This window comes from Cetorhinus maximus, unplaced genomic scaffold (assembly GCF_964194155.1).
Source record: "Cetorhinus maximus unplaced genomic scaffold, sCetMax3.hap1.1 HAP1_SCAFFOLD_429, whole genome shotgun sequence".
Taxonomy (NCBI): domain Eukaryota; kingdom Metazoa; phylum Chordata; class Chondrichthyes; order Lamniformes; family Cetorhinidae; genus Cetorhinus; species Cetorhinus maximus.
The window spans coordinates 76,325-219,697 of record NW_027596373.1 but is presented as its reverse complement, the minus strand read 5'-3'; the positions used below and the strand labels follow the sequence as shown (position 1 = coordinate 219,697).

Sequence of the window (143,373 nt, the reverse complement as noted above, 5' to 3'; positions counted from 1 at the left end):
CTAACCCCGTGCTGTACCTGTCCTGGGAATGTTTGATGGGAACAGTGTAGGGGGAGCTTTACTCTGTATCTAACCCCGTGCTGCACCTGTCTTGGGAGTGATTAATGGGGACAGTGTAGAAGGAGCTTTACTCTGTATCTAACTCCGTGCTGTACATGTCCAGGGAGTGTTTGATAGAGACAGTATAGAGGGAGCTTTACTCTGTATCTAACCCCGTGCTGCACCTGTCTTGGGAGTGTTTGATGGGGAAAGTGTAGAAGGAGCTTTACTCTGTATCTAACCCTGTGCTGTACCTGTCCTGGGAATGTTTGATGGAGACAGTGTAGAGAGAGCTTTACTCTGTATCTAACCCCGTGCTGTACCTGTCCTGGGAGTGTTTGATGGGGACAGTGTAGAGGGAGCTTTACTCTGTATCTAACCCCGTGCTGTTCCGGTCCGGGGAGTGTTTGATGGGGACAGTGTAGTGGCTGCCTTATTCTGTATCTCACCCCGTGCTGTACCTGTCCTGGGTGTGTTTGATGGAGACAGTGTAGAGGGAGCTTTACTCTGTATCTCACCCCGTGCTGTACCTGTCCATGGAGTGTTTGTTGGGGACAGTGTAGAGGAAGCTTTACTCTGTATCTAACCCCGTGCTGCTCCTGACCTGGGAGTGTTTGATGGGGAAAGTGTGGAAGGAGCTTTACTCTGTATCTCACTCCGTGCTGTACATTTCCAGGGAGTGTTTGATAGAGACAGTATAGAGGGAGCTTTACTCTGCATCTAATCCTGCGTTGTACCTGTCATGGAAGTGTGTGATGGGGAGAGTGTCGCGGGAGCTTTACTCTAATCTAACCCGGTGCTGTACCTGTCCTGGGAGTGTTTGATGGGTACGGTGTAGAGGGAGCTTTACTCGGTATCTAACCCCGTGCTGTACCTCTCCTGGGAGTGTTTGATGGGAACAGTGTAGAGGGAGCTTTACTCTGTATCTAACCCCGTGCTGTACCTGTCCTGGGAGTGTTTGATGGGGACAGTGTAGAGGGAGCTTTACTCTGTATCTAACCCCGTGCTGTATTTGTCCTGGGAGTGTTTGATGGAGTCAGTGTCTGTTTTCCGCTCCTGTTTTTCTTTGACGCAGAATTAATTTCAGTTTTCCCGGCGAAACTGTTCTCCTCTCACTGACGATGCGCATCCCACAAATTAATCCACTTTGTTATGCAGTCTTGCTGCTCCTTGCCCATAGCTAATCTGCAGGCCATGATATCATGATCACTGTTCCCTAAATGTTTCCCTCCTGACATTTCACCCGCCTCTTTTCCCTGAACCCGCTCCCGCAATGTCTCCGCCCGCTTATAGCATCACCAAGCCGCGGTGGATCCTTTTGGAATCAACTTCAGAGTCTCTGTCCCGCCCCCGCCCCCTCCCTCCTCTGTACTCCCTTCACCCTCTTAGTATCTACCCCACTCTGGTTTCCAATTCTTTACCGAATCAGCTTCCACCGTTGGTTCACGCCCAGCTCCACATGCTGACCCCTCTCTGGATGAAGCCCTTTCTCTCCACCCTCCGCCCCCCCACCCTCTCCCCTCGCCAGTCTTTACCAATGATTCGCATTCTCTGCCCATTGGTCATTTACCCACCCGCTGGAGGGAATCAGTCCCCTCCCTCTCTGCCCTGCTCATCATCCTGAGTGTGATCCCAGATTCCTCATCCCTCCCACCAGCCAGCGCGACATCAGCATCACAGCCTCTGCACGCCGGGGACCAGAGATTCCACTTCGGCTCTGCTCCGGCTGCTGACGTGTTGAGAGTCACATTGATTGCATCAAACTGTTCAGAGAGATTTAGTCTCATCTCCAGGTCAAAAGTTCTGGAAGTGAGCTTTAGTCACATCCTGCACGCAGCTGAATAATGTTTACAAAGCTGCCGATCATCGCCACAGCCTTTAGGTGATATTGAAACATTGAGACTGGCTGCTCGCGACCAGATCTGGGTGCTCAGTATTTCCCTCTGTCCCCCCTGTTACCTCTTTACCTCTGGTTCTACCTTTATCTCTGTGCATCTCGCCGTATTTGTCTTCAGTTTTCTCTCCCTCTGCCTCACTCCCCACCTCATTATCTTTTCCCTCCTTCCACTTGCCCATCTCCACTTCTGTCTCTATCTTTCTCTATGTCCCTCTCTGCCTTTCTCCACCTCAATATCCCCCGCTGTTTTCCATCACTGGTTTCAAGTCTTTACCACTTTCTTTCTGTATCACTGCCATTCGTTCTGTCTGCGTTTGACTGTTTCTATTTGTCACTACCTCCGCCTCCTTCACTTAGTCCGTTTCTGGTTGTCCCTGACGTCTCTGTCTCACTGTCTCTCTTTCTCTCTCTGTCTGTCTCTCTCTGCCTCCCTGTCTCTCTATCCCTCTCTCTCTGTCTCTCTTTCTGCCTCTCTGTCGCTCTCTCTTTGTTTCACTGCCTCTCTCTGTCTTTCTGTCCCTCTCTCTCTCTCTGTCTGTTTCTCTACGTCTATCTCTCTCTCCCTACCTCTCTCTGTCTTTCAGTCTCTCTCTCTATCTGTTTCTCTATGATTCTCCCTGTCCCACTCTCTCTCTCTCTGTCTCTCTCAGCCTCTCTGTCTCTCTTTCTCCCTCTCAGTTTGTCTGTTTCTCTCTCTCTCTCTCTCTGCCTCTCTTTGTTTCTCTGTCCCTCTCTATCTTTGTCTATCTGTTTCTTTCAGTCTCTCTATCTACATCACTCTTTCTCTATCGGTTACTCCCCTCTTCACTGCGTGTTGACATGTGTCTTTGACTCATTCTCTCTCTATCACTCCATGGCTGTGTCTCTCTATACCCTTTTTCTCATTAGAACGAAAGAAATAGGAAGAGGAGAAGACCATTCGACTCCTCATTCCTGCTCTTCCATCTATTATGAATGATTATGAATGATCTACCTCAACTCCACTTTTGTCCATCCTCCCTCTGTCTCCCTCACCCTCTCTCCATCCTCTCTCAGTCTACCTCCCTCTCTCTCCATCCTCTCTCAGTCTCGGTCCCTCTCTCTCCATCCTCCCTCAGTCTCTCTCCCTCTATCTCCATGCTCCCTCAGTCTCTCACCCTCTCTCCATCCTCTCTCAGTCTCGGTCCCTCTCTCTCCATCCTCCCTTCAGTCTCTCTCCCTCTATCTCCATCCTCCCTCAGTCTCTCTCCCTCTCTTTCCATCCTCCCTCAGTCTCTCTCCCCCTCTCTCCATTCTCCCTCAGTCTTTCTCCCTCTCTCTCCATCCTCCCTCAGACTCTCTCCCTCTCTTTCCATCCTCCCTCAGTCTCTCACCCTCTCTCCATCCTCCCTCAGCCTCCGTCCTTCTCTCTCCATCCTCCCTCAGTCTCTGTCCCTTTCTCTCCATCCTCCCTCAGTCTCCGTCCCTCTCTCTCCATCTTCCCTCAGTCTCGGTCCCTCTCTATCCATCCTCCCTCAGTGTCTCTCCCTCTCGCTCCATCCTCCCTCAGTCTCTCTCCCTCTCTCTCCATGCTCCCTCAGTCTCTCTGCCTCTCTCTTCATCCTCCCTCAGTCTCCCGCCCCCTCTCTCCATCCTCCCTCAGTGTCTCTCCCTCTCGCTCCATCCTCCCTCAGTGTCTCTGCCTCTCTCTCCATCCTCCCTCAGTCTCTCTCCCTCTCGCTCCATCCTCCCTCAGTTTCTCTCCCTCTCTCTCCATCCTATCGCAGTCTCTCTCCCTCTCTCTCCATCCTCCCTCAGTCTCTCTCCCTCTCTCTCCATCCTCCCTCAGTTCCTATCTCGCTCTATGCCAGCCTCTGATTATTTGTCCTCTTCTGCCTCTCTCTCTCTTTCTCTCTCTCTCTCTCTAACAATGTCCCTATGTACCTGCCTCCCTGTCTCTCCCTGCCCCCACTCTCCCTCTCTCTAGGTAGATTTGCTGAATCAATGGAGGATTTAAGAATTGCAGGTTCTGGCCTCCAGCTGCGCTGATGAAAATAACACTGCCTGTTGATGATCGGGAAATGAGGAAGGCGAGTTTGACCGGAGCTGATGTGGACCCTATTTACCAACTATTGTATCTGGAGTCCACAGCCTTCCTGTCAGAGTTACAGCCGCTTCCACCGCCTCGATTTATTTTCTGCACGTCCTCTGACCCCCCTCCCCCCCTCCGCATTGGAATTTCCTGCTGTTCAGTGCAGATAAAGTCAGCTCTTTGCATTCTCCGCCCTCTGCTCCCTCAGCCAGTGACTGGTCTGGGACAGGGAGGCAGAAGCCAGTCAATTGTTTGAATGAAGATTCAGCGACACACCATGTTCTGACAGTGGGCAACCCCGAGGAGGCAGTTAGCGGGGGACATGGACGGCTGGCCCCTGGGAAGACACTCGGACCGCAGGGGCTCAGCAGAGAAAGCGAGACCGCGACAGGGCGGGTCCCTGAGCTCCATCCATGGCGGAGCCGGTAGGGAAAAAAAAATGTGGAGGAAGTCACGAGAAACAGCGTAAAAAACCTGGGAAAAAAAAAGACAAGGGCTTTGCAATTGAGGATTTGACCAGGCATCAAAGAGCCAAAAGGGGATATTCGTAGCACTGAGGGTTTGACTCTCAACCCCCTTTCCATGTTTCTGTAAACTGACCTGGCGGCTGAGATGTGGGACGGTAACGATTTGATGGAGTTTCGGGGGTTTTATTTTGTAACCAATGGCAATGAATGGCAGACTCCATTCTCCTTCACTGGGAGCTAATTCCAGCTGTTAAAATATCGACTTCCTGCCTCTGATTACCTTGTGTTTTTTTTGTATTATTGTTAAGAGAGGGAGCAGCCGTAGTAAAGGACCGACCTCCCCGCACACAGGGCAACACGGGCACTGTGGAGCGGGGGAGGGCTGCGATTCAGTCACGGGGCGGTGTTGGGAGCGCCCCCGGCCGCCTTACTAACTGTGCCCATTGATTGTCCTTTTCAGAGTTTGAGAGAGAGTTCCCTCTCCTGACTCCCAGTTGCACACAGCTGATGTACCAGACGCTTGGATCTTCCTTCAACAGACTGAGCAGCGAAGAACAGCATTCCCAAATTCCCAAAGGTATGGAAGGGGCCGCTTCACAGGAACACGGGGAGTAGGAGCGGGAGGAGGCCACTCGGCCCCTCGAGCCTGCTCCGCCATTCATTGCGATCATGGCTGACCTGATTGTCGCCTCAACCCCACTTTCCCGCCTGTTTCCCCCCCCACCCCCTTGTCTGCCTAACTCAGCCTCGGACATGTTCAGTGTGGGCCCCCCACCACTGCTCTCGGGGGGATTAAAAATTCACCATCATCACTAACTAGCCAAAAACAGCAAAGGGGCCTTTGGAGTCTATCCTGAGCGAAGATGGGTCGAATGGACTTCCTCATCTCATAACATTACGCCTTTCGGCCCATCGACCCTGTACCTGATCTTTGGTAGAGCTGTACTATTGGTCTCACTCTCCCGCCCCCTCCAGCCCCACTTGAATCGTGCGCTCTTTTCCCCTTCGAGTATTTCTCCAATTCCCCCCTTTGTGAAAGTTCCTATTGAATCTGCTTCCACCGCCCTTTCAGGCAGAACCTTCCAGATCACAACAACTCGCTGTGTGTGTAAAACAAAATCCTCCTCATCTCCCCCCTCTGGTTCTTTTCCCCGATTCTCTTCAATCTGTGTCCCTCTGGTTACCGACCCTCCTACCCACTGGAAACACTACCTCCTTATTGACCCGAGCGAGATCCCAGTGTAAAACCCAATAGGATGTGGGATGGGTTCCCTCTGAGCAATTTGACATTGGACATTCTCTATCCGGCACATGTCAGGGGCTGACTCCACCCTGTGTTGGGATCTCTCGGTAAGTGCTCTCCCCGCCCGCCGCCGTCCGGTCACATGGGCCGATGACCTTACCACAGTTCAATGGGGGGGAGGGAGGAGTTGAACTTGAATCGAAGCTGAATCTTAAATCTGAAGATCACTGAATCGCCGAATATTTGCACGAACAAACAGCCCATTCGGCCCTTTCACTCATGCCTTTGTGCTTTCCCCATGGACCACAATGCCTTGCTCTTCACGCTGTCAACTCTCTTCCCCTTTTCCAAACACTCAGTGGGAGCTGCACAAAAAATGACACATTCCACCCTCCCTCCCTAATATTCTTTCCAGCCTCACTATTAATCGATTGGTTGTAATGAATTTCAGTTGAAAGCGGCTGAATGATAAGCCTCTCGCCTCTAACCAGCCCTAAATGTGGAGTTAGTTATCACTTTAATCAAACCATCAAGACCCCCCCATTATGTATCTCAAGCAGAGCCGGCCAATGTCTTGTCGAAATATGTTGGAAGGAACCGTTCACAACTGGGTATAAATAGGGTGTAGAAGTAAAGCAGCGTCGTTTTCGTAAAACTACGACTCCTCACAGAAATGATTTATGCTTGACATTCAAACTCCACTTTGGGACACACAAAGAATGAATGTGCCATTAATCCTCAGCTCTCTGACACTCTCCTTCCAGATTACCAGGAAGCCGTGGGCCTGTTTACTGGAGCTGCAACACACCACCCTTACTCAAGGACACCATGTTGGACGGATTATGCACTGAGTGAGTCTCCGACAGGATTTCCAAGGCACATTGTATTTTCCACACAGGCCAGTTTAATTCCCTGATATTAATATAGACAGAAATAGCAGGAATTGCGAACTCTGCACAGGAAGATTTACATAATTCACAGGGGTGCACATATGGATGCGGACACCCGAGTGAGTCTCCCTCTACACTGTCCCCATCAAACACTCCCAGGACAGGTACAGCACGGGGTTAGATACAGAGTAAATCTTCCTCTACACTGTCCCCATCAAACACTCCCATGACAGGTACAGCACAGGGTTAGATACAGAGTAAAACTCCCTCTACACCGTCCCCATCAAACACTCCCAGGGCACGAACAGCACGGGGTTAGGTACAGAATAAAGTTGCCTTCAATACTTTGCCCTTGCTAAAATTCCAATCATAAATAGCCGCACACTCTCCAGGCTCCTTGCTGTAATATGTGCAGCCGGATGGTGACTACCTGCTTGCTGGACCCGTGCTGTCTGTCGCCATTCAGTCCACTTGCCAGAATGTATTTCGCTCCGGAGCTTTGTTGCCTTGTTCAGCCGCCTGTCTCCCCAGGCGCTCTCACACGCGACAGGAGACCTGTCTTTGGGAAGTTTGGCTGTTTTGGGATTGTTCAGTGCGTCAGAGTGTTTGAAATGGAAGAGAAAAAGCCGGATGCTGGAAATGTGCAAAAAAATAAAACCCAGAAAGCGTTGGAAGTTCTGTCAGGTCAAACAGCACATGTACCGAGACCATCCCGAGTGAGTCCTTCAGGAGGTGGCTGATCCTCACTACTGGGAAGATGACAGATATTTAGCAGGGGTTTTAATCTAATCCAGAGGTTGGGAAGCAGGCGGGGTTGGGGCGTGCGGTCTGCTCTGGAAGAACAATGGGAAAGACTGGGGAAAGGGTGGGTCACAAAAGTGATCCGTTGGCCAAAAGATGACGGTGGAGGAAATGGGTCTCCAGTAAAGAATGTAGTGATTGCCACCTTGTGTGTGGTTGCTCTGGGTTTGCGCTGCTCCCATCCTCCAGACGGGGGCGCTCCGCCCGCTAGGCCCCAGCGCCCCGACCACAGCGCCCAGCCCGTGGGGACCTGGGGGCGGGTTGTGTGGAATGGGATGGGCCATCATTCCCCTGAGCGCTCCAGGCCACTCTGCCCTCCCAACAGATTCTGTTTTTTTTAAATGAGCCTCTTTGTTGTTTATTACAAACGCACATCCCTCACTGGGATCAATAAATAGAGGAATAAGTCATAACGTACGAACACATGAATTAGGAGCAGGAGTAGGCCACTCGGCCCCTCCAGCCTGCTCCGCCATCCAATTAAATCACGGCTGATGTGAATGTAACCTCAACCCCACATTGCTGCCTACCCCACCCCCATCAATAACCTTTCACCCCATAACTTATCAAGAGTCTATCTACCTCGGCCTTAAAAATATTCATAGACTCTGCTTCCACCGCCTATTCAGGAAGAGAGTTCCAAAGACTCACGACCCTCTGAGAGAAACAAAATTCTCCTCATCTCAGTCTTCAACGAGCGACCCCTTATTTTTAAACAGTGACCCCCTGGTTCCAGATTCTCCCACAAGAGGAAACATCCTCTCCACATCCACCCGGTCAAGACCCGTCAGGGTCTTAAAGGTTTTGACCAAGTCGCCTCTTACTCATCTAAACTCCATTGGATACAAGCCTAACCTGTCCAGCCTTCCCTCATAAGATAACCCGCCCATCCCAGGTAAAACCACAGCTCATTCTCGAACTTTATAAATCACTGGTCAGGCCTGAGCTGCAGGATTGTGGCCAATCCTGGACCTCACGCTTTGGGGAAGACCTCAAAGCCTTAGAACGGGAACGGAGGAGCTTTCCCCAGGGCGTGACCAGGGATCAGGGGGGTGCGAGGAGAGATGGGAAAAGTTCTGCTTGGAGTTAGGAGGTGATCCCATGGAGGTTTTCAAGATGAGGAATGATTTTAGTGGAGCAGGTGGAAGGAAACTGCTCCCCCTGGCGAGTGGGTCAATAACCGCAGATTGAAACTCTCCCGGGGAGGTGAGGAGAACTGTTTTAACTCAAAGGGCTGTCCTGATAAGGTGGTGGAAGCTGATTCGTTAACTAATTTAACTAAGTTAGGCAGGTATTCAGGGGTGAGGGGCTAACAGGAATGTGGGGGACAAAAGCCGGGATCTGGAACTCAGCAGGCCTGCCCTGTAAATGAGACAGCACAGGTCCGACAGGCCGAATGGTCGCCTTCTATGCAGCAGGTTTCTATGTCTCCGGGAATGGCGACCTCTGGTGGTGATGAAAGTGTGATGTTCAATTTGAGCTCCGTCCCCTTCTGCCCTTCGTCCGCAGCCCAACAGTCTCACCCCTCCCAGGCCGCCCTCTCCCGCAGCTTTACTCTCCTTTCTGTTCAGTTATATTGGGGATGGGTCTCCTGATGAGCTGCCTTCTTGATCAAAAAAAACACTTGCTTTTTTTTTTCCCCAGGAGAGACTGCCGAGTCCTCCCAGTGTGTCCCGCCTTCAGGTTACGACGAATCCGGCTTCACCTCGGAGTCTTTTCAAACTCTGCTGCCCGTCAGCTCGGAGGAGCTGTACGCCCTGAAATCCCAATGTCACTATAACACACTGGGACAGGTGGATCCCGGAGTGGAACTGCTGCACGCCGACTACCTCCAGGTGAAGCAGGAGGCGGCGGACACATTTACAGGAATCACGTATCCAGGTAGAGATTTGGAAACGGCTGAGAGGAAATTAGCTTCAGCGCAGATATGAGCGCCCAGCAGACGGGGTGGTGGCGCGTTTGGTAATGTCAGCTCGCTTAGCGAGCCACAAACCCAGGTTAATGGGGTCCAGTCGCCCCAGGGCAGTGGGTGATATTTAAACTCAGTTAATAAATGTAGTCTCAGGAATGATGACCATGATTGTCGTAAAAAAACACTCCAACTGGTTCACTGGTGCCTCCTACAGAGGGGAACCTGCTCTCCTTACCCGCCCTGGCCTACATGTATCTGCTCTCCTTACCCGCCCTGGCCTACATGTATCTGCTCTCCTTACCCGCTCTGGCCTACACGTGACTCCAAACCCAGAGCAGTGTGGTTGACTTTTACCTGCCCCCTGAAGTGGCCTAGCAAGCCATTCAATTCGCGGGCACCACCCACGAAAATTAAATTAAATTAACTGCTCTGAAACGGGTCGATTTTCAGAAACAGCTACATTAAAAATAACATCTCCGTTCATTCCTCTTCATTCCCTCATATCAGAATGCACCAGCCTGGACCAGCCTTTCTGTTTATAACAGGATAAATACAGAAGAAAGGGCAGACACATGATCCATAGTCAGACCCAGGGGGTGTTAGAGCCTTTGCGTTTCACAGAGAGACGGGAGATTCAACACTTTGCAACTGGTCAATGCTCCATCTTACAGATGAAGAACCCGAATGGGGGATTTCATAGGAAGACAATCTCCTCGAATGGCTTCTCTTCCCACTCCCAAGCTGTTAACTCTGGGCTCCTCCAAGAATATATTCTTGCCACCCCACCGCCCCCCACCCCCACCCCCTATTTCTGATCCACGTAGTGTCTCTAGGTGACAACATTCAAAAACAGACAGTCCCACCTTCTCGACACCTCTGGCCAGCATCGACTTCTCTCGCTGCCTGGTCAGTCTGACATCTAACCCTGGAGGAACTAAGCTTTCCTCCGCTTAAACATTGTAGAAACAGAGGCCACTCACCAGTGTTTCACGCCATCTCCAACCCCGCCTCCTCTCACCTGGGCCCCATCTCAGCTGCTCCGTTACCTAAATCCTTCAAGCATATTTTTTGCACTATTTGGGACTTGACTATTCCAATGGCCTCTCGGCCGGCGTCTCACAGTCTAAGCTCCTTGAACATCAGCTCCCGCAAAGCCCCGCTGCTCCCCTCTCACTCGCACCAAGCCCCGTTCACCCATCACCCCCACTCCCTGTTGCTCTCTGACCTACACGGGTTCGGGTCTGATATTGTCCCAATCTTAAAATTGGCCCTCTTGTTTTTAAATGCCTCCAAATTACCCGGCCCTCCCCATCTCTGTAACCTGCTCCATCCTCTGACCATTATCCTAAGCTATCCGCTCTTTGAAATCGGGCCTGAAACCCAACTTACCTCGCCCCATCATGGGCGGGTGTTCCTTCACCTGCCCAGGTGTCTGATCTTGCGGATTCCTTTGCTAAGCTTCTCTCCTTTCAACCCTTCCTTAAAATAAAACGCGTTGTTAGCTATCCCACTGATCGCAGATGCCTCCTTTTTAGCACTCCCTATTCATTTCTGACGAGGTTTCTGTGAATCTCCTGGGGACCTGCCTCCAGCTTAAAGATGTTTCAAAATCCCCCCATATTTATCCTCCTTTATTCCTTGATCGTTATGACTGTATTTCCGACATCAACACCGAGAATCAGAGACAGAGAGAGAGAGAGGGAGAGAGGGAGGGAGAGAAAGTTATAGGTAAAATGAACGGACAGACTAATGCATCCTTTAATATGGAAGCAGAGGGATACATTAAGAGACAGGTCGGTTTATTTGTCTTTCCTGGGTTTAAGTCCGGCAGTGTAGCCTAACTACCTGTGTTAAAGTGTCAGTTACATGCACACTGTCTTTGGAAGGTACCATCTGTGATCATGGGTGTTGATGTTAATTAAGCTGCAGGAAAACTATCGAACGGGTACCAGGCGAATGTCTCCCGCCTCCACTCTACTGCGGAAGTGAAGGTAAAGACGGAAGATTCCTTTGGCCTTTCGGACTGCTCTGAGAGTGCCATTGACATCGGCTTGTACTGGGACAGATATTTATCCATCGACACCCTGACGGGGCTGCCTTCTTACCAAGACGCCACCTCTGAGCAGACAGCTCATCAGCCACAGCACAAAGACAGCCACTGCCGGAAGGGTTCCGGGGTCGCCAGGGAAGTCACGAGCTCCAGGCCGGTGCTCACTGAGTACACAGGTAAGGCCCACCAGATTCCGGCTGATCCTAGAGCCGCCCCTCGCTGCCCAGAAAGAGACCATTCGGCCCAAAGTGCCACCTTCATCGCGACGCCCCTGCTCATACCCCCCCCACCCCCACCCCCAGAGTCCTGTGGTTAGGATGCAAAAGCTTCACAATTTGGGGAAGTCTTGTTACTTTCTGATCATCTGTTCGAGGACAAATTATAGAACCGAAGTTTCAGCCTAATGTTACCTTGGCCACGTTATTAGTAAAGGCAACATTTCTGAAGTATTCGAGGAAGTCAGTTTAATGGTTTTGTAAAGTATTTAAATATTATATGTCAGGAGATCACAAAGAATTTGGAGCAGGAGGAGGCCATTCAGCCCCTCGAGTCTGCTCTATCGCTCAATAAGATCATGGCTGATCTGACTGTAGCCTCCACTCCACCTTCCTGTCTTTCCCCATGACCCTTGACCCCCACCCCCCCCCTGTCGATCAAACACCTTTCTAACTCAGCCTTGAATATATTCAGTGACCCGGCCTCCGCTGCTCTCTGAGGGAGAGAATTCCACAGACTAACGACCCTCTGAGAGAAGAAATTTTTCCTCATCTCCGTCTTGAATGGGGGACTCCTTATTCTGAAACTGTGCCCCCTTGGTGCTGGATTCCCCCGTGAGGGGGTACATCCTCTCCGCACCCACCCTGTCCAGCCCCCTCAGAATCTGATATGTTTCAATAAGATCGCCTCTCATTCTTCTAAACTCCAATGGACACAGGCCCAACCTGCTCAACCTTACCTCATAAGGCAAACCCCCTTCATCCCAGGAACCAGCCGAGTGAACCTTCTCTGAACTGTCTCCAATGCAAGTCTATCCCTCCTTAAGTAAGGAGACGAGAACTGTCTACAGTGCTCCAGGTGTGGTCTTTAATTAATCATAGACACACGCACTCACACACAAACACTCACACAAACTCACACACACACACACACACACACACAAACTCACACACACACACACACACACACACACACGCAAACGCTCATTCACTCACACACACACGCAGTTGTAGCAAGACATTTACATCCCATCCCCCTCGCAATAAACAGCAACAGTCTACTTGCCTTCTCTATCATTTGCTGCACCTACATACTCATTTTCTGTGACTCATGTACCAGGACACCCAGATCCCTCTCCACCTCAGAGTTCTGCAGCCTCTCTCCATTTAAATAACTTGCTGCTTTTATATTCTACCTGCCAAAGTGGAAAACCTCAGATTTTCCCACATTATACTCCATCTGCCAATTCTTTTGCCCACTCACTGAACATATCTATGTCCTTTGCAGACTCTTTGTTCCTCCTCACAACTTGCTTTTCTGCCAATCTCTGTGTCAGAAATAAGTTTGGCTGAAATATTTTCGGCCCCTTCATCCAAGTCATCGATATAGATCTTAAATTAGATGAACCCCAGTACTGATCCTTCTGGCACGCAGTTTGTCGGCTTGAAAATGGCCCATTTACCCGGGCTCTCTGTTTCTGGTTAGTTAACTAATCTCCTATCTGTGCTAATATATCACCCCCAACATAATGAGCTCTTAGCTTGTCCAGTAAACTTTTATGTGGCACCTTATCAAATGCATTTTGGAAATCCAAATATATTACATCTACTGGTTCCCATCTATCCACCCTCCTTATTACAACTTCAAAGATCTCTAATAACTTTTAAAGACACAAATTTCCCTTTCACAAAACCATGTTGACTCTGCCTGATTGTATTAGGATTTTCTAAGTATCCTGTGACCACCTCCTTAGTAACGGATTGTACCAGTTTTGCAGTTAGACGAACTGGCCTATAGCTACCTGCTTTCTATCCCCCTCCTTTCTTGACCAGTGGAGTTTGTTATGACCAGTGATGTTATTCACTGAGGCGGCCAAATCCCAGAGGGAAACTTGTCTTACTGATCATCACCTTTCTTTTGTATTTTGAAAATGAGGGGAAAACTACCGATCCCAGAAGCAGAGAATCCCAGTAACACTTTTAGGATTTGAAAATTAAAATATTTGTTAACAAAAAGAAGAAAAAAAGCTTAAGGACACAAAAGTAAAATTATAAAATCTTAGAGAATATTCCCCAAAAAAACCTACTTGGTCAGAACACAAAAGTCACTCCTTGGCAACAGCTCCCTTAGAAATTTTTGAACATAAAAATCCAGTAATATTACCCAAGGCAAAAGCTGCAGCTACTTTAATAAAGCATACCAGATGACTTCTGCCACTCTGCTGTGGAAATCCGAAGGAAGTTCAGTAACAGACTTCTTTCTGAAAACAAAGGCTTCTCTGGCTTGGACCTGGGTGGCTGCTTCAAAATCACAACTTCTCTCAGCACAGAGATGGTCTCAGGACATCTCCTACACACATCTTCCTAAACTGAAACATCTCCCTTAGATATCTCCCACACCCCCTCCCCCCGTCATCCTAGGCTCCATTGACTTAATCAGCTCTTTGAACTAAACATTTCCAAAATATTAAAATCTTTATGTTTTCCTCTTTCCTCCGCTTTCAGGTCAAATACAATTCAACAACCTTCCCTTGTTTACTAATGAAACCTTTGCAAGCTGTAAAACTCCCTTAAACTCCCTTGGAATATTGGCAGCTGAAAAGTCAAGTCCAAACCTATCACCAAATGCAAATCTTAAAACCAACTTATTTACTTGTAACTTCAACTTCACCGTAGCCTCTCATCACAAATGCATGCATCAAGCACTTTTACCTTTCATCCCTCAGTTCCCACAGACAAGCTGCCTTCTTAATCTTCCTCCAGTTTAATTAATCATAGACACGCGCACATACACACACAGACACATACAAACACTCTCACACATGTGCACATATACAAACACACACACATGCTCACTCTCACATACACACACATACATACACACTCACACTCACATACATACACACAAACACACACACAAAGTCACTCTCTCACACACGCAAATGCACACACAGTCACAAACACACACACACTCACACACTCACTCTCACATATACACACACTCATCCACACGCACGTACACACACACCCACATACACTCACACACAAACACACGCACAAAGTCACTCTCTCACACACAGAAATGCAAACACAGTCACAAACACACTCACTCACACACTCACTCTCACATATACACTCACATTCGTCCACACGCACCTACACACACACACATACAATCACACACACACGCTCAGCCTTCTTTATAGAATACCACCATATTCCCAAAAATATTTTTAAAAATAACATCCATCTTCACATGTTACATTTGCTGTTTTCCAATCCTCTGAGAGTTTTCCAGAATCTAGGCAACCCTGGAAGATTCTAATCAATATCATTATCTCTGCAACCACTTCCTAGGATGCAAACCATCGGCCCAGGGCACTTGTCAACCTTTTGTCCCGTTAGATTTCCCAGTTCTCTTTTTTCTAGTCTTCATAACTGTTTTAAGTCCTTCACCCCCAAGCTCCCGCCTTTTGCCCCTGCTTTCCCACAATGCTGGGGGTGTGTCTTCCAATGTGAGGACAGGTAGGAATTATTCATTCAAAGTCTCTGCCGTTTCCTTGTTTCCAATTATTAATCCCCCAGTCTCGCCCTTAAGGGACCAAGGCTCACTTCCGCTACCCTTTTCCTTTTCGTATATTCGTAGAAACTTTTACGGTCTACTTTTATGTTTCTTTCTCATTTTTTCCCATACCCCAATTTCTCCTTTACTTTTCTTTCAGTCGTCCTTTTCCGCTTTCTAAAAGTTTCCCAGCCCTCTCAGCTCCCAGTATGCTTTGCAACATCTTTTCTTTCAATTCGATACCATCTGTAATTCCTCTAGTTAACCACAGGTGGCGCATTCTGCTCATAGATTCTTTCTTTCTCAATGGAATACATCTTCATTCAAATTGATCTCCTTAAATCACTGCTACTGCTTCTCCGCTGTCTTATCCTTTAACCTATTTTCTCAGCCCACTTTAGCCAATTCTGTCCTCACACCCTTGTAATTACCTTTATTGCAATTTAAGACACTAATTTCAAACCCAAATCTCAATCTGAAAGTGAAATTCTCCCGTGTTGCGATCACTCTTCCCTAGAGGATCCTTTCCAGTGATGTCATTAATTAATCCTGTCTCATTACACATTACCAGGACTAAAACAGTTTGTTCCCTGGTTAGTTTCAGACGGTATGGCTCTAAGAAACTGTCCTGAACACACTCTATGAACACACCCTCCAGGCGACCTTTGCAAATTTGATTCGTCCAATTTATATGTGGATTACAATTCCCATAATTGTTTACCTTTCTCACCAGCCCCCACTATTTCTTGATTTATAATCTGTTCTACAATGTAGCGACTGTGAGCGGGTCTATAAATCGCTCACCCCAGTAACAGCTGTCCTTTCTCCATCCTATCTCCACCCAGACTGATTCTACGTTTTGATCCACTCGCTCCTGTACTGATCTCATATTGTATTAGCAGAGCTACCCCACCTACTTTTCCTTTCTTCAGGCCATTCCAAGGTGCCAAATGCCCTTGAAATGTTCAGGTCTCTGCCCGTGGTCAGGTTGTAACCATGTTTCTGTGATGTCTGTCATATCGCACATTTTTAATTGTGGGATCAATTCATCCATCCTGTTAGAAACGCTGCGTGCGTTCAGATAAAAAAAAAACATGTAACTCTGACCTTTTTTGTTACCATTTTAAATATGGGAAAACATTAGGAAATGATGTAAAAACATTTGTGATAATTTAGAGAAACAGTAAGCTGCTAAAGGAGAGACGGTTTTCCTGGGAAAGAGGTTGTTCTGTAACACAGGCGTGTGAATGTTCGCTAGTGACATTCTGGGTAAAATGGCGAGTGTTCCAACCTCACAGTGTTTGTGAAGCTTTAGTCTAATCGGGGGGGGGCGGGGGTTAAGATGATTAAAGGAATCGATAGGACCGATAAGAGAGAAACTATTTCCTCTGGTGGGGCGGGTGGGAGGACCGGGGGTTGTGGGGGTGGGGGTGGGGTGTGGGTGGGGTGAGAGGGGCAAGAGTCTAGAATAAGAGGGCAGAGCCTTAAAATCCGAGCCAGGCCGTTCAGGGGGTGATGTCAGAAAGCCCTTCCTCACACAAAGGGGAGTGGACACCTGGAACTCTCCCCCACCCCAGAAAAAGCTGTCGAGGTTGGGAGGGGTGAATGGAAACATTCAAGACCGAGATTGAGAGATTTTTGTTAGGTATTTTTTTTATGGCTTCTGGAGCGAGGGGGTAGAAACAGGGTCTCGCTGAATGGACGGGCGAAGAGGCAGAATTCCCTCCTCCCGATCCTCTGCTTAGAATAATTCTCCTTCATGCTTTTCACTGATGTTTGAACTATCATCCCTCCAGGGAATGGACCCATTCAACTCTGGCAATTTCTCCTGGAGCTCCTGCTAGATAAATCCTGCCAATCGTTCATCAGCTGGACTGGAGACGGCTGGGAATTTAAACTCTCGGATCCCAACGAGGTGACATGATTCTCTCAGTCTACTGCCGACCTTGCATTTCCGTAGCGCCTTTCCCGCCCTTAGGGCCGCCCAATGCGCTTCGCAGCCAAGGGGAGCAGGTTTTCCAATGCGCGCCCTGTCCTAATTGCAGGAGAGGCAACTTGCGCACAGCAGGATCCCACAAAAAACAATTGGTTATCTGGCTAGGTTCCCTGCTTTGGTGAGGCCGGTTGAGGGGGCAAACCTTGGCTCAAGGATTGCAGAGACCGGAAATTAGATTCAGGTGAGAATTGGGGCCCTCGTGACTGGGATAAACAGCCCTTTTTCAATCCAGACATTTACATGCAGAGAACGCAGGTCCCTTCAACCTACCTGTTCCCTGTTGGATTAACCCGAAGGTGCTTGAGTGTAAGGGAGGGGTGGGGAGAACGAAATTCGACATGGGACGGGGACACAGCACAATTCGAGGGAGTGGCCGTCTTACATCCCTCCCGCTTTAGGCCCAAGCGCCCAGTCAGAATTCGCCTGAACGAGTTTTCCCCAGCCCGGGGTCTGCCCTGGGACAGGTTTCTCCCAGGGATAACTGACGTCTCGTTTCTCCTCTCCCCAAGGTCGCCAAGCGCTGGGGGAACCGGAAGAACAAGCCCAAGATGAACTATGAGAAGCTGAGCCGAGGCTTGCGCTACTATTACCACCGAGACATCATCCACAAGACGACGGGCAAGCGCTACGTCTACCGCTTCGCCCCTGACGTGCAGGGTCTCCTGGGGGAAACTGCTCAGGAACTACACGCTCGGCTGGACGTGAAACCTCGGCAAGATCAGTGAGGATTGGGGGCTGGGTGGGGTGGGCGTTGGGGTTGGGTGGGGGGAGGTAATGAGCAAACGGAGCCGAGTCTAAATTCCGGCAAAAAACCACCAAGTTGCAGTGATGATATATCAAACAATCTTTTCATTGGTCCCTCGTTACAGACTTGGGGAAAAGGCGGAGAGAAGCCGGGATTGATGAATCACCGGAAAGTGAATCAATATTCAGGACGACTGAAAAATACTCACTTCTTCTCATTGAGACCAACGCTGAGCAGCAGCCTCGGCTCTGTCAGTAACTGGATAGCAAAGTTCAGTCAGTCACCATGTGTCTGGAGCTCAGTGTGCGGGACAGGGTGCAGGGCAGTGTGTGTGGGGTGGGAGTGTGGGGGAAGGGTAGATAGCGAGGGAGTGGCAGGTGGAGGAAAAATGGGAGGGGGAGGGGGAATGGGAAATGGGAGGGTAGTGGGAATGGGAGGGGGAGGGGTAATGGGAGAGGGAGGGGAATGGGAGGGGGAGGGGGAATGCGAAATTGGAGGTAGTGGGAATGGGAGGGGGAGGGGGGATTGTCAGGGGGAGGGAATGGGAGGGGAGAATGAAGGATTGGAAATTAGAGGGGAGGGGGAATGGGAGGGAAAGAAGTTGAGAAATTGAAGAGGAGGGGGAATGGTGGGAGGGGTTGGGAAATTGGAGGGGAGGGGAGAATGGGAGGGGGAGGGGGGCGTGGAGGGGGAATGGGAAGGAAGGGAGAATGAGAGGGGATATGGAGGGGGACTGGGAGGGGAAGATGGATGGATGGGAGGGGGAGGGAACTGGGAAGGGGAGGGAAGGGGAATGGCAGATGGAGGGGGAGGGGGGAGGGGAATCGAGGGCTGTGGGAATGATGGAGGGGGCGGGGGTTTGGAGGAGGAAGAGGAAGTGAGGGGCCAACGAGAAGGTGGAGCAAGAAGGGGGTGGAAATGCAGAGGCAGGGACAAGGTGGAGGGAGAAGGGTGGTGAAGGGGCAGGGGTGGGGGAGGGGGCAAGGGAGGGGAGGTGAATGGGCCGGGATAAGTTGGAGGGGGAAACAGGAGGTAGTCAGGGGAAAGAGGTCAGAAGAGATGTGGAGGGTCAGGGGGAAGGGGAGTGGGCAGTGGAAGTGAAGGGGTTAAGTGGAGTGGCCAGGGGAAGCGAAGGGGTAGGAGAAGGGGACAGGGCAATGTAGAGGCAGGGAGAGGGTGAGGGCGATGGGAAAGGGCGGGGGGAAGGGGAGTGGGAAGCGGAAGGGCAGGGGAAGTGAAGGGGCAGGGGAACGGGGGAAGGGCATGGGCAGGAGGAAAGTCAGGGGGAAGGGGAAGAGGAAGGGGCTGGGAAAGGGAAGGGCAGGTGAAGCCAAGGGGGAAGGGGAGGGGCACGGGGAAGGGTAATACTTGTCCTGCTGCATCGAGTTTCCGTGCAACCAAGGAATAGAATGTGGAGCGCAGCGCCACACCGTGGCAGGATTGAAATCTCAGCACCGTCCCCGGGGCCGCGACCAATCAGCAGAGAGAGACTCGGGTGTGCTTTGAGACAAAGAAATCCAGTTTTAACGGAAGCTAATTTAATGGAAATTGCCCAGTGATGGCAAACGAAAGAATTCCTGTAGCTGGAGATTGTAAAACCCGGACATTCTTCCGCCGGACCCATGAATTATTCCTCATGAGACGGAAACTTTCTAGATGCTTTTCCCAAACAGTATTTGTGATCCGCAGAGCTCGCCATACCTCCTCTAATTCTCCTGAAATATCCCCTTCTACACACTCCTATCCAAGACGAGGACTCCAATCCACAAGAGGGCGGTCGTGCCCATTGCCAATATCCCATCCCAGCCGTGTCAGTCCCCTCTCCACCGGGGCCATTAGGTTCCAGTCTCCGCTGACGAGGAGCGGGGTTGATACCGCCCTTAGCTTACTTCACCCAGGCTCTTACAATAACTGAAAAAAGAGCTGATCTCAGCAGTCCAGACTGCATTCTAACCCAGGAAACGTCAAGGGCCGTGGCTAACCTACTGTGGGCCCGATTTTAACTCTGCGGGAGTGAATGGGTCTCCAGGAAACTCTTTCGAGTTATCAACAGTCACAGATTGCAACTCTTTCGAGTACAATCACAGTTCTTGGTTTCCGGGAGTGGGACACGAACCCACAACCCTCTGATTCAAAGGCGAGGGTTCTATGAACTGAACCACAGCTCCAGGAAGCTGAACTCTCTCCCGGTGCTGCTTCACCCAAATTCCCTCCGCTCCAGTTGTGGTACAGGACTGCCGTGTTAAAATTACCCTGTAAACGATTAAAATGAGCCAATGTCCTGGCCACCAAAGGATTTCATAAACTGACATTAATTAAATGAAAAAATAAAAGCAAAAAAAAACTGCGGATGCTGGAAATCCAAAATAAAAACAAAAATACCTGGAAAAACTCAGCCGGTCTGGCAGCATCTGCGGACAGGAACACAGTTAACGTTTCGAGTCCGAATGACCCTTCTACAGAACTAAGTAAATATAGAAGAGAGGTGAAATATAAGTTGGTTTAAGGCGGGGTGGGACAAGTAGAGCTGGATAGAGGGCCAGTGATAGGTGGAGATAACCAAAAGATGTCACAGACAAAAGGCCAAAGAGGTGTTGAAGGTGGTGATATTATCTAAGGAATGTGCTAATTAAGGGTAGATAGCAGGACGAGCAAGGTACAGATAGCCCTAGTGGGGATGGGGTGGGGTGAAGGGATCGAAATAGGCTAAAAGGTAGAGATAAAACAATGGATGGAAATACATTTAAAAATAATGGAAATAGGTGGGAAAAGAAAAATCTATATAAATTATTGGAAAAAAACAAAAAGGAGGGGGAAGATTGGAAAGGGGGTGGGGATGGAGGAGAGAGTTCATGATCTAAAATTGTTGAACTCAATATTCAGTCCGGAAGGCTGTAAAGTGCCTAGTTGGAAGATGAGGTGCTGTTCCTCCAGTTTGCGTTGAGCTTCACTGGAACATTGCAGCAGGCCAAGGACGGACATGTGGGCATGAGAGCAGGGTGGACTGTTGAAATGGCAAGCGACAGGGAGGTCTGGGTAATGTTTGCGGACAGACTGAAGGTGTTCTGCAAAGCGGTCACCCAGTCTGCGTTTGGTCTCTCCAATGTAGAGGAAACTGCATTGGGAGCAATGAATGCAGTAACTAAATTGAGGGAAGTGCAAGTGAAATGCTGCTTCACTTGAAAGGAGTGTTTGGGCCCTTGGACGGTGAGGAGAGGGGAAGTAAAGGGGCAGGTGTTGCACCTTCTGCGGTTGCATGGAAAGGTGCTATGGGAGGGGGTTGAGGTGTAGGGGGTGATGGAGGAGTGGACCAGGGTGTCCCGGAGGGAACGATCCCTGCGGAATACCGCCGGTGGGGTGGGAGGTGAAGGGAAGATGTGTTTGGTGGTGGCATCATGCTGGAGTTGGCGGAATTAATTGAATGAAGTTTTGCAATAACATTGAGACATACACTAAAAGTCTATTTCACAGAAAATGACAAGAATCAGATATCTTGCGACTGCGTCATTGTAATATTGTAGAATAAGTTTAATCTCAAAGCAGAGAAATGCAGCCATTTATATTTTTATACATTACATCGAGCGGATACTTCTCGCTATATAAGTACATTATAGTATTAGTGAGTTTGAAATTGTTCAGAAAGTGTGGATTAAATGTACCGTCACACTTATGTAAATAAAAGTGTCATTTTGATTCAAATTCTGTCACTAAAAATAACTGTTCATTTGGTCGATGTTTGATCGCAGCGCCTCCAACAGTTTTAGAGCAGTTCCTGCAGTCACATTGCAAAACATGTGCAGTGAATTACCCTGAAAGGCTTCCGTATCTCTTTGAAGACATTTGCTTTCACATGCTTGTGATCCCGCTGAAATTTCCTTACCAAGTCGCAATTTGAGTTGATCCACCTGATCATCACCAACGTAACTGCAACACTCTTTCCATGATCATTTTTCGAATAGATCCCGCTTCCGCGCACATTCTACGGTGAAATGTGTGCAAGGCCCCTCCCCGAGCCCCACCTCCAGGAATACACGGATTTCAGCATTTCTCCCATTCCAGAGTCGCATTTCGTATCAGAGCAATTGGAATTTCTCGAACTCAGTGTGTTCGCAGCTTACAGACTATATTCACCTGGTACAGAGGTTGGTATACAGGTGTGCATTCGCCTTGTACAGAGGTTGGTATACAGGTCTGCGTTCACCTTGTATAAAAGGTGGTATACAGGTCTGCGTTCACCTTGTATAAAAGGTGGTATACAGGTCTGTATTGACCTTGTATAAAAGGTGGTATACAGGTCTGTATTGACCTTGTATAAAAGGTGGTATACAGGTCTGCGTTCACCTTGTATAAAAGGTGGTATACAGGTCTGCGTTCACCTTGTATAAAAGGTGGTATACAGGTCTGTATTGACCTTGTATAAAAGGTGGTATACAGGTCTGCGTTCACCTTGTATAAAAGGTGGTATACAGGTCTGCGTTCACCTTGTATAAAAGGTGGTATACAGGTCTGTATTGACCTTGTACAGAAGGTGGTATACAGGTCTGCGTTCACCTTGTATAAAAGGTGGTATACAGGTCTGCGTTCACCTTGTATAAAAGGTGGTATACAGGTCTGTATTGACCTTGTACAGAAGGTGGTGTAAAGGTCTGCATTCAGCTTTTACAGAAGTAAATGGTAGGACATTGAGGAGTGCGGAGGAACAAAGGGATCTGGGAGTTCAGATACATAATTCCCTGAAAGTGGCGTCACAAGTAGACAAGGTTGTAAAAAAGGCTTTTGGCATACTGGCCTTCATAAATCAAAGTATTGAGTATAGGCGTTGGGATGTTATGGTGAGGTTGTATAAGACATTGGTGAGGCCAACTTTGGAGTATTGTGTGCAGTTCTGGTCGCCTAACTACAGGAAGGATATCAGTAAGATTGAGAGTGTGCAGAGAAGATTTACTAGGATGTTGCCGGGTCTTAAGGAGTTGAGTTACAGGGAAAGATTAAACAGGTAAGGACTTTATTCCTTGGAGCGTAGAAGAATGAGGGGAGATTTGTTAGAAGTTTACAAAATTGTGAGGGGTATAGACAGAGTAAATGCGAGTAGGCTCTTTCCACTTAGATTAGGAGAAATAAACACGAGAGAACATGGCTTTAGGGTGAAAGGGGAAAGGTTTAGGGGGAACATTAGGGGGAACTTTTTCACTCAGAGAATGGTGAGAGTGTGGAACGAACTACCATCTGACGTGGTAAATGCGGGCTCACTCTTAAGTTTTAAGAATAAGTTAGTTAGATACATGGATGGGAGAGGTCTGGAGGGTTATGGACTAGGTGCAGGTCAATGGGACTAGCGGAATAATATTTCGGCACAGACTAGAAGGGCCGAATGGCCTGTTTTCTGTGCTGTAGTGTTCTATGGTTCTATGGTTCTAAGGCGGAATAAAGGTCTGCATTCACCTTGTATAGAAGGTGGTACACAGGTCTGCGTTCACCTTGTACAGAAGGTGGTGTACAAGTTTGCATTCACCTTGTATAGAAGTTAGGGGGCGGGGCTGGACTGTCTTCACGTCACTGTGAGTTAGGGGGCGGGGCTGGACTGTCCCACCGTCACAGTGAGTTAGGGGGCGTGTTCCGGACTGTCCCACCGCCACAGTGAGTTAGTGTTTTTTTATTAGTTCTGACGAAGTGGGAATCGCTGGCTGGACCAGCATTTATTGCCCATCCCTAATTGTCCTTGAGAAGGTGGTGGGTGAGCTGCCTTCTTGACCCACCGCAGTCCATGTTGTGTAGGTACACCCACAGTGCTGTTAGGAAGGGAGTTCCAGGATTTTGACCCAGCAAGAGTGAAGGAATGGTTATATGTTTCCAAGTCAGGATGCTGAGTGATTTGGAGGGGAACTTCTATCTGCTGCCCTTGTCCTTCTAGGTGGTAGCGGTTGTGGGTTTGGAAGGTGCTGTCTAAGGATCCTTGGTGAATTCCTGCAGTGCATCTTGTAGATGGTACACGCACTGCTGCTACTGTGCATCGGTGGTGGAGGGAGTGAATGATTGTGGATGTGGTGCCAATCAAGAGGACTGTTTTGTCCTGGATGGAATCAAGCTTCTTGAGTGTTGTTGGAGCTGCACTCATCCAGGCAAGCGGGGAGTATTCCATCACACTCCTGACTTGTGTAATGGAGATGGTGGACAGACTTTGGGGAGTCAGGAGGTGAGTTACTTGCCACCGGATTTCTAGCCTCTGACCTACTCTTGTAGCCACATTATTTATATGACTAGTCCAGTTCAGTTTCTAGTCAATAGTAAACCCCAGGATCTTGATAGTGGGGGATTCAGTGATGGTAATGCCATTGAATGTCAAGGGCCGATGGTTAGATTCTCTCTTGTTGGAGATGGTCATTGCCTGACACTTGTGTGGCATGAATGTTACTTGTCACTTGTCAGCCCAAGCCTGGATATTGTCCAGGTCTTGCTGCATTTGGGCTGCTTCAGTGTCTGAGGAGTCGTGAATGGTGCTAAACATTGTGCAATCATCAGCGAACATCCCCACTTCTGACCTTATGATGGAGGGAAGGTCATTGAAGAAGCAGCCGAAGATGGTTGGGCAGAGGACACTACCCTGAGGAACTCCAGCAGTGATGTCCTGGGACTGAGATGACTGACCTCCAACAACCACAACCATCTTCCTTTGTGCTAGGTATGACTCCAACCAAGCACAGAATTTTCCCCCTGATTCCCATTGACTCCAGTTTTGTTAGGCCTCCTTGATGCCACACTCGATCAAATGCTGCCTTGATGTCAAGGGCAGTCACTTTCACCTCACCTCGGGAGTTCAGCTCTTTTGTCCATGTTTGGACGAGGGCTGGGATTTGCCGTATTGGTGGCTCCCAAACCCGCCCACTCTTTTTCAGCAGGGAAACTGCTTCCACTCAGATTATAATCACTCCAGGTTTTTCTTTAACCACCAAATGGTAACCATGCCACTGATGTTACTGACATTGATTTCTATTTGTTACTTTTTGATCAGCTTCCCATCCTATCCAGATCACTTTTTATCCCTTTGCTCCTGAGAAGGATTGATTATCTTTCCGCGTTTGATGTCGAATTTTAGGTGTGAAAATCTGTCATTTGCAGATAAGAATGTTGAAAATAAGTTGAAATATCTTTAAAGTGTTTCATAAAACGGAGACACCAACAATTTTCTCGGTTAATGTTATTTATTGAGAAAAATAATTGCTTGAGAGGAGATCCCAATAACATTTACACCATGTTGGAAAACACAACCATGTTTTAACGATCACATCAATATTAAAAGGCAAACTTATCAAAAATGGCCGTTACATAAATGATTGTTGTAATAGTTGATTCTCACGACTCGTGCAGTATTGGTTTAATCACGAAACAGCGAATGACATTTAAGCCAATAGGGGCCATTTAAGGAGAAACGAGATATTTACATGAGGGAGAAAGGAGTCGAATGGTCTGTTGATAGGGTGAGATGAAGGGTGTTAGGGAGAGCATAACTGGTGGCAGAGACCTGTTGGGCCGAAAGGCCTGTTTCTGTGTTCTAACTGCAACACATCATTGGATAAATAGAGCAACCAGTAAAAAGCAGACGACTGTAACTGCAGAGATGGGAAGCCTTTGGCTCACACTGGAAACTTCCGCTGTAGAGGGGAGAGAAGTGAAATGTTAAGAAGTGCCCAGAAGCAAAAGCACCATCATAATGATACATTATTAACGAAGGGGAGAACGAAAGAAATAGAAGCCAGGTTGGTTATTCGGCCTCTCGAGCGTGCTCCGCCATTGGATGAGATGACGGCTGATCTGATTGTGGTCTCAACTCCACTTTCCCCTCTGCGCCCCACCCCCAGCCCCCACAACCCTTGACTGGCTTGTCCATCAAAAATCTGTCTAACTCAGCCGTGAATATGTTCAGTGACCCAGCCTCCACTGCTCTCTGAGGGAGCCAATTCCATAGACTAACGGCCCTCTGAGAGAAAAACAATCTCCTCATCTCAGTATTAAATGGGGGGGACCTTAAACTTATGCCATGTTCCCTAGTTCCAGACTCCCCCACAAGAGAAAACATCCTCTCAGTATTCACCCTGCCAAGCCCCCCTTCAGAATCTTGTATCTTACAGTAAGATCACCACTCATTCTTCTGAACTCCATTGGATAAAGGCACAGCCTGTCCAACTTTTCCACTTAAGATAATCCCCTCATACGAACAAACGAACATACAAATGAGGAGCAGGAGGAGGCCACTCGGCCCCTCAAGCATGCTCCGCCATTCAATAAGATCATGGCTGACCTGATTGTGACCTCCTGCCTACTCCCGATAACCTTTCACCCCCTTGCTTAGCAATAATGTATCTACCTCTGCCTTAAAAATATTCAAAGACTCTGCTTCCACCGCCATTTCAGGAACAGAGTTCCAAAGACTCATGACCCTCTGAGAGAAAAAAATTCGCTTCATCTCTGTCTTAAATGGGCGGCCCCTTATTTTTAAACAGTGACTCCTAGATCTTGATTCCCCCACAAGAGGAAACATCCTCTCCACATCCACCCTGTCAAAACCCCTCAGGATCTTAAATGCTTCGATCAAATCACATCTTATTCTTGTAAACTCCAGTGGATACAAGCCTCGCCTGTCCAGCCTTTCCTCATAAGACAACCCGCCCATTCCTGGTATTGGTCTAGTAAACCTTCTCTTAACTGCTTCTAATGCATTTACATCTTTAATTAAATAAGGAAACCCGTATTGTACACAATACTCCAGATGTGGTCTCACCAGTGCCCTGTGCAACTGAAGCATAACCTCCCTACTTGTGTAATCAATTCCCCTCACAATAAATGATAACATTCTATTATCTTTCTTAATTACCTGCTGTACCTGCATAATAGCCTTAGGTGTTTCATGCCCTAGGACACCCAGATCCCCCTAAATCTCAGAGCTCTGCAATCTCTCATCATTTAGATCATAAGCTTTTTTTATTATTCTTCCCACCAAAATGGACAATTTCACATTTTCCCACATTATACTCAATTTGCCAGAACTTTGCCCATTCACTTAACCCATCTATGTCCTTTGTAGCCTCCTTTTCAAATTTCATTCATGGGATGCGGGCATCACTGGCTAGGCCAGCATTTATTGCCCATCTTCAGAGGACATTTTAGAGCCAATCACAGCGCTGTGGGTCTGGAGTCACGTGTAGGCCAGACCAGGTAAGGACGGCAGATTTCCTTCCCTAAAGGACATGAGTGAACCAGATGGGCTCTTACATAAATAGAAAATGGTTATCATCAGACTTTTAATTCCAAGTTTTTATTGAATTCAAATTCTAACAGCTGCCGTGGTGGGATCCGAACCCAGGTGCCAAAGCATGACCCTGGGTCTCTGGATTACTGGCTCAGGAGCAATACCACTAGGCCATCACCTTCACCATGCACTGTCGTTTTCCACAAGAACCTTTGATGTGGGCACTTTATCGAATCCCTTCTGGAAATCTAAGTACAGCACATCCACCGGTTCCCCTTTATCCACAGCACATGTGACTCCTTCAAAGAACTCCAATAAATTGGTTAAACACGATTTCCCTTTCACAAAACCATGTTGACTCTGCCTGATTGTCTTGGATTTTTCTAAGTGCCCTGTTATAACATCTTTAATAATAGCTTCGAATATTTTCCCTATGACAGATTTGATGCGAACTGGCCTGTTGTATCCTGTTCTCTGTCTCCCTCCCTTTTTGAATAAACAAGTTATATTTGCTATTTTCAAATCTAGTGGAACTTTCCCCGAATTCGGGGAGTTTTGGAAAATTAAAACCAGTGCATCCACTGTCTCACCAGCCACTTCTTTCAAGGCCTTAGGGTGAAGTCCATTTGGACCTGGGGATTTCTCAGCCCGCAGCCCCAACAATTTGCTCAATACCACTGCCCCTCTACTGATGCAAAATACCTGTTTAATTCATCCACCACCCCCCTACTTCCCATAATCAATCCCCCAGGCACACTCTCTACAGCACAAACGCTCACTCTGTTAATTTTTGAAATTTAAATACCGATAGAAACTCCTCCTATAGATATTCATAATACCAGCTAGCTTTCTCTCGTATTCTAATTTCCTCTCCTTTTTAATCATTTTTGTCATTCTTTGCCGTTCTTTATATTCTGTCAAATCTTTTGACCTGCTACCCGTCTTTGTGCAGAAGTCAGTCGAGTGAACATTCTCTTAAGTGCTTCTAATGCTTTCATAAGTAACGAGACCAAAACTGCACACAGTACTCTGGATGCGCTCGAACTAAGGACCTGTTAGTGATATTAAATTCAATTTGTGAAGAGCTTTGTTACTAATGTGAGATTGGTCAAGGGAATCATTGCTCAGGTGAACGAGCACATCCAGATTTCAGGTTCTGGACATTGGGGAGAAATTGTATTTTTTTAGTAGTTCAGATGATGTGGGCTTCGCTGGCTAGGCCAGCATTTATTGCCGATCACTAACTGCCTTGAGAAGGTGGTGATGAGCTGCCTTCTTGACCCGCTGCAGTGCCTGTGGTGTAGGTACACCCACTGTGCTGTCAGGGAGGGAGTTCCAGGCTTTTGACCCAGCGACAGTGAAGGAACGGGGATATATTTCCAAGTCCGGGTGGTGAGTGACTTGGAAGGGGACTTCCAGGTGGTGGTGTTCCCATGTGTCTGCTGCCCTTGTCCTTCTAGAAGGTAGTGGTTGTGGGTTTGGAAGGTGCTTTCTAGCAATCCTTGGTGAGCTGCAGCAGTGCATCTTGCACATGGTACACACACTGCTGCTACTGTGCGTCGGTGGTGGAGGGAGTCAATGTTTGTGGATGTGGTGCCAATCAACTGGGCTGCTTTGTCCTGGACAGTGTCAAGCTTTTTGAGTGTTGTGGGAGCTGCACTCATCCAGGTAAGTGGGGAGTATTCCATCACACTCCTGACTTGTGCAATGGAGATGGTGGACAGGCTTTGGGGAGTCAGGAGGCGAGCTACTCGCCGCAGGGTTCCCGACTTGAGACCTGGTCTTGAAGCGACAATATTTATCCAGCTATTCCAGTTCAGTTCCTGGTCAAGGTTTGATCAGGGATAGTCAGCATGGCTTTGTCAGAGGGAGGTCATGCCTAACAAATTTGATTGAATTTTTTGAGGAGGTGATCAAGTGTTAGATGAGGGTAGTGCAGTTGATCCAGTTTATGTGGATTTCAGCAAAGCCTTTGACAAGGTCAGACATGGGAGACTTATAAAGAAGGCAAATGCGCAGGGTAATTTGATAAGGTGGATTCAAAATTGGCTTCGTTGTAGGAGACAGAGGGCGTTGACAGAAGGATGCTTTAGTGACTGGAAGCCAGTGTCCAGTGGCATACCACAGGGATCAGTACTGGGTCCCCTATTATTCGTCATTTATATAAATGACATAGATGACTATGTGGGGGGTAGGATTAGTAAATTTGTGGATTACACAAAGATTTGCTGGGTGGTTAAAAGTGAGGTTGAGTGTCTTGGGCTACAGGAAGGTATAGACGGGATGGTCAAATGGACAGATAAGTGGAAGATGGAATTTAACCTTGAAAAATGTGAGGTGATACACTTTGGAAGGAGTATTTTGACAAGGAAGTATTCAATGAACGGCATGACACTAGGAAGTTCTGAGAAACAAAGGGAACATGGCGTATGTGTCCATAGATCTCTGAAGGCAGAGGGGCATGTTGGTGGGGCATTGAAAAATACATATGGGACACTTGCCTTTATCAATCGAGGCAAACGTTACAAAAGTAGGAAAGTCATGTTGGAGTTGTATAGAGCCTTGGTGAGGCCACAGCTGGAGAACTGTATGCAGTTCTGGTCGCCACAATGTAGGAAGGATGTGATTGCACTGGAGGGGGTGCAGAGGAGATTCACCAGGATGTTGCCTGGGAAGAAGCATTTAAGTTATGAAAAGAGGTTGGATAGACTTGGGTTGTTTTCACTGGAGCAGAGAAGACTGAGGTGCGATCTGATCGAGGTGTACAAGATTATGAGGGGCATGGACAGGGTGCATAGGGAGCAGCTGTTCCCCTTAGTTGAAGGGTCAGTCACGAGGGGACACAAGTTCAAGGTGAGGGGCAGGAGGCTTAGGGGGGATGTGAGGAAAAACTCTTTTACCCAAAGGGTGGTGACGGTCTGGAATTCACTGCCTGGGAGGGTGGTGGAGGTGGGTTGCCTCACATCCTTTAAAAAGTACCTGGATGAACACTTGGCACGTCATAACATTCAAGGCTATGGGCCAAGTGCTGGTAAATGGGATTAGGTAGGTAGATCAGGAGTTTCTCACGTGTCGGTGCAGACTTGAAGAGCCGAAGGGCCTCTTCTGCACTGCGTGATTCTGTGGTTCTGTGAACGGTAACCTTCAGGTTGTTGATAGCGTGGGATTCAGCCATGGTAATTCAGCTATTGAATGACTAGGGGAGATGGTTGGCTTCCTTCTTGTTGGAAATGGTCATTGCCTGGCACTTGTGTGGCACGAATGTTACTTGCCAGTTAACAGTCCAGGCCTGGATATTGTCCGCATCTTGCTATTTATCTGACTGAGGTGACTGAACTGACTTATTTGAGAGCTAGATCACGAGCTCAGAGCAAATCTTCCAGGGCACATAGACTATTGTTCACTGTCGGGTAAATCTTTTCAATCCACAGGTTGCAGTCTGATGCAGCATCATGTTTAACCTGGTCACTCACCTGCTGTACCTGTATATGTGTTTGATTCAACAGTGGTAAGTGGGCCAGCGGTGAGGACTTCTGAGTGGCTGCTCCTCCGAAGAGCCCTTCGTGCAGAGCAACTCTAAATTCAAGACAAAGTCTTCATTATAACGGGGAGTCGAGCGGAACTGGCGCAATATCACAGCAATTCCACGTGAACTGGCGCAATATCACAGCAATTCCACCTGAACTGGGGCAATATCACCGCAATTCCACCTGAACTGGCGCAATATCACAGCAATTCCACCTGAACTGGGGCAATATCACCGCAATTCCACCTGAACTGGGACAATATCACAGCAATTCCACCTGAACTGGGGCAATATCACAGCAATTCCACCTGAACTGGGGCAATATCATTGCAATTCCACCTGAACTGGCGCAATATCACCGCAATTCCACCTGAACTGGGGCAATATCACTGCAATTCCACCTGAACTGGGGCAATATCACTGCAATTCCACCTGAACTGGCGCAATATCACCGCAATTCCACCTGAACTGGGGCAATATCACTGCAATTCCACCTTAACTGGGACAATATCACTGCAATTCCACCTGAACTAGCGCAATATCTCTGCAATTCCACCTGAACTGGGGCAATATCTCTGCAATTCCACCTGAACTGGGGCAATATCACTGCAATTCCACCTGAACTGGCGCAATATCACCGCAATTCCACCTGAACTGGGGCAATATCACTGCAATTCCACCTGAACTGGGGCAATATCACTGCAATTCCACCTGAACTGGAGCAATATCACTGCAATTCCATCTGAACTGGGGCAATATCACCGGAATTTCACCTGAACTAGAGCAATATCACCGCAATTCCACCTGAACTGGGGCAATATCACCGCAATTCCACCTGAACTGGGGCAATATCACCGCAATTCCACCTGAACTGGGACAATATCACAGCAATTCCACCTGAACTGGGGCAATATCACTGCAATTCCACCTGAACTGGGGCAATATCACCGCAATTCCACCTGAACTGGGGCAATATCACTGCAATTCCACCTGAACTGGGACAATATCACTGCAATTCCACCTGAACTAGCGCAATATCTATGCAATTCCACCTGAACTGGGGCAATATCACTGCAATTTCACCTGAACTGGAGCAATATCACCGCAATTCCACCTGAACTGGGGCAATATCACTGCAATTCCACCTGAACTGGGGCAATATCACTGCAATTCCACCTGAACTGGGGCAATATCACCGCAATTCCACCTGAACTGGGGCAATATCACTGCAATTCCACCTGAACTGGGGCAATATCACAGCAATTCCACCTGAACTGGGACAATATCACTGCAATTCCACCTGAACTAGTGCAATATCTCTGCAATTCCACCTGAACTGGGGCAATATCTCTGCAATTCCACCTGAACTGGGGCAATATCACTGCAATTCCACCTGAACTGGCGCAATATCACCGCAATTCCACCTGAACTGGGGCAATATCACTGCAATTCCACCTGAACTGGGGCAATATCACTGCAATTCCACCTGAACTGGAGCAATATCACTGCAATTCCACCTGAACTGGGACAATATCACCGCAATTCCAACCTAAACTGGGGCAATATCACCGGAATTTCACCTGAACTGGAGCAATATCACCGCAATTCCACCTGAACTGGAGCAATATCACCGCAATTCCACCTGAACTGGAGCAATATCACCGCAATTCCACCTGAACTGGGGCAATATCACCGCAATTCCACCTGAACTGGGGCAATATCACCGCAATTCCACCTGGACTGGGACAATATCACCGCAATTCCACCTGAACTGGGACAATATCACCGCAATTCCACCTGAACTGGGACAATATCACCGCAATTCCACCTGGACTGGCGCAATATCACAGCAATTCCACCTGAACTGGGACAATATCACAGCAATTCCCCCTGAACTGGGACAATATCACAGCAATTCCACCTGAACTGGGACAATATCACAGCAATTCCCCCTGAACTGGGGCAATATCACTGCAATTCCAGCTGAACTGGTGCAATATCACCGCAATTCCACCTGAACTGGGACAATATCACCGCAATACCACCAAAACTGACACAATATTACTGCAATTCCACATCAACTGGAGCAATATCACCGCAATTCCACCTGAACTGGGACAATATCACTGCAATTCCACCTGAACTGGGACAATATCACCGCAATTCCACCTGAACTGGGACAATATCACCGCAATTCCACCTGAACTTGGACAATATCACCGCAATTCCACCTGAACTGGTGCAATATCACTGCAATTCCACCTGAACTGGGACAATATCACCGCAATTCCACCTGAACTGGGACAATATCACTGCAATTCCACCTGAACTTGGACAATATCACCGCAATTCCACCTGAACTGGTGCAATATCACTGCAATTCCACCTGAACTGGGACAATATCACTGCAATTCCACCTGAACTTGGACAATATCACCGCAATTCCACCTGAACTGGTGCAATATCACTGCAATTCCACCTGAACTGGGACAATATCACCGCAATTCCACCTGAACTGGGACAATATCACCGCAATTCCACCTGAACTGGGACAATATCACAGCAATTCCACCTGAACTGGGGCAATATCACCGCAATTCCACCTGAACTGGTGCAATATCACTGCAATTCCACCTGAACTGGCGCAATATCACAGCAATGCCACATTTCAAGCCACAGTTCTGTGAAATAGAATGATTATATTTTCTTTAATTCATGAAAATCTTGGCCCTGAAATGAAGAAACGAATTCCTGCGTCCCGAGTTCCAACCACTTTCTAAAATGCTCTGAAGGAACGGTTTTATTTTTTCCCCGGGAGGTACCAGCAGGAGAGAGAAAACAATCCCCCGTCACTCACAATGCCCGAGTGCGCAGTGTCAACGCGAACACCTTAAAGGGGTTGAACCGGGAATTGGGCCGCAGAGAGATGCAGCTTGGCTCTTCCAATTCCAACACCGCCAATTTCCCCAGGTGGCAGGAGGTGGTCCAATGAGGGAGTGCATCACTCTTCGCACTCAACATCTGCTCAATTCCTGAATTCTGCAACTTGGCATTGGATCTTTGTGGAGGTCCGTATGCGCAGAATCCGAGTTATTGTTTACGGGAAGTTGTCTCAGCTGAAAACTGAACTCTGGGAAATGCATTACCGTTTGTCTTTACTCTCCTCTGTTAACAGGTTTAGTGCTCACTGGACCTTCCCTCCTCAGACACTATTCTTCTACTGTCGTCTAGTTTTTATTTGCAGGTGCTAACTCTCCAAACCACCCACGATCTCAGTATACCGCCGACAGGCTGCGACAGACTAATCCGTGCTGGTTTGGTGAAGGAGTTCGGCCCTGTCTGACTGACAGATTAGCATCGGTGCACTGGGATGGACTAGCGACGCCTAGTGGGAGACAAATTGTAAAACAACATTTGGCACCTTTTTAAACTGAAGAGAGCGTCCGGAAATATTTAACTTTAAAGAGGATCAGAGAGTGACTTGTTATTCTGAGTATGAACAGAACAAGTAATAAATTAACACCACGAGGAAAGAGGAGATTGATTTACCGTTGCACATTGGGTGGTTTTGAAGTTACAGAGCCTTATTTGACAATGCAGATAGACCTGATTCACATCGCCAACAAATTTAAACGCCATGAATGAGAAGCGGCAAACAGGGGAGACCCCATCTTCGTCTACTTCCACCTCGCTTAAAGTATTTGGGCACCTGTGGTGAATAACGTGTTAAATATCATTAATGCAAAACATCAGAACATGTTACATACTGAAAATCAGGTGATTCAGAGTAAGGAATCTTAGACGATCGATCAATCGGAAAGTATTAACATTGACTTCTGGTTATTTTTCCACAGTTGCCTCATGGAATCTTCCACAGATTCATGGAACACCATTCGGCCCATCGAGTCTGTGCCGGATCTTTCAAAGCGCAATCCAAATAGCGTCAACTCCGTGACATCTTGCCAATAGTCTTCTCCAACCGATTAATCCCTGGCACATAGCATCTTAATACATTTTCCATCTTTTGATCCATTTTCCTTTCCTTCATTGGCCCCATTCCCCCACCCCTCCCCCCGGCGTGTCCCTTGTCTTTTCTTCTCTCCTGTCTCTAATCTATCAAAAACAATTCTTCATTATTGTGCACCTCCCCCCCTCCCACTCCCCCACACTCCCTCACACTCCCTCGCTCCTTTCTGTGCCTGATTCAAACCCGTTACCTCTCCAACCTTTCCCCAGTTCTGATGAAGGGCCATTAACTCGAAACATTAACTCCGTTTGTCTGCACAGAATATACCCAGTCACCCAGACAAGGCAACAGTCGGCTAGTAGCCTATCTCATGACAGTATTCTGTCCATAGTGAAGGGAATAAAGGAACGTCTCCTATTCTTGAGTGACACAGAAGGATGTCCCATCCTTCACTTCGAAAACTCTGGCAGCAATGTGCACTTTTGCTACGATTTTAACGCAATCCTGGTCAGAGCAGGGTGGAGTGGAAAGGAAACAGGGAGGCTAGAGAGGCAAGTGAGGGATTTGAAAAGACCGGGGTACAGGCATTGAGTGAGAGAGTTCCAGTACATAGAGTATTAATAAGCTCGGAGCATACTCACTGGCTGCTGATCAGACTCCATCTTGTTTGAGAGGAAGGGTTCCTCACCGGAGTTGTCCAACAGTTATCCACTGTTAGCACAAATTGACTGGGGTCTATTCCGGAGGCCCGGATCCTAATATAAACCCTGTCGTCTACAATAAGTCTCACTGGGGTCCCAGTGAAGGGCTGTTGATACTGCCGGTCGCGGTACATAATCATCATCACTTCATAGGACCCTTCACCTTCTGGCAATGCAGCGTTTACGACACTATTCAATGAAAGAAAGAAAAAACTTGATTGAAATATAATAAATCAATAGGCATCAGCTTTCATAAGACCACCATAACCTCAAAATGATTCCAGGGTCAATTTTGAGCAAGGTGCAAGATTGGAAGTAGCATAAATAATGTACATTCCGTAGTTCAAGTTTCATTTTCGAGCAGAGGAATTGGAGTTTTGTTTTGTTTTTTTACCCCAGACATTCGTAATTTGCAATAATCATCTTCTACCTGATCACTGAAAATCACAATCAAGGCGAGTTGTGTTCATGTTTCTAACCGCTTTGCACAAAATCCCGGATCCAGGCTAGGGGAAGAGCAGCAATTTGGAAATGGCAGTGGAGAGAGGGCTGGAGGTCATTGAGTGAGAGGTGGAAGCAACATCCAAGTGCGCGCGTAACTTCGGGCAGCTAGTGCAGCTGGGGAAAGGGCGCAAAAGGGTCGCAGTGACCAGCGAGTGCTGGTCGCAAGTGCGTGACTTTCTTACCAACGGAGGTAGAGAGGCCGCCCACACGCTTCATTGGCAGAGAAAACTGCTTTTTAATTTTCAATCACCATGTTGGAAAATATGTAAAGAGGAAAACTTTCATTTGATTTGATATATTCTATTTTAAGCAGAAAAGCGCCCAGCAGTCAGTAACTTTTTACAGCGGGGTCTGGCGGGCTAGCACAGGACCGGCCGCTCTGACCACGCCTGCAGAAACTTGACCTGATCTGGCTTCAGTCCGAATTAACGCTCCCAGCAGAGGGAATTCCCCGCTCGTTTCATGTTTTCTCCAGTGGCGCCTATCAATCTGTAGGCGATTAGTTGGTGCAGTTGGAATTCAGGAAGTCCTTACCTATGCACCACTTCATCCGACACAAAGAGGGAAATGTTCGCAGTCAGAGGGTAGGCACACGAGAATCCCAAATTCATTGTCCGGTTCCGTGAGACAACTCCGTAATTTTCAACAACCGATGCTCGGATAGTGTTTGAATGAATAACGTGCGTTCTGTTTATCTAAACATTTAAATAATGTTTAATTAACATCATATAATCAAAGCGACGCTAAAATGTCAACACAGGTTACTGCCCTCAGATGGTTTCAGCAGCTCGGGGGGTGAGGGCGTGGTGGGGGTGTAGGGGGTGTGGGGGGTGTTGGGGGGTTGGGGGTGGGGTGGGTGTGGGGGTGGGGGGGCGGGTGGTGTGGGGTCGGGGTGGGTGTGGGGGTGGGGGGGTAGTGTGGGGGCGTGGTGGGGGTGTTGGGGGGGTAGGGGCGCGGGGTGAGTGTGGGGATGTTGGCGGGTGGGGTTGGGGGGTGGGGGGGCGGGTAGTGTGGGGGCGGGGTGGGTGTGGGGGTGGGGGGGCGGGTAGTGTGGGGGCATGGAGGGGGTGGGGGCGCGGGTCGTGGGGTGGGGAGCAGAGGACGGTGAGCGCAGCTTCTACCCCCTGACCCAGTCTGGATGCAGCGGGAATTTGACCTGGGGGTTTAGCACAATTCGGGCGCTATGGCACTGACCATCTCCCCGCCCCCCCTACCCCCTCCCCCGCCAGCCGTCCCTCCATCTGTCTGTAATGCCAGCTTTGCGCCCCCGTCCAACATCAGTTTCTACCTCCTTTCCAGCCGAGCTCCCTGAGGGTTGAGGGGAAAGCTGCCGGGACCTTCCAGGGATCAGAAACGATTGTGAGGGTCAGGCCCTCTGACCGAACCGCTTTCAACATGAATGTTCTCCGCAAAACGACCCCAAAAACATTCCCCTGAGCCTTCACCACCTGCTCAGATCGATTCATTGATGGGGGAAGGATTCGGTGTGAGAGTCGGGCGCGCCTTGACCCTAAAATGGCGGGAGTCGGATTTCACCCCCTCGCCTTTGGATGAACGATACGAGAAAGGTTTGTACAAAGCCTCCACTTTTTATGTTTTCACTTTGACCTGCTCTGCGCGTAGATACCTTGACATCGGAGCCGCAAAATCGTCTGCTGCTGTCAAACTGAAACTCCAGCCTTCCGCCGGTGACCTGCCCGATACAACGGGGGTCATTCAGATGGAAGGAGCTGGCGAGCCAACCATCATTGAACAGTAGGCAGCGGGAGAGCGAGACCTCACTGGCATTCCCTTTACAGGTCAGTCTGTAATCTGCAACCAAACACAATGGCCGTCAACAAGTTAGAAAAACAGGTCCTGGGTCTGTAATAATTCAGTGTGGGGGTGACACGCGGGTTCATTGGGCTGAGGAAGTTTAGCTTTTCCCTATATTCCCTGCCCCCTTTCCACAAAACCCGTTTCCGCCGATTGGGATTGGCCCCCGAGCCCTTTGCTGAACTGACACTAAGAAGTATCAGCCCGGCGGCCTCAGAATGGAATACGTTAAAGGACCGACAGGGGGAGCTGGTCATTCCAGAGTGAATGATGGGAAAGGAGCCGGAGTTCATGACGTAACTCGATCGGAGGATCATCTGGAACCGGACGGCATCATGTGACCGAAGCCGCTGTTGTCTGAGGGGGAGACTGGATAGAGCGGCCTGAGGTTTAAGGACATAAACGCGCAGATATGGGGAATGATTAAAAATGACTAAAGATGCGTTAATTTTTCAGTTGCCTTAGAATTTGCAAACAACATGTAAAATTGGTGAGGTGAAGTGTATCCATGCCGACAGATTATAACTAAGGTTTACCGCTTTACATCACAAGCCACGTCTCTTGTCGAATTGTTCTCATTTAAAGAAAAACATTAAAATAATCAGTAAAAGACGTGAAAATATTGAATTTAAACATATTAGGGTTTTAGGTTGTCAAGGTTTCCCTCCAAGTAACTCACCATCCTGACTTGGAAATATATCGGCAGTTCCTTCACTGTGGCTGGGTCAAAATTCTGGAACTGCCTCCCTAACAGCGCTGTGGGTGTACCTACACCACACGGAACTGCAGCGGTTCAAGAAGGCAGCTCACCCCCACCTTCTCAAGGGGCAATTAGGGATGGGCAATAAATGCTGGGCCCAGCCAACGACACCCACGTCCCGTGAATGAATAAAACAACATTTACCAGAAGGGAATACCATCGAGACCCTCCAACACAATCAAAATGGTCAGTGTTTAACAGGAAGGTCATCATTTCCAAAACGTGTGCGAAACTCCGCAAAAATTAGACTGGCAATTTAGAGGGAGCTTTACTCTGTATCTAACCATGTGCTGTACCTGTCCTGGGAGTGTTTGATGGGGACAGTGTAGAGGGAGCTTTATTCTGCATCTAACCCCGTGCTGTACCTGTCCTGGGAGTGTTTGATGGGGACAGTGTAGAGGGAGCTTTACTCTGTATCTAACCCCGTGCTGCACCTGTCCTGGGAGTGTTTGATGGGGACAGTGTAGAGGGAGCTTTACTCTGTATCTAACCCCGTACTGTATCTGCCCTAGGAGTGTTTGATGGGGACGGTGTAGAGGGAGCTTTACTCTGTATCTAACCCCGTGCTGTAGCTGCCCTGGGACTGTTTCATGGGGACAGTGTAGAGGGAGCTTTACTCTGTATCTAACCCTGTGCTGTACTTGTCCTGGGAGTGTTTCATGTGGACAGTGTTAAGGTTTAATGCAGAGTGGGATATATTATTGAAATTGTCTGTGGCAGAGTTTTTGTCTGCTCTTTTATCCCAGGGATATCAGAGGGTTTAATCACCAAGTCTCTGAACCTTCCTGTAGGGAGGTAACTGACAGCTCTCCACACGCCCTGCACGATAACTTTCTTACCATATCTCTTGTCTTGCGCGCTGCCTCTTACATCATCACAAAAACATCCGAAAACTCCTCTTCGCTCTCCGCACCATTCATTCCCCCGACACTGCTGCTCTTCACACGGGTGCTGTTGGGCTGAAATAAAGGACAGACTGAATCGTTACACATTTCAGAAACTCGCCAGTGTGCACGTTGGAACAGAACTACCAGGCGGGATCCTCTCCGCCACTGGCCGAGCACATTGGAGCGGAGCGATCATTACCCAAACCGGGCAGTGCGCCCCCTCCTGCATATTTACAGCTACAATTGCCGACAAGTATGAAGAAGCAAAAAGGGTTCTTACGACAGTTTCGGCTGGCCCGCCATGGAGGGATCGATACCCCTTTTAAACTACAAGCCGTTTCATAGGCTTCAATAGCCCCACATAGCATCAGCTCTCCCGTCCCGTGCACACACAGGTCATACACACAAGATATGTAATAATTCCTGGGCTCCAGGTGCCAGTGACATTCAGCAAAGGGACCGGTTTCATTGAGGATGATCGAACAGAGGGATGCAAACTGCGCAGCTCGGGGACAATCAGATTCCACATTTCCACTTCCGTCTTCACAACTATACAAGAGAAACCAAATGAACAAAGTGACAATTAACAAAAAGTGTCACGGAGCTTAACACACTCTCATTCGCCCAGAAACCGCAACATCAGCTTTCTCTGAAATTCTGCTCTTCCCAAGAGTGAATATTCCTGAGTCCCTCCAACACAATCCACAGGGACACTGGTTAACAGGATTGCCATCATTTCCTTAACATGTGCCAATCCCCTCAAAGATTAGACTGGCAATTTAGAGGCAGCTTTCCTCTGTATCTAACCCCGTGCTGTTCCTGTCCTGGGAGTGTTTGATGGGGACAGTGTAGAGGGAGCTTTACTCTGTATCTAACCCCGTGCTGTGCCTGTCCTGGGAGTGTTTGATGGGGACAGTGTAGAGGGAGCTTTACTCTGCATCTAACCCCGTGCTGTACCTGTCCTGGGAGTGTTTGATGGGGACAGTGTAGAGGGAGCTTTACTCTGCTTCTTACCCCGTGCTGTACCTGTCCTGGGAGTGTTTGATGGGGACAGTGTAGAGGGAGCTTTACTCTGTATCTAACCCCGTGCTGTACCTGTCCTGGGAGTGTTTGATGGGGACAGTGTAGAGGGAGCTTTACTCTGTATCTAACCCCGTGCTGTACCTGTCCTGTGAGAGTTTGATGGGGACAGTGTAGAGGGAGCTTTACTCTGTGTCTAACCCCGTGCTGTACCTGTCCTGGGAGCGTTTGATGGGGACAGTGTAGAGGGAGCTTTACTCTGTGTCTAACCCCGTGCTGTACCTGTCCTGGGAGTGTTTGATGGGGACAGTGTAGAGGGAGCTTTACTCTGCATCTAACCCCGTGCTGTACCTGTCCTGGGAGTGTTTGATGGGGACAGTGTAGAGGGAGCTTCACTCTGTATCTGACCCCGTGCTGTACCTGTCCTGGGTGTGTTTGGTGGCGATGGTGTAGAGGGAGTTTTACTCTGTATCTAACCCCGTGCTGTCCCTGTCCTGGGAGTGTCTGATGGGGACAGTGTAGAGGGAGATTTACTCTGTATCTAACCCCGTGCTGTACCTGTCCTGGGAGTGTATTATGGGGACGGTGTAGAGGGAGCTTTACTCTGTATCTCACCCCGTGCTGTCCCTGTCCTGGGAGTATTTGATGGGGACAGTGTAGAGGGAACTTTACTCTGTATCTAACCCCATGCTGTACCTGTCCTGGGAGTGTATGATGGGGACAGTGTGGAGGGAGATTTACGCGGGAAACCCTTACTTCAATCCACTATTTCCCGTTTTCCATGAATTTCCAAATTCGTTGTCGCTCCGCGCTCTTTGCCCCGTGGGTAGAACCTTGTCGTCAGTCGGGTCGCCATTGAAGTTCCCGCACATCCCACACAATCTGTCCGCGTACTCTGGCCCGACCAATACCAGCAGAGTGCTCCGCCCGTCATAATGCACCTGAACGTTGTTCACCGCGTCAACCACTATAAATCCATTCACCCGGGAGATATTGGCCACCGCAAGAATATTGTAGGGGGGCAAAACAGCTGTCCCATTCACCTGAGAATACAAAAACATGGTGACCCATTGGTTGACTGTCGCCAGACGCAACTGAAATAAACCACCCACCTTCTGTCGTAAAACTATTGACAGTAGCCTCCCACTAAAGGCGCGAATACTTTCTCAGCCTAATGCGCTCAATGAAGGGTAGTTACGAATACATAATACAGCTGAACAAATCTTGGCCCCACATCTTACGGCGGATGTATTGACCTCGGCGAGAGAGACAGAGAGAGAGGAAGAGAGCGCAGTGTCGATTTACCAGAATGAGACCGAGACTCTAAGGGTTAAATTACCAGGAGAGATTAAACACAAACTCGGCGGGTATTCCCTGGAATTTGGAAGGCTGGGGGCGGGCGGAGCCGGGAGGGAGTGGGATTTGATCGAAGCTTTCAAAATGGTGAGGGTTAGACAGGAAGAAATTATTTTCCGCTGGTTAGAGCGGGGGCAGGGGTTGGGGTGGGGGATGGGGTATGGGGTGGGGTGGGGGGTGGGGGCGGTGGGGGGTGGGGGAGAATCTGGGACGAGGGGGAAGAGCCTAAAAATGAGAGGCCAACTTTTCGCGAGTGAAAGGTTTGTACACACGGACGGGGAGAAGTTTGCAATTCTCTTCCCCAAATGGAAATTGATCCATCTTTCATTTTAAATCAGAGATTGGGAGATTTTTGTTATCCAAAGTTATTAAGGGATATCAGTCAGTCATGATGTAATTGAATGGCAGGTTGGGTCCAAAGGGCTGAATGGCCTCTCCTGCCCCTGTGGCAATGACACTGAAGACCTGAGCTCCAGAACTTGCCGCGCCCCTAGCCAAGCTGTTCCAGTACAGCTACAACACTGGTATCTACCCAGCTATGTGGAAAATTGCCAAGGTTTGTCCTGTACACAAAAAGCAGGACAAATCCAACCCGGCCAATTACTGCCCCATCAGTCTACTCTCCATCATCAGTAAAGTAATGGAAGGGGTCATCAACAGTGCTATCAAGCAGCACTTGCTTAGCAATAACCTGCTCACTGACGCCCAGTTTGGGTTCTGCCAGGGTCACCCAACTGCTGACCTCATTACAGCCTCGGTTTAAACATGGTCAAGAGGTGAGAGTGACTGCCCTTGACATCAAGGTAGCATTTGACCGAGTGTGTCTTCAAGGAGCCCCAGCAAAACTGGAGTCAATGGGAATCAGGGGGAAAACTCTCCACTGTTTGGAGTCATACCCAGCGCAAAGGAAGATGCTTGTGGTTGTTGGAGGTCAATCATCTCAGCTCCAGGACATCACTGTGTCCTAGGACCAACCATCTTCAGCTGCTTCATCAATGACCTTCCTTCCATCATAAGGTCAGAAGTGGGGATGTTTGCTGATGATTGCACAATGTTCAGCACCATTCGCGACTCCTCAGGTACTGAAGCAGTCCATGTCCAAATGCAGCAAGACCTGGACAATATCCAGGCTTGGGCTGACAAGTGGCAAGTAACATTCGCACCACACAGGTGTCAGGCAATGACCATCTCCAACAAGGGAGAATCTAACCATCGCACCTTGACGTTAACTTTTCACGAATTCTTGGGGAAGAGATCTCTCTCGACAGCATTGTGTCCTCATCCTAAACAAAGCAGCATTTTCCCTGCTCTGCATTTTAAGACACCTAGCTCTTTCTCAAGGTTTTAATGTTTCGATAAAAATAGCAAATTTAAGGAAATCCCGTTGCTTTTATTTTCAGGCGCTAACGCATAGTGACGTGATGAAAACAATCTCATTCTGGAGAAGCGAAATAATGAAGTGTCTGTCATTACCCGGAATGAACATGAAGAAACTCTTTATTGGTCGGTCAATGTAAACACTAAACTTTCAAACTAGCGCTGAACATTCCTCCTCTACACCTAACCATCCAAGTCCCTTTTCAAATCCTCGATTGAATCTACCTCCCCCACACTCTCCGGCAGAACATTCCGGATCCTAACCACTCGCTGTGTGAAAAAGTTTCTCCTCATGTCCCCTTTGCTCCTTTTACCAATCGCCTTAAATCTGGGTCCCGCTGGTTCTCGATCCTTCCAACAACGGGAACAGTTTCTCCCGATCGACTCTGTCCCGGACCCCTCATGATTTTGAACACCTCGATCAAATCTCCCCTCACCCTTCTCTTTTCTAAAACGAACGGGCCCAGAATCACAGAAACGCAGCGCGGAAGAGGCCCTTCGGCCCATCGAGTCTGCACCGACAGGTGAGAAACACCTGACCTACCTACCTAATCCCATTTACTAGCACTTGGGGCCCATAGCCTTGAATGTTATGATGTGCCAAGTGCTCATCCAGGTGCTTTTTAAAGTATGTGAGGCTAACCTGCCTCCACCACCCTCCCAGACAGCGCATCCCAGACCCTCACCACCCTCTGGGTAAAAAAGCTTTTCCTCACCCCGCCACCGCCCCCCACCCCCCCCACCCCGCCCCCCCCGCCAAAACCTCCTGCCCCTCACTTGTATCTAGACCCACAGTCCAAGAATGAATCTAAAAAGCCACATCCACAAGCAAGTCACTGAAAAATAAACTCACCAGGACATCTTTCCCGCTCTCTATGACGATGTGAACCCCTGGGAGGTAGACTTGCACACGCGACACGAACGATACCAGGTTGCTGCGCCGGTGCCGGTTCTCTGCGGTCACTCGGAACGGCGAAGCCGGGGAACGGCCGCAGACTTTGGTGATGTCATAGTCACAGGTCCCCTGGAAATGAGCTAGAGCGCCATCAAAGGTCAGGTAGTGCGGGTCACCAGTCACGGTGCAAGTTGAGAAGGAACTGAAGCAGCCTCTCCGGCCATTCCTCGTCCTGCATTCCTCGGTCCGGCCGCAGGCTGCAGGAACACATCTGAGCTCGCCTCCCGCATAACACTGGCAGCGCGACCCGCAGTCGGCGGTCAACGTTGCCTCCGCTACCTGCAAAGAAAATCTCGTGAAATCTCAGCTGGTGTCAGTTGTGCTTCCCCAAACTGTAAATATTCGCCGGTTTTGCACCAATTACCGCTCCCTTTACCTACCTCGGTGGCGACAGCTAGTGGTCAACTGCGAACCTACCTTCAGATACACGCCATTGTAGAAACACCCGCACTCTCCGGAGGGGACACAACTGTCCCCGCTCCTCAGATAGCCAGGGTTACAGAAGCAGCCTTCAGAACATCCCAAATCATAGGGCGATGTGGCGGAAACATTGGCACAATTCTCAGGAGAGGGATCCCCACAAACCTCGTAATGACTGTTTTCCGGGCACCGGACACCTGGAGGCAAATAAAGACGAACAGGTAAATATGGGCACGAGATAGTCGACTGTAGCCGGACAACAGGCAAATTCACCTCAAAGGGAGCGGTCAGGGGGATTCGGTCTCCCACAAACCCGGAGTCCAAACAACCACTCGCTCCGAATCAGATCTACAAATTAGCCTTTTTTTCAAAAACTTCGTTCATGGGATGTGCGCGTCACTGGCTGGGCAAACATTTAATGCCCATCACTACTTGGCCTTGTTGGGAGGGCACTTAAGAGTCAACCAGGCCCGGTAAGGGCGGCAGATTTCCTTCCTTAGAGGGCATTGGTGAACACAGTCGGCAATGGTGTTCATGGTCACCGTCATCCGTTATCTTTTTATTTTAAATTCCAGATTTTTAATGAATTTAAAGTCTAGGGCTGGGATTCGAACCTGGACCCCCGCGGCATTACTCGGGGTCCCTGGCATAATAGCGGCAAAAACCACTTCGCCATCACACCCTCTAGCTTCTCAGGGCCGTATTTCCTGAGCTGTAAACGGTTTCAAGTAAACACCAATCTCTCCACTCCGACCCACACCATCACCATTCAATACAAACCTGGGAGATAAAACATAGCCACAAACCGGGCACCGAAAGGACGAGGCTCCGAGGATTCACAAAGGATACGGAAGGCAGACCAGAAGTCGATTAAGCTCAGTGGACAAGGAGCTGGCTCTGAATACCGCCCAAGCTTCAGTCCCGTGCAAACGGCGAGCTGGGTTTGATGGCGGAGCCATTCTCCTGCCCCCATTGGGATAGCCCGGGAGGGGTTTGGGGGGGTGGGGAGAGAGATGTTTCACATCTCCCAAACATACCGGAAACTGCCCGGAAAGCGAGCGCCAATATGAGCCCCCCGCCCCCCACCCCAGAATCCTCTTACCCAGGGCGATAGATTTAAAGAAAAGCTGAAAGCGGCGGCAAAGGAACTGAGAGGTCATTGACTTGGAGACCTCCAGCGAGACAGCCTGCTCCTCACCGCACAGAGGCTGCTCCTCTCCGCACAGAGGCTCCTCCTCTCCGCACAGAGGCTCCTCCTCACCACACAGAGGCTCCTCCTCTCCGCACAGAGGCTGCCAGGACTGCGCAGCATCTCCAGCTCCTCTTGGAGCAACATCCATTCGCTTTAATCACCTGATTCATAAATGACAGAGATTTGGGAGGTGGGTGGTTGGCTGGGTGGGGGAGGGAGGTAGGCTGCGTTGGGGGAGGGGGATAGGCTGGGTGGGGGAGGGGTTTAGGCTGGGTGGGGGAGTGGGGGGGGTTAGGCTGGGTGGGGGAGTGGGGGGGTAGGATTGGTGGGGGAGGGGGATAGGCTGGGTGGGGGAGGGGGATAGGCTGGGTGGGGGAGGGGGATAGGCTGGGTGGGGGAGGGGGATAGGATGGGTGGGGGAGGGGGATAGGCTGGGTTGGGGACGGGGATAGGCTGGGTGGGGGAGGGGGGTAGGCTGCGTGGGGGACGGGTATAGGCTGGGTGGGGGAGGGGGATAGGCCGGGCGGGGAAGGGCGATAGACCGGGCGGGGAAGGGGGCTAGTCCTTGTGGGGAAGGGGGATAGGCTGGGGGGGGAGGGGAAGGCTTAGGTTGCGTATGGCTGGCAAGGGGGTGGATCTGGGAGAGGAAGGCGATGGGCTGTTTGGGTGTGGGGAAGGGGTTTGCTATGGGTGTGGGGATGGGATTTGGGCTGTTTAGGGGAGGAGAAGGGAGTTGGGCTGCGTGGATGTTGAGAAGGGTGTTCGGCTAGGCAGGGATGTGGGTGGGGGCAGGGGTGGGAATGGGGGTGGAGTTGGGTGGGGGGGAAGGAGTTCGGTCTGCGTGGCAGTGGGGTTGCGGGTAGGAATTGGGCTGGATGTGGGTTGGGTTTGAGGGTGGGAATGGGGCTGGATGGGGTGAGGGGTACAGGAAATCCTCAGCCTGTCCACAGGGACCGGACACGGAGACTCATGGAGAATTTCTCCTAACCCACATCGCCAATCAGACAGCAATGGGCCGGATACAGTCAGCAGGACATTGACCTGAGACTTGCTACAATCATTCGGTTGAGGTTTGCAAATTCCATTACCACAGCCGGTTCCATTTCTCCAATCTCCGATTGCGACGCCTCTTCTCTGACAATCCCAGGCATAAGATTCAATCGCCTGACAGAGGGTCCCGGCCTCTCCCGCTAATGCACAAAGATCAAAAACACAGTTTTCAAAGGCGGTTGTTGGGCTCAGCACCGAATGGCATTGGCGGAAAGGCCCGCTGGCCTCGCTCAACACGCCGCATTGACGGTCCGAGGCGTACACACGGCGATCTGCTTCGTTGCACAGGGGGCCCTGTGGTTCGGGCGCGTCCGCCCTCCCGGCGCCCGAACCTGCGGTATTCCAACTGTTCCCAAAAGCCGAGGCTGCAGCCAACGCGGTGCCGTTGGGAGACACGAAATCGTCAGCCCCGTCCCCGTTGAAATTTCCGCATAATCCGCACAAAGAGCCGGAATAGACCCTCGGAACTGTCAGCACCGCGAAATGGTTCCAGTCATAGGAGAGCCGGAGACCAAATCCCGTCTGCAGCACGGCCGCCGATCCGCTTTGGAAAAGGTGGATATTCCCAGATTCTAATCTTACTGGTAAATTAAAGGCCTCGCCATTCACCTGGTAACAGGGAGACAGGAATAGAAACTGAGTCAGAGAGGGAAATATCAGATCAAATCATTCATCTCCAAACAGACCTTGTGAGATCCCTTTCTCTCTCTATCATCCTCAACTCTACCATCGACTGGTAAGACTTTCAGGACGAGAAATGCATCCAAACCTATCGAGTCTCATTAATGACGCACAGAGATATTCTCCGTTTATTAAAACCTCTGATTGCGCCTGTCAGAAATGTGCCCCAGCGCTTTCCATACGAACAGCATTGACCAAAGGAACATAGGGACGCGGAGGAGTTGAAGCAGGTAGAGGCCATTCAGCCCCTCGAGGTTGCTCTCCCATCTAGTTAAGTCATGGCTGATTCTCGAGTGGAGCCGCACTATCTCCATATCGCTTGATATACTTAATAGATACAAATCTAACGATTACTCTCTTGAACAGACTCAATGGTTGAGCCGCCATAGCTCTCTGGGGTAAAGAGTTCCAATGATTGACCAGCCTTTCTCATTGCACAATACCCAGTCTTGGAGAATTACCTGGAAAAACTCAGCAGGTCTGGCAGCATCGGTGGAGAAGAAAACAGTTGACGTTTCGAGTCCTCATGACCCTTCGGCAGAACTGAAGTATAGTTAGGAGAGAGGTGAAATATAAGCTGGTCTAAGGTCGGGGGCGGGGGGAGAGAGAAGTTGAGGGGGGTGGGGGCGGTGGTTGTAGGGATAAGCAAGAAGTGATAGGAGCAGATAATCAAAAGATGTCACAGACAAAAGGATCAAAGAGGTGTTGAAGGTGGTGATATTATCTAAGAAAAGTGCTAATTAAGAATGGAAGACAGGATACTCAAGGTACAGGTCTAGTGGGGGTGGGGTGGAAAGACTAACAAAGTATTAGTTGTAGATTTAAAAATAATGGAAATAGGTGGGAAAAGATTAATCTATATAAATTATTGAAAAAAAGGGGAGGGGGAAGAAACGGGGTGTGGAAGGGGGGAGGGGGAGTTTAAGATCTAAAGTTGTTGAATTCAATATTCAGCCCGGAATGCTGTAAAGTGCCTAGTCGGAAGATAAGGTGCTGTTCCTCCAGTTTGCGTTGGGCTTCACTGGAACAATGCAGCAAGCCAAGGACAGACATGTGGACAAGAGAACAGGGTGGTGTGTTAAAATGGCAAGCGACAGGGAGGTTTGGGTCTTTTTTGTGGACAGACCGCAGGTGTTCTGCAAAGCGGTCGCCCAGTCTGCGTTTGGTCTCTCCAATGTAGAGGAAACCGCATTGGGAGCAACGAATGCAGTAGACTAAGTTAGGGGAAATGCAAGTGAAATGCTGCTTCACTTGAAAGGAGTGTTTGGGCCCTTGGACGGTGTGGAGAGAGGAAGTGAAGGGGCAGGTGTTGCATATTCTGCGTGGGCATGGGGAGGTGCCATAAGTGGGGGTTGAGGAGTAGGGGGTGATGGAGGAGTGGACCAGGGTGTCCTGGAGGGAACGATCCCTACGGAATGCCGTCAGGGGGGGTGAAGGGAAGATGTGTTTGGTGGTGGCATCATGCTGGAGTTGGCGGAAATGGCGGACGATGATCCTTTGAATGCGGAGGCTGGTGGGGTGATAAGTGAGGACAAGGGGGACCCTATCATGTTTCTGGGAGGGAGGGGAAGGCGTGAGGGCGGATGCGTGGGATATGGGCCTACACGGTTGAGGGCCCTGTCAACGACCGTGGGTGGAAAACCTCGGTTAAGGAAGAAGGAGGACATGTCAGAGGAGCTGTTTTTGAAGGTAGCGTCATCAGAACAGATGCGACGGAGGCGAAGGAACTGAGAGAATGGGATGGAGTCCTTACAGGAAGCGGGGTGTGAGGAGCTGTAGTCGAGGTAGCTGTGGGAGTCGGTAGGCTTGTAATGGATATTGGTGGACAGTCTATCATCAGAAATTGAGACAGAGAGGTCAAGGAAGGGAAGGGAAGTGTCAGAGATGGACCATGTGAAAATGATGGAGGGGTGGAGATTGGAAGCAAAATTAATAAATATTTCCAGGTCCCGACGAGAGCATGAAGCAGCACCGAAGTAATCATCGATGTACCGGAGAAAGAGTTGTGGGAGGGGGCCGGAGTAGGACTGGAAGAAGGAATGTTCCACATACCCAATAAAGAGACAGGCATAGCTGGGGCCCATGCGGGTACCCATAGCCACACCTTTTATGTGGAGGAAGTGAGAGGAGTTAAAGGAGAAATTGTTCAGTGTGAGAACAAGTTCAGCCAGACGGAGAGTAGTGGAGGATGGGGATTGTTCAGGCCTCTGTTCAAGGAAGAAGCTAAGGGCCCTCAGACCATCCCAGTGGGGGATGGAGGAGTAGAGGGATTGGACATCCATGGTGAAGAGGAAGCGGTTGGGGCCAGGGAACTGGAAATTGTTGATGTGACGTAAGGTGTCAGAGGAATCACGGATGTAGGTGGGAAGGGACTGGACAAGGGGAGAGAGAAGGGAGTCAAGATAACGAGAAATGAGTTCCGTGGGGCAGGAACAGGCTGACATGCTCGGTCTGCCGGGACAGTCCTGTTTGTGGATTTTGGGTAGGAGGTAGAAGGGGGCCGTCCGAGGTTGGGCGACTATCAGGTTGGAAGCTGTGGGAGGAAGATCTCCAGAGGAGATGAGGTCAGTGACAGTCCTGGAAACAATGGCTTGATGATCTGTGGTTGGGTCATGGTCCAGGGAGAGGTAGGAGGAAGTGTCTGCGAGTTGACGCTCAGCCTCCGCGAGGTAGAGGTCAGTGCGCCAAACAACAACAGCACCACCCTTGTCAGCGGGTTTGATGACAATGTTGGGGTTGAACATGAGAGAACAGAGTGCAGTAAGTTCAGAGAGAGACAGATTAGAGTGGGTGAGAGGAGCAGAGAAATTGAGACGGCTAATGTCACACCGACAGTTCTTTACAGCCTTCCGGGCTGAATATTGAATTCAACAACTTTAGATCTTAAACTCCCCCTCCCCCCTTCCCCACCCCGTTTCTTCCCCCTCCCCTTTTTTTTCAATAATTTATCTAGATTCTTCTTTTCCCACCTATTTCCACTATTTTTAAATCTACAACTAATACTTTGTTAGTCTTTCCACCCCACCCCCACTAGAGCTGTACCTTGAGTGTCCTGTCTTCCATTCTTAATTAGCACTTTTCTTAGACAAATATATCCACCTTCAACACCTCTTTGATCATTTTGTCTGTGACATCTTTTGATTATCTGCTCCGATCACTGCTTGCTTATCTCCACAATCACCACACCCTCAACTTCTCTCTCCCCCCGCCCCGGACCTTAGACCAGCTTATATTTCACGTCTCTCCTAACTATACTTCAGTTCTGCCGAAGGGTCATGAGGACTCGAAACGTCAACTGTTTTCTTCTCCGCCGATGCTGTCAGACCTGCTGAGTTTTTCCAGGTAATTCTGTTTTTGTTTTGGATTTCCAGCATCCGCAGTAGCTTTTAGCTTCCAGTCTTGGAAAGCCTGCTCTCTAGTTGGTTCCCCAAAATATTGGTCTAAAAAGCCATCACGTACGCGCTCCAGGAAATCCTGCTACACGGTATTGTTAACAGTTTGGTTTGTATTTACCTGAACTTTGCCGGTTTGACCCCTCAACATCTGGATCTGATATCCGTACACCTGCACCTCAACTAGCCGTGTCCAGGACACCGCACGGGAGCCGCGGTTATCGTTCTCCACCTCAACGTTGAACACCGTGAGGTTTCCTGCCGCTCCGCAATATTTACTGAAGGTGTATTTAGAAGATCCTTGGAAATCGAAAGTTCTCCCGTCGAAAGTGGAATAATGCGGGTCACCTGCGGCCCAGCAGGTGGCGTCAGCTTTGGGATAGCAGCCACGCACTCCGTCCACAAGGCGGCAGTCTTCATGTACACCGCACCTGAAATCTTCACAGCTCAGGCCAGTGGTGGTGTTCCAGCAGGTACATTTTCTGCTGCAGCTCTCTGTGAGGATGACCGTCTCACCTTTGCTGTAATAACGACCCTGGAAAGAGCAGCCACACTGACTGGGTTCCACGCACCTTGCCCCGCTCAGGATGTAGCCATCATCGCATTTACAGCTTGGCACACAAATCAATGTGCAATAAGGAGGTGGGATTGGATCGGCGCAGGTGGCAGGACAGGCGGTGTTACACGGGTCAAAGTGACTGTGCGGCGGGCACGACTTTTCTGAAACACACAAGTATCGGCGTTTAAGTTCCAGCCGTTTGACCAACAGACCGAGACACATTGAGGAGAAGCAAAACGAGAATTGAGCGCCACATTCAATCGCTGTGCGACCCGCTACCGCCGCTGCGTGTTCCGCTGTTCCATTTGTACTTCGCCCTTAACCTATCCGTATTTGAACCCAGACTATTCGTTTCCATTAGAAAATAGGCGCGCATTTTACCTAAACATCGGTGTATGTGGAGCGATTCGAATCGGGCATTGTGAACAGGTCAGAAACTGGCCATTCGGTCCATCTTCTCCGTGCCGGTGTTTCTGCTGCACACAAAACTTCTCCCACCCCCTCTCCATCTCATCCCATCACCAAATCCTTCTATCCCTTTCTCCCTCATGCGTTTATCCAGCTAACCCCTTATCTACATGGCTACAAATCACCTCGACCACCCCCTGTGGGAGCGAGTCCCACATTCTCCCCATTCTTCAGTAATGAAGATTTATTTTCATTTATTGATCCCAACTCGCTACTCCTTGTTCCTATTTTGAGATGATCTGCAAGTGAAACCCTCTCAGAGCCTCCCATTGTACTAACTATCTCCAACTCAGCCTCCTCTTTCCTAGAGAAATTACCCCCCGTCCATTCACTCATTTCCGGTAGACAGAACCTCTCAGGGCTGAAAGCATTCTAGTCAATCGGCGCTGCACCTTCACTGCTGCCACCACGCTGTATTCATCATATGGAGATCAGGAGACTTCACAATGCTCCAAGTTGATTAGTGCCGAGGTTTTACATTAGTCGAACATATACTTTACTGTTTTGCAATAGTTCCCTCTGGAAATAAGCCCCAGTATTTCCTGACCGTCACAGGAGTCAAGGGTGGAAAGTGGAATTGAGATCAGAATCAGATCAGCCACTATCTAATCAAATGGCGGAGTTTGCTCGAGGGGCCAAAAGGCATGTTCCTGTTTTTAATGCGCCTGCTTGATAGCCCCTCGTGAGGCGGCTCCATTATTTCCGTTATAGATATTTCTGCGCCCCTTCATTCCCTCTGTCTCTCTCATCCATTTAGCGTTTGATCTGCCAAGGAAAATGGCGCCTCTTTCTTCCCCCGTCCACTTTGTCCTGCCTCACAGCGATCAATACTGAGCTCCATTGCCAAAGAAGCGCCCATTCTGCCCGATCTTTGTGAGGTACATTCCGAGACCCCACCATCCAGCCCCTCCCGGCCCCCACACACCGCACGGACCCCCAGTCCCCACACACCGCACTCACTTCCAGCCCCCATCCAGCGGGTGGGGGTGGGGAGGGGGTTGGCCTGAGACGGTACGTGTTTGCGCTGTTTGGGGGTGGGGTAGCAGGTTGGGCTGGGTAGAGTTGGGGTTTGGGCTGTTTGGGGGTCGGAAAGGGGGTTGTGCAAGGTAGGGATGGGGGTGGGGAAGTGTGGTGGGCTGGGTTGGGCTGGCAGTGGGTGAGGCTTGGGCTCGGTGGGGTCAGGCGTGTGTATGGGTGATGAGTTGGGTGGGGGTGGGAGAAGTAGGTTGGGCTGTTTGTGGGTGGGGAAGGGGGTGGGGTTGGGTGGGGATGGTGATTGCGCTGTATGGGTTTGGGGACGGGAGTTGTGCAAGCTAGGGATGGGAGTGGGGAAGCGCTTGGGCAGGGTAGGACTGAGAGTATGGTGGGGTATGGAGTCGGAGTGGACTGGGATGGGGGTGGTGGTCTAGCCGGGTGGGGGAAGGAGGTTTGGCAGTTTGGGAGTGAGGAAGGGGGATGTGCTGGGTGGGGGCGGGGAGGGGGGGTTCGTCTAGGCAGGGATGGGGTTGGGGAAGGGGTTTGAGCTGGGTGGGGGTTGGATGGGGGTTGGGGTCAGTGTGGGCAGGACTGGGGAAGAAGGTTGGTCTGGGTGAGGGTGGGGAAGGGCGTTGTGCTAGGTGGGGATTAGGGTGGGGAATGGGCTAGAGCTGGGCGGGGGTGAAGGTGAGGTTGAGATTGGGTTTGGGTTGGATGTGGGTTGGGTTTGCGGGTGGGAATGGGGCTGGATGGGGTGAGGGGTACAGGAAATCCTCAGCCTGTCCACTGGCAGGGGACACGGAGACTCATGGGGAATTTCTCATAACCCACATCGCCAATCAGGAAGCAATGGACCGGATACAGTCAGCAGGACATTGACCTGAGACTTGCTACAATCATTCGGTTGAGGTTTGCAAATTCCATTACCACAGCCGGTTCCATTTCTCCAATCTCCGATTGCGACGCCTCTTCTCTGACAATCCCAGGCATAAGTTTCAATCGCCTGACAGAGGGTCCCGACCTCTCCCGCTAATGCACAAAGATCAAAAACACAGTTTTCAAAGGCGGTTGTTGGGCTCAGCACCGAATGACATTGGCGGAAAGGCCCGCTGGCCTCGCTCAACACGCCGCATTGACGGTCCGAGGCGTACACACGGCGATCTGCTTCGGTGCACAGGGGGACCTGTGGTTCGGACGCGTCCGCCCTCCCGGCGCCCGATGCTGCGGTATTCCAACTGTTCCCAAAAGCCGAGGCTGCAGCCAACGCGGTGCCGTTGGGAGACACGAAATCGTCAGCCCCGTCCCCGTTGAAATTTCCGCATAATCCGCACAAAGAGCCGGAATAGACCCTCGGAACTGTCAGCACCGCGAAATGGTTCCAGTCATAGGAGAGCAGGAGACCAAATCCCGTCTGCAGCACGGCCGCCGATCCGCTTTGGAAAAGGTGGATATTCCCAGATTCTAATCTTACTGGTAAATTAAAGGCCTCGCCATTCACCTGGTAACAGGGAGACAGGAATAGAAACTGAGTCAGAGAGGGAAATATCAGATCAAATCATTCATCTCCAAACAGACCTTGTGAGGTCCTTTTCTCTCTCTATCATCCTCAACTCTACCATCGAATGGTAAGACTTTCAGGACGAACAATCCATCCAAACCTCTCCAGTCTCATTAATGACGCATAGAGATATTCTCCGTTTATTAAAACCTCTGATTGCGCCTGTCAGAAATGTGCCCCAGCGCATTCCATACAAACAGCATTGACCAAAGGAACATAGGGACGGGGAGGAGTAGGAGCAGGTAGAGGCCATTCAGCCCCTCGAGGCTGCTCTCCTATCTAGTTAAGTCATGGCTGATTCTCCAGCTGAGCGCCATTTTCCCGCACTATTTCCATATCGCTTGATATATTTAATAGATACAAATCTATCAATTACTTTCTTGATCATATTCAATGATAGAGCCGCCACAGCCCTCTGGGGTAAAGAGTTCCAGTGATTGACCAGCCTTTCTCATTGCACAATACCCAATCTTGGATAACCTGCTATCTAGTTGGTTCCCCAAAATATTGGTCTAAGAAACCATCACGTACGCGGTCCAGGAAATCCTGCTACACGGTATTGTTAACAGTTTGGTTTGTATTTACCTGAACTTTGCCGGTTTGACCCCTCAACATCTGGATCTGATATCCGTACACCTGCACCTCAACTAGCCGTGTCCAGGACACCGCACGGGAGCCGCGGTGATCGTTTTCCACCTCAACGTTGAACACCGTGAGGTTTCCTGCCGCTCCGCAATATTTACTGAAGGTGTATTTAGATGATCCTTGGAAATCGAAAGTTGTCCCGTCGAAAGTGGAATAATGCGGGTCACCTGCGGCCCAGCAGGTGGCGTCAGCTTTGGGATAGCAGCCACGCACTCCGTCCACAAGGCGGCAGTCTTCAAGTACACCGCACCTGAAATCTTCACAGCTCAGGCCAGTGGTGGTGTTCCAGCAGGTACATTTTCTGCTGCAGCTCTCTGTGAGGATGACCGTCTCACCTTTGCTGTAATAACGACCCTGGAAAGAGCAGCCACACTGACTGGGTTCCACGCACCTTCCCCCGCTCAGGATGTAGCCATCATCGCATTTACAGCTTTCCACACAGGGCCGGGTGCAATAAAATGGTGCGTTTGGATCGGCGCAGGTGGCAGGACAGGCGGTGTTACACGGGTCAAAGTGACTGTGCGGCGGGCACGACTTTTCTGAAACACACAAGTATCGGCCTTTAAGTTCCAGCCGTTTGACCAACAGACCGAGACACATTGAAGAGAAGCAAAACGAGAATTGAGCGCCACATTCAATCGCTGTGCGACCCGCTACCGCCGCTGCGTGTTCCGCTGTTCCATTTGTACTTCGCCCTTAACCTATCCGTATTTGAACCCAGACTATTCGTTTCCATTAGGAAATAGGCGCGCATTTTACCTAAACATCGGTGTATGCGGAGCGATTCGAATCGGGCATTGTGAACAGGTCAGAAACTGGCCATTCGGCCCATCTGCTCCGTGCCGGTGTTTCTGCTGCACGCGAGCCTCCTCCCACCCCCTCTCCATCTCATCCCATCCCCATATCCTTCTATCACTTTCTCCCTCATGCGATTATCCAGCTACCCCCTTAAACACATCGATACTATTCACCTCGACCACTCCCTGTGGGAGCGAGTCCCACATTCTCCCCACTCTCTGGGTAAAGAAGATTTATTCTCATTTATTGATCCCAACTCTCTAGGTCTTCCTTCCCATTTTGAGATGATCTGCAAGTGAAACCCTCTCAGAACCTTCCATTGTACTAACTATCTCCAACTCAGCCTCCTCTTTCCCAGGGAAATTACCTCCCGTCCATTCACTCATTTCCGGTAGACAGAACCTCTCAGGGCTGAAAGCATTCTAGTCAATCGGCGCTGCACCTTCACTGCTGCCGCCAGGCTGTATTCATCATATGGAGACCAGGAGACTTCCCAATGCTCCAAGTTGGCTAGTGCCGAGGGTTTACATTAGTCGAACATATACTTTATTGTTTTGCAATAGTTCTCTCTGGAAATAAGCCCCAGTATTTCCTGACCGTCAGAGGAGCCAAGGGTGGAAAGTGGAATTGAGATCAGAATCAGATCAGCCACTATCTAATCAAATGGCGGAGTTTGCTCGAGGGGCCAAAAGGCATTTTCCTTTTTCTAATCCGCCAGCTTTTTATCCCCTCGTGAGGCTACGCCATTATTTCCGTTGTAGATATATCTGCGCCCCTTCGTTCCCTCTGTCTCTCTCATCCATTTAGAGTTTGATTTGCCAAGGAAAATAGCGCCTCTTTCTTCCCTCGTCCACTTTGTCCTGCCTCACAGCGATCAATACTGAGCTCCATTGACAAAGGAGCGCCCATTCTGCCTAATCTGTGTGAGGTACCTTCCGAACCCCCACCTACCGCACCCACTCCCCGCCCCCACACACCGAACCCACTCCCCGCCCCCACTCAACTCATGCACTCCCGGCCCCCATCCAGCGGGCGGGGTCGGGGAGGCGGTTGGTCTGGGACGGAACGTGTTTGCGCTGTTTGGGGGTGGGGAAGCTGGTTGGGCTGGGAGGAGTTGGGGTTTGGGCTGTTTGGAGGTGGGGAAGGGGGTTGTGCAAGGTAGGGATGGGGGTGGGGAAGTGGGGTGGGCTGGGTAGGGCTGGCAGTGAGTGGGGTTTGGGCTCGGTGGGGGCAGGGGTGTGTATTGCTGTTGAGTTGGGTGGGGGTGGGTGAAGATGGTTGGGCTGTTTTGGGGTGGGTGTTGGCAATGGGGTGGGGCTGGGTGGGGAATGAGTTTGCGCAGTATGGGTTTGGGGAAGGGGTATGTGCAAGCTAGGGTTTGGGGGTGGGGTAGGCGCTTGGGCTGCGTAGGGCTAAGAGTAAAGTGGGGATTGGGTTCTGAGTCGGCTGGGGTGGGGATGGGTGTCGAGCCGGGTGTGGGAAGTAGGTTTGGCAGTTTGGGGTTGGGGAAGGGGTTTGAGATGGGTGGGGGTTGGGTGGGGTTTGGGCTCGGTGGGGGCAGGACTGGGGATGGAGGTTGAGCTGGGTGGGGGTGGGGAGGAATTCGTTCTGCGAGGGAGAGTGTTGCGGTTGGATGTGTGTTGGGTTTGCGGGTGGGAATGGGGCTGGATGGGGTGAGGGGTACAGGAAATCCTCAGCCTGTCCACAGGGAGCGGACACGGAGACTCATAGTGAATTTCTCATAACCCACATCGCCAATCAGACAGCAATGGGCCGGATACAGTCAGCAGGACATTGACCTGAGACTTGCTACAATCATTCGGTTGAGGTTTGCAAATTCCATTACCACAGACGGTTCCATTTCTCCAATCTCCGATTGCGGCGCCTCTTCTCTGACAGTCCCAGGCATAAGATTCAATCGCCTGACAGAGGGTCCCGGCCTCTCCCGCTAATGCACAAAGATCAAAAACACAGTTTTCTAAGGCGGTTGCTGGGCTCAGCACCGAATGACATTGGCGGAAAGGCCCGCTGGCCTCGCTCAACACGCCGCATTGACGGTCCGAGGCGTACACACAGCGATCTGCTTCGGTGCACAGGGGACCCTGTGGTTCGGGTGCGTCCGCCCTCCCGGCGCCCGATGCTGCGGTATTCCAACTGTTCCCAAAAGCCGAGGCTGCAGCCAACGCGGTGCCGTTGGGAGACACGAAATCGTCAGCCCCGTCCCCGTTGAAATTTCCGCATAATCCGCACAAAGAGCCGGAATAGACCCTCGGAACTGTCAGCACCGCGAAATGGTTCCAGTCATAGGAAAGCCGGAGACCAAATCCCGTCTGCAGCACGGCCGCCGATCCGCTTTGGAAAAGGTGGATATTCCCAGATTCTAATCTTACTGGTAAATTAAAGGCCTCGCCATTCACCTGGTAACAGGGAGACAGGAATAGAAACTGAGTCAGAGAGGGAAATATCAGATCAAATAATTCATCTCCAAACAGACCTTGTGAGATCCCTTTCTCTCTCTATCATCCTCAACTCTACCATCGACTGGTAAGACTTTCAGGGCGAGCAATCCATCCAAACCTCTCCAGTCTCATTAATGACGCACAGAGATATTCTCCGTTTATTAAAACCTCTGATTGCGCCTGTCAGAAATGTGCCCCAGCGCTTTCCATACAAACAGCATTGACCAAAGGAACATAGGGACGGGGAGGAGTAGGAGCAGGTAGAGGCCATTCAGCCCCACGAGGCTGCTCTCCCATCTAGTTAAGTCATGGCTGATTCTCCAGCTGAGCGCCATTTTCCCGCACTATCTCCATATCGCTTGATATATTTAATAGATACAAATCTATCAATTACTTTCTTGATCATATTCAATGATAGAGCCGCCACAGTCCTCTGGGGTAAAGAGTTCCAGTGATTGACCAGCCTTTCTCATTGCACAATACCCAATCTTGGATAACCTGCTATCTAGTTGGTTCCCCAAAATATTGGTCTAAGAAACCATCACGTACGCGGTCCAGGAAATCCTGCTACACGGTATTGTTGCCAGTTTGGTTTGTATTTACCTGAACTTTGCCGGTTTGACCCCTCAACATCTGGATCTGATATCCGTACACCTGCACCTCAACTAGCCGTGTCCAGGACACCGCACGGGAGCCGCGGTGATCGTTCTCCACCTCAACGTTGAACACTGTGAGGTTTCCTGCCGCTCCGCAATATTTACTGAAGGTGTATTTAGAAGATCCTTGGAAATCGAAAGTTGTCCCGTCGAAAGTGGAATAATGCGGGTCACCTGCGGCCCAGCAGGTGGCGTCAGCTTTGGGATAGCAGCCACGCACTCCGTCCACAAGGCGGCAGTCTTCAAGTACACCGCACCTGAAATCTTCACAGCTCAGGCCAGTGGTGGTGTTCCAGCAGGTACATTTTCTGCTGCAGCTCTCTGTGAGGATGACCGTCTCACCTTTGCTGTAATAACGACCCTGGAAAGAGCAGCCACACTGACTGGGTTCCACGCACCTTCCCCCGCTCAGGATGTAGCCATCATCGCATTTACAGCTTTCCACACAAATCAATGTGCAATAAGGAGGTGGGATTGGATCGGCGCAGGTGGCAGGACAGGCGGTGTTACACGGGTCAAAGTGACTGTGCGGCGGGCACGACTTTTCTGAAACACACAAGTATCGGCGTTTAAGTTCCAGCCGTTTGAGCAACAGACCGAGACACATTGAAGAGAAGCAAAACGAGAATTGAGCGCCACATTCAATCGCTGTGCGACCCGCTACCGCCGCTGCGTGTTCCGCTGTTCGATTCGTATTTCGCTCTTACCCTATCCCTGTTTGAACCCAGACTATTCGTTTCCATTAGGAAATAGGCGCGCATTTTACCTAAACATCGGTGTATGCGGAGCGATTCGAATCGGGCATTGTGAACAGGTCAGAAACTGGCCATTCGGCCCATCTGCTCCGTGCCGGTGTTTCTGCTGCACACGAGCCTCCTCCCACCCCCTCTCCATCTCAACCCATAACCAAATCCTTCTATTCCTTTCTCTCCCTGATGTGTTTATCCAGCTTCCCCCTTAAACACATCGACACTATTCACCTCGACCACTCCCTGTGGGAGCGAGTCCCACATTCTCCCCACTCTCTGGGTAAAGAAGATTTATTCTCATTTATTGATCCCAACTCTCTCGGTCTTCCTTCCCATTTTGAGATGATCTGCAAGTGAAACCCTCTCAGAGCCTCCCATTGTACTAACTATCTCCAACTCAGCCTCCTCTTTCCCAGGGAAATTACCTCCCGTCCATTCACTCATTTCCGGTAGACAGAACCTCTCAGGGCTGAAAGCATTCTAGTCAATCGGCGCTGCACCTTCACTGCTGCCGCCAGGCTGTATTCATCATATGGAGACCAGGAGACTTCCCAATGCTCCAAGTTGGCTAGTGCCGAGGGTTTACATTAGTCGAACATATGCTTTATTGTTTTGCAATAGTTCTCTCTGGAAATAAGCCCCAGTATTTCCTGACCGTCAGAGGAGCCAAGGGTGGAAAGTGGAATTGAGATCAGAATCAGATCAGCCACTATCTAATCAAATGGCGGAGTTTGTTCGAGGGGCCAAAAGGCATTTTCCTGTTCCTAATCCGCCATCTTTTTATCCCCTTATGAGGCTGCGCCATTTTTTCCGTTGTAGATATTTCTGCGCCCCTTCATTCCCTCTGTCTCTCTCATCCATTTAGAGTTTGATCTGCCAAGGAAAATGGCGCCTCTTTCTTCCCTCGTCCACTTTGTCCTGCCTCACAGCGATCAGTGCTGAGCTCCATTGACAAAGGAGAGGCCATTCTGCCTAATCTGTGTGAGGTACATTCCGAGCCCCCACCTACTACCAACTCCCCGCCCCCACACACCGAACCCACTCCCCGCCCCCAACCCAGCTCACGCTCTCCCGGCCCCCATCCAGCGGGTAGGGGTGGGGAGTGTGTTGGTCTGGGACGGAAAGTTTTTGCGCTGTTTGGGGATGGGGAAGCTGGTTGGGCTGGGAGGAGTTGGGGTTTGGGCTGTTTGGGGGTGGGGAAGGGGGTTGTGCAAGGTAGGGATGGGGGTGGGGAAGTGGGGTGGGCTGTGTAGGGCTGGCAGTGGGTGGGGTTTGGGCTTGGTGAGAGGCAGGGGTGTGTATGGCTGTTGAGTTGGGTGAGGGTGGGTGAAGATGGTTGGGCTGTTTGGGGGTGGGGAAGGGTGTTGGGCTGGGCGGGTGTGAGGAAAGAGCTTCTGCTGGGTGGGGATTGACATTGCGCTGTATGGGGTTGGGGAAGGGGTTTGTGCAAGCTAGGGATGAGGGTGGGGTTGGCGCGTGGGCTGCGTAGGGCTGAGAGTACGGTGGGGGTTGGGTTCCGAGTCGGCTGGGGTGGGAATGGGGGTCGAGCTGGGTGGGGGAAGGGGTTTTGGCAGTTTGGGGTTGGGAAGGGGGATGTGCTGGTTGGGGGCGGGGAGTGGGGGTTCGTCTAGGCAGGGATGGGGTTGGGGAAGGGGTTTGAGTTGGGTGGGGGTTGAATGGGGGTTGGGGTCGGTGTGGGCAGGACTGGGGAAGAAGGTTGGTCTGGGTGAGGGTCGGGAATGGCGTTGTGCTAGGTATGGATGGGGGTGGGGAATGGGCTAGGGCTGGGCGGGGGTGAAGGTGTGGTTGAGGTTGGGTTTGGGCTGGATGTGGGTTGGGTTTGCGGGTGGGAATGGGCTGGATGTGGTGAGGGGTACAGGAAATCCTCAGCCTGTCCACAGGGACCGGACACGGAGACTCATGGGGAATTTCTCATAACCCACATCGCCAATCAGACAGCAATGGACCGGATACAGTCAGCAGGACATTGACCTGAGACTTGCTACAATCATTCGGTTGAGGTTTGCAAATTTCATTACCACAGACGGTTCCATTTCTCCAATCTCCGATTGCGACGCCTCTTCTCTGACAGTCCCAGGCATAAGATTCAATCGCCTGACAGAGGGTCCCGGCCTCTCCCGCTAATGCACAAAGATCAAAAACACAGTTTTCTAAGGCAGTTGTTGGGCTCAGCACCGAATGGCATTGGCGGAAAGGCCCGCTGGCCTCGCTCAACACGCCGCAGTGACGGTCCGAGGCGTACACACGGCGATCTGCTTCGGTGCACAGGGGACCCTGTGGTTCGGGTGCGTCCGCCCTCCCGGCGCCCGATGCTGCGGTATTCCAACTGTTCCCAAAAGCCGAGGCTGCAGCCAACGCGGTGCCGTTGGGAGACACGAAATCGTCAGCCCCGTCCCCGTTGAAATTTCCGCATAATCCGCACAAAGAGCCGGAATAGACCCTCGGAACTGTCAGCACCGCGAAATGGTTCCAGTCATAGGAGAGCCGGAGACCAAATTCCGTCTGCAGCACGGCCGCCGATCCGCTTTGGAAAAGGTGAATATTCCCAGATTCTAATCTTACTGGTAAATTAAAGGCCTCGCCATTCACCTGGTAACAGGGAGACAGGAATAGAAACTGAGTCAGAGAGGGAAATATCAGATCAAATAATTCATCTCCAAACAGACCTTGTGAGATCCCTTTCTCTCTCTATCATCCTCAACTCTACCATCGACTGGTAAGACTTTCAGGGCGAGCAATCCATCCAAACCTCTCCAGTCTCATTAATGACGCACAGAGAAATTCTCCGTTTATTAAAACCTCTGATTGCGCCTGTCAGAAATGTGCCCCAGCGCTTTCCATACAAACAGCATTGATCAAAGGAACATAGGGACGGGGAGGAGTAGGAGCAGGTAGAGGCCATTCAGCCCCTCGAGGCTAGTTACGTCATGGCTGATTCTCCAGCTGAGCGCCATTTTCCCGCACTATCTCCATATCGCTTGATATATTTAATAGATACAAATCTATCAATTACTTTCTTGAACAGACTCAATGATAGAGCCGCCACAGCCGTCTGGGGTAAAGAGTTCCAGTGATTGACCAGCCTTTCTCATTGCACAATACCCAGTCTTGGATAACCTGCTATCTAGTTGGTTCCCCAAAATATTGGTCTAAGAAACCATCACGTTCGCGCTCCAGGAAATCCTTCTACACTTTATTTTTGCCAGTTTGGTTTGTATTTACCTGAACTTTGCCGGTTTGACCCCTCAACATCTGGATCTGATATCCGTACACCTGCACCTCAACTAGCCGTGTCCAGGACACCGCACGGGAGCCGCGGTGATCGTTCTCCACCTCAACGTTGAACACCGTGAGGTTTCCTGCCGCTCCGCAATATTTACTGAAGGTGTATTTAGAAGATCCTTGGAAATCGAAAGTTGTCCCGTCGAAAGTGGAATAATGCGGGTCACCTGCGGCCCAGCAGGTGGCGTCAGCTTTGGGATAGCAGCCACGCACTCCGTCCACAAGGCGGCAGTCTTCATGTACACCGCACCTGAAATCTTCACAGCTCAGGCCAGTGGTGGTGTTCCAGCAGGTACATTTTCTGCTGCAGCTCTCTGTGAGGATGACCGTCTCACCTTTGCTGTAATAACGACCCTGGAAAGAGCAGCCACACTGACTGGGTTCCACGCACCTTCCCCCGCTCAGGATGTAGCCATCATCGCATTTACAGCTTTCCACACAGGGCCGGGTGCAATAAAATGGTGCGTTTGGATCGGCGCAGGTGGCAGGACAGGCGGTGTTACACGGGTCAAAGTGACTGTGCGGCGGGCACGACTTTTCTGAAACACACAAGTATCGGCGTTTAAGTTCCAGCCGTTTGACCAACAGACCGAGACACATTGAAGAGAAGCAAAACGAGAATTGAGCGCCACATTCAATCGCTGTGCGACCCGCTACCGCCGCTGCGTGTTCCGCTGTTCGATTCCTACTTCGCCCTTAACCTATCCGTATTTGAACCCAGACTATTCGTTTCCATTAGGAAATAGGCGCGCATTTTAGCTTAACATCGGTGTATGCGGAGCGATTCGAATCGGGCATTGTGAACAGGTCAGAAACTGGCCATTCGGCCCATCTGCTCCGTGCCGGTGTTTCTGCTGCACACGAGCCTCCTCCCACCCCCTCTCCATCTCAACCCATCACCAAATCCTTCTATCCCTTTCCCCCTCATGCGTTTATCCAGCTACCCCCTTAAACACATCGATACTATTCACCACGTCCACTCCCTGTTAGAGCGAGTTCCACATTCTCCCCATTCTTCTGTAATGAAGTTTTATTCTCATTTATTGATCCCAACTCTCTAGGTCTTCCTTCCCATTTTGAGATGATCTGCAAGTGAAACCCTCTCAGAACCTCCCATTGTACTAACTATCTCCAACTCAGCCTCCTCTTTCCAGGGAAATTACCCCCCGTCCATTCACTCATTTCCGGTAGACAGAATCTCTCAGGGCTGAAAGCATTCTAGTCAATCGGCGCTGCACCTTCACTGCTGCCGCCAGGCTGTATTCATCATATGCAGACCAGGAGAGTTGACAATTCTCCAAGTTGGCTAGTGCCAAGGTTTTACATTAGTCGAACATATACTTTACTGTTTTGCAAAGCTCCCTCTGGAAATAAGCCCCAGTATTTCCTGACCGTCAAGGGAGTCAAGGGTGGAAAGTGGAATTGAGATCAGAATCAGATCAGCCACTATCTAATCAAATGGCGGAGTTTGCTCGAGGGGCCAAAAGGCATTTTCCTGTTTCTAATCCGCCTGCTTTTTATCCCCTTATGAGGCTGCGCCCTTACTTCCGTTGTAGATATTTCTGCGCCCCTTCACTCTCTCTGTCTCTCTCATCCATTTAGAGTTTGATCTGCCAAGGAAAATGGCGCTTCTTTCTTCCCTCGTCCACTTAGTCCTGCCTCACAGCGATCAATACTGAGCTCCATTGCCAAAGAAGCGCCCATTCTGCCTCGTTTGTGTGACGTATATTCCGAGCGCCCCCAAAATCCACCAGCTCCCCGCCCCTACCCACCGCCCGGACCCTCAGCCCCCCTCTACCGCACCCACTCTCCGCCCCCACACACCGCACCCACTCCCAGCCCACACCCACCTCACCGACCTCCGGCCTCCAAGAAGAGGGTGGGGATGGGGATGGGGAGGGGGTTGGTCTGGACCGGAAAGTGTTTGCGCTGTTTGGGGATGGGGAAGCAGTTTCGGCTGGGTGGAGTTGGGGTTGGGGAAGGGGGTTGTGCAAGGTAGGGATGGGGGTGGGAAAGTGGGGTGGGCTGGGTAGGGCGGGCAGTGGGTGGTGTTTGGGCTCGGTGGGGGCAGGGGTGTGTATGGCTGTTGAGTTGGGTGAGGGTTGGGGAAGTAGGTTGGGCTGTTTTGGGGTGGGGGTTGGGAAGGGGGTGGGGCTGGGTGGGGATTGAGTTTGCGCAGTATGGGTTTGGGGAAGGGGTATGTGCAAGCTAGGGATGGGGGTGGGGTAGGCGCTTGGGCTGCGTAGGGCTAAGATTACGGTGGGGGTTGGGTTCCGAGTCGGCTGGGGTGGCGATAGGGGTCGAGCCGGGTGGGGAAGGAGGTTTGGCAGTTTGGGGTTGGGGAAGGGGTTTGATATGGGTGGGGGTTGGGTGGGGTTTGGGCTCGGTGGGGGCAGGACTGGGGATGGAGGTTGAGCTGGGTGGGTGTGGGGAGGAATTCGTTCTGCGAGGGGGAGTGTTGCGGTTGGATGTGGGTTGGGTTTGCGGGTGGGAATGGGGCTGGATGGGGTGAGGGGTACAGGAAATCCTCAGCCTGTCCACAGGGAGCGGACACGGAGACTCATGGGGAATTTCTCATAACCCACATCGCCAATCAGACAGCAATGGGCCGGGTACAGTCAGCAGGACATTGACCTGAGACTTGCTACAATCATTCGGTTGAGGTTTGCAAATTCCATTACCACAGACGGTTCCATTTCTCCAATCTCCGATTGCGGCGCCTCTTCTCTGACAATCCCCGGCATAAATTTCAATCGCCTGACAGAGGGTCCCGGCCTCTCCCGCTAATGCACAAAGATCAAAAACACAGTTTTCTACGGCGGTTGTTGGGCTCAGCACCGAATGGCATTGGCGGAAAGGCCCGCTGGCCTCGCTCAACACGCCGCATTGACGGTCCGAGGCGTACACACGGCGATCTGCTTCGGTGCACAGGGGGCCCTGTGGTTCGGGCGCGTCCGCCCTCCCGGCGCCCGATGCTGCGGTATTCCAACTGTTCCCAAAAGCCGAGGCTGCAGCCAACGCGGTGCCGTTGGGAGACACGAAATCGTCAGCCCCGTCCCCGTTGAAATTTCCGCATAATCCGCACAAAGAGCCGGAATAGACCCTCGGAACTGTCAGCACCGCGAAATGGTTCCAGTCATAGGAAAGCCGGAGGCCAAATCCCGTCTGCAGCACGGCCGCCGATCCGCTTTGGAAAAGGTGAATATTCCCAGATTCTAATCTTACTGGTAAATTAAAGGCCTCGCCATTCACCTGGTAACAGGGAGACAGGAATAGAAACTGAGTCAGAGAGGGAAATATCAGATCAAATAATTCATCTCCAAACAGACCTTGTGAGATCCCTTTCTCTCTCTATCATCCTCAACTCTACCATCGAATGGTAAGACTTTCAGGACGAGCAATCCATCCAAATCTCTCCAGTCTCATTAATGACGCACAGAGAAATTCTCCGTTTCTTAAAACCTCTGATTGCGCCTGTCAGAAATGTGCCCCAGCGCTTTCCATACGAACAGCATTGACCAAAGGATCATAGGGACGGGGAGGAGTAGGAGCAGGTAGAGGCCATTCAGCCCCTCGAGGCTGCTCTCCCATCTAGTTAAGTCATGGCTGATTCTCCAGCTGAGCGCCATTTTCCCGCACTATCTCCATATCGCTTGATATATTTAATAGATACAAATCTATCAATTACTTTCTTGATCATACTCAATGATAGAGCCGCCACAGCCGTCTGGGGTAAAGAGTTCCAGTGATTGACCAGCCTTTCTCATTGCACAATACCCAATCTTGGATAACCTGCTATCTAGTTGGTTCCCCAAAATATTGGTCTAAGAAACCATCATGTACGCGCTCCAGGAAATCCTGCTACACGGTATTGTTGCCAGTTTGGTTTGTATTTACCTGAACTTTGCCGGTTTGACCCCTCAACATCTGGATCTGATATCCGTACACCTGCACCTCAACTAGCCGTGTCCAGGACACCGCACGGGAGCCGCGGTGATCGTTCTCCACCTCAACGTTGAACACTGTGAGGTTTCCTGCCGCTCCGCAATATTTACTGAAGGTGTATTTAGAAGATCCTTGGAAATCGAAAGTTCTCCCGTCGAAAGTGGAATAATGCGGGTCACCTGCGGCCCAGCAGGTGGCGTCAGCTTTGGGATAGCAGCCACGCACTCCGTCCACAAGGCGGCAGTCTTCAAGTACACCGCACCTGAAATCTTCACAGCTCAGGCCAGTGGTGGTGTTCCAGCAGGTACATTTTCTGCTGCAGCTCTCTGTGAGGATGACCGTCTCACCTTTGCTGTAATAACGACCCTGGAAAGAGCAGCCACACTGACTGGGTTCCACGCACCTTCCCCCGCTCAGGATGTAGCCATCATCGCATTTACAGCTTTCCACACAGGGCCGGGTGCAATAAAATGGTGCGTTTGGATCGGCGCAGGTGGCAGGACAGGCGGTGTTACACGGGTCAAAGTGACTGTGCGGCGGGCACGACTTTTCTGAAACACACAAGTATCGGCCTTTAAGTTCCAGCCGTTTGAGCAACAGACCGAGACACATTGAAGAGAAGCAAAACGAGAATTGAGCGCCACATTCATTCGCTGTGCGACCCGCTACCGCCGCTGCGTGTTCCGCTGTTCCATTTGTACTTCGCCCTTAACCTATCCGTATTTCAACCCAGACTATTCGTTTCCATTAGGAAATAGGCGCGCATTTTACCTAAACATCGGTGTATGCGGAGCGATTCGAATCGGGCATTGTGAACAGGTCAGAAACTGGCCGTTCGGCCCATCTTCTCCGTGCCTGTGTTTCTGTTGCACACGAGCCTCCACTAACCCCCTCTCCATCTCAACCCATCACCAAATCCTTCTATCTTTTTCCCCCTCATGCGTTTATCCCGCTACCCCCTTAAACACATCGACACTATTCACCTCGTCCACTCCCTGTGGGAGCGAGTCCCACATTCTCCCCACTCTCTGGGTAAAGAAGATTTATTCTCATTTATTGATCCCAACTCTCTAGGTCTTCCTTCCCATTTTGAGATGATCTGCAAGTGAAACCCTCTCAGAGCCTCCCATTGTACTAACTATCTCCAACTCAACCTCCTCTTTTCCATGGAAATTACCTCCCGTCCACACACTCATTTCCGGTAGACAGAATCTCTCAGGGCTGAAAGCATTCTAGTCAATCGGCGCTGCACCTTCACTGCTGCCACCAGGCTGTATTCATCATATGGAGACCAGGAGACTTCACAATGCTCCAATTTGATTAGTTCCAAGTTTTGACGTTAGTCAAACATATACTTTATTGTTTTGCAATAGTTCTCTCTGGAAGTAAGCCGTCAAAGGAGTCAAGGGTGGAAAGTGGAATTGAGATCAGAATCAGATCAGCCACTATCTAATCAAATGATGGAGTTTGCTCGAGGGGCCAAAAGGCATTTTCCTGTTTCTAATCCGCCTGCTTTTTCTTCCCTTGTGAGGCTGCGCCATTATTTCTGTTGTAGATATTTCTGCGCCCCTTCATTCCCTCTGTCTCTCTCATCCATTTAGAGTTTGATCTGCCAAGGAAAATGGCGCCTCTTTCTTCCCTCGTCCACTTTGTCCTGCCTCACAGCGATCAATACCGAGGTCCATTTGCCAAAGAACCGCCCATTCTGCCTGGTCTTTGTGAGGTACATTCCGAGACCCCTCCATCCAGCCCCTCCCAGACTCCACTCACCACCCCCCTCCCGCCCCCACCAACCACACCCCCTCCCTCTATTCCACAACATTTGTAATTGATTTGAAATCCAGTGAGTGAGATCGAGAATAAGAGAAAGTGAACGGCGCTGATGGACAGATAGTGAAATGTTGCTGTTCTGTTCACTCCAAACACTATTAAAACCCGCCAGAGAGAGACATTCTAGCGGCAGTTTAGCAGATATCAGACATATCATGGCCTACCGCACAGTCCCGGTCTTCTCCATACTATGGTTGGCACGCCTTGTATCCTGCACCTGTCTGAATAGGTGCTCAGCGCCTGGCACAGGCTGGTCACGGACCCCCTATCGGCGCAGAGGTCATAGGCGCAGCTCTGAATGAAGTCCTGAGGCGGGACGACGCTGCGGCAAATGCTGAAGGGGCCGCTCTCGTTGCCCATGATGCCGCAGTGACCGGGGCCGCTGTAGAAAGCCGCCTCTTCTCTTGTGCACACGCGGCAGTCACTCCCGCACTCGTCCTCACACAGCGGCTCGTCCTCGACAGCTTTCCAACTCTTTCCGAACTCAACTTCAGACGCGGCGACCGTTCCATCGGGCAGCCGAAACTCATCCGAGAGGTCCCCGTTCATATTGGCGCAGAGTCCGCAGGTGGCATTCCGGTACCTGGCGGGGAGGGAGATGCTCACTTGATGGGACCCATCAAAGCTCACTCTCAATCCGAAGTCTGTACTGGCCACGATTGCGAAGCCGCTGGGAGAGATCCGGATTAGGCCGCTCCCGATAACGATCGGGATAGAGGTACGAGTCCCATTCAGCTACAAGCGAAAATAGGAGGCAAAAAACAAAGGCTCCATCAATTACAAAAAAGCAAAACACAGCACCAAGATCATGCACAGGGCCATGTGATTGCTACACAGACCCGAAAGGCCGGTGCAAGCAGATTTAACCAGAACTTGCAAAAGAGCGGAGATGGGCGGTGCGCGGGGTTTAGTACATGGATCTTTCAAAGAGCCGACACTAGGCAGGATGGGCCGAATGGCCTCCTCCTGTGTTGTATCCATCTGTGATTCTGAAAACTCAATGCCCGTGGTCCTGATCCCCAGTCCAGATTCATGTGTCCGAACCCAATTCCATAAATCACATCGGCTCACGGCATCTACGGACCCTGCGCCTCACATTTCAGCACCGAATCAACCCAAGAATTTCAGAAAGAGGTTCGTCCAACCCGTGTGGCTGTCCCCTGGCTGCAGCAGTCCAAAATAATTCACACTGCCCCGTCTTCTCTCCATAGCCCAGCACCAATCCCCACACAGAGCCCACTGCCCCGCCTTCTCTCCATAGCCCAGAGCCAATCCCCACACTGAACCCACTACCCCACCTTCTCCCCATAGTCCAGCACCAATCCCCACACAGAGCTCACTGCCCCGCCTTCTCTCCATAGCCCAGAGCCAATCCCCACATAGAGCCCACTGCCCCGCCTTCTCCCCATAGCCCAGCACTAAACCCCACACAGAGCCCACTGCCCCGCCTTCTCCCCATAGCCCAGCACCAACCCCCACACAGAACTCACTGCCTCGCCTTCTCACCATAGCCCAGCACCAATCTCCACACAGAGCTCACTGCCCCGCCTTCTCACCATAGCCCAGCACCAATCCCCACACAGAGCCCACTGCCCCGCCTTCTCTCCATAGCCCAGCACCAATCCCCACACAGAGCCCACTGCCCCGCCTTCTCCCCATAGCCCAGCATCAATCCCCACACTGAACCCACTGCCCCGCCTTCTCTCCATTGCCCAGCACCAATCCCTACACAGAGCCCACTGCCCCGCCTTCTCTCCATTGCCCAGCACCAATCCCCACACATAGCTCACTGCCCTGCCTTCTGTCCATAGCCCAGAGCCAATCCCCTCACTGAACCCACTGCCCCGCCTTCTCTCCATTGCCCAGCACCAATCCCCTCACTGAACCAACTGCCCCGCCTTCTCTCCATAGCCCAGCACCAATTCCCATACAGGACCCACTGCCCCGCCTTCTCTCCATAGCCCAGCACCAATCCCCACATAGAGCTCACTGCCCCGCCTTCTCCCCATAGCCCAGCACCAATCCCCACACAGAGCCCACTGCCCCGCCTTCTCTCCTTAGCCCAGCACTAAACCCTACACAGGACCCACTGCCCCGCCTTCTCTCCATAGCCAAACGCCAATCCCCACACAGAGCTCACTGCCCGGCCTTCTCTCCTTGGCCCAGCACCAATCCCTACACAGAACTCACTGTCCCACCTTCTCCCCATAGCCCAGCACCAATCCCCACACAGAACGCACGGCCCCGCCTTCTCCCCATAGCCCAGCACCAGTCCCCACACTGAACCCACTGTCCCGCCTTCTCTCCATAGCCCAGCACCAATCCCCACACAGAGCTCACTGCCCCGCCTTCTCTCGATAGCCCAGAGCCAATCCCCACACTGAACCCACTGCCCTGCCTTCTCTCCATAGCCCAGAGCCAATCCCCACACTGAACCCACTGCCCCACCTTCTCTCCATAGCCCAGAGCCAATCCCCACACTGAACCCACTGCCCCGCCTTCTCTCCATAGCCCAGAGCCAATCCCCACACAGAACTCACTGCCCCGTCTTCTCCCCATAGCCCAGCACCAATCCCCACACTGAACCCACTGCCCCGCCTTCTCTCCATAGCCCAGCGCCAATCCCCACAGTGAACCCACTGTCCCGCCTTCTCCCTATAGCCCAGCGCTAATCTCCACACAGAACCCACTGTCCTGGCTTCTCCCCATAGCCCAGCACCAATACCCACACAGAACTCACTGCGCCGCCTTTTCTCCATAGCCCAGCACCAATCCCCACACTGAACCAACTGCCCCGCCTTCTCCCCATAGCCCAGCACCAATCCCCACACTGAACCCACTGCCCCGCCTTCTCTCCATAGCCCAGAGCCAATCCCCACACAGAGCTCACTGCCCCGCCTTCTCTCCATAGCCCAGAGCCAATCCCCACACAGAGCTCATTGCCCCGCCTTCTCTCCATAGCCCAGAGCCAATCCCCACACAGAGCCCACTGCCCCGCCTTCTCTCCATAGCCCAGCACCAATCCCCACACTGAACCAACTGCCCCGCCTTCTCCCCATAGCCCAGCACCAATTCCCATACAGGACCCACTGCCCCGCCTTCTCTCCATAGCCCAGAGCCAATCCCCACACAGAGCCCACTGCCCCGCCTTCTCTCTATAGCCCAGCACCAATCCCCACACTGAACCCACTGCCCCGCCTTCTCCCCATAGCCCAGCAACAATCCCCACACAGAACTCACTGCCCCGCCTTCTCCCCATAGCCCAGCACCAATCCCCACACAGAACCCACTGTCCCGCCTTCTCCCCATAGCCCAGCACCAATCCCCACACAGAACCCACTGCCCCGCCTTCTCCCCATAGCCCGGCGCCAATCCCCACACATAGCTCACTGTCCTGCCTTCTCCCCATAGCCCAGCACCAATCCCCACACTGAACCCACTGCCCCACCTTCTCCCCATAGCCCAGCACCAGTCTCCACACAGAACCCACTGTCCCGCCTTCTCCCCATTGACTAGCGCCTATCCCCACACAGATCCCACTGCCCCACCTTCTCCCCATAGCACAGCACCAATCGCCACACAGAACCCACTGCCCCGTCTTTTCTCCATAGCGCAACACTAATCCCCTGACTGATCCCACTACCTCACTTTCTCGCCTTGGCCTTGTATCAATTCCCCAGCTAATCCCACTGCCCCACTCTTTCTCCATAGCCCTGTATCTATCGGAAACTAATCCAAATGCCCCGCTCTATCCCCCTAGCCATGTATCTGTCCCCAAACTAATCCCATTGTCCCGCTCTCTCCCCATAGCCCTTTATCTATACCAAACTAATCCCACTGCTCCGCTCTCTCCCCATAGCCCAGTATCAATCCCAAACTAACCCCACTGCCCCAGTCTCTCCCCATAGCCCTGTATCAATCCCAAACTAATCCAACTGCCCTGCTCTCTCCCCATAGCCCTGTATCAATCCCAAACTAATCCCACTGCCCCGCTCTCTCCCCATCGCCCTGTATCAATTCGAGCCCAATGCCACTGGCCCACTCTTTCCCCATGAGCGATTACCTCGATACAATTCTTACAACTGCTGAAGAAAAGGGACATGTGATCAAATCTCTTCGTCTGGCATTTACCCGGACAACTGGCAAGAGGTTTCCAACCGCCACGGTGAAACAACAATTCCTACTGCATGAAAAGAGAGTGCTCATTGGTTGGCAAGTGTGATTGGTGGAGGCGTTACCATGGGGAATGGCAGCATGGGACAGTTCCCTGCCGGGATTTGTTGAAATCTCAAGGGGGCAGGTAGCCTCTGACTGTTACCGTCCGCGCACTGTGCTCCTCTCAGTATCGGAAAGCAGCAGGGAGCCACCAGGGGGCGCACAATCAGAGAGCTGGCGAATTGGACTTGGCCCACATGTCCCATTCCCATTCACTTACCAGGATATGGTCAGTGGCTCCTTTGATCATCGTGATTTCAGACCCATAGACTACGAGACGAACCCATCTAACCCAGGAGACTGCCCGGTTTCCCCGGTTTTCATTCTTCGCCTCCACCCTGTAATAATGCAGCGGGCCGTCGGCACGGCACAGCTGAGACAGGATGTAGGTGCATGTGCCTTGGAAGTGGAAGAGTTTTCCGTCAAAGGTGCGGTAGTGGGGGTCGCCGAATACGGTGCAGGTCTGAACGCCCACCGGTTGGCAGGAATAAAAGGAGGCGGAGGAGAGGCAGATTTCATCGCGAGCGCACGGAGCAGGTTGACATTCCAGAGAGTTGTTCAAGACGCATTTGCATTTGGTTTCACAGATGGAGTTTGTCCAAAAGGTGTCATCTTGCCGAATAAATGCCCCTGTAAAAGTAACGTTTAGGCATTAGGGTTCCAATTGGCATTGGTATTTAATTACTTCATTACAATCACTGTTTCCTTTGTGTTTATTCCCGGGGTGCGGGTGTTTCTGGCCCATTCTGAGCGGTTTGCTTGGGCCATTTCAGAGCACCTAGAACCACATGTGGGCCAGGCCGGGTAAGGACGGCAGATTCCCCTCCCTGAGGAACCTTATCCTGACCGCTCTGAGATGAGCTGAACTCAAAGGTCCTTGTTTGCCAAATCGCTGAATGAACCGCCCAATGTCCTAGTTTAATTAGCGCCTTACAACAATTACCTCTGTAGATGCAGCCTCCTACCACACGGAATGTGTCTGTTCTAAAGACCCAGCGGCCTGGTTCTTGCACGTTGCTTGTGGTCTCGATGTTGATCATTCCTGGTGTTTGCGATCCCGGGATGCTGAAATAATGCGCGGAGCCTCCGCTGTTAAAACCAGCCTAACCGGGAACAAAATAACAGCATTTCATTAAATTGCTAGTTACTGATATAGTTATAGGTGCTTAGGTCCAACTCCAGTTACTGAAATTGTTAGTGAATTTTATCATGTTAGAGTAATTAATCCTTCCTCGGTTATGTGGACTGTTTTGATGTGTAATTGTTGCTGTAATGTCAGTGCTTAGGGTGCATTTTTTAACTATCGGGCTAAAATCCAAGAACCCATGATGTAATACTCAATTAAAACAAACGAATTCTTAAAAAAAACAGCCTTATTGAAAAGAGCCACTTGACGATAAGAATCTCATCAGTTCATTTCAGGCAGTTGCTGAATGTTTGGGTCAGTGAGAATTGTGTTGTTGGAACTGTGGTGCCAAATCATAAACATCTGCTCGAACGAAAAGGCTTTGCCCACATACTGGTGAACATACATGTATTATAATAATTGGGATAGATAAGTAGGCACAGGCAGACAAACGACAGACAGACAACAGACGAACTACAGACAGACAGGCAAACAAAGTACAGGCCGATAGGTAAACGCCAGACCAACGACAGGCTGGCACACAGACAAATAAGGACACACATCCAACCAAACTACAGGCAGACAGACAAACAATCTACAGACAGACAGTAGACAAATGACAGACAGATAAACGACTGAGAGACAGGCAACTGCCATACGACAGACAGACGAAGACAAACTACAGACAGACGGACAACGGATAAACCAAAGCCAGACACACAACAGACAGCACAAGCTACAGGCAGACAGCGGACAAACGGCAGAGAGGCAACAGGCAAATTACCAACAAACAAACTACAAACACAGACAGAGAAAATACAGGCAGAAAGACAAATATACAAACTACAGGCACACAGGCAGATAAACTGCAGGCAGACAGATAGACAACAGTCAACGACAGACAGATAGGTGACAGACAGAGAGGCAACATGCAAATGACAGACAAACAAAAGGAGAAAATCATCAGACGGGCAGACAACTGACAACAAACAAACGACAGGCCGACAGATGAAAGACAAATGACAGACAGTCATATGACAGACAAACGGCAGACAGATAGGCAACAGACAAACGACAGGCACACAGACAACAGTCAATCTGCTGACGGACATACAACAGACAAACAATAGACAACAGGCAAAAGACAGACAGACGGCAGACAAGCTACAAACACACAGAAGACAGGCAAACGACAAGCAGAGAATAGACGAAAGACAGGAAGGCGACAGGCAAATGATGGGCAGACAAACGACAGGCAGGCAGACGACAGACAAATGACAGGCAGACAAACAAATGACAAACAACAGACAGATGGGCAACGACAGGCAGACAAAAACGGGCAGACGACAAACAGACAGATGGCAGGCAAACGATAGACGACTGAGACATATGTACGAAAGGAACATGGATGGAAAACAGACGACACGGCAACAGTTGATGAACAGAAGGACAGAGACAAATCACACACGGGCAATCGATAGAAAAAAAAAACAGAAAATGCTGGAGAAACTCAGCAGGCCTGACAGCATCTGTGGAGGGAGAAGCAGAGTTAACATTTCGAGTCCCTATGACCGCTCTTCAATGGACAGATGGACCTGTTACCATACGAAAATCACAACTCAGTTAAGATTCAGCCGGATAAAGTTTGCTAACCAGTCAGGGCAGGAAGAAACTTAGAATAACCTGGGAATGATAGAGTCTCCGATGGCAACAGTGTGGGTGAGGCTTTGAGCACTGATGAATTGAGGCAGGGGATTGTTCGGGAGATTATGGGTCAGAATCAGCTGAGAAGCGGCGGCTGCCCGCAGCCTGGTACCAGCCAGGGGTGTGGGGTGGAATCGGTTCCCAATGACATGGTGGTTTGTGGTGGAGACCAAAGACAATAGCTTCAATCTTCCCAATGTTTAACTGGGGGTATAGTTGCTCACCCAGAACTGGATTTCGGAGACGCATCCTGACAGGCCAGAGGGGGTGGAGAGGTAGAGATGGATGCTCTCGGTGTATATAGGGAAGCAGACAATGTCATAGGGCAGAATGTGAATGGAGAAGGGGGGGTTGCCAAGGATGAAAGTTCAGGGGACCTGAAACGTAGGGCGCGGAGAGGACGAGAAGCCCTGTTTGTGCTGCTTATTGCTCTGACAGGTCTTCCCGAATCCCTACTCACTGACTTTAACTGAAGGCAACATTGGTAGAATGGTGGATGCTCCAGTTCCGTCAGCTTCCGGTCCACCTGGTTTTCATTCGCCTGAAGCAACAGGGCGAAGAGTTCAAACATACAAACATCTGTTCACCTGTGCCGCTGTTCCACCTACTCCGGTGAGCGCGTTGCCGCCACTCGCTAACCCGGTTGTCCATTGGATATCTCCATAGTTCAGTATAATGAACGACTGTAACCCATCCGTGATCAACACCGCCTGAAAGCTGTTAACCTTGAACATAAAATGGTTGTGACATTGAATAAACGGAGTTATACTGACTAATTCATAAAAACTAAATACGCTCCCTTTACACACCCTGGTGTTAACTGTGACTAAACCTTAAAAAAGTTTGAAGTTGTACCGGAAGCGAAATCCAGCGGACGGTATAGTCATAAATGTTGAACTATGGCAGCCCCACAAGTTAGATATGTAGAGCGATCGAACTGGAAAATGAACAGGGTGTTAGGCAGGTATCTGCACCGGTTGGTTGGGCTAAACTCTGACCGTGTGCCAGTGGACAGCAGTGATTAACCTTTGGCCCCGCTCCCTTCTCTCTTATTTCTCTGAGCTTATCTCAGTGGGATGTGCACCTATGGATGGATCCGGCTCCAACATCTCCTGCCGTGGGCAGCACTCGGGCGCCCTCGAGTCGGAAAGTCGTGGATTCAGGTCCCAGCCCCGCGACTTGAACATAATCACCTCGGCTGACGCGCCAGTGCAATCCTGAGCTCCACTGTTGCCAAGTGCTGTCTTTTGGGTGAGACACTCAACTGAGGTGCTCGGTTTCCCTGTAAGGTCGGTGCCAAGATCCCTTGGCATCTTTTCGAAGAGAGAGAGGGGCGGAAGGGCGAGTGGGGAGGAGTTTTGGGGAGGGGGGTGGGGTGGGTTGTTGCAGTTCTCCCCCAATGTCCGGAGGTCAATACTAATCTTCCAATAAACAAATCACACAACCAAATGATGTCATCGCCACATTCTGCTTGTGGGATCTTGCTGTACGCAAATTTGGCTGCCGCATTTACTACATTGCATCAGTGACCAATGACCACCCTTCAAAGTGACTTCATTGGCTGTAAAGCTCTTTGAGGCGCCCGGAGGCCTTGGAAGGCGCTATATAAATGCAAGCATTTCTTTTTCCTTGCTGCAGTGCAAGGCCGTCCACTCAATATATTTTTTCATTAATATCTCTCTGTCTTTTCCATCACTCAGATCGGCTGTTTACCACTAGCGAGCTGACATTTATGTTTGTAGGGTGGGTTATCAATGTTTTGCTACAGTGATTATGTTGTTTGGCATCTCATTTCTACCCTTGAACGTAATCTAATAATAGCAGTCAGTCTCTATCCAATCAGATATACAAGGTGTTGAACAAATACCAACAACGTACATTCAGGTTAACTTCACCTAGCCCAAGATTAAAACATTCTCAATTTCCAGTCCAACCATTTTCATTGGCTCTTGTGTGAAATTTAAATTAGGGGGCGTGTCTATTTTTTTGTTGCGGACCGGGGGTGGGGGGTGGTTGGGGGGTGGGGGGGTGTGAATTGAGGATATTCGGGGGCCCGAATAGACAATGTTTCAGTCCTTGGCGCAATGAGTGGATTCGCAACCCGAGTCTCGTAAACGAAAGGAAAATGTTTGCTTGAGATCTCCAGCCGGTTTGGGTGCCAGACTGGACTGAACTTCAGCTGCCTGGGGGCTAGTGACAGTAGAATCCTCACCTTTGATGTTTGAGATCCGTAGAAAGCAACTCGATCCCAAGTGGCGACAAATACCCACTGGGCCTCGAACCTGAGTCCGGGCGCATATTTATTGACGTCGGCGGTGGCTCTCTGCAATAGGCTCGCATCCCTGGTTCCTCGGTAATGGACGTTTCCCGAAATCCGATTGTCCACATCGCCCCAGAACGGAGCGATGAACGCGCGGCCGTCCGAGAGAGGGAAGGTGTTGGGGGTGTACTGGGACACGCGTGTTCCGAACGACAACACCCCGTTGTTGTTCACCTGAGGATGGACAATTGGAATGAACAGCTCAACAATATATGGCAGCGCCTCTCACGCCAGAGCCTGGCAGTAAAAATAAAAACAATCTACCTCAACCGGATAGAATCCTCATCGTCAGTCAGTCTGTGCAAAGCTGTCGCTTCCTCCGACAGGCACCGGCCCGAGAGCGATTTTAATGGGATGCCCCTACCATGGGCGCCCCAACCCCGCTAGGCCGGATTTTATAACGGGCGACGAGGGAGAGGGCGGGAGGAGGAAAATGGTGCTAAAGCAAGGCAGGAGGTAGGGGAGAAGTCGGGAGGTGGGGGACTGTGGGGGAACCACTGATTTCCAAATGGCGCGAAGCCGGGCATCTCAGCTGTGGCTCAGTTCATAGCACCCTCGCCTTTGAATCAGAAGGTTGTGGGTTCATGTCCCACTCCCGGAAACCAAGACCTGTGAATGTACTCGAAAGAGTTACATGCGATCTGTTGATAACTCGAAAGAGTTACTGTTGGCTCCGATGGGCTCAAGGGCTCCTGGGACCCCATCAGGTCCGAAGCGGTTTGCAATGTTCCTGACTGGGCCCAATTCGATTCCTCTTTGGTGTCGTGTCTGCCTCATTAATTGGAGTTGGATCCTTACCTCATTTCCCATTTTCAGCTCCGTTAAATCTACTTTAGGTTCTGTCCCGGTAGCCTCTCTAGAGCAGAGACCTCAGTTGACATTGGATGACCGGTATTGCACCGTGAGAGGACTTTAGTGTTTGTGACGCTATTAAACATTAACCTGTGAGTCTGTTGACCGTTTAATACAGCCCAGAAAAATATTGCAGGGGGATATCTTAACCCCACACTAACCTCGGGGATTTCGCCTATATCAACTCCCCTCCACCCCCACCCTCTCCCACCCCAACCCCACTGATGTACGCACATATAAGGAGTTGTAAGACGTTTCGAAGAATGGAAAAGTCGTTGAAATGGGAATTTCCGGTGATCCGCCGTCATCCAATTTTGGATTGGTGGCATCTCCGACTTCTCTGCCGAATGGATAGAAGTGATCCTCTGTGAAGACATAAGAGGCGCATCTCAATATTCGCTTCAATTCAAGCACCGTCGTGGCTGGAGGCGGCGTGAAGCGGATTATAAATTAAATCTGAGAGGGGAGAGAGTGAGCTGGGTCTTTTCCCACTGGGAACGAGTGGAATTCACCAATCAGATTCACTCTCCCGATTGTTAAAGTTAGTTATGTGTCCTATCTTTCAGTCTTGCCTGTTTCTTTCTTTTCTCTTTCTCTCTCTCTCTCTGTCTCTCCCCCTCCGCCTCTCTCTCTCACTTTGTCCGCCTACCTCCCTCTGTCTCTCTCTCTCTCTGCCTCTCTCTATGTGTCTGTGTCAGTGTGCGTCTCTCTCTCTTTGTTTCCCTCTGTCTATCTCTCTTTCTCTCCCTCTTTCTCTGCCCCTTATTCTATTTGAACACACTTTGATTCTATCAATCCCTCTACCCCTCATGGTGTTTATCCCTTTCTTCTATCGCTTTTACCTTCCTTGTTACTGTCAGTTCCTCCTTACCTCTCTTTCTCTATCTATTTCTCCTTTTCCATCTCCTCTTTTACTGATTCTGCCCCTATTTGCTTCCATCTCTATACACAGGTCTCCGTTTCTACTTCTCTCACACGTTTTCTCCCTTTCCCGCTCTCTCTTTCCCGATCTCTCTCTCTCTCTCTTTGCCGCTCTCTCTCTCTCTTTGCCGCTCTCTCTCTCTCTTTCCCGCTCTCTCTCTTTCCAGCTCTCCCTCTCTCTCTTTCCAGCTCTCTCTCTCTCTCTCTCTTTCCTGCTCTCTCTCTCTCTCTTTCCCGCTCTCTCTCTCTCTCTTTCCCGCTCTCTCTCTCTCTCTTTCCCACTCTCTCTCTCTTTCTCGATCTTTCTCTCTTCCACACCACCCACCACCCCCTCCCCCAACCCCCCCACCCCCGCCCTCACTCTCTCTCTTTCCCGCTCTCTCTCTCTCTTTCTCGCTCTCTCTTTCCCGCTCTCTCTCTCTCTTTCCCGCTCTCTCTCTCTCTTTCCCGCTCTCTCTCTCTCTCTTTCCCGCTCTCTCTCTCTCTCTTTCCCGCTCTCTCTCTCTCTCTCTTTCCCGCTCTCTCTCTCTCTCTTTCTCGATCTTTCTCTCTTCCACACCACCCACCACCCCCTCCCCCAACCCCCCCCCCCGCCCTCTCTCTCTTTCCCGCTCTCTCTCTCTCTTTCTCGTTCTCTCTCTCTCTTTCCCGCTCTCTCTCTCTCTCTTTCCCGCTCTCTCTCTCTCTTTCCCGCTCTCTCTCTCTCTTTCCCGCTCTCTCTCTCTCTTTCCCGCTCTCTCTCTCTCTCTCTCTCTTTCCCGCGCTCTCTCTCTCTTTCTCGATCTTTCTCTCTTCCCCCCCCCCCACCCCCCCACCGCCAACCCACCGCCAACCCTCCGCCCTCACTCTTTCTCTTTCTTCTCTTCCTGTTTTCTGGACTCTCTCCTCCCAGTTGTGACAGATTTTAATTCACTCGAAACCATGTCACTTGAGCAGGTTTAAAATCGGCCGCATCGCGTTCCCTCCTTTCCCTTCATAAACATCGACACATAAAAGCCTCTTACCCGCACAATGTGCCCATCTTGCCGCTCCCGCGAGTAAAGCTGCGGGGAGAAGGAAATCCATGAAACAGATGTGACTATTTTGAAAACATGGACAGGGAGAGACACGTGTCCCGCCAATAAAACAATTCCGCCCGAATGGAAACCCGTTGCGGAATGGAAAGCGCTGCACCCATTGGCCAAGGAGAGTTTCGCCGCCAAAGCTGAACTCCTGACCATCCTGAGAGTGACCATCATATCCAGTGGGAGCTGGACCTCCCTCAGCTGATCAAACCGATCCATGAATTCCTGATAAAGGCATTTCACCACATCCTTACCTCTCTTCAGTTCTCAGGAAGAATCACACGGACTCGAAACGTTATCTCTGCCCCTTCTCTCCACAGACCCTGCCGGACCTGCTGAGTTTTTTGTTTTCCCAGCATTTTCTGCTTTTGTTCTATGAATCCCTGAGCCTGGATTACGGTGACAGGCCGGGACTTGGAGCCCAGCGGATTAGGAATGCCACTGGGAAATGGGAGTGAGGGGAACCGCCGCAGACACGTTCTCTAACCAAGAATTAAGACTCAATGAATGAAAAGCCCAGGTTACACACGATACATAGAAACTAGGAGCGGGAGAAGGCCATTCGGCCCTTCCGAGCCTGCAGGCTAGGAGAAGCGCCGCTCCCAGCAGCACCTGCAAGGCTCCAGGATTTCAGCCGTGGGCAAATACTAACTTTACCTCTCCAAGGTTTGTCTATAATATTTACGACGGCAATAAAATCACGTACAGTAAAAGCTGACGTTCTGAAATACTCACCATAACACATGAATATGAATCTCATTTTCAGCTCTTTCATTGCGGCCCTAGAACAGGTAACGGGAAAAATTAATATATTAATTAACAACTGATCTACGTAATTCCCTAGAAAATGGCGCCACCCCAACTGTGTAGAGCCTTGAAAAGGGTCAATGACGGTTCGCATTGTGTAAATCGGGACACGGATTGCAAGAGTAAAGAATCAATGTATTTCTTTTTTTAACGATCATGTGTAAGGACTCAGCTAGCGAGGATGTAGAGTTTATGGGTCTCCTTTATACAAAGCAGATGAAACACATGGAAGACGTCCCGTGTAGATTTACAAACACGATGTCAGAGATGGAAAAACTATAGTTCAGCCCCGGCATTTGAGATATTGGAATAAAAACAGAAAATGCTGGAAGATCTCAGCAGGTCCGGCAGCATCTGTGGAGAGAGAAGCAGAGTTAACGTTTCGGGTCCGGGAGACTCGTCTTCAGAACTGGAAAGAGACGGAAATGTGACGGGTTTTATGCTGTTGAAAAAGGGGGGAGAGTCAGGTGGAGAAAGAGAGAATGTCAGGGATAGATAAGAGGGTGTGGGGAGATTAAATTATAAAGATGTCATGAAAAAAAGGCAAAGAGAGTGGGAATCGTAGTGGTAAAGAAACAAAACAAAGAACAAAGAAAAGTACAGCACAGGAACAGGCCCTTCGGCCCTCCAAGCCTGCGCCGATCATATTGCCCGTCAACTAAAACATTTTGCACTTCCAGGGTCCGTATCCCTCTATTCCCACCCTGTTCATGTATTTGTCAAGCTGCCTCTTAAACACCACTATCGTACCTGCTTCCACCACCTCCTCTGGCAGCGAATTCCAGACACTCACTACCCTCTGCATAAACAACTTGCCCCGCACATCTCCTCTAAAGTTTTCTCCTCTCACCTTAAACCTACGTCCACTAGTAATTGACTCTTCCACCCTGGGAAAAAGCTTCTGACTATCTGCTCTGTCCATGCAACTCATAATTTTGTAAACTTCTATCAAGTCGCCCCCCCAATCTCCGTCGCTCTAGTGAGAACAATCCGAGTTTCTCCAACCTCTCCTCATAGCTAATAACCTCCAGACCAGGCAAAACATTGAACCAGAGTAGGTGTTAATAGCAGAATAAACATCACTGCAATTTGAAAGCAAAAACATGAGAAGAACGTGCAGAAAAGCACTTGGGGAAATCAATTAATATTGGAGGACAGAGTTCATGGTCTGAAGTTGTTGACTCCAGAAGGCTGCAAAGTGCCTCATCAAAAGATGAGGTGCTGTTCTTCCAGCATGTGTTAGGCTTCACTGGGTTCCACTGAAATATTAGTTAGGCCACAGCTGGCACATTACAGGAAGTGTGGGGAGGCAGTGCCATAACAGTAATGTCACTGGACACTAATCCAGAGGCCTAATGCTCTGGGGACACGGATTGAATCCCACCATTAATTCAAATAATACATCGGGAATATAAAAGCCCGCCATCTGTGATGCCGACCATGAAACGATCAGAAATGAACCCTCATAACATTTAAGAAGTATTTGGATGTGCACTTGCCATGCCATGGCATACAAGGCTATGGGCCTAGTGCTGGGAGATGGGATTAGAATAGTTAGGTGCTTGTTTGACTGGCGCTGATTCGATGGGCCGAAGGGCCTTTTTCTGTGCTGTAGACCTGTCTGATTCTCTGATTATTCAAAAAAAAACATCTGGTTCACTAAAGTCCTTTCGGGCAGGACATTTCTGCCCTTACCTCGTCTGGCTTACATGTGACTCCAGACCCACAGCAATGCGGTTGACTCTTAACTGCCTCTCTGAAATGGCTGAGCAAGGCACTCAGTTCAAGGGTAGTTAGGGATGGGCAAGAAATACTGATCTTATATGTGACGCCCACATCCCGTGATAGAAGTTTTAAAAATGGTTGCAGAGATGATTCACGAGGGTGTGGCCAGAAATTGAGAACATTAGCTATGAGGAAAGAGTGGACCTGCTGGGGTTAGACTCTTTGAAGCAGAGGAGGCTGAGAGAAGGTTAAATTGTGCTGAATGAAATGCATCGTGAATATTGGGTAGGAAAGGCCTATTCCCATTGCAGAGAGGTCAATAACCCGGAGGCAGAGATGCAAATAATTGGTAGAAGGATTAGGCTGAAGTTGAGGAGATTCTTTTTATCCAGATGATTGTGGGGATCTGGAACTCACCGTCTGAAAGGGTGGTAGAGACTAAAACCCTCATCACATTAAAAAAAACATCTGAAATGCATAACCAGGAGGGAGAAAGAGCATGTGATGGAAAGTGGGATTACACAGGGTAATTCTTTTCCAGCTAGCACAGATACAATGAGCCGAATGGGTTCCTTCAGTGACGTACGTTAAACGGAGCTGCCACTTTGATGCATTGAGGAAAAAAATTCCAGATGTGCACTAACCTCGCCACTAACCCTCCTGCATTCGAAATATTCGGTCATGAGCAGCAATAAATCAGAATAGGACCACCATTCATGGGCGCCCGTGTGGATACTAAGGCTGGTGAGTTCCCAACATGGGTATTATTGCTGGGACTCAGCATAGTCACAAGACAACATTCGAAAGTACTAACACAGGACTTTGGAGCAGGAGCAGACCATTTGCCTCGTAAACCCTACACCGCCATTCAATAAGGTCATAACTGATCTGATTGTGACCTTAACTCCACTTTCCTGCCTGCACCCCTCCCCCAATAACCCTTTAACCCCTCAGCTATCAAAAATCTCTCTAACTCAGCCTTGAATCTACTCAATGACCCGACCTCCACTGCTCTCTGGTGAATAGAATCCCACAGGCCCACGACTCTCTGAGAGAACAAATTCTCTCCTCCTCCATCTTAAAAGTGAAGCCCCTCGTTTTTTAAACTGTGCCAGTTCCAGTCTCTCCCACAGGAGGAAACATTCTCCTGATACCCACCCCGCGAAGTCCCCTCAGGGCCTTGCATTTTCAAATAAGTTCACCTCTCATTCTTCTAAACTCGGCTGGGTACAGGCCCAACCTGCTTACCCTTTCCTCGATAAGATAAGCTGCTCATCCCACAAATGAGTCGAGTGAACCTTCTCTGAACAGTTTCTAATGCAATTACATGCTCTTTCAAACAATGGGACCAAAACCTTGCACAGTACTCCAGTTCTGGCCACACCGAGGCAAAATCGCCCGTGGGCATTTCGTTTCTTCAGAAATCGCAAAGGTGTTGACCAACATCCTCTTACAATTTCTGTGAATTTTTAAACGCTAGGGCCATATAATCCTGCCGCGGTTTTATTCACCCTTCTTTGTAATTGTGGCGTGATTTGGACCAAGTGTCACATTTCATTACTGCACCTTCAATAAAACCCCGCTGCCTGTTTTTTTTTTCCCCCAGAAAACATCTTCCTGGTCGTGTCTTCGCTTTGAATCAGCCTAGTGTTTCTATAACTAACGCAATTGCCACCGATCCCAAAGTTGTGTCGCTTTCTCAGCAGCAGGTGGCGCAAGTGCAGGGCAAATCTGATGAGTTCAAATCAAAATTCCCAATTTCATTCGCAAAGACTTTGAAACGACACTGAGGGGGGTGGGGAGGAGACCCGTATGTTTAATAGTCTAAACTCCCCCTTGGCATTTCAAGTTGTGTTTACAAGGTTAAGGCGAATAAGAGGATGGGTTCTTTTCTCTTAAATTATCGAAAGAGATATTTTAAACCAACCGGTCAGCTCTATTCGAACTGTTAATCTTTCGGGTTTTAGTCGGTTTGAAGGAAGACAACGTGTGTGGCAGGGTTGGTGCATCTGAGTTTCCAACACCACCTTCAATCTGTAAGCAGGGTTTATTCCTCAAATCCGCACAGTGACAGAAACTGACCAGTGATTATTCCCGGTTGGGAAAGTGGGCCCAGATGCTCTGCATTTAACCTGCTCGGGGCTAAGGAATCGAAGGATGGATTTGTATTTAGCAGAGTTGAAAGCAATCACAGGAGAGGTTGAGTGGCCTGTAAACGACTTTACAGGGAAGTGTCTAAATTGCCTCAGCGAGACATTGGAGGCTCAAGGTAATATGCACTCACGGGAAGCGCGGAGAGACAGAAGGAAAAACCCTCTACAGAGAGGAAAAAAACTACACTGGGAACCGGAGGAAACCGGAGGAGGAAAAATATGTTCCAATTCATCAAGCGAAAGCTTTATTTGAGTTCTGTCTTCCGACACAAACCGCACATACCAACATACGAATTAGGAGCAGGAGGAGGCCATTCGGCCCCTCGAGCCTGCTTCACCATTCAGTAAGGTCATGGCTGATCTGATTGTGTCTCAATTCCCGCTAACCTTTGACTCCCTTCTTCGCGAAGAATCGGCCTACCTCTGCCTTCAAAATGTTTCAATGGCCCAGCCTCCACCGCTCCCTGGGGGAGAGAGTTCCATCGGCTCACGACCCTCCGAGAGAAAACGTTTCTTCTCATCTCTGCCTTGGGAGAGCCTTTATTTTTGTACCGTGCCCCCTAGTTCTAGATTCCCTCACGAGGGGGAACACCCTCTCACTATCCACCCTGTCAAGCGCCCCTCAGAATCTTATCTGTTTCAATAAGATCACCTCTCATTCTTCTGAACTCTAAGGGATAAAGGCCAATTGCCTCACGCTACAGAAGCCATATTGAAGAAGATGTGTGCCTAGATAGACAAACAGCTGCTCTTGCCCTATTGTTATGGGAACAGCTTCCCGGTAACGATGCACAAGTTAAAAATTGCTCATCTTTAATTCAGATCCTTCATTAAACGGAAGAATATAAGGAATAAGAGGTGGAGTAGACCATTCGGCCCGTCAAAACTGCTCCGCCATTCAATATGATCATTCCTGATCTTGGGCTTCAACTCCATTTACCCGCCCGCTCCCCATAATCCCTTAATCCCCCGAGACACTAAAAATCTGTCCATCCCGGCTTTATATGTATTCAACCATGGAGCATCCACAACCCTCTGGGGTAGAGAGTTCCAAAGATTCACAACCCTTTGTATGAAGAAATTTCTCCTCATCTCAGTCCCAAATGATCAGCCCCTTACCCTGAGTCTGTGCCCCCACGTCTTAGACTCCCCGACCAGAGGAAACAATCTCTCAGCGTCCACCCCATCAAAGCCCTTCAGAATCTTGTAGGTTTCAATGAGATCAGCTCTGATTCTTCCAAATTCCAGAGAACATAGACCCAATTTACTCAGCCTCTCATCATAGGAGAACCCCCTCATCCCGGGGACCAGTCTAGTGAACCTTCACTGCACCGTCTCCAATACCCTTTCTAAAATGTGGAGACCAAAACTGCACACGGTACTCCAGGTGCGATCTCACCAAAAAAATTGAACGAGTGTAACTGGACAGGTTTAACGAGGTAAATTGCTTTAAATTGGTATCATCCGTTGTATTTATGGTCAACCGCAGTTCTAATTTCAGTTGTTAATGCGTGTGAACGAAATAACAAGAGTAAAAGCCGCAAGTTAACATGACTTCAGTAACGGATCTATCGAGAAATAGACCTCAACCCAGAACCAAAGGAACAGGCGTCAAGATTGAAATTAAAACCTAATTAAAGCTGACAACTGATGTTGAGTTTGTTGTTAATAACGTTGCGAATGAGACTGATAGATTTTGAAGTCAGCGCGGAGATCAGTCGCGGTCCCATTGAATGACGGAGCGGCTTTATGGAACGAAATGCACCCCCACTACCCCCCCACCCCCCCCATCCCCGTCCTGTTCCAGTAATCTTAATGGGCAACATTGCTTAGTTTACGGAAAGTGACAGGAGGTGGGGGTTGGATTACATTCACTGATAGAAGGAAGCGCTTCGGCCTAGCGCCCGGTGAGCACCGTCCCATTGACAAATGTCCCCATGATATTTAAATTGTCATTAAGCATCAACAAATGAAGGTTGCCTTACCTCGCAATGAAATGCTGATTGTGCTGAGCGGTCCTGCAGTTTTTTAAAATTTATATGTGCTGCTACCTTGTTAAGTTTTGACGTTTCCGGGCGCACCCAGAAATTTCAACAACGCTCCCCGGATTCCCGGTTCGCGCCAACAGCCCCTGAAAAATGTTGGCCCACTTTAACAGTCGGAATGAATCAATTGCTAGGAATTTGCACGGATGCCTTTGGCAGTTTCGGGTTACACCCTATTAATGGGTTTGAAACTTGATGCGTGTTTGAATGACAGCCATCGCTCACAAAGTTGGGTTAAACATGCCCGCGTTATGTAATAAGACTTTCATAATCAGGTTTAGTCAGAATTAATTATTAAGGATCGATTCAATCAATCGTTCCAGTGGCGATATCTTTTCACATCGGCTGGTTTCTATTTGTGATCACTGTCATCATTTTATTCATCCACATCTCACAGTTAAAAATTGGATGTTCCCTAATCTCAGCCTCTAGCTAAACTCAGGAGATTGCATTTCGAGAATAATTATGTCGAATAGACCAAGGAATTAATTTCACCGCTCGACACTAAACTGATTAATAACTGTCAAATCAGAAATTCCTGCGTGTAATTCGGCCTAAGTGTCGATCCTTCTGCTGACTGTCTGTGTTTGGGCTTAATTTCTAATTATTTGCTAAGTTTTATTGAAATGTTCAGCCCCGTAGCCAACACCGCGCGGGTTGGAAACAGGTGAAATGTTGGTGCGGTGAACAGGACTGGTTTGAAATTGGCCCGCGGTGTTTTCCGCTGATTGGCAGTGAGCACCACTCCCCATGAGATTATGTTTCTGGCTCTGACATGCTCTTTCTATGGATCATTGTTTCGCCCCTTTGTGGTTTAAATGCTTTGAGTAACAGAAGTGGGTCTCTGTGAAACATGGCGCCGTGTCCAGGTGTTGGAAATGGACAATGGTCGATTGACATCGCTCCGGCTGCAGCAGAATCGCTGCGGGGGCCGCTATATAATGTGCGGAAGAGTTTGCTTGGTGACAGGCGGATCGTCTCACAGCCAGCACCACCTCGAACCAAAGGGAAGGCTGCTCTTGTGACCTGACAGGCAACTAGCCAAGGTAAAAATGGATTTCAACATTGAACTCTTGTAGCTACTCCCCCCCCCCCCCCGCAAATACAGACCCTTTCCCTAATCAGTCCGCCTTAAAAGTTCAACACGAAGGTAAGAAACGGGAAAAGGAGGAGACCTTAAAGCATTGGAGCCCGCTCCTCCACTCCATAAGATCATTGCTGCATCAAATCCACTCTCCGGCCCCATCCCCTAGTGCCCCAGAAGCTCTCCACCTCAATCTTGAACATAGTCAAGGACAGAGTGTGAGGTTGCCAACTCTCAGGGTCTGTCCTGCCAAACCCTCAGAGAATTCTATGCCTTTTTCGGCGGATCATCTCACAGTCAGCAGGGCTCCGAGCCAAAGAGGAGGCTGCTCGGCTTCCAATCTAACTGGCAATTAGCGGGGGTGAGACTTGGCTCCGACTTTGAATTCTTGCGAGAGGTGTCAGCTGTGGCTCAGTTCATAGCACCCTCGCCTTTGAATCAGAGGGTTGTGGGTTCATGTCCCACTCCCGGAAAACCAAGAACTGTGATTGTACTCGAAAGAGTTGCAATCTGTGACTGTTGATAACTCGAAAGAGTTTGTATTCCTGTAATTAAATTTCCATATGTATTGTAAGCATTTCTCTCCCAATCGACCTCGCTTAAAGTTCATTCGGAACAAGGGAGAAAGGGGTGGAAACTCAAACCTACTCTGCCATGAAATCTACTCTTGCCCTCCATCCCCCGAGCCTCCAATCACGCATCGATCTCAGCCCCGTGTCTACTGAACAACTGGAGTTTCTACAACTCCCTGGGGTAGAGAATTCCAAAGATTCTCAAGCCTCTGAGAAAAAACATTTCTCCTCATCTGAGCCCTAAAGGGCCGCCCCCTTATCCTGACAACTGTGGTCCCTACAGCAAGAGCCCATTAGTGTTTTATACAAATAACACTCCTCAACAAACTCTGCCTAACTTGGGGACATGATACCCAGTGACTGAGGCCTTTTCTATCCATGAGGCCATGGTTCATCAATGATTCATTGTTCTGGTGTCATTTGCGAAATGTTATTATTTTCTTCCAGGATTTTTATCACCACCTGGATTCTCTCCAAGTTATAATCATATTAATATTCCTGGGGGAATTGTGTCAGGCCTTTTATTATTCAAGGAGTTATTGACTCTCTCGCTATTGACTTGAAATACGAACCTTATTGATATGCACCCGTTTTGATGATGGAATTATATTTTATTTTCTTGAAGGACAATGGCTTTAATGCAACATCTGCTCAATAACAGGCCCTAACTCAATATTTGATCAGTGTCAGAGGCTCTAATTCAAAATCTGATCAATATCAAGGGCTTAAAATGAATATCTGATCAATATCAGCAGCTCTAACACAATATCTGATCAATAACAGGCTCTAACTCGTCATTCAGGCACTCACCCTTCAGGTATTCACTCACTCGTTATCTTGGTCACTCAGTCAAGGTCACTTGAACACTCATTCTCAAAGGTAGCCAATCATTGGTCTCTGGATTACTTCTCATTCACTCGTGGTCACTTAGTCTCTCAGTCACTCAGTCACTCAGCTACTCAGTCACTCAATCTCTCAGTCAATCAGGCTCTCAGCCACTCAATCTCTCAGTCACTCAGTCACTCAGCCACTCAGTCACTTAATCTCTCAGTCAATCAGGCTCTCAGCCAATCAGTCTCTCAGTCACTCAGTCTCTCAGCCACTCAGTCACTCAGTCACTCAATCACAGTCTCAGTCACTCAGTCCCAGTCTCTCAGTCACTCAGTCTCTCAGTCACTCAGTCTCTCAGTCACCCAGTCACTCAGTCTCTCAGTCACTCAGTCACCCAGTCTCTCAGTCTCTCAGCCACTCAGTCACTCAATCGTAGTCTCAGTCACTCAGTCCCAGTCACTCAGTCACTCAGTCTCTCAGTCACTCAATCACACAGCCTCAGTCACTCAGTCTGTCTCTCAGTCACTCAGTCTCCCAGTCACTCAGTCACTCAATCACTCAATCACAAAGCCTCAGTCACTCAGTCTCAGTCTCTCAGTCACTCAGTCTCTCAGTTTCTCAGTCACACAGTCATTCAGTCTCACTCACAGTCACTCAGACATCTGGCCACAGTCTCTTGGTCAATAAGTCTCCCTGTCACGCAGTCTCTCAGTCAATCAGCCTCCCAGTCACTCAGGTTTTCAGTCTCTCAGACTCTCAGTCACTCAGTCACTCAATCACACAGCCTCAGTCACTCAGTCACTCAATCACACAGCCTCAGTCACTCAGTCTCAGTCTCTCAGTCTCTCAGTCACTCAGTCACTCAATCAAACGGCCTCAGTGACTCAGGTTCAGTCTCTCAGTTACTCAGTCTCTCAGTTACTCAGTCACTCAGTCACTCAGTCACTCAATATCTCAGTCAGTCAATCACACGGCCTCAGTCACAGTCTCAGCCTCTCAGTTACTCTGTCTCTCAGTTACTCAGTCACTCAGTCTCTCAGTCTCTCAGTCACACAGTCATTCAGTCACTCAGTCTCTCAGTCACACAGTCATTCAGTCTCACTCACTCAGTCATTCAGACATCTGGCTACAGTCTCTTAGTCAATCAGTCACTAAGTCTCCCTGTCACGCAGTTTCTCAGTCACGCAGTCTCTCAGTTACTCAGTCTCTCAGTCACTCAGTCTCACAGACTCTCAGTCACTTGGTCTCTCAGTAACTCAGTCTCTCAGTCACTCAGTCTCAGTCTCTCAGTCTCTCAGTCACTCAGTCTCTCAGTCACTCAGTCACTCAATCTCACAGTCACTCAGTCTCTCAGTCACTCAGTCACACAGTCACTCAAGCTCTCAGTCACTCAGACTCTCGGTCACTCAGTCACTGAATAACACAGCCTCAGTCACTCAGTATCAGCCTCTCAGACACTCAGTCACTCAATCTCACTGACACTCAGTCTTTCAGTTACACAGTCCCTCATTCGCTCAGTCACTCAATCACACAGCCTCAGTCACTCAGTCTCAGTCTCTCAGCCTCTCATTCACACAGTCATTTGGTCTCAATCACTCAGTCACTCAGACATCTGGCCAGTCAGTCCGTTGGTTACTCAGTCACTAAGTCTCCCTTTCACGCATTCTCTCAGTCAATCAGCCTCTCATTCAGTCAGGTTCTCAGTCACTCAGTCTCTCAGTCACTCAGTCATTCAGTCACAACGTTTCTCAGTCTCTCAGTCACAGTCACTCAAACTCAGTCACTCAGTCTCTCAGTCCCTCAGTCACTCAGACTCTCGGTCACCATGTCACTTGGTTTCTTAGCCACTGAGTCTCTCAGTCACTCAGTCACTCAATCTCTCTGTCACTCAGTCTCTTGGTCACCCAGTCACTCAGTCTCTCAGTCACTCAGTCTCTCAGCCATTCACTCACCCAATCACACAGCCTCAGTCACACAGTCTCTGTCTGTCAGTCACTCATTCGCAGTCTCTCTGCCACTCAGTTTCTTAGTCACTCAGTTTCTTACTCACTCAATCACTCGGTCTCTCAGTTTGTTAGTCACTCAATCACTTGGTCTCTCAGTAACTCGGTCTCTCAGTCATTCAGTCTCACAGTCACTCAGTCACTCAATCACACAGTCTCAATCACTCAGTCTCAGTCTCTCAGACTCTTAGTCACTCAATCACACAGCCTCAGTCACTCAGTCTCAGTCTCTCAGTCTCTCGGTCACTCAGTCACTCAATCAAACAGCCTCAGTCACTCAGTCTCAGTCTCTCAGTCTCTCAGTCTCTCGGTCACTCAGTCACTCAATCAAACAGCCTCAGTCACTCAGTCTCAGTGTCTCAGTTACTCAGTCTCTCAGTCACTCAGTCATCAGTCTCAGCCTCTCAGTCACTCAGTCTCTCAGTCAATCAGCCTCCCAGTCACTCTTGTTTTCAGTCTCTCAGTCTCTCAGTCACGCTGTCACTCAATCTCTCAGTCACTCAATCACACAGCCTCTGTCACTCAGTCTCAGCCTCCTATTTACTCAGTCTCTCAGTCACTCAGTCACTCAATCTCTCAGTCTCAGTCTCTCAGTCACTCAGTCACTCAGTCTCAGCCTCTCAGCCTCTCAGTCTCTCATTCTCTCAGTCTCTCAGTCACTCAATCACACAGCCTCAGTCACTCAGCCTCAGTCTCCCAGTCTCCCAGTCACTCAGTCTCCCAGTCTCTCAGTCACTCAGTCTCTCAGTCACTCAGTCACTCAATTTCACAGTCACTCAGTCTCTCAGTCACTCAGTCACTCAGACTCTCGGTCACCGAGTCACTTGGTTTCTCAGCCACTGAGTCTCTCAGTCACTTGGTCTCTCAGTGGCTCAGTCTCTCAGTCACTCAATCACACAGCCTCTGTCACTCAGTCTCAGCCTCCTATTTACTCAGTCTCTCAGTCACTCAGTCACTCAATCTCTCAGTCTCAGCCTCTCAGTCATTCAATCACACAGCCTCGGTCACTCAGTCTCAGTCTCTCAGTCTCTCAGTCACTCTGTCTCTCAGTCACTCAGTCTCACAGTCACTCAATCACACAGCCTCAGTCACTCAGTCTCAGTCTCTCATTCTCTTAGTCTCTCAGTCACTCAATCACACAGCCTCAGTCACTCAGTCACACAGTCTCTCAGTCACTCAGTCTCTCAGTCACTCAGTCACTCAGTCTCTCAGTCACTCAGTCTCTCAGTCACTCAATCACACAGCCTCAGTCACTCAGCCTCAGTCTCTCAGTCTCTCAGTCTCTCAGTCACTCAGTCACTCAGTCTCTCAGTCTCTCAGTCTCTCAGTCTCACAGTCAATCAGTCTCTCAGTTGCTCAGTCACTCAAGCACTCAGTCACTCACACTCTCGGTCACTCAGTCACTCAATCACACAGCCTCAGTCACTCAGTCTCAGTCTCTCAGTCTCTCAGTCACTCAATCACACAGCCTCAGTCACTCAGTCTCAGTCTCTCAGTCATTCAGTCTCAGTCTCTCAGTCCCTCAGCCTCTCATTCACATAGTCATTCGGTCTCACGCACTCAGTCACTCGCACATCTGGCCACTCATTCTCTTGGTCACTCAGTCACTAAGTGTCCCTGTCACGCAGTCTCTCAATCAGCCTCCCAGTCACTCTGGTTTTCAGTCTCTCAGACTCTCAGTCACTTGGTCTTTCAGAGACTCAGTCTCTAATTCTCTCATTCACTCAGTGTCTCAGTCACTCAGTCCCTCAGTCACTCAGTCACTCAATCTCACAGTCACTCAATCTCACAGTCTCTCAGTCTCAGACTCTCAGTCACTCAGTCTCTCAGTCACTAAGTCACTCAGTCACTCAGTCTCTCAGTCTCTCAGTCTCTTAGTCTCTCAGTCACTCATTCACTCAAACTCATTTTCACTCAATCTCTCAGTCACTCAATCAAACAGTCACTCATTCTCAGTCTCTCAGTCACTCAGTCAAGCAATCTCTCAGTCCCTCAGTCACACAAACTCATGGTCACTCAGTCTCTCAGTCACTCAGTCCCTCAATCTCTCGGTCACTCAGCTTCTCAATCACTCAGTTTCTCAATCACTCAGTCTCTCATTCTCTCAGTCACTCAGTCTCTCTGTCACTCAGTCACTCAATCACACAGCCTCAGTCTCTCACTCTCTCAGTCACTCAATCACACAGCCTCAGTCACTCAGTCTCAGTCTCTCAGTCACTCCGTTTCTCAGTCACTTAATCACAAAGCCTCAGTCACTCAGTCTCTGTTTCTCAGTCACTCAGTCTCCGTCTCTCAGTCACTCAGTTTCTCAATCACACAGTCATTCAGTCTCACTCACTCAGTCAATCAGACATCTGGCCACAGTCTGTTGGTCACTCAGTCACTAAGTCTCCCTGTCACGCAGCTTCTCAGTCAATCAGCCTCCCAGTCATTCCGGTTTTCAGACTCTCAGACTCTCAGTCACTTGGTCTCTCAGTGACTCAGTCTCTCAGTCTCTCAGTCTCTCAGTCACTCAGTCTCTCAGTCACTCAGTCACTTAGTCACTCAATCACGCAGCCTCAGTCACTCAGTCTCTGTCTCTCAGTCACTCAGCCTATCATTCACAGTTATTTGGTCTCACTCACTCAGTCACTCAGACATCTGGCCACTCTGTCTTTTGGTCACTCAGTCAGTCAGTCTCGCAATCTCTCATGCAATCAGTCACTCAGTCACTCAGTAACTCAGTCACTCAGTCAATCGGTTCCTCAGTCAGTCAGTCTCTCAGTCACTCAGCCTCTCAGTCACTCAGTCTCTCAATCTCACAGTCACTCAGTCACTCAGTCTCTCAGTCACTCAGTCACTCAATCTCTCAGTCTCTCAGACTCTCAGTCATCCAGTCACTCAGTCTCTCAGTCACTCAGTCACTCAATCACACAGCCTCAGTCACTCAGTCTCAGTCTCTCAGTCACTCAGTTCTCAGTCTCTCAGTCACACATTCATTCAGTCTCACTCAGTCACTCAGTCACTAAGTCTCCCTGTCACGCAGTTTCTCAGCCAATCAGCCTCCCAGACAGTCCGGTTTTCAGCCTCTCAGACTCTCAGTCACTTGGTCTCTCAGTGACTCTGTCCCTCAGTCCTTCAGTCTCTCAGTCACTCAGTCTCTCAGTCACTCCGGGTCTCATTCACAATCATTCGGTCTCACTCACTCAGTCACTCAGACATCTGGCCACTCAGTCTCTTCGTCACTCAGTCACTAAGTCTCCCTGTCACGCAGTCTCTCAGTCAATCAGCCTCTCATTCTCTCAGGTTCTCAGTCACTCAGTCACTCAGTCAGTCACTCTCTCAATCTCTCATTCACTCAGGTTCTCAGTCACTCAGTCACTCAGTCTCTCAGTCACTCAGACTCTTGGTCACCCAGTCACTTGGTTTCTCAGCCATTCAGTCTCTCAGTCACTCAGTCATTCAATCACAAAGCCTCAGTCACTTAGTCTCATTCTCTCAGTCTCTCAGCCACCCAGTCACTCTCTCTCTCGATCACTCAGTCTCTCGGTCACCCATTCACTCAGTCTCTCAGGCACTCAGTCTCTCAGCCACTCAGTCACTCTATCTCTCAGTCACTCAGACTCTGGGTCACCCAGTCACTTGGTTTCTCAGCCACTCAGTCTCTCAGTCACTCAGTCTCTCAGTCTCTCAGTCTCTCAGTCACTCAGTCAATCAATCTCACGGTTACTCAGTCTCTCAGTCACTCTATCTCTCAGTCACTCACACTCTTGGTCGCCCAGTCACTTGGTTTCTCAGCCACTCAGTCTCTCAGTCACTCAGTCATTCAATCACACAGCCTCGGTCACTCAGTCTCAGTCTCTCAGTCTCTCAGTCACTCTGTCTCTCAGTCACTCAGTCTCACAGTCACTCAATCACACAGCCTCAGTCACTCAGTCTCAGTCTCTCATTCTCTTAGTCTCTCAGTCACTCAATCACACAGCCTCAGTCACTCAGTCTCAGTCTCTCAGTCACTCAGTCTCAGTCTCTCAGTCACTCAGCCTCTCATTCGCACAGTCATTCGGTCTCACTCACTCAGTCACTCAGACATCTGGCCATTCATTCTCTTGGTCACTCATTCACTAAGTCTCCCTGTCTCGCAGTCTCTCAATCAGCCTCCCTGTCAATCAGGTTTTCAGTCTCTCAGACTCTCAGTCTCTTGTTGTCTCACTGACTCAGCCTCTCAGTCACTCAGTCACTCAGTCACTCACTGTCTCAGCCTCTCAGTCACTCAGGCACTCAAACTCATAGTCACTCAGTCCCTCAGTCACTCAATCACACAGTCACTCAGTCCCAGTCTCAGACTCTCAGTCACTCAGTCACGCAATCTCTCAGACTCTCAGTCACTCTGTCACTCAATCTCATAGTCACTCAGTCTCTTGGTCAATCAATCTCTGGGTCACTCAGTCTCTGGGTCACACAGCCTCTTGGTCACTAAGTCTCTCTGTCACTGAGTCCCTTGGTCTCTCAGACAATCAGCCTCCAGGACTCTCAGTCTCTCAGCCAATCAGTCACTTAAGCCCTCAGACTCCCTCAGTCATGCAGACACTCAGTGTCTCGGTTACTCAGTCTCGCAGCCACTCAATCTCTCAGTCAATCAGATCTTTGGTCACTTAGCCTCCCGGTCAGTCACTCTCTGGGCCAGTCAGTTCCTCAGTCAGTCAGCTACTCGGTCATAGTCACATAGTCAATCATTCCCGCAGTCACTCAGTTGCACTGTCACTCAGTGCCTTGGTCACTCAGTCGCTCAGTCACAATCTCTCAGTCACGCAGTCTCTTAGCTACTCAGCCTCCAGGATACAGTCTCTCGTTCACTCAGTCTCTCGGTCACTCAGTCTCTCGGTCACTCAGTCTCTCGGTCACTCAGTCTCTCGGTCACTCAGTCTCTCGGTCACTCAGTCTCTCGGTCACTCAGTCTCTCAGTCAATCAGCCTCCAGGACTTTCAGTCTCTCGGTCAATCAGTCACTCAATCCCTCACCCTCACAGCCAATCAGTCTCCCTGTCACTCAATTTCACAGTCAATCTGACACTCGGACCCTCAGTCACGCAGTCACTCCGTCTCTCAGTCACTCAGTGCCTCGGTCACACAATCTCTCGGTCAATCAGTCTGTGTGTCATGCAGCCTCAAACTTAACCCTAATCCAAAACCTATGCTTAACCCTAATACTAACGCTCAACCTAAACTGATCCCTAGCCCTAAATCTAACCCGAATACTAACCTGCAGGCTCGGTACAGAGGGAGTGCTGCACTGACAGAGGGTCATTACTAAGGGGGTCCTGCACTATCAGGGGGTTACTACAGAGGGAGTTCTAGACAGTCTGAGGGTCAGTGTGGAGGGTGTGCTGCACTGTTGGAGGGCCAGTGCGGAGGGAGAGCTGCACTGTCGGAGTCTCAGTACAGAGGGAGTGCTCCAATGTCAGAGGGTAAGTGCTGATGGGGTGCAGCACTCTCAGAGGGACAGTACTGAGGGATCCAGCAATGTCACAGGGGCAGTTCGAAGGGAGCACAGCACTGTCAGTGGGACTGTACTGAGTGACTCCTGGACTATCAATGGTACAGTACAGAGGGAGCCCAACACTATCAGAGGGTCAGTATTTAGGGAGAGCTGCACTGTTGGAAGGTCAGTGTTGAGGAAGTGCTGCACTGTCAGAGGGTCAGTAATGAGGGGGTGTTGCACTGTCAGAGGGTCAGTAATGAGGGGGTGTTGCACTGTCAGAGGGGCAGTACTAAGGGGACACAACACTGTCAGGTGGAAAGTACTCAGGGAAAACAGGGCTCTCAAATGGACAGTATTGAGGGAACTCAGCACTGTCAGACGGACAGTACTGAGGGAACACAGAAGGTTCACAGGGCCGCTACTGAGGGAACACTGAATTGTCTGAGCGGCAGTGCAAAGGAATCCAGAACTGTCAGAGGGGCAGAACTGAGGGAATCCACTGCCCACATAGGAGAAGTTTTGAGGGACCCTGCACACTTGAAGGGGCAGTACGAAAAACACTGCAGTGTCTGAGGGGCAGTACTGTGTGGACACAGCACTGTCAGAAAGGCAACCCAGAACTGTCAGAGGGAGAGTACTCATGGAGCGCTGTGCTGACAGAGGGGCAGCACTCAAGGAGTGCTGCACTGTTGGTGGGTCAGTACTGAGGGAATGCTGAACTGTCAGATGTGAAGTACTGAGGGAGCACAGCACTTTCAGAGGGAACATACTGAGTGACGACAGGACTGTCATTGGTACAGTACTGAGGGAGCCCAACACTATCAGAGGGTCAATATTAAGGGAGCGTTGAAGTGTCGGAAGGCCAGTACTGAGGGAGTACTGCACTGTCAGAGGGTCAGTACTGAGAGAGTGCTGCACTGTCGGAAGGCCAGTACTGAGAGAGTGCTGCACTGTCGGAAGGCCAGTACTGTGGGAGTGTGGCACTGTCAGAGGGTCAGTACTGAGGGAGTGCCGCACTCTAAGATGGGCAGTACTGAGGGAACACAGCACTGTCAGGTGGACAGTAGTGAGGGAACACAGCATTGTCAGATGGACACGCTGCGCTGAATATAATTCAAACAGCGGCGTTCAGGGGCTGAGTCTAAATCGGGAATTAAATTCCATCGTCAGGTGACGCATTGAACGGTTCAGGGTTTTATGGGACAAGGCGCAGAAAAGAATCCCTACTTTCACATTAATGGAAACGGGGAAAAGCACTGGGTCGGTTCAGCTGGACCATGCAGCCGAGCCCAGCCCGTGCTTGTAATGGTCCAGGCCGCGCGTCCACTCCGCCCATCTAACGCTGATGGTCGGTCAACATGAATCTCTTTTTCACTTGCATCCTCCGCGAGCTCAAATATATTTTGTCTCTTTTCTATTCTGACCCAAGTTTCGTTTAATGGAGAAAATAGTTGTTGCTGATGAAGAGGTATAAGAGGTGAGCTGGTGACTGTCTCCTGTGGAATCTCTGGTATGACCTGTCCTGGTCACCATAACACAAATGCCAAGGCCCAGGGTATGTTGATATAAGCAATGGGGTGTTGACGGGAGGTTCTCGAGAACAATGAACGAAATATTTCAGTCATCATGTTCTGCCCAACCATAAGAAAACAAACTGTCAGAACAAACACTCCCGCAGTACTGCACATTCGAGAGTGCAGGGTCCCACACAACCTTTCCTATGTGGGCAGTGGGTTCCCTCAGTTCTGCCCCGCTGTAAGTTCTGAATTCCTTGGCATTGCCGCTCTGACAATACAGTTTTCCCTCCGTAGTGGCCCTTTGACAGTGCTGTGTTCCCCCAGTATTGTCCTTATGACAGTGCAGTGTTCACTCAGTACTGTACATCTGACAGTGTTGTGTTCCCTCTGTACTGTAGATCTGACAGTGCTGTGTTCCCTCAGTACTGTACATCTGACAGTGTTGTGTTCCCTCTGTACTGTAGATCTGACAGTGCTGTGTTCCCTCAGTACTGTACATCTGACAGTGTTGTGTTCCCTCTGTACTGTAGATCTGACAGTGCTGTGTTCCCTCAGTACTGTACATCTGACAGTGTTGTGTTCCCTCTGTACTGTAGATCTGACAGTGCTGTGTTCCCTCAGTACTATACATCTGACAGTGTTGTGTTCCCTCTGTACTGTAGATCTGAAAGTGCTGTGTTCCCTCTGTACTGTAGATCTGACAGTGCAGCTCTCCCTGAGCAGTGACCCTCCAACTGTGCAGCTCACCCACCGCACTCACACTCTGACTGTCTAGCACTTCCTCAGTAGTGCCCCTCCGACAGTTCAGGTCCCCCTTAGTAATGACCCTCTGAAATTGCAGCACTCCCTCAACACTGAGCCTGCAGGTTAGGATTCGGGTTAGATTTAGGGTTATGGATCGGTTTAGGTTTAGCGTTACTGTTAGTTTTAGGGTGAAGCATAGGTTTCAGGTTATGGTTAGGTTTGAGACTGCCTGACTCACAGACTGATTGACCGAGAGACTGTGTGAATGAGGCACTGAGTGACCGACAGTCTGAGTAACTGAGGCACTGAGTGACCGAGAGACTGAGTGACTGCGTGACTGAGGGTCGGAGTGTCACTTTGGCTGAGAAATTGAGTGACAGTGAGACTGATTGGCATGGAGGCTGGGGAATTTAGTGAATGATTGACCGAGAGACAAAGTCCTGGAGGCTGATTGGCTGAGAGACTAAGTGACCAAGGGACTCAGTGACCCACAGACTCAATAACCGAGACTGAATGACCGAGAGACTGAATCCTGGAAACTGAATAACACAGAGACTGAGTGACTGAGAGATTGTGACTGAGCGACTGAGTGACCGAGGCTCTTTCTCAGTCTCCCATGTGGGACCTGGTCAAATGCTTTGCTCAGTCCACGTAAACAAATTAAATTAACAGGGTGATACCACAAATTCCATTTGACTGGAAACTGTGAAAGATTTCGGTTCCCCAGAAACAGACCAGTGAAGTAATTCTTCTCCTGTGATCGCAGCTGTCGCTGGCGCGAAAGGTCGCCCTGGTCAGTTAAGGCCTCTGCAATATGATAGACACTTAAAGCGCTTGACCAGAACTCAAAACTGCCTTAGAGAGTTTAGTTAACCTCGCTTAATAAAGATGCTGCTGAAATATGGAAAGTAACTGGCGTGTGCAACTGGGAAATAAGTCACTTTAGTGATTTACTCCATGATACAATTGTGCAAAAGGTAACTTGGCCACCCAGAGCGGAGCACAGTCCGTGTAAACAGCACTGAAGGGAAATAAATGACAACGGGTCAATACGAACAATAATGGCCTGAAACTTAGCTGAAGGCCTGAGACACAATGAAGGGAATTATAAAAATAATCGGAGCGAAGAGCCGGGGAGTGAAATGAGAAAGGGTGACACAAAGGGCTGATTAATCGAGGACAGAGTGGACATGCAAAGACTCTAGAGGCTGATGGGAGGTGGGAAACATCAGTCCGGGCGAACACCCTATGATTTAGACAAAGAAATCGAGAGTGAATACTATTGAACATTTTTAATGAAGTAAATCTTTCCAGTGTAATGAGGTCTCGTCAATGAACCAATCAAACCAACTCCTGAGGAAGGGTAACGAGTGAGTGACTTTGCCGATCTCAGAGCAGTGGAGAGACGATGGTGTCACACTCTGGGTTTGGGTTAGAAGCCGAGAACAGATCAGGCACCAAGAAGAGGTGAAGGATAAAGAGGAGAGCAGGTTTCACCAGCTGCCCTCTGACCATCTGAACTGGTATTTTCTAGTGTTCGCTGTCACATGAGTTTGATTGTGTGAGATACCATCTTATACTCGGAATAAACTCAGCATATTCCCCGCATTGGGTTCAGTTCATCCATGGTCAATATCACGAATATTACGTGAAATACCGAGAGACCCGAATGACAGCAGCGGGCGGAATATAACACACAGGGCCACACGCTGCGCTGAATATAATTCAAACAGCGGCGTTCAGGGGCTGAGTCTAAATCGGGAATTAAATTGGTCACCATAACACAAATGCCAAGTCCCCGGTATGTTGATATAAACAATCGGTTGTTGACGGGAAGTTCTCGAGAACAAGGAACGAAATATTTCAGTCATCATGTTCTGCCCAAGCATAAAAAAACAAACTGTCACAACAAACACTCCCGCAGTACTGCACATTCGAGAGTGCAGGGTCCCACACAACCTTTCCTATGTGGGCAGTGGGTTCCCTCAATTCTGCCCCTCTCTAAGTTCTGGATTCCTTGGCAGTCGCGGCCCTCTGACAGTGCTGTGTTCCCTCAGTACTTTACATCTGACAGTGCAGTGTTTACTCAGTACTGTGCATCTGACAGTGCTGTGTTCCCTCACTATTGTCCATCTGACAGTGCAGTGTTCCCTCATTACTGTCCATCTGACAGTGCAGTGTTCCCTCATTACTGTCCATCTGAGAGTGCTGTGTTCCCTCATTACTGTCCATCTGACAGTGCTGTGTTCCCTCAGCGCTGTACATCTGACAGTGTTGTGTTCTCTCAGTACTGTACATCTGACAGTGCAGTATTTACTCAGTACTGTACATCTGACAGTGCAGTATTTACTCAGTACTGTACATCTGACAGTGCAGTATTTACTCAGTACTGTACATCTGACAGTGTTGTGTTCCCTGAGTACTGTCCATCTGACAGTGCTGTGTTCCCTCAGGACTGTACATCTGACCGTGCAATGTTTACTCAGTACTGTACATCTGAGAGTGCTGTGTTCCCTGAGTACTGTCCATCTGACAGTGCTATGTTCCCTCAGTAATGTCAGCTAAGATTGCTGTGTTCCCTGAGTACATTACACCTGAGAGTGCTGTGTTTCCTCACTACTGCCCGTCTGAGAGTGCAACACTCCCTCAGTACAGTCCACCTGACAGTGCAACACTCCCTCAGTACTGACGCTCTGACAGTGCCACACTCCCACATTACTGACCCTCTGTCAGTTCAGCACTCCCTCAGCACTGATGCTCTGACGGTTCAGCATTCCTTCAGTACTGACCCTCTGACAGTGGAACAATCCCTTAGTATTGACCCCCCGACAGTGTACCTCTCCCTCAGTACTGACCCTCCGACAGTGCTGCACTACCTCAGCACTGACGCTCTGACAACGCAGCCCTCCCTCAGCACTGACCCACAGACACTGCAGCACTGCCTTCATATTGACCCTCTGATAGTGTTGGGCTCCCTCAGTATATACCAATGACAGTACTGAAGTCACTCAGTACAGTCCATCTGACAGTGCTGTGCTCACTTCGAACTGCCCCTCCGGCATTGCTGAATCCGTCTGACGGTGCTGGGTTCCCACATTACTGCCCCTCTGCCAGTTCAGCATTCCTTCAGTACTGGCCTTATGACAGTGCAACACTCCCTCAGTACTGACCCTCCGAGAGTGCAGCAATCCCTCAAAACTGTCAATAAAATTTTGGAATGCCCAATACTCCTGATTGCTGCAATACAAATGAAATTCTTGATTTCTTCCATTTGGGATTTAGAAAGAAACATAAATGGGGATTAAAACTGGTCCTGATTCTGTCTGATGATACCCAGTAGAAGCAGTGAACAAAAATGTGTTTGTTATGACAGTTTGTTTTCTTATGGTTGGGCAGAACATGATGACTGGAATAGTTCGTTCATTGTTCTCAAGAACGTCCCATCAACACCCGATTGCTTATATCAACATACCTGGGCCCTGGCATTTGGGTCATCGTGACCAGGACTGGTCATACCAGAGATTCCAGAGGAGACAGTCACCAGCCCACATCGCGCGAAGGATTCAAGTGAAAACGAGAGTCATGCTGACCGACCATCAGCGTTAGATGGGCGCAGTGGACGCGCGGCCTGAACAGCGTGTTGCCCTGTGTGTTATTTTCCGCCCGCTGCTGTCATTCGGGTCTCTCGGTGTTTCACGTAATATTCGTGGTATTGAACATGGATGAACTGAACCCAATGCGGGGAATATGCTGAGTTTATTCCGAGTATAAGATGGTATCTCACACAATCAAATTCATGTGACAGCGAGCAGTACAAAATACCAGTTCAGATGGTCAGAGGGCAGCTGGTGAAACCTGCTCTCCTCTTTATCCTTCACCTCTTCTTGGTGCCTGATGTGTTCTCGGCTTCTAACCTAAGCCCAGAGTGTGACACCATCGTCTCTCCACTGCTCTGAGATCGGCAAAGTCACTCACTCGTTACCCTTCCTCAGGAGTTGTTTTGATTGGTTCATTGACGAGACCTCATGACACTGGAAAGATTTACTTCATTAAAAATGTTCAATAGTATTCACTCTCGATTTCTTTGTCTAAATCATGGGGTGATCGCCCGGACTGATGTTTCCCACCTCCCATCAGCCTCTAGAGTCTTTGCATGTCCACTCTGTCCTCGATTAATCAGCCCTTTGTGTCACTCTTTCTCATTTCACTCCCCGGCTCTTCGCTCCGATTATTTTTATAATTCCCTTCATTGTGTCTCAGGCCTTCAGCTAAGTTTCAGGGCATTATTGATCGTATTGACCTGTTGTCATTTATTTCCCTTCAGTGCTGTTTACACGGCCTGTGCTCCGCTCTGGGTGGCCAAGTTACCTTTTGCACAATTGTATCATGGAGTAAATCACTAAAGTGACTTATTCCCAGTTGCACACGCCAGTTACTTTCCATATTTCAGCAGCATCTTTATTAAGCGAGGTTAACTGAACTCTCTAAGGCAGTTTTGAGTTCTGGTCAAGCGCTTTAAGTGTCTATCGTATTGCAGAGGCCTTAACTGACCAGGGCGACCTTTCAGGCCAGCGACAGCTGCCCTCACAGGAGAAGAATTACTTCACTGGTCTGTTTCTGGGGAACCGAAATCTTTAGCAGTTTCCGGTCAAATGGAATTTGTGGTGTCACCCTGTTAATTTAATTTGTTTACGTGGACTCAGCAAAACCTTTGACAAGGTCCCACATGGAAGACTGATAGAGGGCCTCGGTCACTCAATTGCTAAGTTACTGAGTCTGTGGGCCACTGACTCCCTTGGTCACTCAGTCTCTCAGCCAATCAGTCTCCAGGATTTAGTCTCTCGGTCAATCTTTCACTAAATTCCTCACCCTCCCTGCTAATCAGTCTCAATGTCACTCAATTTCTCAGCCAATCTGACACTCGGACCCGCAGTCACGCAGTCACTCAGTCTCTCGGTCACTCAGTGCCTCAGTCACGCAGTTTCTCGGTCACTCAGTGCCTCAGTCACACAGTCTCTCGGTCAATCAGTCTGTGAGTCAGGCAGTCTCAGACCTAACCATAACCCGAAACCTATGCTTAACCCTAAAACTAACAGTAACACTAAACCTAAACCGATCCCTAACCCTAAATCTAACCCGAATCCTAACCTGCAGGCTCAGTGTTGAGGGAGTGCTGCTATTTCAGAGGGTCATTACTAAGGGGGCCCTGAGCTGTCGGAGGGGCACTGCTGAGGAAGAGCCGCACTGTCGGAGTGTCAGTTCTGAGGGAACGCTCCAATGTCAGAGGGTCAGTGCTGAGGGGGTGAAGCACTCTCAGAGGGACAGTACTGAGGGAGTGCTGGACTGTTGTATGGTCAATACTGAGGGAGCGCTGCAATTTGGAAGGACAGTACTGAGGGATTGCTGAACTGTCGGAGGGTCAGTACTGGGGATGTGCTGCACTGACGGAGGATCAGTACTGAGGTAATGCTGACCGGACAGAGGGGCAGTACTGAGGGAACCAAGCGCTGTCACAGGGGCAGTACTGTGGGAACCAGCAATGCCAGAGGGGCAGTTCGAAGGGAGCACAGCACTGTCAGAGGGACTATACTGAGTGATTCCAGGACTGTCATTGGTAAAGTACTGAGGGAGCCCAACACTATCGGAGGGTCAATATGAAGGCAGCGCTGCACTGTCTGAAGCTCACTGCTGAGGGAGCGCTGCACTGTCGGAGGGTCAGTACTGAGGGAGTGCTGCACTGTCAGAGGGTCAGCACTGAGGGAGTGCTGCACTGTCGGAGGGTGAGTACTGAGGGAGTGCTGCACTGTCGGAGGGTCAGTACTGAGGGAGTGCTGCACTGTCAGAGGGTCAGTCTTGAGGGAGAGCTGCAATGTCGCAGGGTCAGTACTAAGGAAGTGTTGCTCTGTTAGAGGGTCAGTACTTATGGAATGCTGAACTGTCAGAGGGTCAGTACTGTGGGAGTGTGGCACTGTCAAAGTGTCAGTACTGAGGGAGTGTTGCACTGTCAGACGTGCAGTAGTGAGGAACACAGCACTCTTAGGTGGAATGTACTCAGGGAACACAGTACTGTCAGATGGACAGTACTGAGTGAACACTGCACTGTCAGATGGACAGTACTCAGGGAAAACTGTACTGTCAGATGGACAGTACTGAGTGAACACTGCAAGGTCAGAAGGACAGTTCTCAGGGAACACAGCACTGTCAGATCTACAGTACTGAGTAAACACTGCACTGTCAGATGGACAGTACTGAGGGAACACTGCACTGTCAGATGGACAGTATTGAGGGAACACAGCACTGTTAGATGTACAGTACCGAGTAAACACTGCACTGTCAGATGGACAGTACTGAGGGAACACTACACTGTCAGATGGACAGTACCGAGTAAACACTGCACTGTCAGATGGACAGTACCGAGTAAACACTGCACTGTCAGATGGACAGTACTGAGGGAACACAGAACTGTTAGATGGACAGTACTGAGGGAACACTGCACTGTCAGATGGACAGTACCGAGTAAACACTGCACTGTCAGATGGACAGTACTGAGGGAACACAGCACTGTTAGATGGACAGGACTGAGGGAACACTGCACTGTCAGATGTACAGTAGTCAGGGAACACAGCACTCTCAGATGGACAGTACTCAGGCAACACTACACTGTCAGATGTAGATTACTGAGTGAACACTGCACTGTCAGATGGACAGTGCTCTGGGAACACTGCACAGTCATACGTACAGTACTGAATAAACACTGCACTGTCAGATGTATAGTACTGAGGGAACACAACACTCTCGGATGTACAGTACTGAGTAAACACAGCACTGTCAGATGTACAGTACTGAGAAAACACTGCACTGTCAAATGGACGGTACTGAGGGAACTCAGCACTGTTAGACTGACAGTACTGAGGGAACAGCACTCTCAGATGGACAGTACTCAGGGAACACTAAACAGTCAGGTGTAGATTACTGAGTGAACACTGCACTGTCAGATGGACAGTGCTCTGGGAACACTGCACAGTCAGATGGACAGTACTCAGGGAACACAGCACTGTCATATGTACAGTACTGAGTAAACACTGCACTGTCAGATACACAGTACTGAGGGAACACAACACTGTCAGATGTATAGTACTGAGGGAACACAGCACTCTCAGATGTACAGTAATGAGGGAACACAGCACTGTCAGATGTACAGTACCGAGTAAACACAGCACTGTCAGATGTACAGTACTGGGGGAACACAGCACTGTCAGATGGACAGTAATGAGGGAACACAGCACTGTCAGATGTACAGTACTGGGGGAACACAGCACTGTCAGATGGACAGTAATGAGGGAACACAGCACTGTCAGATGTACAGTACCGAGTAAACACAGCACTGTCAGATGTACAGTACTGGGGGAACACAGCACTGTCAGATGGACAGTAATGAGGGAACACAGCACTGTCAAAGGGCCACTACGGAGGGAAAACTGTATTGTCAGAGCGGCAATGCCAAGGAATTCAGAACTTACAGCGGGGCAGAGCTCAGGGAACCCACTGCCCACATAGGAAAGGTTGTGTGGGACCCTGCACTCTCGAATGTGCAGTACTGCGGGAGTGTTTGTTCTGACAGTTTGTTTTCTTATGGTTGGGCAGAACATGATGACTGAAATATTTCGTTCATTGTTCTCGAGAACCTCCCGTCAACACCCCATTGCTTATATCAACATACCCTGGGCCTTGGCATTTGTGTTATGGTGACCAGGACAGGTCATACCAGAGATTCCACAGGAGACAGTCACCAGCTCACCTCTTATACCTCTTCATCAGCAACAACTATTTTCTCCATTAAACGAAACTTGGGTCAGAATAGAAAAGAGACAAAATATAATTGAGCTCGCGGAGGATGCAAGTGAAAAAGAGATTCATGTTGACCGACCAACAGCGTTAGATGGGCGGAGTGGACGCGCGGCCTGGACCATTACAAGCACGGGCTGGGCTCAGCTGCATGGTCCAGCTGAACCGACCCAGTGCTTTTCCCCGTTTCCATTAATGTGAAAGTAGGGATTCTTTTCTGCGCCTTGTCCCATAAAACCCTGAACCGTTCAATGCGTCACCTGACGATGGAATTTAATTCCCGATTTAGACTCAGCCCCTGAACGCCGCTGTTTGAATTATATTCAGCGCAGCGTGTTGCCCTGTGTGTTATATTCCGCCCGCTGCTGTCATTCGGGTCTCTCGGTATTTCACGTAATATTCGTGATATTGAACATGGATGAACTGAACCCAATGCGGGGAATATGCTGAGTTTATTCCGAGTATAAGATGGTATCTCACACAATCAAATTCATGCGGCAGCGAGCAGTACAAAATACCAGTTCAGATGGTCAGAGGGCAGCTGGTGAAACCTGCTCTCCTCTTTATCCTTCACCTCTTCTTGGTGCCTGATCTGTTCTCGGCTTCTAACCCAAGCCCAGAGTGTGACACCATCGTCTCTCCACTGCTCTGAGATCGGCAAAGTCACTCACTCGTTACCCTTCCTCAGGAGTTGTTTTGATTGGTTCATTGACGAGACCTCATTACACTGGAAAGATTTACTTCATTAAAAATGTTCAATAGTATTCACTCTCGATTTCTTTGTCTAAATCATGGGGTGTTCGCCCGGACTGATGTTTCCCACCTCCCATCAGCCTCTAGAGCCTTTGCATGTCCACTCTGTCCTCGATTAATCAGCCCTTTGTGTCACTCTTTCTCATTTCACCCCCTGATTCTTCTCTCCGATTATTTTTATAATTCCCTTCATTGTGTCTCAGGCCTTCAGCTAAGTTTCAGGGCATTATTGTTCGTATTGACCTGTTGTCATTTATTTCCCTTCAGTGCTGTTTACACGGACTGTGCTCGGCTCTGGGTGACCAAGTTACCTTTTGCACAATTGTATCATGGAGTAAATCACTAAAGTGACTTATTTCCCAGTTGCACACGCCAGTTACTTTTCATATTTCAGCAGCATCTTTATTAAGCGAGGTTAACTGAACTCTCTAAGGCAGTTTTGAGTTCTGGTCATGCGGTTTAAGTGTCTATCATATTGCAGAGGCCTTAACTGACCAGGGTGACCTTTCTGCCCTCACAGGAGAAGAATTACTTCACTGGTCTGTTTCTAGAGAACCGAAATCTTTAGCAGTTTCCGGTCAAATGGAATTTGTGGTATCACCCTGTTAATTTACTTTGTTTACGTGACTCAGCAAAGCCTTTGACAAGGTCCCACATGGGAGACTGAGAAAGAGCCTCGGTCACTCAGTCGCTCAGTCACAATCTCTCAGTCACTCAGTCTCTGAGTTATTCAGTCTCCAGGATTCAGTCTCTCGGTCACTCAGTGCCTCAGTCACTCAGTCTCTCGGTCACTCAGTGCCTCAGTCACTCAGTCTCTCGGTCACTCAGTGCCTCAGTCACACAATCTCTCGGTCAATCAGTTTGTGAGTCTGGCAGTCTCAAACCTAACCCTAATCCGAAACCTATTCTTAACCCTAACAATAACACTAACGCTAAACCTAAACCGATCCCTAACCCAAAATCTAACCCGAATCCTAACCTGCAGGCTCAGTATAGAGGGAGTGCTGCACTGTCAGAGGCTCATTACTAAGGGAGTCCAGAACTGTCGGAGGGGCACTACTGAGGGAGTGCTGGACAGTCAGTGTGTCTGTGTGGAGGATGTGCTGCACTGTTGGAGGGTCACTGCTGAGGGAGAGCTGCACTGACGGAGTTTCAGTACTGAGGGAGGAGGCTCCAATGTCAGAGGGTAAGTGCTGTGGGGATGCAGCACTCTCAGAGGGACAGCGCTGAGAGAGTGCTGCACTGACGGAGGCACAGGATTGAATGAGTGCTGCACAGTTGGAGGGTCAGTACTGAGGGAATGCTGAACTGTCAGAGGGGCAGTATTGAGGGAACCAGCAATGTCAGAGGGGCAGTTCTAAGGGAGCACAGCACTGTCAGAGGGACTGTACTGAGTGACTCCAGGATTGTCTTTGCTACAGTAGTGAGGAAGCCGAACACTATCAGAGTCTCATTATTAAGGGAGCGCTGCAGTGTCGGAGGGTCAGTGCTGAGGAAGTGCTGCACTGTCAGAGGTTCAGTACTGAGGGAGTGCTGCAGTGTCAGAGGGTCAGTACTGAGGGATTGCTGCACTGTCAGAGGGTCAGTACTGAGGAAGTGCTGCACTGTCGGAGGGTCAGTACTGAGGGAGTGCTGCACTGTCAGAGGGTCAGTACTACGGAAGTGTTCCACTGTCGGAGGGTCAGTACTGAGGGAGTGCTGCACTGTCGCAGGGTCAGTACTGAGGGAGTGCTGCACTATCAGAGGGTCAATACTGTGGGAGTGTTGCACTGTCAGTGGGACAGTACTGAGGGTGTGCTGCACTGTCAGATGGGTAGTACTGGGGGAACACAGCACCGTCAGATGTACAGTACTGAGTGAACACAGCACTGTCAGACGGACAGTACTGAGGGAGCACAGCACTGTCAGATGTACAGTACTGAGGAAACACAGCACTGTCAGACAGACAGTGCTGAGGGAGCACAGCACTGTCAGAGGGCCGCTACTGAGGGAGCACAGCACCGTCAGACAGACAGTGCTGAGGGAGCACAGCACTGTCAGAGGGCCGCTACTGAGGGAGCACAGCACCGTCAGACATACAGTACTGAGGGAGCAGAGCACTGTCAGAGGGCCGCTACTGAGGGAACACAGCACTGTCAGACAGACAGTACTGAGGGAGCAGAGCACTGTCAGAGGGCCGCTACTGAGGGAGCACAGCACCGTCAGACAGACAGTACTGAGGGAGCACAGCACTGTCAGAGGGCCGCTACTGAGGGAACACAGCACTGTCAGAGGGCCGCTGCTGAGGGAACACTGAATTGTCAGAGCGGCAATGCCAAGGAATCCAGATCTTCCAGAGGGGCAGAACTGAGTGGGAACCCACTGCCCAAAGAGGAGAAGTTGTGAGGAACCCGACACACTCGAAGGGGCAGCACTGAGGGAGCACTCCGCTCTCAGATGGGCAGTAGTGTGAGGACACAGCACTGTCAGACAGGCATATCTCAGTCAACCCAGCACTGTCAGATGGAGAGTACTTATGGAGTGCTCTGCTGACAGAGGACCAGTAACATGGCTGTGCTGTGCTGACAGAGGGGCAGCACTAAAGGAGAGCTGCACTGTCGGTGGGTCAGCACTGAGGGAGAGCTGCGCTGTCAGAGATTCAGTGCTGAGAGAGTGCTGCACTGTTGAAGGGACAGTACAGAGGGAGTGCTGCACTGTCGTAGGGAGAGTGCTGAGGGAGTGCTGCACTCTCGGGGGGTCATTACCGTGGTAATATTGCACTGTCAGAGGGTAAGTACTGAGGGACTGCTGAACCGTCAGAGGGTGAGTACTGAGGGAGTGATGCTCTGTCAGAGGGGCAGCATTGAGGGAATGTTGCACTGTCAGAGAGGCAGCACTGAGGGAGTGCTGCACCGTCAGAGGGGCAGTACTGAGAGGGTGCTGCATAGCCAGAGTTGTTGTATTAGGGAAAATGCACTGGTGGGCGTACTGATAGAATTTCTATGTGTAAGAGCAGTGCAGAGGGAGAGCTACACTGTTGGAGGTGCAGCCCTGAGGAAGCACAGCGCTGGCTGATGTGCTGCCTTTTGGGTGAGATGTTATAATTTACGCCCCATCTGTCCTCTCGGGTGTAACATAAAAGACCCCATGGCAACATTTTAAAGAAGAACATGAAAGATCTCCCTGGAGTCCTGGGGCCAATATTTCTCCCCAGTCAACATCACAGAAACAGATTCTCTGATTCCTCCTCATGATCGCATTACTGCAGCTGGGGGATTGCTGCACCCAATTTCGCTGCATTGATTGGTGAATCCCAAAAGTCCTAATACTTGCAGAGAGCGTCTTTGACTGTAAAGGGCTTTGGAATGCCCAATACTCCAGATTGGTGCAATACAAATGAAATTCTTGATTTCTTCCATTTGGGATTTAGAAAGAAACATAAATGGGGATTAAAACTGGTCCTGATTCTGTCTGATGATACCCAGTAGAAGCAGTGAACAAAAATGTGTTTGTTATGACAGTTTGTTTTCTTATGGTTGGGCAGAACATGATGACTGGAATAGTTCGTTCATTGTTCTCAAGAACGTCCCATCAACACCCGATTGCTTATATCAACATACCTGGGCCCTGGCATTTGTGTTATGGTGACCAGGACTGGTCATACCAGAGATTCCACAGGAGACAGTCACCAGCCCACCTCTTATACCTCTTCCTCTCTGGGTGGCCAAGTTATCTTTTACCCAGTCATGCCTGTCTCTTTATGGGGTATGTGGAACATTCCTTCTTCCAGTCCTACTCCGGCCCCCTCTCACAACTCTTTCTCCGGTACATCGATGATTACTTTGGTGCTGCTTCATGCTCTCGTCGGGACCTGGAAAAATTTATTAATTTTGCTTCCAATTTCCACCCCTCCATCATTTTCACATGGTCCATCATTGACACTTCCCTTCCATTCCTTGACCTCTCTGTCTCAATTTCTGATGATAGACTGTCCACCAATATCCATTACAAGCCTACCGACTCCCACAGCTACCTCGACTACAGCTCCTCACACCCCGCTTCCTGTAAGGACTCCATCCCATTCTCTCAGTTCCTTCGCCTCCGTCGCATCTGTTCTGATGACGCTACCTTCAAAAACAGTTCCTCTGACATGTCGTCCTTCTTCCTTAACCGAGGTTTTCCACCCACAGTCGTTGACAGGGCCCTCAACCGTGTCCAGCCCATATCCCGCGCATCCTCCCTCATGCCTTCTCCTCCTTCCCAGAAACATGATAGGGTCCCCCTTGTCCTCACTTATCACCCCACCAGCCTCCGCATTCAAAGGATCATCCTCCGCCATTTCCGCCAACTCCAGCATGATGCCACCACCAAACACATCTTCCCTTCACCACCCCTGACGGCATTCCGTAGGGATCGTTCCCTCCGGGACACCCTGGTCCACTCCTCCATCACCCCCTACTCCTCAACCCCCACCTATGGCACCTCCACATGCCCACGCAGAAGATGCAACACCTGCCCCTTCACTTCCTCTCTCCTCACCGTCCAAGGGCCCAAACACTCCTTTCAAGTGAAGCAGCATTTCACTTGCATTTCCCCTAACTTAGTCTACTGCATTCGTTGCTCCCAATGCGGTCTCCTCTACATTGGAGAGACCAAACGCAAACTGGGCGACCGCTTTGCAGAACACCTGCGGTCTGTCCGCAAGACAGACCCAAACCTCCCCGTCGCTTGCCATTTTAACACTCCACCCTGTTCTCTTGCCCACATGTCTGTCCTTGGCTTGCTGCATTGTTCCAGTGAAGCCCAACGCAAACTGGAGGAACAGCACCTCATCTTCCGACTAGGCACTTTACAGCCTTCCGGGCTGAATATTGAATTCAACAACTTTAGATCTTAAACTCCCCCTCCCCCCATCCCCACCCCGTTTCTCCCCCCTCCCTTTTTTTTCAATAATTTATATAGATTTTTCTTTTCCCACCTATTTCCATTATTTTTAAATCTAAAACTAAAACTTTTTTAGTCTTTCCACCCCAGCCCCACTAGAGCTGTACCTTGAGTATCCTGTCTTCCATTCTTAATTAGCACTTTTCTCAGACAATATCACCACCTTCAACACCTCTTTGATCCTTTTGTCTGTGACATCTTTTTATTATCTGCTCCTATCACTGCTTGCTTATCTCCACAATCACCCCACCCTCAACTTCTCTCTCCCCCCGCCCCCCACCTTAGACCAGCTTATATTTCACTTTTCTCCTAACTATACTCAGTTCTGCTGAAGGGTCATGAAGACCCGAAACGTTAACTGATATCTTCTCCACCGATGCTGCCAGACCTGCTGAGTTTTTCCAGGTAATTCTGTTTTATCTTTTGCACAATTGTATCATGGAGTAAATCACTAAAGTGACTTATTTCCCAGTTACACACGCCAGTTACTTTCCATATTTCAGCAGCATCTTTATTAAGCGACGTTAACTGAAATCTCTAAGGCAGTTTTGAGTCCTGGTCATGCGCTTTAAGTGTCTATCGTATTGCAGAGGCCTTAACTGACCAGGGCGACCTTTCGGGCCAGCGACAGCTGCCCTCACAGGAGAGGAATTACTTCACTGGTCTGTTTCTAGAGAACCGAAATCTTTAGCAGTTTCCAGTCAATTGGAATTTGTGGTATCACCCTGTTAATTTACTTTGTTTACGTGGACTTAGCAAAGCCTTTGACAAGGTCCCACATGGAAGACTTATAAAGAAGGCAAATGCACATGGGATACAGGGTAATTTGAGGAGGTGGATTCAAAATTGGCTTAGTTCTGGGCGACAGTGGGATGACAGAAGGATGCTTTAGTGACTGGAAGCCAGTGTCCAGTGGCGTACGACAGGGATCTGTGCTGGGTCCCCTATTATTTGTCATTTATATAAACGATATAGTTGACTATATGGGGGATAGGATTAGTAAGTTTGCGGATGACTCAAAGATTGGCCGGGTGGTTAACAGTGAGGTTGAGTGTCTTGGGCTACAGGAAGATATAGACAGGATGGTCAAATGGGCAGAAAAATGGCAGATGGAATTTAACCCTGAAAAGCCTGAGGTGATACACTTTGGATGGAGTAATTTGACAAGGGAGTATTCAATGAATGGCATGACACTAGAGAGTTCTGAGGAAAAAAGGGACCTTGGCGTGTGTGTCCATAGATCTCAGAAGGCGGAGGGGCATGTTAGTGGGGTGGTGAAAAAGGCATATGGGACACTTGCCTTTACCAATCGAGGCATAGATTACAAAAGTAGGGAGATCATGTTGGAGTTGTATAGAACATTGGTGAGGCCACAGCTGGAGTACTATGTGCAGTTCTGGTCGCCACATTACAGGAAGGATGTGATTGCACTGGAGGGGGTGCAGAGGAGATTCACCAGGATGTTGCCTGAGATGAAACATTTAAGTTATGAAGAGAGATTGGATAGACTTGGGTTGTTTTCGTTGGAGCAGAGAAGACTGAGGGGCGACCTGATCGAGGTGTACAAGATTATGAGGGGCATGGACAGGGTGGATAGGGATCAGCTGTTCCCCTTAGTTGAAGGGTCAGTCACGAGGAGACATAAGTTCAAGGTGAGGGACAGGAGTTTTAGGTGGGATGTGAGGAAAAACATTTTTACCCAGAGGGTGGTGACGGTCTGGAATGCGCTGCCTGGGAGGGTGGTGGAGGCGGGTTGCCTCACATCCTTTAAAAAGTACCTGGATGAGCCCTTGGCACGTCATAACATTCAAGGCTATGGGCCAAGTGTTGGTCAATGGGATTAAGTAGGTAGGTCAGGTGTTTCTCACGTGTTGGTGCAGACTCGATGGGCCGAAGGGCCTCTTCTGCACTGTGAGATTCTGTGTTTCTGCAAATAGATGTTTATTCTTATCGTCCTTTGCTGCTACAGAACCCGAGTATCGCTGAAAGTAGAAACTTTTTGTTGAAGTTTTTCATGTTGCACCCATCAGGGCAACTTGCAAGCAAATACCAATGGCGGGGAAACCACATTTTGATATGGTGCAGTATTATATAGAGAGTATAGCCCAGTCATTTCCCCTAAGATTGGTGTGTTCATGTGAATATTTACACTTAGTAAATTTCTAACTTTTCATTGTCACTGGGTTGCTTGCTCTCTTGCTTTCCGAGCCCTTCATTCACTTGGTCTCTCGGTCACTTGGTCACTCAGTCCACTTGGTTCTCGGTTTCCTGTATGTCAGTCACTCAGTCCACTTGGTCCTCAGTTTCCTGTATGTCAGGCACTCAGTTTACATGGTCCTCAGTTACCTGCATGTCAGTCATTTAGTCTACAAGGTGCCGGTTTCCTGTATGTCAGTTATTCAGTCTACATGGTCCCCGGATTCCTGTATGTCGGTCACTCAGTCTTTATGGACCTCAGTTTCCTGCACGTCAGTCACTCAGTCTATATGGTCCTCAGTTTCCTCTATGTAGGTCACTCAGTCTATATGGTCCTCTGTTTCCTGTTATGTCAGTCACTCAGTCTATACAGTCCTCGGTTTCCTGTATGTCAGTCATTCAGTCTATATGGTCCTCGGTTTCCTGCATGTCAGTCACTCAGTTTATATGGACCTCAGTTTCCTGTATGTCAGTCATTCAGTCCCTCAGGTAATCAGTCATTTGGTCTGTCAGTCGCTTAGACACTTTCTCTCTTAGTTACTTGGTCTCTTGATCCATTAGTGACCCGCCCTCTCATTCTGTCAAACTTTGATCTATTTGATCCCTGGTTCACTCGGTCACTCAGTCATTCCCTCTCTTGGTCACTCCGTCAGTCAGTCAATAACTCTCATTAAGTCCCTTGAGCCATTGGCCACTTGGTCTCCAATTCTCTTTGTCTCCCTGTCACTTGGGCTTTCAGTTTGTCCATCAGTCAGTCGCTCCCTCTGTGGGGTTCAGTGTCTCTAGTCATTTGGCTACATAAAAATTCAGCCTGTGGTCCCTAAGTCACTCAACCACTGACACTCTCAGGCACTTGATCACATGAAACACACAAGGAAAATGTATGTATTTATCTTTACTTCTAAGCTGAGCAGGATATCAGCTGTGGTAAAGAGCTGTGGTTGCCGCCTCATATCTGGGTCAGAAGACTCTGGGTTCAAGTCAACTGTAGCAGCCTTCCAACTAAGGTCCAGACTAATGGTCCCGTTACAGAGCGGAAGGAATAGTTGCCCTCTCCGAGGGTTGTACTGAGGGAGCACTGCACTGTCACAGGGAATGCACTGAGGGGGAACTACGTTGCTAAAGGAACAATTCTGAAGCAGTCCTGCCCTCTCGGTGAGGAAATACTGAGAGAGTGCCATGCTGTTGTAGAGTTGGTAATGAGAGAGTTCTCCACCGTTGAGGGGCCTACTAAAGGGCTGCCAGGTTGTTGGGGATGGGCGGTGGTAATGAGAGAGTGCTTTCTCTTTGGGGAGGGTGGGAGGGCGGGGGGGAGGGGGGGCGGTGGGGGAGGGTGGGGTGGGGGGGGGTCAGTACTAAGGGAGTGCAAGTTGTTGAAGGTCATTCCGTCACAGTTCCGTGCTGTTGGAGGGCCAGTTCTGGAGAGTGACAGGCTGTTGGCGGGGCAGCACTGAGGGAGAGCCATGCTGTAGGTGAGGCAGCACTGAGGGAGTGCCAGGCTAATGGAGGGGAAGGACTGAAGGAGTGTCAGGCTGTTGGCGAGGCAGTGCTGAGGAAGTGCCAGGTTGTTGGTGGGCAGAACTGAGAGAGAGCCAAGATGTTGGTGGGCAGAACTGAGGGAGTGCTATAGTGTTAGTAAGCTGTACTGAGGGTGTGCCAGGCTGTTGGTGGGCAGTACTGAGGGTGTGCCAGGCTGTTGGTGGGCAGTACGGGGAGAGAGCCAGGCTTTTGGTGGGGCAGTACTGAGAGACTGCACGGCTGCTGGTGGGCAGTACAGAGAGAGTGTCGAGCTGTTGGTGGGGCAGTACTGAGAGAGTGCCAGACTGTTGGTGGGGCAGTACTGAGACAGTGCTATAGTGTTAGTAAGCTGTACTGACGGAGTGCCAGGCTGTTCGTGGGGCAGTACTGAGGGTGTGCCTGGCTGTTGGTGGGGCAGTACTGAGAGAGTGCCAGACTGTTGGTGGGCAGTACTGAGACAGTGCCAGACTGTTGGTGGGTGGTACTGAGAGAGCGTCAGGCTGTTGGTGGGCAGTACTGAGAGAGTGTCAGGCTGTTGGTGGGGCAGTACTGAGAGAGTGCCAGACTGTTGGTGGGCAGTACTGAGAGAGTGTCAGACTGTTGGTGGGCAGTACTGAGAGAGTGCCAGACTGTTGGTGGGGCAGTACTGAGAGAGTGCCAGACTGTTGGTGGGCAGTACTGAGAGAGTGTCAGACTGTTGGTGGGCAGTACTGAGACAGTGCCAGACTGTTGGTGGGTGGTACTGAGAGAGTGCCAGACTGTTGGTGGGGCAGTACTGAGAGAGCGTCAGGCTGTTGGTGGGTGGTACTGAGAGAGTGCCAGACTGTTGGTGGGGCAGTACTGAGAGAGTGTCAGGCTGTTGGTGGGCGGTACTGAGAGAGTGCCAGACTGTTGGTGGGCAGTACTGAGAGAGTGTCAGACTGTTGGTGGGCAGTACTGAGACAGTGCCAGACTGTTGGTGGGTGGTACTGAGAGAACGTCAGGCTGTTGGTGGGCGGTACTGAGAGAGTGCCAGGCTGTTGGTGGGTCAGTACTGAGAGAGTGCCGGGCTGTTGGTGGGTCAGTACTGAGAGACTGTCAGGCTGTTGGTGGGGCAGTACTGGGAGAGTGCCACGTTGTTGGTGGCAGTACTGAGTGAGTGCCAGGCTTTTCGTGGGTAGTACTGAGAGATTGCCACGTTGTTGGTGGCAGTACTGAGTGAGTGCCAGGCTTTTCGTGGGTAGTACTGAGAGATTGCCACGTTGTTGGTGGCAGTACAGAGAGAGTGCCAGGCTGTTGGTGGGCGCTACTGAGGCAGTTCCAGGTTGTGGTGGGCACTACAAAGGGAGTGACAGGGAGTTGGTGGGGCTGTACTGAAAAATTATCAGGCTGTTGGTGTGGCAGTACTGAGAGTGTGCCAAGCTGTGGTAGGCAGTACTGACGGACTGACAGGCTGTTGGTGAGGCAGCACTGATGGAGAGCCAGGCTGTTGGTGGTAAGTACCGGAGAGTACCAGGCTGTGTTGGGGAGTACTGAGGGAGTGTCAGGTTGTTCGTGGGCAGTACTGAGAGAGTTGGTGGGTCAATACTTAGAAAGTGCCATGGACTTAGTGGGCAGTACTGAGGGAGTTACATGCTGCTGGTGAGGCAGTGCTGAGGGAGTGTCAGGCTGTTGGTGGGCTGTTGGTGGGAATTACTGACAGAATGACAGGCTGTTGGTGGGTAGTGCTGAGAGATTGCCAGTATTTTGGTTTCGCAGTACTGAAGGAGTGTCAGGCTGTTGATGGACACTACTGAGAGAGTGTCAGTCTGTTGGTGGGCAGCACTGAGAGAGAATAAGGATGTCGGTGGGGCAGTACTGAGTGAGTGTCAGACTGGTGGTGGGGCAGTATTGAGAGAGTGTCAGGATGTTGGGGGAGCAGTACTGGGTGAGTTCCAGTCAGTCGGTGGGACTGTACTGAGAGAGTGTCAGGCTGTTGGTGTTAAGTACTGAGAGAGTGCCAGTCTGTTGATAGGCAGTACTGGAAGAGAGCCAGGCTGTTGGTGGGACTGTGCTGAGAGAGTTCCAAGCTGCTGGTGGGGCAGTACTGAGCGAAAGCCAGGTTGTTGATGGGCAGTACTGAGGGAGTGTCAGGCTGTTGGTGGGGCAGTAATGCGAGAGTGCCAGACTGTTGGTGGGCAGCACTGAGTGAGTACCAGGCTGTTGGTGTTCAGTACTGAGAGAGTGCGACTCTATGGTTGGGCAGCACTGAGAGGTGCCAGGCTGGTGGTGGGGCGGTACTGAGAGAGTGTCAGTCTGTTGGTGGGGCAGCAATTAGAGAGTTTGAGGCTGTTGGTGGGACTTTACTGAGAGAGTGTCAGTCTGTTGGTGGGGCAGTACTGAGAGAGTGTCAGTGCGTTGGTGGGGCAGTACTGAGAGAGTGTCAGGCTCTTGGTGGGCAGTACTGAGAGAGTGTCAGTGCGTTGGTAGGGCAGTACTGAGAGAGTGTCAGGCTCTTGGTGGGCAGTACTGATAGAGTGTCAGGCTGTTGGTGGGCAGTACTACAAGAATGTCGGTGTGTTCGTGGGCAGTGCTGAGAGAGTGCCACGTTTTTGGTGGCATTACTGAGAGATTGCCAGAGTCTTGATGGGGCAGTACAGAGAGAGTGTGAGGCTGTTGGTGGGGCAGTACAGACAGAGTGTCAGGCTGTTGGTGGGCGCTACTGAGGAAGTTCCAGGTTGTGGTGGGCACTGCAAAGGGACTGTCAGGGAGTTGGTGGGGCTGTACCGGAAAATTATCAGACTGTTGGTGGGCTATACTGAGAGAGTGCCAGGCTGCTGGTGGTGCAGTACTGAGAGGGTGCCAAGCTGTTGTTGGGTCACTACTGAGAGAGTGCCAGGCTGCTGGTGGTGCAGTACTGAGAGGGTGCCAAGCTGTTGTTGGGTCACTACTGAGAGAGTGCCAGGTTGTTAGTTGGCTGTTGGTTGTAATTACTGACAGCATGACAGGCTGTTGGTTGGTGGTGCTGACAGAGTGACAAGCAGTTGGTGGGCAGTACGGAGAGAGTGTCAGTCTGTTGATGGGCAGCACTGAGAGAGAGCCAGGCTTTTGGTGGGGCTGTACTGAGTGAGTGCCAGGCTATTGGTGGGGCTGTGCTGAGAGGGTGTCTGACTGTTGGTGGCGCTGTACTGAAAGTGTGCCAGGCTGGTGGTGGCGCAGTGGTGAGAAAGTGCAAGGCTCTTGGTAGGTCTGCAGTTAGATTGTGTGAGGCTGTTGGTGGGCAATGCTGAGATAGTGCCAGTCTGTTGGTGGGACAGCACTGAAAGAGTGCCAGGCTGTTGGTGGGACAGTACTGAACGAGTGCCAGGCTGTTGGTGGGTCAGCACTGAGAGACTGTCAGGCTGTTCGTGGGCAGTACTGAGAGAGTGCCAGTCTTTAGTTGGAGCAGTATTGGGAGAGTGCCAGTCTGCTGGTGGGCAGTACTGATGGAGTGCCAGGTTGTTGGTTGGCAGTACTGAGTGAGTGCCGTGCTGTGGAGGTCAGTACTGAGGAAGTTCCAGGCTGTGGTGGCAGTGACAGGGGGTTGGTGGGGCTGTACTGAAAAAGTGTCAGGCTGTACTGAGAGAGTGCCAGGCTGTTGTTGGGCAGTGTAGAGAGAGTTCCAGGCTGTTGGTGGGGCAGTACTGAGGGACTGTGAGGCTGCTGGTGGGGCAGTATTGATATAGTGCCAAGCTGTTGGTGGTGCAGTGCTGATAGAGTGTCAGGCAATTGGTGGGGCAGTACTGAGAGAGTGCCAGGCTGTTGGTGGGCAGTACTGATAGAGAGTTATGCTGTTGCAGTGCAGTATTGAGAGCGTGCCTGGATTTTTTTGGGCAGTACTGAGAGAGTGTCAGGCATTTGGTGGTCAGTACTGAGGAAGTGCCAGGCTGTTGATGGGGCAAAGCTGAGAGGTTGCCAGGCGGCTGGTGGGGCATTACTGAGCCAGGTTGTTGGTGAGCTGTTGCTGGGAATTACTGACAGAATGCAGGCTTTGGGTGGGCAGTACTGACAGAGTGCCAGGCTATTGCTGGGAAGTACTGGCGGCTACCAGGCTGTGTTGGGGAGCATTGAGGGAGTGTCAGGTAGTTCGTGGGCAGTACTGATAGAGTGCCAGGCTGTTGGTGGGCAGTACTGAGAGAGTGCCAGGCTGTTGGTGGGCAGTACTGATAGAGAGTCATCCTGTTTCAGCGCAGTACTGAGAGCGTGCCTGGCTTGTTGTGGGCAGTACTGAGAGAGTACCATGCTATTGGAGGGGCAGCACAGATGGAGAGCCAGGCTGTTGGTGGGTAGTACTGGAGAGTACCAGGCTGTGTTGGGGAGTACTGAGGGAGTGCCAGGTTGTTAGTGGGCAGTACGGAGAGAGTGCCAGGCTGTTGGTGGGGCAGTACTGAGGACCAGCGAGGCTGCTGGTGGGGCAGTATTGATATAGTGCCAAGCTGTTGGTGGTGCAGTGCTGATAGAGTGTCAGGCAATTGGTGGGGCAGTACTGAGAGAGTGCCAGTTTGTTGGTGGTCAGTACTGAGAGACTGCGAGGGTGTTGGTGGGCAGTACTGAGAGAGTGTCAGATTATTGGTGGTCAGTACTGAGAGAGTGCCAGGGTGTTGGTGGTCAGTACTGAGAGAGTGCTAGATTGTTGGTGGGACAGTACTGAGAGAGTGCCAGATTGTTGGTGGGGCAGTACTGAGAGAGTGCCAGGCTGTTGGTGGGCAGTAGTGAGAGAGTGCCAGATTGTTGGTGGGGCAGTACTGAGAGAGTGCCAGGCTGTTGGTGGGCAGTACTGGGAGAGTGCCAGGCTGTTGATGGGCAGTACTGGGAGAGTGCCAGATCGTTGGTGGGGCAGTACTGAGAGGGTGCCAGGCTGTTGATGGGACAGTACTGAGAGAGTGCCAGGTTATTCGTGGGTTGTTCGTGGGAATTACTTACAGAATGCCAGGCTGTTGTGGGAAGGACTGAGTGAGTGCCAGGCTGTTGGTGCGCAGCACTGAAAGAGAGCCAGGCTGTTAGTGGGTCAATACTGAGAGAGTGTCATGGAGGTAGTGGGCAGTACTGAGGGAGTTGCCAGCTGCTGGTGAGCCAGTGCTGAGGGAGTACCAGATTATTGGTGCAGCAGTATTGAGGTAGTACCAGGCTGTTAGGGGCAGAACTGAGGGACTGCGAGGCTGTTGATGGGGCAGTATTGAGACAGTGTCAGGATGTTGGTGGTGCAGAGCTGGGATAGTGTCAGTCTGTTGGTGGGGCAGTACTGAGAGAGTGCCAGGTTGTTGGTGGGCAGTACTGATAGAGTGCCTGGCTGTTGATGTGGCAGTACTGAGAGAGTGCCAGGCTATTGGTGGGACTGTACTGAGGGAGTCTCAGGCTGTTGGTGGGCTGTACTGAGAGAGTGCCAGGCTATTGGTGGGACTGTACTGAGGGAGTCTCAGGCTGTTGGTGGGCTGTACTGAGAGAGTGCCAGGATATTGGTAGGGCAGTTCTGATAGAGTGTCAGTCTGTTGGTGGTTCAGTACTGAGAGAGTGCCACGTTTTTGGTGGGCAATGCTGAGAGAGTGCCAGTAATTTATTGGAGCAGTACTGAGAGAGCGTCAGGCTGTTGTTGGGCAGTACAGACAGTGTGCCAGCTTTTTGGTGGGGCAGCACTGAGGGAGTGCCAGGCTGTTGGTCGGCAGTACTGAGAGAGTGCCATGTTGTTAGTAGGCAGTCCTGAGAGAGTGCCATGCAGTGGTGGGCAGTACTGGGGAATTTCCAGTCTGTGGTGGGCACTACTAATGGAGTGACAGGGATTTGGTGGTGCTGTATTGAAAAAGTATCAGGCTGCTGGTGTGGCTGTACTGAGAGAGTTCCAGGCTGTTGGTGGGTAGTAATGAGAGAGTGCCAGGTTGTTGGTGGGCAGTACTGAGATAAAGCCAGGCTGTTGGTGAGTCAGTACTGAGATTGTGCCAGGTGGTTGGTCAGCAGTAGTGAGGGAGTGCCATGTTTTTAGTAGGCAGTAATGAGAGAGGGCCAGGCTGTTGGTGGGACAGTAGTGAGAGAGTTCCACACTCTTACTGGGTAGTACTGAGATAAAGCCAGGCTGTTGGTGAGTCAGTACTGAGAGTGTGCCAGGTGGTTGGTCGGCAGAACTGAGGGAGTGCCATGTTCTTAGTAGGCAGTAATGAGAGAGTGCCATGCCGTGGTGGGCAGTACTAAGGAAGTGCCAGGCTGTGGTATGCAGTACTGAAGGAGTGACAGGCTGTTGGAAGGGCATTCCTGAGAGAGTGACAGGCTGTTGGTGAGGCAGCACTGATGGAGAGCCAGGCTGTTGGTGGGAAGTACTGAGAGAGTACCAGGCTGTGTTGGGGAGTACTGAGGGAGTGCCAGGTTGTTCGTGGGCAGTACGGAGGGAGTGCCAGGCTGTTCGTGGGCAGTACGGAGGGAGTGCCAGGCTGTTGGTGGGTCAATACTGAGAGAGTGTCATGGAGGTAGTGGGCAGTACTGAGGGAGTTGCCAGCTGCTGGTGAGGCAGTGCTGAGGGAGTACCAGGTTATTGGTGCAGCAGTATTGAGGTAGTACCAGGCTGTTGGGGGCAGTATAGAGAGAGTACCAGGCTGTTGGTGGGGCAGTACTGAGAGAGTACCAGGCTGTTGGTGGGGCAGTACTGAGAGGGTGTCAGGTTGTTAGTGGGCAGTACTGAGAGGGTGCCAGGCTGTTGGTGGGCAGTACTGAGAGAATTCCAGGCTGTTGGTGGGGCAGTACTGAGAGGGTGTCAGGTTGTTAGTGGGCAGTACTGAGAGGGTGCCAGGCTGTTGGTGGGCAGTACTGAGAGAATTCCAGGCTGTTGATGGGGGTGGTAGTGTTGAAGTGCTGCATTATCAGAGTTGCTGTATTTTGTATGAGTTTTTAATCTCAGGCTCCTTCTGAGCCTGGCTGGTTGATATAATAGCTGTTGCATCAACATTTCGGGGAAGAACAGAAGATATCCCCCTGCGGTCAATATTTATTCTTCAATCAACATCACAAAAATAGATTTCCCGATCGTTGTCACATTTCTGTCTGTGGCAGCTTGCTGTGCACGTCTTAGCTAAAGTGTTCCTGACGTTACAATTCGGACTGCACTTCTAAACTTGGACAACCTTGTATTTAAAGAGCTTTGGTTCATCGGGGGATTGTGAAAGGCGCTATATGAACGCAACTAATTGTTTCTTCTATTGGGGTGATGAAAACGAAACATGAAAGTGAATTGGAACTTGAGGTTATTCTGTCCATAGTCATATCTGAAGAGGAACAAATTGGGGGTAGAGTTTTATTGACAGGATGTTAGAACTTTATAAATATCATCTTTATTAGAAAATGTCAAACAGGTCATGGATTTTTTTGTCCAAGCCGTGAGGTAATAGCCCAGACACTTGCCATGAGACTTTAAAGGCTTTGCAATTATCCTCTGTGCTTTATTAATCATATTTCCTTATCTCGCCCTAGACTGTCCCCCATGACTGTTCCCACAACATCCCTTCCATCTCATCTCACATCTGCCACTCATTGGCGGTGTCTCTATTGTTCTTATTGGTCTGTTATCAGTTATTAGTTATCCTCAGTGCTTTCCAAGGGGCCTGTTAACGAGCTCTCCATCGTAACTATCTAGACCGAGCGGTCTAATTACTTCCAAGAAAAAATTACTTCTTGGACAATTTTATCATCAGGTTGCTCCCTCGGGTAACATCTGCTTTCACACACAGGTTCACTTTCGCATTTTAGCGATTAATTAACGCAGGTGAGGTGAGCTTCAGGCATGTACCTGTCTGTAAGGAATGTCCCTGTCCTGAGGGTTGAGCAGAACACAAAAGGAACCAGTGTCAATTCCGCAAAACTTCCGTAATAAATCCATGAATAAGCAGCTTGTTTTAGCGCGAATCCGTGAGACGAGGGGGTGGGAGGGAGGGAGGGGGCTGGGGTGGTGGTGGGGGTGGGGGTGGGGGTGGGGGTGGGGGGGCCACTCTGCCCTCAATTCCACAGGCGCCGCTTTCCAGCTCACGCTCTGCTTTGTTCCTGGTGAAAGCAGGTGGTTTCCTGAACGGGATGAGAATTAGGTCAGAAAAACAAACCAAACAAAAGATATTTTAGCGAGCGGAGAGACGGGGGTGGGGGGTGGGGGGGGAGAAAGGCTGGATACTTTGTCAGCTCCATCAGCGGGGAGTGGGCAAAGTGGATCAGCAAACCCCCCGCCACACAAGGGGCGGGGGGTGGGGGGCACAAATTACCTGAGCCAGTTGGTCCCATTGGCTGATTTGTTGTTCAAACAGGGATTTTATTTCTAACCATTCAAAATCCGCCTGTTTGTAAATTAAAATTCCCTATTAAGAATCAGCTCCTAAAACTCATTATATTAACTCTACCAATGCATCCATTCTGTTACCCTGTTAATTATGTTACTATATTAATTATATGTTATTTTTTTCTTTTTTTCTGTCAGGGTAAATTTCAATTCAGAATAATTCACACGTCGCGTTATTTGCACAGATGTTACCTTTACCTCTGGTCTTCGGTAACCATTCTCTTTAATGATAGATTTTCACGTTAATTTGCAATCATTTTGATTCCAATTTTCTCCAAGGTGTTACTTTACAATAATTCCCTGCTTTCAGCCTGACCCTAAACTCAGAACATTGCACTTCTACATGTAAAATGCCGAATTAGAGTTAGAAATTAAGCCGATTGCTCGTTCGAAAGGGGATTAATAATTGCCACATTATCCGTGTGTGAGCAGCTTAAACATCCGTCCGTATGATGGACACAGTTTTTTAATATTTGGAAATAATTCACAAGTATTTGCTAAGTTTTATTGAAATGTTCAGCCCCGTAGCCAACACCGCGCGGGTTGGAAACAGGTGAAATGTTGGTGCGGTGAACAGGACTGGTTTGAAATTGGCCCGCGGTGTTTTCCGCTGATTGGCAGTGAGCACCACTCCCCATGAGATTATGTTTCTGGCTCTGACATGCTCTTTCTATGGATCATTGTTTCGCCCCTTTGTGGTTTAAATGCTTTGAGTGACAGAAGTGGGTCTCTGTGAAACATGGCGCCGTGTCCAGGTGTTGGAAATGGACAATGGTCGATTGACATCGCTCCGGCTGCAGCAGAATCGCTGCGGGGGCCGCTATATAATGTGCGGAAGAGTTTGCTTGGTGACAGGCGGATCGTCTCACAGCCAGCACCACCTCGAACCAAAGGGAAGGCTGCTCTTGTGACCTGACAGGCAACTAGCCAAGGTAAAAATGGATTTCAACATTGAACTCTTGTAGCTACTCCCCCCCACCCCCCCCGCAAATACAGACCCTTTCCCTAATCAGTCCGCCTTAAAAGTTCAACACGAAGGTAAGAAACGGGAAAAGGAGGAGACCTTAAAGCATTGGAGCCCGCTCCTCCACTCCATAAGATCATTGCTGCATCAAATCCACTCTCCGGCCCCATCCCCTAGTGCCCCAGAAGCTCTCCACCTCAATCTTGAACATAGTCAAGGACAGAGTGTGAGGTTGCAGACTTTCAGGGTCTGTCCTGCCAAACCCTCAGAGAATTCTAAGCCTTTCAATCAGATCACCCTCTCTCTCTCTCTTCTAAACTCCAGAGAATATGGGCTCATCCCAGACAACCTCCCCTCCCGGGATAACCCGTTCATTCCAGGGACGGTAGAGCCGACTGCTCTATGTTTCAATCTCCAGTGAGAATATCATGTGCTCCGAGACAGGCAGCTCACCCTGTTCCGTTATGTGATGTTGCCCAACTGGCCATTGCTTTCACAACCTGAAGCCTCTTCGTTAACCTAGACACAAATCGCCAAGTGTGCGCGGAGGTTCCGCCAAAGTGTGAAAAGTGCCCAGCGATATATATTTTTTTTGATGGGGAACCTGAATTTAGATCATGGGGTCCCGCGGTCTCTCCCTTCCATCGATCAGATTCGCTCCTTCCGGCTTCCAACCTCCCCCAGGCCGGGGGAACAGACCTATCTCAACAGTCCGTGATTCACCAGCAACCCCCTATTAATTCCTCCAGTTTGTTATTTCAGCGCTTCAGAGGTGGTCGGGGTGCAGGTTCCGCGTGTCACAGCCTCGCTGCTGAGCTCTTCACCAGATTAATTCCCTGCCGGACAATCTCACTTTTAACCTCACTGCCCCGACTGGCTTTTAAAATTCTAAATTTTTGGCCATTTCCTGCTGTGTCTTGCAGAGTAATGTAAAGAATTGGCCAGCGTTTTTAACCTGGTCAGACCATGTGAACAGCAAGATCCCGCCACGGCTTTACTAACGTCTGCAGGTGTCGGGTAATGTCTGGGTCAACGGCCAAAGAGAACGGTCAGTTGCCAGGAGATTGTTCACTGGAACAGCCCGGCGGAGGCGCACCGGGAGATTTTCACCGATCTACCGGCTGACGTGACCGGATTCGTTACTGGCTGTAGGTTCCGCCCGATTTTGGTCTATGCGGAGAGTAATATTGGGGGGGTGGGGGCAATCTCGCGTTCCAATCCGCATTCCCTACTTGCAAACTAGGTTGACCTCGCTCTCCCACATCTCAACTGCAAGACTCCCTCAGCACTGAGCCCGGTGCTCAAATCCTGGAGTCAACCCCCAACCTCCCAGCCTGCGGTTCAGGCAACTATCGCTAAACCAAGCTCCAAGCACCCGGCACACAGGAGATTCTCAAACCCTGCCTAGCTCGGGCACATATGATCCTGTGAAGCTAATCTGAGATTCTTTATTGCAAACGCTTCTTGAGAAATGTTCCTTTTTGCTCTTCCAGGCTCTTTATCCCGGGATGTATTCGTCCTTAATCATAAACATCTTAATCTACCCGGGTGAGGCGTGATTACCCGATTTCATTCACAAAGTAATGGACCCTCTCGTGATTTATTTGCCATATAAATTTGATATTTAAATTGCTGACATTCGATCATTTTGATAGTAGAATTTTGTTTTATTTTCCTGAAACGGATGAGATGAAAATTGAAGATTGGTGGGTTGGTAAATAGTGAGGAGGATAGCCTTAGATTACAGGAGGATATAGACGGGCTGGTCAGATGGGCTGGTCAGTGGCAAATGGAATTTAATCCGGATTAGTGTGAGGTGATGCACTTGGGCAGGACAAACAAGGCACGGGAATACACGATGAATGGTAGGACCCTGGGAAGTACCGAGGATCAGAGGGACATTGGTGTGCATGTCCACCCAGTCCCTTAAGGTAGCGGGACAGGTAGATAAGGTGGTTAAGAAGGCATATGGGATACTTGCCTTTATTAGCCGAGGCATAGAATATAAGAGCAGGGAGGTTATGCTGGAACTGTATAAAATGCTGGTTAGGCCACAGCCAGAGTATTGTGTGCAGTTCTGGAATCCGCATTATAGGAAGGATGTGATTGCACTAGAGAGAGTGCAGAGGAGATTTACCAGGATGTTGCCTGGGCAAGGGGGGTTTTAGTTATGAGGGGGTACTGGATAGACTGGGGTTATTTTCCCTGGAGCAGAGGAGATTGAGGGGAGACATAATTGAGGTGTATAAAATTATGAGGTGCATAGATAGGGTGGACAGGAAGGAACTTTTCCCTTTGGTGGAGGGATCAATAACCAGGGGGCAGAGATTTAAGGTAAGGGGCAGGAAGTTTAGAGGGGATGTAAGGATTTTTTTTTTTCACCCAGAGGGTGGTGGGAATCTGGAACTCGCTGCCTGAAAGGGTGGTATAGGCAGAAACCCTCATAACATTTAAGAAGTATTTGGTTGTGCACTTGCCGTGGCATACAAGGCTATGGGTCTAGTGCTGGAAAATGGGATTAGAATAGTTAGGTACTTGTTTGGCCGGCTCAGACTCGATAGGCCGAAGGGCCTTTTTATGTGCTGTAGACCTCTAGGACTCTATGACTCCTGACACTCAGTTGAAAATTGCTAAGGATTTTCCAATCACTTCCGATCACAATTATAACAGAATATTGAGAATCTGGCCATTTCCTATTTGATCAGCGAAACTAGTTCGAGTGAATCACTCAAAGCTTTGAAATAATAGCCAGGTGTGGGTGACTTGGAATTAGGCAAGTTGAATGTCACGTCCTGTAGAAGTCCTTTCTAACGGCGCTGCCGATCTCGAACTTTCTCCGTCTCAGGATCACTTGACCACTGGGCGTCTCAGTCATTTCGTCTCCCAGTTTACTTGGCCTCTCAATCCCTAGGTCTCTGGGTCACTCGTTCTCTCAGTCGCTTTTGATCTCTTAGCCTGCGAGTCATATTGTTTCTCCGTCTCTCCAGCGTCCTTTCTCTGGTTCAGCAGTCTCTCCGCCAACCACTCAGTTACTCGCCCTCACGGTCTTCGGTCACTTCTCATGGTCTCTCTGCCACTCATAGTGAAGGTGCCCCTAGGTACAGGGATCACTTCATGATTCAAATTCGCATTCAGTTTGAGGGAGAGAAGAGGGATGAGGGCAGAGGGTATGAGGAGAGGGGTGGCAAAAGTGAACTGGAAATTAGGTTAAGGGGTGAGATAGTAAAGATACAGTGACAGACATTTAAAGAGATATTTCAGAATAATCAGCAAAGATACATTGAGTGAGAAAGAAAGACTCTAGAGGAACGAGGCACCACCCACGGTTAACTAAAGAACTTAAAGATGGTGTCACAGTGAAAGAAAAAGAGTATAATTCTGTGAAAATTCAGGATCCTACAGGTCAGGAGATTTGGAAGGATATAAAACAGCAAAGAGTGACTAAGTAAATAATGAGGAAAAATTAGAGTGAAGAGAAATAGCTAGAAATATAAAAATAGATAGTAAGAGTTTCCGCAGGTATTTAAAAAGGAAAAGAGTAGGTAAAGTGAGTGTTGGTCCTCTAGAGAGCGAGATTGGGGAATTAATAACAGAAAATAAGGAAATGGTGGATGAACTGAACAGATGTTTTGCGTTTGTCTTCACTGTAGAGGATACAAATAACATCCCAGAAATAATTGTGAATCTGGAGGTGGGAGGGAGGGAGGATCTTAAACAATTACAATCCTCAGGGAAAGGGGACTGAGAAAATTATTGGAACTAAAAGCTGACAAGTCCCCGGGTCCTGATGGATTTCATCCTCGGGTCTGAAAAGGAGTGACTGCTGAGATCGTGGATGCATTGGTTTTAATTTTCCAAAATTCCCTCGATTCTGGAAAGGTCCCATCAGATCGGAAAATAGGGAATGTGACTCCTCTTTTCAAGAAAGGAAGGAGTCAGAAAACAGGAAACTACAGACCAGTTAGATTAACATCTGCAGTAGGGAAAATGCTGGAATCTGTTATTAAGGAGTGTATCGTGGGGCACTTGGAAAATCTCAATATTATCAGGCAGAGTCATCATGGTTTTGTGAAAGGGAAATCATGTTTGACTAATTTATTGGTGTTCTTTGAGGAAGTAACAGGCAGCATGGATAAAGGAGAACCTGTGGATGTGCTGTACTTAGATTTCCAGAAGGCATTTGACAAGGTTCCACAAAATAAAGCTCATGGTGTAGGGGGTAAGCTATTAGCCTGGATAGAGGATTGGTTAGCTAACAGGAAACCGAGAGTAGGCATACAGAGTGACCAAGAGACTGAGTGACTGTCACTTTGTCACCCAGGTACTCTGTCTCTCAGTCTCTCAGTCTCTGTCTCTCAGTCTCTCAGTCTCTTTGTCTCTCAGTCTCTCAGTCTCATAGGGTTGGCAAGATGTGACGAATGGGGTGCCACAGGGATCAGTGCTGGGGCCTCAACTATTTACAATTCATATCAATGACTTAGATGAAGGGACCAAATGTATGGTTGCTAAATGATGATGACACTAAGCTGGATAAAAGAATAGTTATGAAGAGGGCATTAGGAATCTGCAAAAGGATAGATGGGTTAAGTAAGTGGGCAAAATTTTGGCAGTTGGAATATAATGAGGGAAAATGTGAACTTGTCCACTTGGGCAGGAAGAATAGAAAATCAGCAAATGATGTAAATGGATAGAGACTGCAGGACTCTGAGGTACAGAGGGATCTGGGTGTCCTGGTACATGAATCGGGAAAGGTCAGCATGTAGGAACAGCAAGTGATCAGGAAGGCAAGTGGAATGTTGTTGTTTATTGCCAGGTAGATGGAATATAAAACTCGGGATGTTTTGTCACAGTTGTACAGGTCGTTGATGACACCACATTTGGAGAACTGTGAACAGTTTTCATCTCCTTATTTAAGAAAGGACAAAATAGTATTATAAGCAATTCAGGGAATGTTCACTCGTCTGATACCTCCGATACGGATGGAAGGGGAGCAGAGGGGAGGGGGTGCGGTGATCTACAGAACTAAAGTTGGACAGGCTGGGCCTGTACCTATTGGAGTTTAGAAGAATGAGAGGGGATCTTATTGAAACATATAAGATCCTGAGGGGACTTGATAGGGCGGATGCTGAGAGGATGTTTCCCCTTGTGGGAGGGACCAGAACTAGTTGTTTAAAAGTAAGGGGTGTACCATTCAAAGACTGAGATTAGGCAAAGTTTTTTTCTCTGAGGGTAGATAGTACATGGGATTCTCTTCCCCAGAGAGCTGGGTCATTCAATATTTTTAAGACTGGGTTGGAGAGATTCTTTACTAACGAGGGATGCGAAGGTTATAGAGGGTTACAAGAAAGGAGAGGCCAAAATCAGAGCCGTATACCTTATCAAATAGCAGAACAGGCTCGAGGGGCCGAATGGCCTGCTCCTGACCCTAATTCAAACGTGCATATCTTCGGGCACCCAGTCTCCCTCTTTCAGTCATTCATTCTCAAAGCCTCCTGTCCTCAGCCCCTAGGACCCTGGGTCATAGGGGTCATTCAGTCTCACTGTCGCCCAGTCTCTGGGTCTTTGATCACTCTATCTCGTGGTCTCAAGGTGTTCCTCCGGCAGCACCTTCCAAACCCATAACCACTGCCAACTAGAAGGACAAAGGCAGCAGATAGATGGGAACACCACCACCTGGAAGTTCCCCTCCAAGTTACTCACCATCCTGAGTTGGGAATATATCGACCGTTCCTTCAGTGTCACTGGGTCAAAATCCTGGAACTCCTCCCCTAACAGTACTGTGGGTGTACCTACACCACACGGACTGCAGCAGTTCAAGAAGGCAGCTCACCCCCACCTTCTCAAGAGAATGGGTAATAAATGTTGGCCCAGCCAGCGTAGCCCACATCCCGTGGGAGAATAACAAAAAAACTCAGTCCCTCAGTCTCCTATTCACTCAGTCAATCGGACACCTGTTCACTCTGTCACTCGGTCTCTCAATCCCTCTGGCTCTCAATCACTCAGTCACTCAGGCTTTCATTCACACAGTGACTTGGTCACTCAGTCTTTTGGTCACTCGGTCACCCAGTCTCTTGGTCAATCAGTCACGCAATCTCAGTCACTTTGTCACCCAGACACTCTGTCTCTCTGTCTCTCAGTCTCTCAGTCACTCGGTCACTCGGTCACTCGATCAGTGAGTCACTTAGCCTCTCCCTCTTTCGGTCACTCGGTCACTCGGTCACTCGGTCTCTCGGTCTCTCGGTCACTCTGTCTCTCGGTCACTCTGTCTCTCGGTCACTCTGTCTCTCGGTCACTCAGTCTCTCGGTCACTCAGTCTTTCAACCTATCAGTCTCTCAGCCTATCAATCTCTGTCACTCAGTCAGTCAATCAGTCAATTAGCCTCTCAGTCTTTCCTTCACTCGGTCACTTGATAACTTAGTCCCTCATCTCTCCTTCACTTCCTCACTCAGCCTCTCATTCTCTCAGACTCTCGATCACTTAGTCTGTCAGTCACTCAATCTGTCAGTTACTCAACCTGACAGTCACTCAATCTGTCACTCAGTCAATCAACCACTCAGTCCGTCAGTCGCTCAGTCACTTGGTCACACAGTCACTCGATCACTCAGTCACACATTCTCTCAGTGAGCCAGTCTCTCAGTCACTCGATCACCCAATCTCTTTGACCCTCAATTCCTGGGTGTTTTAGGCTTATTATCAGTCATTTTCTCTGTAAATTGGTGACCCAGTCCTTCAGTGTGTCAGGAGAGAGGGTTACACTTTCAGGGAATCAGTATTGGGGAGAGCTGCAATGTCGGAGGGTCAGCACTGAGGGAGTGCTGCACTGTCGGAAGGTCAGTGCTGAGGGAGTGCTGCACTGTCGGAAGGTCAGTACTGAGGGAGTGCTGCATTGTTGGAGGGTCAGTAATGAGGGAGTCCTGCACTATCGAAGGGTCAGAAATGAGGGAGCGCTGCACTGTCCCAGGGTCAGTACTGAGGGAGTGCTGCACTGTCCGCGGGTCAGTACTGAGGGAGTACTACACTGTCCAAGGATCAGCACTGAGAGAGTGCAGCGCTGTTGGAGGGTCAGTACTGAGGGAGTGCTGCACTGACCCAGGGTCAGTACTGAGGGAGTACTGAACTGTCCGAGGGTCAGTACTAAGGGAGTGCTGCGCTGTTGGAGGGTCAGTACAGAGGGAGTACAGCACTGTCCAGGGGTCGGTACTGAGGGAGTACTGCGCTGTCCGAGGGTCAGTACTGGTGGTGTACTGCACTTTCGGAAGGTCAGTACTGAGGGAGTGCTGAACCATCAGAGGGACAGTACTGAGGGAGTGCTGCACTGCCGGAGGGTCAGTACTGAGGGAGTGCCGCACTGTCAGAGGGTCAGTGCTGAGGGACTACTGCATTGTCGGAGGGTCAGTACCGAGGAAGAGCTGCACTGTCAGAGGGGCAGTATTGAGGGAGCGCTGCACTGTCCAGGGGTCAATCCTGAGGGAGCGCTGCACTGTCCGAGGGTCAGTACTGAGGGAGTGCTGCACTGTCAGAGGGCCAGTACTGACGGATTTCTATTAACCTACAAGACCAAATGTCCCCATCAAACACTCCCAGGACAGGTACAGCACCGGGTTATATACAGCGTAATGCCTCCTCTTCACTGTCGCCATCAAACACTCCCAGGACAGGTACAGCACCGGGTTATATACAGCGTAATGCCTCCTCTTCACTGTCGCCATCAAACACTCCCAGGACAGGTACAGCACGGGGTTAGATACAGAGCAAATTTCACGCTACACTCTCCCGATCAAACACTCCCAGGAAAGGTAAAGCATGAGGTTAGATACAGAGTAAATCTCCGTCTAAACTGTCCCCATCAAACACTCCCAGGACAGGTACAGCACAGGGTTAGATACAGAGTAAAGCTCCCTCTACACTATCCCCCTCAAACACCCCCAGGACAGGTACAGCACGGGGTTAGATACAGAGTAAAGCTCCCTCTATACTGTCCCCATCAAACACTCCCAGGACAAGTACAGCACAGGGTTAGATACAGAGTAAAGCTCCCTCTACATTGTCCCAATCTAACAATCCCAGGACAAGTACAGCACGGGGTTAGATACAGACTAAAGCTCCCTCTACATTGTCCCCATCAAACACTCCCAGGACAGGTGCAGCACGGGATTAGATACAGAGTAAAGCGCCCTCTACATTGTCCCCATCAAACACACCCAGGACAGGTACAGCACGGGGTTAGACACAGAGTAAAGCTCCCTCTACATTGTCCCCATCAAACACACCCTGGAAATTTACAGCACGGGGTTACATATAGTGTAAAGCATCAACTACACTGACCCATCAAACACTACCAGGAAAGGTACTGCACTAATTTAGATACAGATTAAAAATCTCACTCTACACTGTCCCCATCAAACAATCCCTGGAAATTTACAACACGGGGTTACATATAATGTAAATCCTCAACTACACTGTCCCCATCAAACACTCCCTGGAAAGTTACAGCACGGATTTAAATACAGTGTAAAGCCTCCTCTACACTGACCCCATTAAACACTCCCAGCACAGGTACAGCACGGGGTTAGATAGAGAGCAAATCTCCCTCTACAGTGTCGCCATCAAACACTCCCAAGACATGTACAGCACGGGGTTATATTCAACGTAACGCTCCCTCTACACTGTCCACATCAACCACTCCCAGGACACGAACAGCACGGGGTTAGATACAGAGTAAAGCTGCCTCTACACTGTCCCCATCAAACACCCCCAGGACAGGAACAGTACGGGGTTAGATACATAGTAAAGCATCCCCTACACTGTCCCCATCAAACACTCCCAAGACAGGTACAGCACGGGGTTAGATACAGAGTAAAGCTCCCTATACACTGTCCCCATCAAACACTCCTAGGACAGGTACAGCACGGGGTTAGATACAGAGTAAAGCTCCCTCTACACCGTCCCCATCAAACACTCCCAGGACAGGTACAGCACGGGGTTAGATACAGAGTAAAGCTCCCTCTACATCGTCCCCATCAAACACACCCTGGAAATTTACAGCACGGGGTTACATATAGTGTAAAGCATCAACAACACTGACCTATCAAACACTACCAGGAAAGGTACTGCACTAGTTTAGACAAAGATTAAAAATCTCACTCAACACTGTCCCCATCAAACACTCACAGGAAAGGTACAGCACGGATTTATATACAGAGTAAAGCTCCCTCTACACTGTCCCCATCAAACACTCCCAGGACAGGTACAGCACGGGGTTAGATACAGAGCAAATGTCTCTCGACACTGTACGAATCAAACACTCCCAGGACAGGTACAGCAAGGGGTAAGATACAGAGTAAATCTCCCTCTACAAACCCCCCATCAAACCCTCCTAGGACAGGTACAGCACGGGGTTAGATACAGAGTAAATCGCCCTCTACACCCCTCCCATCAAACACTCCCAGGACAGCTACAGCACGGGGTTAGGTACAGAACAAAGCTCCCTCTACACTGTCCCCATCAAACACTCCCAGGGCAGGTACAGCATGGGGTTAGATACAGAATAAACCACCCACTGCAAGGTCCCCGTCAAAAACACTCCCAGGACAGGTACAGCACGGGTTAGATACAGAATAAAGCTCCCTTTACACTGTCATCATCAAACAGCCCCAGGACATGTGCAGCACGGGGTTAGGTACAGAGTAATAAACCCGCTACACTCTCCCCATCAAAAACTCCCAAGACAGGTACTGCACGGTGCTAGGAATAGACTGAAGCTCCCTCTACACTGTCCCCATTTAACAATCCCAGGACAGGTACAGCAAGGGGTCAGCTACGGAGTAAATCTAACTCTACACTGTCCCCATCAAAAACTCCCAGGACAGGTACAGCACGGGGTTAGATACAGAGTAAAGCTCCCTCTACACTGTCCCCATCAAAAACTCCCAGGACAGGTACAGCACGGGGTTAGATACAGAGTAAATCTGCCTCTACACTGTCCCCGTCAAACCCTCCCAGCACAGGTACAGCACGGGGTTAGATACAGAGTTAAGCTCCCTCTACACTGTCCCCATCAAACAATCCCAGGACGGGTACAGCACGGGGTAACATAGAGAGTAAAACTCCCTCTACACTGTCCCCATCAAACACTCCCAGGACAAGTACAGCACGGGGTTAGACACAGAGTAAAGCTCCCTCTACACTGTCTCCATCAAACAATCCCAGGATAGGTACAGCACGGGGTTAGATACAGAGTAAAGCTGCCTCTACACTCTCCCCATCAAACACTCCCAGGACAGGTACAGCACGGGGTTAGATACAGAGTAAAGCTGCCTCTACACTGTCCCCATCAAACACTCCCAGGACAGGTACAGCACGGGGTTAGATACAGTGTAAATCTCCCTCTAAACTGTCTCCATCAAACACTCCCAGGAAATGAAGAGCACGGGGTTAGATACAGAGTAAAGCTCCCTCTACATTGTCCGCAACAAACACTCCCAGGACAGGTACAGCACGGGGTTAGATACAGAGTAAAAATCCCTCTACACTGTCCCCATCAAACACTCCCAGGACAGGTGCAGCACGTGGTTAGATACAGAGTAAAGCTCCCTCTACACCGTCCCCATCAAACACTCCCAGGACAGGTAAAGCACGGGGTTCGATATAGAGTAAAAATCCCTCTAAACTGTCCACATCATACACTCCCAGGACAGGTAGAGCACAGGGTTAGATATAGAGTAAAGCTCCATGTACAATGTCCCCATCAAACACTCCCAGGACAGGTACAGCACAGGGTTACATACAGAGTAAAGCTGCCTCTACACTGTTCGCATCAAACACTCCCAGGACAGGTACAGCACGGGGTTAGGTACAGAGTAAATCTCACGCTACACTGTTCCCATCAAACACTCCCAGGACAGGTACAGCACGGGGTTAGATACAGAGTAAAGCTCCCTCTACACTGTCCCCATCAAACGCTCCCAGGACAGATACAGCACAGGGTTAGATACAGAGTAAAGCTCCCTCTACACTGTCCCCATCAAACACTCCCAGCACAGGTACAGCACGGGGTTAGATACAGAGTAAAGCTCCCTCTACACCATCCCCATCAAACACTCCCAGGATAGGTACAGCACGGGGTTACATACAGAGTAAAGCTCCCTCTACAATGCCCCCATCAATCGCTCCCAGGACAGGTACAGCACAGGGATGGATACAGAGTAACTCGCCCTCGACACTATATCCATCAAACACTCCCAGGACAGGTACAGCACGGGGTTAGAAAAAGAGTAAACCTCCCTCTACACCGTCCCCATCAAACACTCCCAGGACATGTACAGCACGGGTTTCGATACAGAGTAAAGCTCCCTCTACACTGTCCCCATCAAACACTCCCAGGACAGGTACAGAACGCGTTTAGATATAGAGTAAAACTCCCTCTACACTTTCCCATCAAACACTGCCAGGATAGGTACAGCACGGGGTTAGATACAGAGTAAAGCTCCCTCTACACTGTCCCCATCAAACACTCCCAGGACAGGTACAGCATGGGGTTAGATACAGAGTAAAGCTCCCTCTACACTGTCCCCATCAAACACTCCCAGGACAGGTACAGCACATGGTTAGATACAGAGTAAAGCTCCCACTACACTGTCCCTATCAAACACTCTCTGGACAGGTACAGCACGGGGTTAGATACAGAGTAAACCTCCTTCTACACTGTCCCTATCAAACACTCCCAGGACAGGTTAGACACAGAGTAAAGCTCCCTCTACACTGTCCCCATCAAACACTCCTAGGAGAGGTACAGCACGGGGTTAGATACAGAGTAAATCTCCTTCTACACTGTCCCTATCAAACACTCCCAGGACAGGTACAGCACGGGGTTAGATACAGAGTAAATCTCCTTCTACACTGTCCCATCAAACACTCACAGGACAGGTACAGCACGGGGTTAGATACAGAGTAAAGCTCCCTCTACACTGTCCCCATCAAACACTCCCAAGACAGGTACAGCACGTGGTTAGATACAGAGTAAAGCTGCCTCTACACTCTCCCCATCAAACACTCCCAGGACAGGTACAGCACGGGGTTAGATACAGAGTAAAGCTGCCTCTACACTGTCCCCATCAAACACTCCCAGGACAGGTACTGCACGGGGTTTGATACAGAGTAAACTTCTCTCTACACCGTCACCATCAAACACTCCCAGGACAGGTACAGCACGGGGTTAGATACAGAGTAAATCTCCCTTTAAGCTGCCTCCATCAAACATTCCCAGGATAGGAACAGCACGGAGTTAGATACAGAGTAAAGCTCCCTCTACACTGTCCCCATCAAACACTCCCAGGACAGGTACAGCACGGGGTTAGCTACAGAGTAAATCTAACTCTACATTGTCCCCAACAAACACTCCCAACACAGGTTCAGCACGGGGTTAGGTTCAGAGTAAATCTCACTCTACTCTGTCACAATCAAACACTCCCAGGGCAGATACAGCAAGGGTTTGAATACTGAGAAAATAACCCTCTACACCATCCCCATCTACACTCCCAGGACAGCTAGAGCATGGGGTTAGATACAGAGTAAAGCTTCCTCTACACTGTCCCCATCAAACACTCCCAGGACAGGTACAGCACGGGGTTAGATACAGAGTAAATCTCCCTTTACACTGTCCCCATCAAACACTCCCAGGACAGGTACAGCACGGGGTTAGATACAGAGTAAAGCTCCCTCTACACTGTCCCCATCAAACACTCCCAGGACAGGTACAGCACGGGGTTAGATACAGAGTAAAGCTCCCTCTACACTGTCCCCATCAAACACTCCCAGGACAGATACAGCACAGGGGTTAGATACAGAGTAAAGCTGCCTCTACACTGTTCGCATCAAACACTCCCAGGGCAGGTACAGCACGGGGTTAGATACAGAGTATATCTCCGTCTACACTGTCCCCATCAACCACTCCCAGGACAGGTACAGCACGGATTTAGATACAGAGTAAAGCTCCCTCTACACCGTCCCCATCAAACACTCCCAGGACAGGTACATCACGGGTTTAGATACTGTGTAAAGCTCCCTCTTCACTCTCCCAATCACACACTCCCAGGACAGGCACAGCACGGGATTAGATACAGAGTAAACTCCCTCTACACTGTCCCCATCAAACACTCCCAGGACAGGTACAGCACGGGGTTAGAAAAAGAGTAAACCTCCCTCTACACTGTCCCCATCAAACACTCCCAGGATAGGTACAGCACGGGGTTAGATACAGAGTAAATTTCCCTCTACACCGTCCCCATCAAACACGCCCAGGGCAGGTACAGCACGGGGTTAGATACAGAGTAAAGCTCCCTCTACACTGTCCCCATAAAACACTCCCAGGACAGGTACAGCACGGGGTTAGATACAGAGTAAAGCTCCCTCTACGCTGTCCCCATCAAACACTCCCAGGACAGGTACAGCACGGGGTTAGATACAGAGTAAAGCTCCCTCTACACTGTCCCCATCAAACACTCCCAGGACAGGTACAGCACGGGGTTAGATACAGAGTAAAGCTCCCTCTACACTGTCCCCATCAAACACTCCCAGGACAGGTATAGCACGGGGTTAGATACAGAGTAAAGCTCCCTCTACACTGTCCCCATCAAACACTCCCAGGACAGGCACAGCACAGGGTTAGGTGCAGATTAAAGCTGTTTTTTTTTAAAGTTTCATCCTCTGTATTGGTTATTTCCTATTTTTAATCAAATTATTTGCAATCCCTGTCAATGATGTTTTCTGCAATTGTGTTAACGTTCGAGCTAACATTAACTTCCCTCATCCTCCTTGCTTACGCTTTGATCTGCGCTAATTCCTGATATCTTTCCATTTCCCCATTGCACCGAATGATCTCCCGGGTATAATAAATCCTTTCTCTCAAATCTCGGCTTCTGCAGTTCATTCCGCCTCCCCAGACCCTTGCGCCGCGGAACCCTGCACAGAGTGGGAGACGTGCGGCCAACGGAGCGGAACATTTGGCTCTCTTTGCACCACCGTATCTGACAGTGGGAGCGGCAGCACATTCGGTGAATTCCCCTCAACTCCTGCCCAGAAACACCGCCTCAAACATTGTTTAGCGGCGCTCAGGTCAAGTGTGGTTCCAATGGATTTTAAAAAAAATCTGCAGTTTAAAAATTCTTCATCGTCTGAGGAACTACAGTTTTGTTATTTTCCAAACTCTTTGCCAGGAAATTAATCTGGTCTGAGTTACTCCATATATTATGTAGCCTTCACCCGGATATTACACATGATTTCCCAGCTCCGAACGGGGAAGGAGGGATCACGGCTGCTTATCCCGCTCCCAGAGGCGATAGCTTTCCTCTCAGGACCCGCAATGTTAGCTATCTGCTCATATTGAGCCCAATATGATGGGCGATTCCCCTCAGGACTAACAATGGCACCAGGGTGACGCCCGGACGGGTATATCCTGTTGGGAAATGTTGACATTTTATCCTGTATTCCAATATCTGAGTTATTTATATGAATCTACCATCCTCCATTGTAAAACCCAACCATTTACCACGACTCTCTGTTTTCTGTCCTTAACCCATTCCTATCCAAGCTGACACTGACCCTCTTCTTTCCTCAGCCTCAGTTTTGTTAACCAACTTTTTATGTGGCTCCTTGTCAAACATTTCATTAGAATCCATGTAGATGATAGCCAAATCCATTCATTTCATCAGCCTTCTCTGTTACTTTATCAACCCGCGAGGTGTAGGAGTCTGTCTGATACCCTCTGTGACCCGGGAGCTCAGGAAAACTCAATGAGAAGAATTCCTCTCAGGGTGATCATCACCAGCCACAGGCAGTGTTACTCCAGAGCCAGTGGGAACAGGAAGAGGTCACTGAGCACCAGGAACCGGCTCCAGAACGTTCTGTACCTAAGCTCCATTTGACTTTAACTCCATATTCCTCGATTTTCTTACACAACAAAGATATTCCCCTCTCAAGTCTAGACAGCACCAATTAACCCCTTCCCCTGTCAAGTCTAGACAGCACCAATTAACCCCTTCCCCTGTCAAGTCTAGACAGCTCCAATTAACCCCTTCCCTTGTCAAGTCTAGGCAGCACCAATTAACCCCTTCCCCTGTCAAGTCTAGACAGCTCCAATTAACCCCTTCCCTTCTCAAGTCTAGACAGCTCCAATTAACCCCTTCCCCTGTCAAGTCAAGACAGCTCCAATTAACTCCTTCCCATCTCAAGTCTAGACAACTCCAATTAACCCCTTCCCCTGTCAAGTCAAGACAGCTCCAATTAACTCCTTCCCATCTCAAGTCTAGACAACTCCAGTTAACCCCTTCCCCTGTCAAGCCTAGACAGCTCCAATTAACTCCTTCCCATCTCAAGTCTAGACAACTCCAGTTAACTTATTGCATTGATGGCCTTCCTAGGGAGAGAGATTTTAGGTCTGTACACCTGTTTGTGTGAGAAAGTGTTTCCTCGCTTCTCTCCTGAATCACTTGCTGCTAATGTGAAGATTATCTCGCTTCGTTCTTAATTCCCCATCAAAAGAGAAATTTCATCCCCTCTGTCGAAAACTTTTAACAGGTTATCCCCCTCGATCAGACTGCCGCTGAGCCCTCTGTACGCCGGACATACAAGCCTCGCCTGTGCAATTTGTCCTGGTAACTTAACCCTCTCCGCCCCGAGAGCATTTGGTACTGAACCCAGTCCAAGGTCCAGCCATCCCTCCCGATGCGCGATTCCTAAAGCCTTCAGATTCCTAATGATTTCCCTGCTACTGATGGTATCAGCTGCTTTTTAATCTATGTTTTCTTATCTATTCCAGACTATACCTGGAGCTGTGACGGTGCCGACAGCTCAGTGTCCCTCTCCCGCTGTATGTTATTTGACGCTGGGCTGATTGGCAGGACCTTCCACCTGAATGACCCCAGTTGTGTGGCGAATATCAGTCAAGGGCGGGTGATAATTCCATTCGTGAGTAACAGAAAGACGTGCGGGAACAAACTCCAGGTTGGTTTAATTCGCCTTAATTGTCTCAATGTTGTTCTCTGTCTGTGGTTGGATTGGCCGGAGGTATTGCTGGAACCCACCAGCTCCCGCCTTTTATACCATTGGTTAATCTCCATCTCCTCAACTTCAATTCCAAAGAAGATTCAGGATAAATGTGTAAAACACAAATAATTCAATATCGCCAGTTATGTACTAAGGACACAGTCAAAATAGCCCCGAGGCCTGCTTTAAGATGCTGTTACCTTGGAAAGCGGCTGCATTTTAAAACGGTGAATAATTGTCTTCTCCTGATGAGAAATGAAGAGTGAATTTCGGGTGGTGCAGCATTGCCATCTACTGGTCATGTGGCCGTATTACACACAACCGAAAATACCCTGGAATAAAAGTGAAGTCTTTGAGGGGGGATCTCAGCAGGTCTAACAGAATCTGTGGAGAGGGAAACAAGAGTTAACGCTTCGAGTCTTCATCATTCCCCCTCATCTTGATATGCAATATCTGTAACTATAAATATGAACAGTTTTCAGTAGTTATTTGGCATTCGGTACGCAGAACGGAACATTGGCTGGCGGTGTCTCAGGCCCGGAGGAGTGGGCACTGTGCATATAGGTGTGTATTAGCATTGGGGTTAGGGTTAGGGGTGGGCAGAGTGTATCTAGGTGTGTATTAGCATTGGGGTTAGGGTTAGGGGTGGACAGTGTGTATCTAGGTGTGTATTAGCATTGGGGTTAGGGTTAGGAGTGGGCACTGTATATATAGGTGTGTATTAGCATTGGGGTTAGGGTTAGGAGTGGGCACTGTATATATAGGTGTGTATTAGCATTGGGGTTAGTGTTAGGGGTGGACAGTGTGTATCTAGGTGTGTATTAGCATTGGGGTTAGGGTTAGGAGTGGGCACTGTATATATAGGTGTGTATTAGCATTGGGTTTAGGGTTAGGGGTGGACAGTGTGTATATAGGTGTGTATTAGCATTGGGGTTAGGGTTAGGGGTGGACAGTGTCTATCTAGGTGTGTATTAGCATTGGGGTTAGGGTTAGGGGTGGACAGTGTGTATATAGGTGTGTATTAGCATTGG

General features: G+C 49.8%; 3 protein-coding genes across 3 annotated transcripts in view; 1 reads left to right on the top strand and 2 right to left on the bottom strand.

The window, feature by feature from the left end:
- LOC144673671 (uncharacterized) overlaps window positions 1–17,868 on the top strand; it is an 86,751-nt gene extending 68,883 nt beyond the window's left edge. Inside the window, exons 9-15 of the mRNA XM_078535397.1 lie at window positions 4,271–4,411; window positions 4,914–5,030; window positions 6,461–6,547; window positions 9,032–9,268; window positions 11,223–11,525; window positions 16,923–17,041; window positions 17,632–17,868. Of these exons, the coding sequence (XP_078391523.1) occupies window positions 4,271–4,411; window positions 4,914–5,030; window positions 6,461–6,547; window positions 9,032–9,268; window positions 11,223–11,525; window positions 16,923–17,041; window positions 17,632–17,847 (1,220 nt within the window). The 3' untranslated portion in view covers window positions 17,848–17,868. The remainder of the gene's footprint in view (window positions 1–4,270; window positions 4,412–4,913; window positions 5,031–6,460; window positions 6,548–9,031; window positions 9,269–11,222; window positions 11,526–16,922; window positions 17,042–17,631) is intronic.
- A 15,357-nt stretch (window positions 17,869–33,225) lies between these two features.
- LOC144673669 (uromodulin-like) lies at window positions 33,226–39,226 on the bottom strand. Its single transcript, XM_078535396.1, has 6 exons — window positions 39,166–39,226; window positions 37,437–37,621; window positions 36,344–36,504; window positions 35,246–35,494; window positions 34,187–34,346; window positions 33,226–33,318 (listed from the first exon to the last, which is right to left on the bottom strand). Exons 1-6 carry the CDS (start codon window positions 39,224–39,226, stop codon window positions 33,226–33,228), a joined length of 909 nt encoding a protein of 302 aa, XP_078391522.1.
- Window positions 39,227–39,250: 24 nt separating this feature from the next.
- On the bottom strand, window positions 39,251–129,175 carry LOC144673668 (IgGFc-binding protein-like). The gene is made up of 23 exons (XM_078535395.1): window positions 129,090–129,175; window positions 81,519–81,643; window positions 79,111–79,241; window positions 77,917–78,198; window positions 76,292–76,429; window positions 73,818–73,977; window positions 73,095–73,504; window positions 68,824–69,394; window positions 66,782–67,380; window positions 65,566–66,136; window positions 62,825–63,423; window positions 61,621–62,191; window positions 58,780–59,378; window positions 57,564–58,134; window positions 54,860–55,458; window positions 53,644–54,214; window positions 50,836–51,434; window positions 46,680–47,250; window positions 44,397–44,596; window positions 43,878–44,258; window positions 41,048–41,334; window positions 39,589–39,820; window positions 39,251–39,343 (listed from the first exon to the last, which is right to left on the bottom strand). Exons 1-23 carry the CDS (start codon window positions 129,173–129,175, stop codon window positions 39,251–39,253), a joined length of 8,946 nt encoding a protein of 2,981 aa, XP_078391521.1.
- Between the last annotated feature and the right edge of the window lie 14,198 nt (window positions 129,176–143,373).

What these genes read in the sequence shown, in the direction of transcription:
- LOC144673668 (XM_078535395.1), bottom strand. Translation starts at nt 129,175, where the DNA reads ATGACTGAGACGCCCAGTGGTCAAGTGATCCTGAGACGGAGAAAGTTC. An exon ending in GAGAAATGGAACCGTCTGTG is followed by an intron (nt 55,459 to 57,563) that starts GTAATGGAATTT and finishes TGTGTGTTTCAG; the next exon opens with AAAAGTCGTGCCCGCCGCAC. An exon ending in GAGAAATGGAACCGGCTGTG is followed by an intron (nt 51,435 to 53,643) that starts GTAATGGAATTT and finishes TGTGTGTTTCAG; the next exon opens with AAAAGTCGTGCCCGCCGCAC.
- LOC144673669 (XM_078535396.1), bottom strand. Translation starts at nt 39,226, where the DNA reads ATGGTAAGAAAGTTATCGTGCAGGGCGTGTGGAGAGCTGTCAGTTACC. An exon ending in AGTTACCTCCCTACAGGAAG is followed by an intron (nt 37,622 to 39,165) that starts GTTCAGAGACTT and finishes GTTTGGTTGCAG; the next exon opens with ATTACAGACTGACCTGTAAA. An exon ending in AAACCACCCAATGTGCAACG is followed by an intron (nt 33,319 to 34,186) that starts GTAAATCAATCT and finishes TCTATTTCACAG; the next exon opens with AACTGTGGCTTGAAATGTGG.